Genomic DNA, 144,179 nt, shown 5'->3' on the forward strand with positions numbered 1-144,179 from the left:
AAAACTTGGAGAAGTGGTAGATGCATTAAACTCTCCATTTGTAAAACAACATCTGTAAAAGATTACTCACCATGAAAAGAACTAGATTGCATCTGATATTTTGCAGAAATTTGTAATGTAAGCTTCCAGCAGCACTCTGTTGCAGGCTCTCAAGGATATGAGAAAACATAAGTGACAGGCACAGCAGAACTGGCAGGGGCCCATGTACTAGTGATGCTGAATTCATATTCAAAGTGATATTCTGGCACCTTATCTCAAAAGCATTCTTAAAGATGGACATAGTCTGTTTGAATTTGTCTGGAAACACATGAGAGAATATTTTGATACTAAACAGTGTAACTAAGAGAAGTTGGCCCTGATTTAAGTTAAAGAATCTGAATAAATATGCTTGAGGACTGTGCCGGGGTTTGGTTTTCTTTTTAAAGAAAAAACCAATGTCACTTGACAAGGAAAAACTAACAAATAGTTTTCACTTATATACTGTTGTAGACAAGCCTATTGTGAAAAAATAATTAAGTATCAAGGTCAGGCTGGATGGGATGCTGAGCAACCTGACCTCATTGAAGATGTTCCTGCTCATTACAGGGCAGGTGGACTAGATGAACTTTGAAAGGTCCAAAGTTCAACTTCCAAAGGTCCAAATATTCAATGAATCTAGGACGCAGAAAAATATGTGAGGGGGGAAGAAATGCTGAGAAAGACCCACAATATTATTAATAGCAATGAGGAGAGAAAAAATTTAGAGAAAGCTGATGAGAAAGGCTGTTTGCGATTTCAGCCTTGTTAACCGTCTTGGAAATCAGCCAAAAAGAGAAAATGTGCAATATATTGAAAAAACCTGATCATAGTTCAATTTCAGAAGATGTAATATATCTTTGTCTTATCTACAGTGACTTGGATTGTTTGGGTAGGATATTCTCATTTATAGTCAAACATCTGCTTATCCTAGCATTTGAATCCTAATAATCCAACAGGTTTTTTAATGTTATGAAATAGTTATCCATGTAATGCAATCAAAAATGCCTACTGGTACTCTAGATCTTTATCCCTACTCTTCTCATAATCTCTGCAACTCTCTCCCATGCAACAGTAATTAAACTGCCTTTTATTTTTTTTTAATTAATTGTTAATCTACCAAGAATATGAGTAAACTTTAATCAAAGTGGAATTTAAAAAATGTTTTCCAAAAATCATTCATAAAGTTTTTAACATCATACTGACATGAAGTTTCCTTGAGTTATGTTGATTGTGCTGTTTAGGCTGCTAGTATATATTTTTCCTTCACTAGATGCCTCACCAATCTCTTCTGACTTCTGTTTGACAAACAGTACACTAGGATGTGAAGAAATAGAAAAAGAAATCTTTTCACTCTGGTTGGCAAAAAAAAAAAAAAGTTTTTAAATTACTGCTGGCTAGCTTGTAATAATGAAATAACAAGGTTATTAAAACCTTGTGAGGTATCTGATTGGGTTGTCCTCTGCACTGAAGACTTTCACTATCCATTATTGTCTGACATCTCCCTGTCTCAGTGGGTTCCTGAAAACTTAGAGAATAGCTTAGAAATCTCATACAGGAGAGTAACTTTTTTTCATTACAAAGTACTGGTATATCATGCAGTTGAAATGGATTTAACAAGCACAAATTCAGCATGAAATGGAACAACATTTTTCTGGCAAAGAATTCTAGGGTAGGACAGCAAAATTCACCAGACTCACTACTGCAGCAGGAATCTCTTGTTAGCCTTACACCAGCCCTAAATGCAGCCATGCCTGCTTGATTTTATCAGGGTTTGTAATATGGGTGACAAAAACTGGAAGCTGAGCTTCCCAAAGGCTGTAGCATTAACCTGTTGGATAGCTGTGTACAGAAGTATTTGAGGGTTCACTAAAATGCCTGCCCGAACTGGTACAGCATGCACTACATCTCCCTTACACCCTAGCATTAGAAGTGCCTAAATATTAGAATTGTTCACACAAATTACAATATCTGAGCTCTTAAAGAATTCCTCTTCTACATTAGGATTAAAATATTTCATATTCTTAGACCTTTTAATACAAGTATTTGTCCAGATAACTTTCTCAGATAGCCAGATGTATTGTCCTGTGAATGCCTGCATCCACATTTATCCTGAACTCTGCAGTGAGAGCACCTCACTTCATTCTTCTCAGAAGCCTGAGACCAGTATTTCCACCAGCAGCTCAGCCCCTGAGGTCCTGTAAATTGGAGGCCTCCCTCCTTCAGGTGAGAGAAATAAAAATGAGAGGAGCAAGCTTTGCTAACACCCAGCTCTCTCTCACCAGGACCACCTTGTGAATTCTGTCACACAGGTTCAACAGAGCTAAATAGAATTGAACTCCATCAGCACCATGGCTGGCTGGAGTTCCCCTGTAATGTTATTCACAGTTATTTACTAGTTATTTATCTAATATTTAAGTGCCACGTGTGGTGGTGAAAAGAAAAGCAGGAAAATACAGCTGAAAACTATTACCAGTATGTAGAGCTATTGGTACTAAGAGATGGCTTGGAAAATTTCTTAAGCTCAGAGTGGATATCAAGAGCTTAGGAAATACCCTCTGAATGGTGAAGGAATCCAGTATTTTTGCAGTAAAGTACTGTGCCTGTTTACAGTTAGGACACCCTGATCCAATTTATATTGCAAGATTCAACTCCTTGTGGACTGACGCCTTTCTGGAAGGTGTGCTTTCATGGGCTGTTACTGGGCTTGCTCCCGGGCCATATGTGAAATGGGATGATGCCTTTGGATTGCTGGACAAACTGAGTGATGTAACTGTTTCCTCTGGCCTTTATCTACTGCTTCCATAGCTTAAATTCTTGACTAGGATGAATGGATAAAATAAATAGGATTTCATGGTAGCTGAAAAGTGTATGGTTTTTTTAAGGAAAAATATGTAGTGAAAGTTTCATCAAAATATATGCCTTAAAGAATATTCAGGTAGTTTTCTCTCATGAATGTTGCTTTAGATAGCAGAGGTGAGCTTTTGGAGGATAAAAAAAAATTGTTTAAATTTTTTTTTCTATTTTAAAGAAAAAATCTAACCCTTTCATCAGTGTTCCTATGATCATTTTTTTCACCCTAACACTTTGAAAGCTGCTCACCACCCCTCCCTAAAAAGCTAGTGCTACACACCAGCTGTTAACCGTTTTCTGACCTACCTGCATCTCTGGCATAAAAACAGCACATCAAAACCCAAATATTTTGGATTCCATGAACAATATGACCTTCAGTTTTCAAGAAGAGATAACTGGAATTTGGCACTTAGACCTTTTTTGTGTGGTCCTCCAAATCTGTTGTCATCCTGTAGGGGATCCTGAGTTGGTTTGCTGTTTTTTGCTTGCACATAAGCTCTTCTTCCACTATTTAAGTTTCTGAAGCATCTCCTCCACAGTCAGAACTACTTAATTCCTGGAAGATTGATTGTGATAGCTTCCTGCCCCCAGCCCAGATACACTTTCCCAAGAGATCTATTCTTCCTTAATTATGCTGAAGTTGTCAATGTTAAATTAGGTACCTACAAACAACACAGTGGTCCTTATGTGATAAGGAAAAGAAGAAAAGGGTTAGTAGGGAAGTCAAATGAAGTCTTCCTTCATGTCTGAATCTGACCTCCTACTCTTGTCTTCCCTAGGAATGTGTTGCAAATATTAAATTCTGCCTGTGAAAAGGTATTGGGAAATGGGAAGAACTGTCCTTCCCCTCCCTTGCTGTAAAATCTCTAGAACAGAGACAGAAAGGCCTGGCTGCCGCAGGGACCAGTATTTGCATGAATTTTGTTTTCATGTACTAGTGAATAAATACTTCCCTCTGCAGGAAGCTTCCCATAGCAGTCACAGCCTCTGGCAGCGAAGAAAAAAATTCTTCAGGCTCAAAGCCTGAAGTGGGATCTTATGGAAGGTATTTGTGTCTTTATAATTCTTGAAATTTCACCCACCTTCAAGCAGTATATAAGATTTTATTTCCATTCCCATGAGCAACTATTTGCATTCTAGAATTCTAAGAATTCGACCTTGTTTGACAGTGGTTGCATTGTTAAATGCTGCTCCATGGTAGTTGTGCAGCAGCTGCATTATCAGAAAAGGCCTGTCCCATCTGAGTCCTACATGCCTGCTGCCATTTCTGACAGCAGCTGCCATCCTGGTGGCCTGAGCACTGCTTTCATGGCAGCATGGACCTGGCTCTGAGGAGGTTAAGGGTTACTGATGCAGTCTGTGATTTTACTGCCATTTTACTCTTTCTGTCTCTTCAAAGTTTAGCCACGGACAACTTTGAAACAACTTCTAGCCACAGGGGCTCATTGTTCATATTGTAGAGAAAGGGTGGTAGAGAAAGGAGCTCTCAAAGACTGCTTCAAGCCTTCCCTTTCTTCTGGCTGTTTAGGGCCTGTCCAGGCTCTAACTCCAGGAAAGCTGTATCAATGACTGCTGGATCATTACCCGTTTTCTTTCCTCTGGCTGTCCACTGAACAGTGTGAAGAGATGACAAACTGATCATTCTTTGTTATACACAGCAACTGCTGTCAAGAAATTTGCTGAAAGGACTTAGAACAACTGATTTCTTGGGGATTGCTTTTACCTCAGGAGTGTGCATTAACCCAGTATCTTCCAGGTGACTTGATCTTTAATGCTGTTTCATATTTAATAGAAATTTCCATTAATTTACTAGCTCATGTTCGTTGTTATATAGAATGCTAACTTTGGGTGACAAGTAATCGTGGTTCCCCAATCCAAATTTACTGTTTCTTTCCCATGAAAAAATACGGTAGTAATAATATTAGAGGGAGAAAGAAAAAAAAAAAAAGGGGGCAAATAAATGAAAATGGTAACTGTGAGAATAAGGATCTCTTTTTCTTATTTAGGGCAAGTTCTTTGATGCAGTGGGTGTAGCTCAAACTAGAACTTTGTTTCACCAAAGTCAGTGATCTTCTACTTTCAAAGGGACTTTTAATTTCTACACCAGTTACAGGGTCATAGACCAATTTACTTTTTACATTCTACAAAAGTAATTAAAAAAAAAAAAAAAAGCAACACTGTGTTCTGTCACAACCTTTTTTGAAGAAATACATGGTGGTTTATTTTCCAAAGGTTAATAAGCTCCAGTGAGATTTTTATAAGCATGAAAAATATGTTTGCAATTTTGCACACTGATTAGAGATTTCTAATGATGTATTCTGAATAAACTGCAAAAAAGCCTGAATTACAGCAAGAGCATGCTACTGCTGCTTCAGCTGCTTATTCCTTACACCACTGTTCTTAGCTGTGGAACAAAGACAAATTCTGTCTGGATTCGGCTGGCATCAGCCCAGTACTCAATACACTCAAATCTTTGATAATGGTTTAGTAGCCACACATGTTGAGAATACCGAAAATAATTGCCAAGATACGTGAGCATGTTAATAATGATGGGATTTGCCAGTTTGTAACAAAACTGGGTTTGGGTTTTTTTGTCTCAGTTGGAAATCTGATCAAGAAGGATGTTACACACCTGAAAACTGCAATCTCCTGGCTTTCTACAGTACTGGCAGTACCTTGTTTTGTTCACTGAGGAGGTAACTTTTGTTTGCTGCTCTTCTTCTAGTATTCACTGCAATATTATGCATTCTTTGTGCACCTTGGCCCACAGCTCCCTTAATTAGCTAACAATACCCATTTTACCTAGGTTTGCTTGGTCCAGATTTCCATCAGAAATGCAAAAACCTAAGTCTTCATGAAAACACTTGAAAAATAAAATGAAGCTTATTTCAGCAGTCTGTAGACTAGAATGCTCAGGCTGCCAGGAAAATACTTTTAAATTACCAACCCCCTGTCTTATCAGCATTATACCATATCATCCTATCTCAAACACTGATTTTTGTCTTGGCCTTTAGAAACCACTTGGTTTGAACATGGATTAAACAAGTTCCCTGTTCCCTTTACACCTGAGTTTTCTAGGAAATCCTATACTTTTAACAACTTTCACGTGTGATAAAAGCTAATCAACGAACTTGCTTTTCAAGAATTACTTTTCTTTTTTCCAGTCTTCACTCAGACACTTAATTACCCTTCCTTTTGTTCAGCAAAGCACCGGATCCTCTGGCCAAATCCTGTTATTATAGAAAGTGAAGTGACTCCTCCAGAGTAAGTTTGTGAAGGGTACCATGTCTAAAATAATAATTTATTTTTCTTTTACACACACCAAATATGAACAGCATAAATTTAATATAAATGTTAATTCGTGTACAGAAGTCAAACACATTATTTCAACATTAGAAATTGCAACATGTAAAAGAATTATTCTGTAGCTAATATCAAATAAAATGAAACTGCTATAACTGCACCTAAATTAACAGCAAAAAGGACAATTTAATATGGTGATGAAATACACTGAACCAAAATACGTATTGGACTACAACAGTTGATTGCTTTTAAGAAAAATTATTCAACTTGAAATCTTTCCATTGCATTGTTTTCTGTCTACATAATATTCCTTCCTGACAAACAATTTTCAGATACAACAGCTTACAAACAATACTTGCATAGGTGAGGCCCTTAGATATTTTAACCACCTGGCCCATTCCTTGTCAATGAAATGAAACTATGTATAAAATTCCATAAATAAGAATGTTATTAGTTTCAGATTGTTAAAAAGGTTAAAAAAAGGTTGTTACTCTTTTGTCATTCAATAAATAAAGCACTTGACTAAGAAATGCAAAGTAGTCACAATAAAAATATGGATGGCTCACTCAAAATGAATTACATACATCGAATTTTAAAAATCAAATACTATTTTCAGTTTAATGCTTAACAATGTTTTTTAAGAAGAACATGGCCTGATTAGAAAGTGAGCAAGTTGCTGGTCCACATGGCCACCACAGGCAAGGACAGGTGCTGGTTTCAAGGGAGAGCCTGGATAAAAGTAAGGCCTCTATAAATATGAAAGCACACGTGTCCCAACAGAGAGGTGCTAACAAAAGGAAATACAACCTACTGAGCTGTACATAAAAATACATGTAATCTGTATCTGTCAAGATTTGCTTTCGCCTGTTTTTGTGTCCAAGAATTAACTAAGGTATTGAACCTCAGTGTTACAACTACAGCAATGTAGCCTGATGGTGCACTGATCTAAAGTGCTTCCAAATTCCAGTTTTCCATTGATGTACTGCTATATCAGAAGCAAAGATTTTATTGGACATGTTCTTCCTCTAAAATTTTGCACCAAGTTAATGGAAGCAAACTTGAGGATGGTATTTAAGTTTCATATTATGCATGTTTATTTATGAAAAGGCAAGGGTGCCAGAATGGTGTTTATTGTTTTGTTGGTGGGTTTTCTTAACATTTGTTTAAGATTTATTACATACAATAGAAGCTGTAAAAATTCTGTGTGAATATAAAGGAGTAATTGTGGCAAATTTTCTCAACACTAAATATAAATTACTGCTGTATAGACTATTACAGGTAATAAAAATCTTTTAAACAAATTATCTTTTAAAACCCAAATTTAATCAAACTAACCAAAACAATTTAACATTCAATTTCACTAATCTTTAAATCGAAATGCTTAATACTCATGCTTTGAAGAATTATTCATCAATAAACATGGAATGTGAAGTTCCAGTAATTATGTATCAGCGGGGTGTTCTTTTTCCTTTCATGACAAGATCCAAAGCAATAAATTCCAAACTTCTTCTCTTTGGGGAAATTCAAACCAAGTAGGGTGTACAGTTGACTGTAGAAAGAGAAGGGGAGGGGGATGAAATAGAGTTTGATTTCAGCAAACATTCTGCATTATCCATTTCAAGACGGACTTAACTGTTAAGAACTTAAGATAATGGTGTAACAAAAGCATTTAATGCTGTGTTCCTCCCTTTCCTCTGCAGCACTAACATTAACTCAAAATAATTATGAAACCGTTCAATCAACTGCTCAAAGGGGTTCTTTTCCTAAGACCCTTACAGTTTTAAGAGACCCCATTCTTCAGAAAAATTGAGAAAATTGAGAAAATACATTTTCTCATTCTATATATATAATCACACACTTTTAACTGAATTTCATAATAATAACCCTTTGTTTCACTTTCACTCAATGCAGATTATTAATGCAGACAACTTTCAGGTGCATAGTAGATCACTGTTCCGAGCCACATTAGTTACATATATCATACTTATCCTAGCAGCAGTCATTCATATTGCATATTTAACACTTTCGATCGGAGTCTACCTTCAACTAAGCACCAGTTCTGCCTGATGTACACTGCATAAACAAAATCCAACTTCATTGTGATCATCAGTGGAGTAGGAAAAAACATGTTCATTATATCCTGTTTCAAAGTGACTGACTCTACAGAAGGCAGACAAGTTATTTCACAGATATAGTCCAACATCATTGTATCTGTCTTACTTTTTTTTTTTTTTTCTCCAAGTTTCTTATATAGGCCAAGATTTATAAATTTATGTTCTCTGTCCATCACAGCAGCCAAAAAAAATAACTGAATCTTTGGGAAATATTCTGTGTGCCTGAGATTAGAAGCTTCCAGCAGTAAATTTAAAACAGAGAATGGATTTAATGCCCTTTTCAAACTGCCCTGTAAGCTTTCAAAAACCATTAAAAAAAAAAAGACAGAGGCCTCAGAAGCAACAGATACACACATGTAAATTGATCCACAACTGCATATTTAAAGAAACTCAGAGGAGAGAGCAGTCTTTATACATGACACTGACTAGCCAAAAAATAGTCCAAGTATCCAGAGTAGTAAGAGCTCCCACTTCTGTACCTAAATTTAAACCCAAGCTGGAAAGGCAAATAATTAAGAACTGCCTGAAAATGACTCAGAGTCATTTTAGGTGTGAAAACCATAATGTTCCTTTGTGCTGCACAACCAACAAGAACATCAGACTGTGTAATCCACCAGCAGGTACAGGGCAGTAGAGGTATTGTGTCCTTTGGAAAAAGCAACAGAGAACCTCTACAAGCCTTCTTAGAACTGTGTCTGTGGGGAAAGCATAGCTTCTCTAACAAACAGTACAGCTAAGACAGTGTCTTTGAGAGGGCAAAAAGCTGCAATGAATAATCCTGAGAGGCTTACTCACCTTTACTATCCCACCATGCTGCATTCAGGGACAGCAATGTTATATATGCTTGCTCGGGGGCTGTAAGAAAAAAACATGTGTAACTCACCTAATAAATATTTCAGACTTCTAAATGCATACTGTTAAAGACCTTCCTATACATTCAGAGCCTTTCTAAAGATCACTAGAACACCCCAAACCATGAATTACTACTTATCATCTGTATTTGCCAAACAAATCAGCAACTTCTGTATTTTTTTCAAACATCTTAAAATTTGTGGCTGCTGATTGTTCCAATAGCAATATAATTAATTTTGATAAAGCAAACAAAACAATGTTTAAGTAAAGAAAATTCCTACAGCAAAATATGAAAATCATCTCACTTGACCTTTAGTTTTGATGTCCAAAATCTAGAATGGCAATCTGCAGATACATTTGTTCGGAGACACAGACGCTAAATACAGACTTCTTGAACTAGGTTATAAAAGTTTCATCCATGACTTATAAATTACTACTGCATGCAGTATCCAAGATGTTTAAACAAGTGAATTCAGACTAGTAAGATACAATGCCTGCTCCACCTATTTAAGTACCATTTACTATAACACTTATATGTGGGGAACGGGAAGGAAACTATTATTCATGTGCTATAGTTAGTTTTAAAAGGCTTTTTTCTTGAAGACTTAACAAGAAAAACTTATTTATGCTTTTCTTATAAATACTTTAAAATATTCTCTTCTACCTAGAAAAATAATTTCATAAACTGCATCTCAGAGAGATAGAACATGAAATAGCACATGTGAAATGCAAACATCCTATAGTGGAATAATCATTTAAAACCCAGCAGATCCCTGAAACAGGAAACTTTGCTGAAACTTCTCTCATTTTTCCCCATCACCCATAGTTGAACTCTGCAGGGAGAGAATTTCCCAGGACTCAGCCTTTGCTATAGAGAGCATTATCTTAAGGACTAGAAATAGGTTCTGACATTTTCTGGTATTTCCTTAAAACCCGTGGAATTCCACCAGAAGTGAAAACAAACCAACCAAACAAACAAAAAATAGTTTTCAAAAGAAGGCTCTGCTTTTCCAGGCTTCAGATGTTTACTCTTACTAAAGAAAGGGAGGTGGGAGTTCTCCCACAATTCAGAGCACATCTAAGCAATTTCACACTTTCCTCTGCCTGTACTTTAAAGACATGGTGGATCAGCCAGTTTGATTCCATAAGCTACATACCTATGTTACCAATGGAAAGGACCTGAATCATACCACCACCTCCAATTTCAGGATTGAGTCTGCACTAACACTGCCCCTGGGACCACAAGCGGAATATGAAGAGTGTGCTAATTGTACAACCACAGAGTCTCTGAACTGGAGCTGTTTCACATTTAGCCAGCCTCTAGCACAGGTAAGAGTAGGAAGCCTTTCATGTTTTTCTAACTGGATGACACAATTAACAGCCAAGGGCCATTGCGCAACTGACATTAAGGTGTTGTGTAATTTCTGAAGGCACAGACTTACTTGTGCAGAAATGGGATTCAAATTAATGGCAGATGTATTAATTCTTCTACAGGACATTCAGGTGTTTCCCTATTCTGTTCCCTCTCCTCCCACTTCTCCCCCTGACAACATTCACCTGAAATTTCAACAGTTCTGCTCTCCTTCTCACAAATGGACACCCAGACATGTCATTTTCACACATTTAGCCAAGCCTGAATGTTTTCACCCCCTTGATATGTTGATAATTTATCTGTTAACGTTAAAATATGGCTGATTAATCTTTCCCTGACGGCATACTGCTTCTGTGTTTTCTAAGAACCGTAATTTTCAAAATATTGAGGTGACACCAAGTGGTTAGTTGTTGTACTGCCGTCTGCTCAGGACTGCTGTGTACCAGTACTATATAAACGTGTGTAAAAACCAAGTATTCTGTAATGTGTCAAAGTAAATACAGAAATACATACTACAAAAAAAAAAAAGGAAAAAATAAAAAAGAAAAAGACAGAAAGAAAGAAGCCAGAATGCCTTGAGATTATTAATCAAAGGAGCCCTTTCTCATTTACTTACTTATTTACTAGTTATATGCTTTAAAAAGAAAAAAACCCAGCAGAACTCAACCTGTACACATCATCAAAAATTAAGTGGCCAAAAAACTAAGTTCCTGTAAAAGAAGTTACTTACCAGAAAGAATTAGTCCCTATGTCATCTTTGTACACTCAAGTTTATAGGAATTTACTTCCAAGAAACACAGACTTCTCTCAAATCACTGCTAGTTATAAAAAAAAAACCCAGACAGACAAAATCCCCAAACCCCAAAGAAAAACCACAACCCATCCATCAGCAGCATCAGCATCATTCAACACATTAAACCACACAACACTTCCATGAGAAGGAAGGATTCTGTCACATCTAGCAACTCTTCTTTACCTGCAGATATTTCTTACAACACAGAATATATATTATTAAACTGGAACAGAAACAACTTCTTTAAACTAGACAGGGAAAAGAAATTGTACTTTTAGACTCCTATGGGCTGTTTCAGCATCACAACAGTACCAACATCAAAAAGTGGGTTTTTAATCAATATAAAACACATGCATCTTTCAAAAGTCAGCCTTATATGTGTGCTTCAAATCAGGGCTCTGTATGCTCTTTGAAGGCCCAAATCCTCACAAACCAGAATGCACAGAGGCCATCAAAAGAGAAAAAAAGTGTTATTCAAAGATAGAAAGATAGCATTACTAGCAACTAGGATATTAGGTAGACAGCTGTCAAAAAACAAACCCGGTATTTGGGAATTCTGCTAAATACCAATTCACATTAACTGTGATTATATGGCACAATCAAATGCTAAAAAGCTTTAGAACACTATTAATTTAAATCCACTTTAACACCTTTTCCCTATAGCACTTGTAATTATAACTGAGAAGATAAAAATCTTAATACATACTTTCTATTTTTTTTTTAGTCTGCATTCAGGATTTGCCTACAGCTTAATATCTTAATCACTCTTAATCTAATTTTAATTGTTCCCTTGATTCTTTCCCAGAGAAATACAAGAGAGAAAATAAATTTAGGTAACAGAAGAAGGCAAACTGGGCAGGTATATATGGTCAAGCATAAAACCTGCAACTGTCTTTGTTGTTCTTTTAAGGAGAGCCTCACAGCACTATTTTGAGTTTAGTACTATTTTATCCTTTGTGCTCAGGATTACATGGGTTGTAAAGGTGTGCCCCTAATTTTCCTAGCTAGAAGAATATGGAAATAGACACTCAACTAGTAAAAAGCATTGTGTACAAAACCAGACACAGTTACTTAGCCATTTATTGACTAAAAGATCACTTTGGACATCTGAAAGCATCACCTTCTGAAGATGGCCCACTAATGTAAACCAAGTGCACCATTGCTGAAGTGGAGACAATGTGTAAGGCTTTGTGCTTCAGAGGTTCATCTTCCCATAGGACTTTTTGGCCAGGCCAAATCCAAACCCAAGGAGAAGAAAGAACGTAAGCAAGAATAAAAAGCTTGTTTACATTTTAGTCATGCACTGCAAAAAAGTCATCATAGTCAAGCCTGAAATAAGTCTGCCATGAACTCACCAAGGGAGAAATTTCACCACAGCCTACATACATCTCAAGAGACCAGCAGAACAAGTGCTAAATAGCAGTATTAGGAGGAGAAGAATGGCAACACTATTATAACAGTGTACTGCAAGCACTTTTCCAATTCACCAAAATTAGAACAAGTGAGGGAAAAAAACCAACCAAACAAAAAAAAAAATCCCAACATTCTCCCCCTCCAATTTTACAATATAAAAACTTTCCTCTTCTAGTAGTTGTATTCTGATGTTAAAAATTGGAAAGTGTATAAATGAAATGCTAGAACACGGACTTTCAAACAGATTTCCAGCACCGTAATCATCTCACAGGACCTTAAACCACATTTACTTACATGTCATCTAATTCTTCCTTATACATCATTCCACTAGATAAATGTAAGCAAAAATGCTTACATTGGATTGACTTAGATATTTACAGTGTTTCCTCAGTGCTCTCATCTAATGGTCCAGACTCAACTGACACAAGAACCAAGTCTTCTGTAGACTACTTTATAGAAAATACACACATGCACCAAGATACGTATACCAAGAACAATTTAAAAGTAACTTTTCTAGCTTCAGTTCTTCATATATAACCAAAAACGTTTACGCTTACCTAGATGTAAAAGTGTGAATTGCGCTGCCAATTCCTTTGCATCTTCTACTGTTGTACAGAGTTTTTCTGGCATGAAATAAGTCTGGGAATCATCTGCAATACTAGAAATAAGCACTTTGTACACCAAGAGTACTTTCCCATCCTGACTTGTGGTTGAATACAAGCAGTATTCTGGTGGTGCCCAGCTATTTTTATGGCAAAAATAATCCAGATGCATTACTGCAGAACTGAAGTGACTCAGCTTTAAAGAATACATGCTAATTGGAGTAAGCTTTATTCCTGGAAAAATGGGGTACGTACTTCTTTCCACTTCAGGGGGGCCTGGACTGTGCTGACCATTAAGACGAATTGAAAGACTTGCTGGCTTCCCCAAGGATTTTTGAGTACCATCTTCTTTGTTAGGAAACCCTAAAAGATTTTCAGAACTGGGACTTATCTGACCATTAAAATGTTGCTTCCAAGAACTTTCTTTGTTAACTGGCTTTGCCAGTGTTACCTCAATACTGGCTCCATCAATGCACTTTCCATTCATTACAGACATAGCAGCGACTGCATCTTCACGGTGGAAAAAATGAACAAAAGCATAGTCCCTCAACTTCTTTACACGTTCAACTACTCCTGGTTTGAACTTGTTGAATTCAGCTTTAATTTTGTCCTCTGTAGTAGATATCATTAGATTTCTCACATACAATACTTTAACTCTCTGCATAGTTTCTTCATCAACTACTTTCTCAGGATCTGCCCAGTCTACTTGAATAGTATGACCCCAGGGCTGGAACGTTCCTACAGCAAAGAAGCATTACATAAATAAGAAACATGCAATGGAAAGCAGAATCACTCTTATTACCTATCTCTACAAAAAGCAAACATGATGCATACTACAAGAAACTGGGTTTTGTTGTCTACATCTACTTTAGTCACTTGAAATTGTTAAAGTAAATGAGACTCTGAAAAAATGACAAGTGTTCTGTTACCTTTGGGTTCATAAAGCACCATAAGCTGCCAAAACAAAGACTTTGTGCCGTGCACACGGACACACACAAAAAGGAGACCAAAAGTAATTAGCTACTAAAGACAACCTCTTCAATAATATTACCACTTCAAAAAGGATGGGCAACACCTGGAAATAATAATCTAAATGTGTATCTCTAGCACAACCCTTACTCTATGTTGCAGCAGATTCCAGAACCCAAACTAAAAGAAACAAAACCCAACCTGCTTTGTTACTCATGTCAACCCATCATTTTGCATATCATACAGGTTTATTTTCCTTTGAGTCATCTGGAGATATTTTTACATATATACATAGGTAAAATATACCAATTATATGTTAAATATATTACATATTATTACCAGTATTATATTGAAATTTTATTTTATGTATTTGATATTTTGCATTTTGTATATTGTACATACTTTTGCGTATTTATTTCCTTTATTTTTCTTTCAAAATTCTTTTCTAGTAAAATATTAAAGACCAACCTTTTGGTATTTTTAAGTATGAAACGTTCAGATATTTCATAGTGATGAAAATAAAATCATTCATGACAACCCACAGAAAATTCAGGGCACATTATCCTTTCTAAGTTTACTTTTAAGAGAATTTGAGTGCAGAGCCTTGTGCATGTAAATGAAAACTGAATGTGTGCCCATGCAAATACATATTGGTGTTAGTAGCTAAATTACATAAAATGGTGTTCATGTTTTAATTGTCAGAACTACTTAAATTACAGCTTCTTAAAAAGCAAGTCAAAAAAACCCCACAACAACAGAACATAAAAAAACCAAAATCATCCTTAGCCAAAAGGCAACACTACAGTTTTGTTCTGTAACTCTCAAAACACCTTAAAGAATGAAAAACAGGGATGATCCACCATCTCATCCCTCCACAATATGGAAATAGATACGCCCCATAAAAACTCAGTTTAATTACAAACAGTTTTACCTGGGATTAGTCGTCTTCTAGCCATTGCAGCTGCTCTGTGAGATTCATATTCTACAAAGGCAAAGCCACGATTCTTAGTTTTGTCAGTGGCATTTGGATAGACAATGACATCCACCACTCCTTCTGTAACTTTTTTCATTTCATTCAGGATTTCTTCTTTCTTCTTATCTTTAGGAATTGCTCCAATAAACAGTCTGCAGTTGTCCAAGCTTACGCAGACACCAATAAACTTCCCTGGACGAATTTCATAATTATTAAGGATCTTGATGGCCAGCTGGGCTTCCTCTTTAGTGGTGTACATCACAAACGCATAGCCTCGGTTCTCACCACTGAATTCCATCATCAGTCTGAGCTCATAGATCTTCCCAGCTCTCTCGAAAACAGGAACTAGCTCATCTTCATACATATCACGAGGAATCTTACCCACAAAAACTTCACATCCACGGGGTGGTGGAGGACCTTCCCAACCTTAAAATAAGTTGTCCAACAGCAATCTTAGTACAAATGCACATTTCCCTCACACCCAGTTCAAATGTGGGAGTTATTTATTTTTGGTCTCAACTGAAAACTAGCACATTCTCTCCTACTGCATCTTACTTCTTTTATGTTTAAATAATAATAATAATAATAAAAAGCGCCACAAACACAGTTTGCATTTCTGCACACTGAACCTGTTCATCAAAAACACTGACACGTTTACCAAGAGTCTCTATGCCAATCATGTCATGCCCCTTACAATTTTATTTCAATTATTAATAAAACTGATATACCTAAGAAAGATACCTAGATAAGAACTTCAGTTTAATTTTCTACTACAATGCTTTAGAAACACAAAATGTTCCTCTGCACTTCTTGCCTGTATTTTTATAAATTTTGTTAAGGGTCCCCACTGCAGTACTTTTTTTTACTTCCTTGACATCCTTCAAAAAGTCCAAACATTTTGCTTCCACCTTCATTCATCCAATAAAACAGGACTCCCTGAGGAAAGTAAGATACAGAGCCAAATTTTCTGCAACAGCCAAAAAGATGCAACATTTTTACTCTAAAAACAGACCACAGTTTTCACAGGCAGTAAGTGGATGGTACGGGAAAAAAAGAAGGAAAAAAAATCCACAGAACAAGTCAGTTTTTGGTTGACATGTGAAAGCTGCATCTGGGCTTCTCTCCTTAAGCCAAGGACATTCAAACATGCTTTTATACCTCTGCCATATATATATACTGCAAGATACGTTCAACACATCATATAAAGTTGTGTTTATGCACTTAATATAATGTGCTTATGGTCTTTAAATATGGCACTCCATTTTCCCAAAATAATAAAAAAGTAATTTTAAAAACATTTGTTTGGCTTTGTTTCTTTTTTAAAATTAGACAAACAACTCAGGTAAAATGTTCAAAGGCAGACAAAACTGAAATCATAACTAAAAGCTTTTTCTTAAGCTTTTGACAAGAAAGGTTTTCTACAGGAGAAAAAGCAAGGAGTTCAAAATGGCAGAAAAAACTAACACAAAACTTAGTAAATACTAGTATGAAATGACGAAGCATAACAAGGCAAGATAAAAATAATTACTCTTGACAAGTTAAGACAGCAAGATAATTAAATAATGTACTTTGGTTTGAAGTTCAGAATAAATGATATTTAGATGATTTTGTAATTAGCACTTTTTCCCTCATGTATTGTCAAGAGTCTGTAATTTATTTGTGAAAAAAATGAACAGAATTGAGAGATTTTTGCCTTCTCACAGAATCATTTTTCATCTATAAACTAAACACTAACTGTACAGAAAGAACTACAAGCTACCAAGGGATCAGAATTAACATGAGTTTGGAGTCACACTGCCATGACTTAGCTAAGAAAAAGCTTGGCTCTGTCCTGTACAGCATTCCACCTTTTTAAATATCTCTGACCACTTCAGCTGGACATGGCAGCCAGCACCATTTGCAGGCCAACACTGCCATCACTCACATCATGTCAGTGCCTTGTCACATAAAAACAATAAACCAACTGTACACCATTTAGGAGCTCCAAAGACAAAGGCAACTGTGCACCTCAACCGAGAAACAATTGTGCAGGAGTCATGAAATTAAATAATAAGCTTTATCTATTTATTAACTAGACAAACATTTACCATCTTTCTCAGCCTGACAAACATTTACCATCTTTCTCAGCCTGATTTCTCAGTAACTGATTGAACAGTGATTCTCAGTAAGTAAAAGCCATCTACCACACAAAACCCCCTCTTCTAATTTTAAAGCTGCATAGTAACTCAGCAGTACAACACATTTGGGCCAACTGGAATTAGCCTCTGACTTAAAGAAAACTGGTCCGTGCCACATTTGCCAATGTGTGACATGTACTTAGCAGAGCAAACATGGAAAGTCAAAATCATTCCACAAGCAGCTGACGAGAGAATTTCTTTGACTGGGTACTTGATTCACTGCTGGATGACAGAGAATGAGACTCCTATTTTTGCAGTTCAATCAACATTAGTTATAATCCTCCCACTGTTAGGGTCCATGCCATCTTCAACTTCCATGTCATTCTAACGACTCACATGCCTTAGCAACATCACTGGCTCCATTGCTCAGATGGCAACAGACATAAAACTATCAAAATTCACTTTCATCTTTTTTCTTTAAACACTCTACAGACACATTTTTCACAAGTGGTATACACAGTACCAGATAAAAACCCATCATTCTTAGGGCAATTCTGAGCCACATCTGCTGAGAACAGAGCTGACACTAAGAATACCCTTTGACAGCAACACAAGCTTATAGAAATCACATCTTAAGCAGAATCCACAGTGAAATCTTTCATTTAAGATATTGTAATTTCCTGCAAGCCATCTCAAACATTTAAGTCTCACCTGGCCTAGAGCCATTTATAGTAACTTAGGTTAACTTCCAATCTAAAAAAAAAAAAAGGATTTTCAATGTCCTATGAAAATACATGGGTATTTGAAGGAAAGATACATACCTAATATCAATGAACAGATTGATGGAAAAGACACCTTGTCAACCCCATCCAGTTTCAGAAAATATTAATAAAACTAGCTTTGCTAAACAAACACAATACCATCTAATGTTCTAATTAAAAGACATTATTAGGTAAAAGATGCACAATAACTTAAGAACAAGCTGAAGTTAGTGATGCCCTGCAGTTCTTTTTCCAGTGCTATTTTCAAAATAGTTTCACAGGGTTTATTTTTGTTATTCTACATTAGTAAAAGTACAGACAAAATTTAAGACAGAAGAACTTCCAGAAAAATAATTTTGATGCAGCTCAAACTTAAACTACATATAGGTATAAGTAAATAAAGTTCATGCTTATGAGCATAATTTATAAAGCCATAGGATCACAGGCCACAAGTGAGAATGAACTAAAGCAGCAGCACAAAGAATTTTCCTCCTTTCTGCTTGTCTAAGTGCAAAATCTGATGCAGAAAGAAGAGTTACTGTGTTCCCTGTCAGACAACTAGGCTTAGCAGCTAAATTCTTGTACACTGCCGACATCAACAACACTGGAAAGATTGTTCAAATTAAAGAAATATTTTATTATCAACTCTGAAAACAAAATGAGTTAATCTGCACTGGTGCTCTCACAGAGAACAAAATTTGTAAAAAACTACAATGCTTTGGCCAATATAAGTGGTAAGGGGTAAGAGAAGACACTATAGCTGGGTTATGTCACTACCACCAACTTGGTTTTCCCTTCTGTGTCCCTAAATGTTTTGAAGGGTGTTCTCAGTCATACGGAACACACTTGGCTTTGTGAGCTCCACATTTGTCCTGCTACCTATCAATTTTAGCTGTTTTTAAAACTGTGACTTTTTAAGTCCAGCAAAAGCAAATGTTCAACACAGTCCAGCTCAAGAGATCTTAAGTTGCTAGAAACTGTAAAACACATCAGGATCCTCCCCATATGTGTTCTGTTTCTTACAGTGTTTCCTTAGGCTTCTACTACTGGTCACTGTCAAGATACACAACATGAGGCTACACCAATTTTCAGTCTCAGAAGAAATCTCAAAAGAAATGCTTACCTGGTGGAGGACCACCAAATTTCCTTTGCCCATTTTGCTGAACCATGCTGTATCCAGTCTTCTCCATTAGGGCAAGTAAAGCAGCCCCATTTTGAGCACCCCTTCGGATTTTGCTGCATCCATTAGCTGCAGCTTTATTCTCCTCGTGCATATCTGCAACAGCTTCAACAGAACATTGTAAATATTCTCATTCAGCAAATTCTAAATTGTTACATGCAGACAGAAGCTACCAAAATCCAGAAAAACCACTCAGGCTACACTGGCCTATTTTCCACAACTTTGTTTAGTGTGAAGCTTCAATCCTACACCCAACCACTATCACTGGTGTACTTGCTTTCAGACCATTGCTCTGTAGCTGGGATAATCCAGAACTTTACCCAGCAACTACACAGTGTGTATTCAACCTCTCCTAAATGCTACCACAGTTGTCACAATGTAAGTACCATAACTATTTTTAAGAATGCTGCCCTTCAAGTAGAAGAATGAATTCTTCTATAAACCATAAGGGACCAATAAGCTACTTGAGATGACAAGTTCTATTATCTTATTACTACATTTTATAAAAATACCAATTGTATTTTAGTGCTAAAATACTGGAGGAACACCTTAAGTCTGTGCCCAGTTACTAAAGAACTCAAAGAATGCATGAACATAAATAATTTAATTAATACCAACATAAAATAAAATTAGGCAGAACTGTGGCAAAACTAAGGGTTTGGAATAATCCCACCTTTGGGATCCCTATTTTCATGGCTTTATCCAATTTGAAAAATGAAACCTTATCAATATGGTTGCTGCTGCCCTATCTCCTATTTCTCTGGCATGCCAAGGTTTCTGTCACCTAGGTGATGGAAAACAATCACATCACTTGGCAATTACCAATTTTACTACTATGGCCACTAAAAAAACCTCACATCAGATGCTTCTTCCATTGCATCTTTTTCCTTCCCCAATTCATCTATTCTTTTCCCAAGATTTTCTGCCCTAAGGTCTGCTTAGGCAAGCAATCTTTTTCATCACTTCAATCCTTTGTCCAAATGCCATTTCCAAGTGCTATGCCACTTCTTCTTGAGAAATGCTGCCCAAAAAGTCATCACCAGAAAAATAAAGGTACCACTGTCTGTTCTTCAGTGCCCCTTACATTTACAGCTTTCTTTTTGTCTTCAAGCTTAGGCTCCAAAACACAGTGTCCTGAGATCTCATCAGTTTAGTTTTCATAAGAAAAACATTTTAAAACAGCTTAAAGTTCACACAAGCATTTCTTGACAACCCATTATTATTTACTGAACAAAACTAAAGTTTTAAAATATATTACATTCCAAATTTATGGAGTGATGAAGTGCCTGTTCCCCTACTAGCTTTATGGATGTTATGCAATGATATTACTATCCAGAGGTGGCTGCAGCTTATTCCCCCACTCCTGCCCCAGCTTTGTCATTTCAAATGTACTTTGCATCAATGTAATTACTATTTCTAAGTGCACTTTTTCACAACAGCCTTCACGTGACATTCTAACAGACTCCACAAATCCTTTAATTAGAATAGTGTTAACAGTAATTTTTCCCATTGTAGGGAAAAAGGACTTTTGGTGGGGATATTTTTTTTTTTTTTTTTTTTTTTTTTTTTTTTTTTTGTCTTTTCATCAAGCCAGTATTCATTTTGGGGCAGGAATCCATTCAAGCAACTACTCTCAAGAAGTTCAAATTACATCTGTCACAGGGCACTAAAAAAGCCAAATGTTTAACAAAACTCCTGGTTTCATCAAAAGGAGATTTTAGAAAAGCAGCAGGGTAGAACACACAAAAAAAAATCCCCAACAGGCAGGAGCAGAAATAGCATGGCTCCCACCTGCTAGACATGGTGTCCCATCTCCTTTCAGCAAGTGAATTACACTTACTGTGTTGCACAACCTGCAACTGCACAGAGATCCTGATATTAGGAAATCCTTTGGTAGCTTCAGGCCTAACAAGGTACGGAGAAGACAACGAAGCCAGAGCGAGGGAGAGGCAAACTGCTTCTCCTTGGCCTCGGCGGGTTCAAACACCGGCCCACAACGTCTCTGCAAGGGCAGCCAGCGGGCACCAGACGGGCACCGCGGGAGCTCCAAGGGGCGAGGCGGCCCTGAGGAGCTCCAGGAGGCCCACGCAGGAAACAAGCCGACCTGGGGCATGCCCCGGGCACAAACGCCACAGCCGCGAGGAGGCACGACTACATGTGGGACAGTAAAAGAAGAGAATAAACTCAACATCCCCGGAATCTCCCTGCGCTACTCCCGCCGACTCGCACATCGAGACCCCTTTCTCCACACCGCTTCATCCCTCATAGCGCTGCCTCGGCCTTTCCCCACGGCACGGCAAGGACCCGAACCCACCACTATCCCCAGGGAGACGAGGCCACGGCATAACTCTCCGCTATCCCGTCGGGAGCCGAACGCCACCGAGCGCCGCCCAGCCACCGGCGCTGTCAGCACCTCATGCGCCCGGCCCCGCGGCCACAGCTTTCCCTCGCTCTCAACCCGCCCGGCCAATCAGCGGGCGTGGAGGGCGGGCACGGACACAATTGACAGACAGCGTCAGCCAATCGCAGCGGGGCAAGCGTGCCCGGCGCGCGAGCGCTCTTTAAAGCGGGCGACGGTTGGGGGACGTATTCGGCGCGCGAGCTCCGCGGGCGCCGCCGGAGCCGTTGGGACGGCGCGCGCTGCTCGCTCCCTCAGGGCGGGCGCGCGCGCGGCGCCGCCTCAGCTCCCCGGCATTCCATTCCTAATGGTGCCGGCTCCTTGGCTCGCCCTTACGGCTTTCACAACCTGGCTGGTATACTTTTTCATCCTTAGACTTTTATCTGCTCCGAAATGGCATATTTGGGCTTTTAGGATGTGCGCTGGCACACTCTTGTGCAGGTCTGTGTTGGCCAGTAATACCAAAGCAAAGTATCACTGAATCAGTGTTGGAGAAGACCTCTGAAAAAGTCAAATCCAGCCTACAACCCAACACCATCATGTCCACTAGACAGTGGCACCAAATGCTGCCTCCTGTCTTACACAGGGATGGTGACTTGACCACCTCCTCAGGCAGTCCATTCCAGTATTTAATCACCCTTCTGTGAAGGAATCCTTCCTAATGTCCAACATAAACCTCCCCTTTGTGCAGCTCAAGGCTACATCCTCTTGTCCTGTTGCTGGTTGCCTGGGAGAAGATATTAACTGTTGGCTCAGTTAATATTTCAGTCTCTTAGAAGTGAACCCCAGAACTTCACAACAACTGCAGCCACTTGCCAAGCTAGTTGGGTTGGAGGCCCTGCGGTTCTGGCATCGCTCCTGAACTCCCATCACAACTCCTTAGGGCTCATGTAGCAAGGCACACATCAAATGTACCAGGGCTAATACAGAGTGTGGGATTAGCTTTCAAGTTCTTTAAGTTGTTATCATAGTGTTGAGGCCTGTTTCCCCCATCTAGCAAATTAAAGTCTTTCAAAACCAGTATACTTTCACCAAGAACTTCTCTCCCTCCCTTTTCCTGAGGTTTACGTGCTCAACTGCACTTATTACTAGGGCAGAAAATCCCTGAGATTTTACCTTCAGGACATGCAAATTCATCTTTATTATGAATATGTTCCAGAGCTTTTAGCAATGTCACTGTACTGCCATAGAATTACCACATTCTCATATTAGACATTTGGTCATTTGAGTTTGTTTATTTTTCAAAGAAAATATGTGTTGTGCTTTTATTAATAATGGCATGCTACTCATTGTGCAATTTACAGATAGTATGTTTCTATTTTAAAGTTCTGAATGGCCCAATATACCAAAGCTATTGCCTTCAAGATTAAATTTCACCACCTTTTCATTTCAGGTGCCTGTTTGATTTTTGTTTGATGTTTTCCTATCACGTCTAAATCAGCCACAAAGCCTCTCATAGGAATCAGTTTGCAGTATATTAAGTCAAATAGTTTGTGACATTTTGACTGCAGCTGTGTGTCCCTGTTGTATTAGAGACTGCTCACTCCCTGGCCGAAAACTCCGTGTGCCTCAGTTGTTATTCGTGGTGGGAAATACTGAAAGAGTGCAGGCAATCTCTTTTAGATGAAAAAAAGAACAACAAAAAAACCCCCAAAAAACCCCACCCAAAACCCACCCAAACTCACAACTCCTCAGCATTTCTTTTGGATTTCATGTAAGTGACACCTTACTGGATAGGTTGCCATGTACAGCCATTTCTGGAGTACAGCAGAAGATCTCAAGGAAAACATACAAATTTGCAATCATGTTTTTCACTTTATGGCATGAATAAAAGAGAATATAAAAATGACCAAAAAGTAATCAGTGTTTAATAATCTCTTATTAAACATCAAAGGCAAACATAGCAGCTAAACACCCCTGCCTTTCTAAAAGAAATTAATGATCCTTTTCATCCTTTGTTCCCTATGTGTTAATTTGGTATCAGAGTTCTCAGTGCACCCTTGCCCACAGGTGCAAGCTGCTTTTCTTTGATGATCTGACTGTTCACTATAATTAGGCTTTACTAAGAACAACTGTTTATAACCTGTATTTTTCTTGGATTTTGCTGTGACTCATAATAAAATCTGGGCTGAATATTTGAATTCTTTCTCCTAGTAAGACATGATTTACAGGGGAATGTAATATTTTTTATTAAATTAAGAACCATATTGATAACTTCAGGTCTTCAGAAGAGATCTTACACACCTGAAGGTGTTTACACTCTAAAAGTTTTATTCACTTGTTTTTCGTGAACTTTTATGAAAGAATGGGAAAAAAGAACCTGGCCCAAAACATGTTTTGGTGTTTCTCACAGCAATTAAATTTTTTAATTGCTCTATTGAATCAGTACCTTAGGATATAGCTGCTTAACTTTCAAACCTGATAAACAGAGACTTATTTTAGGATTATTTTACAACAATTACAGCATAATTTAGTAAAAAGCATTTGGCACCAGTTGTGGTTAGAAAATTACTTTAAATTGCAAATAATACACTGTTTGCCCCAAAGCTTTATACAGTTCCTATTAGCACTGTCACTAATGTCTAGTTGAAACTCTCACGAATCTGATGGATGAAGAATGAGGACAGAGTCTTGCCAAGATTATGACACAGATTCCTTTGGCTAGATTTGAAATGTGAAAGAGGTCTTTTTCTCACACATTTTATTTTATAGCACTGCACCAGACAGTGCTTTTCCTTCTAAGTTATTTTAGATAGCTGTAACACAGAAGCCCTTGATATTTAATTTCTGTTTTATTGGAATGGCAAGTCCCACTATATATGTTCTTGGAGTGGGCTATTACTGCAGTTGTAATACACTTTAATAGAAACATTAGCTTTTTTTGTCAGCATAAATTTTACTATGGCCTGCAGCAGGAAAAGAGGGTATGTAGTATTTCTTTGCACTCTGACAGGTTTGATATGTAGGTAGTAGAAATACTTTAAAGGAAGCAGACATCCTTTGAAGTTTAGACAAAGGTCTCTGTAGAAAACCTAGACATAATATGATTGTAAATCTAATTATAGTAAGCTGTCTGGAAAGACTTCATTTCAGTCAATCAGTCCATTTTATTTTGGGTTTCACTTTATCAAGCACTGCAATGTTTGTTTATTAGGATCCTCCTAACAAGGCATCCTAGTGCCTAAAGGGTCTTTTTTCTTAAAAAGCACATTTTATTCTCTTTCAGCTTTCTGCCTTAAAAAGTTGGAATCTTTTTAAATTATGAAATTACAAGATCTAATATTGCTGAAATGAGCATTTGGGGGAACAGAATATTAATTGCAGAAAAAAACATAACACACAGTTCCTTTTTCGTTAAACCACTTTGAGACGCATGCCACATGACTTTAACATGCAATGTTAAAAGATATGCAATAAAGATGAAAATATGGATCCTGGAGCAAGTTCTGTCTTCATTTCAATGAATAAAAATGTCAAAAATTTCACTGATGTAACTTGAATTAAATCAACTTTAAGCCAATATTGCTGAGTGTGGAGTGATGTAAAATGTGCATTAACAAAGTGTATAAAATGTCTTTTCTGGGTTTTCCCCCCATTACATCCAGAACTACTGCTTTCTGCTCTTTCTGAGAACCTGGGCCCTTCATGACAAAGCCATGCCTTTTATCACTGAGCAAAATGGCAGTTTTCTGGCAATATAACTAAGCCTGAGAGGGAAGGAGCAGAACGGAACTTCTGAAAAAGTAACACCACAGAGGGTTGGTGGAAGAAGTGGTGAATGTCAGGAACGAGAAGCGAGGCAAGGACAGGAAGGAGGGAAGGGCCGAGGGAGACAGAGAATCCTGTCCTACACCACTGCGGTCTTTTGATGTTCCACCATCCAGAATGCTTTCCCATCTGCTTTTTAGGCAGATGTTTCAAAAGCGTTCTGAAACAGAGATATATCCTCTTCACCTCAGTGGAGGAGGAATTGAAGAGGATTGGCAAGAAAATAGCTACTGCTGCAACAAGCTTGAAACCAGAGTTTTCTTCACAGAAAGATGTGAAGCACAAAGAATGATAAAGCAGGCTTCCTTCCTCACACCACTGCTGTCTCAGTCCTCACTGAAGGGCTTGGAAAGATCAGACACAGTCCCTGCTCAGTTTTTTATTTCTCTGCACATATTGCCAAAAATACTTGAATTTATGGTAGTTTCTGTGAAAATCTTAGAACCTATCTCAGCATTGAAACCAAATAGGTGTTAAACTGTCTTTGGTCATACCAGATCTGACCTAGACATTAAGTGGAAGTTTACTGGGGAATCTGAAGACTTTTATATCACATTAGCTTTTGAATATTAAATAATTCTGGAAATAAATTACATTGAGTGCAACAGTGGACAACAAGATTTCATTCTACTTTTCCTAAATTTAAATATTTAAAATACTTTTAGAGGAATTTGAAAAGTGAAAAGAATTCAGTCTTTCTTTATGTTGCTTGTACTTGGCTTTGAATTCCTGCTTATATTGTGAATCCTAAAAGGCATTGATTTATCTAGTTCCCATCCTCTTAAGTTTGCAATCCAATTGCAGTAAGCTGCTAGCTAGCTTTTAAGTCTGGAAACTCTGGACTGTCAATACCAGTTGTAGTTGAACAACTTACAGTGCTTCTGTGTAATTTTCTTTATTAGGGATATAGTGTTTTGCTTGGAGACAATTAAGAAAGCTTGAAGGAATCTTACCTGTAATTTTGGGTGTTTCTTTCATTTATATATACACACACATTTTTATATATTTGTCACTTATACATGCATAGAATCTCACAATTTCTCTTTGAGGTTTCTTATGGTATTAAGTACAGCTGACATAATGTTTTTTAAATGCTTTTCTGTATCTAGATGTTGTCTTTCCCACGAAGCCTAGTGACAAAACCAAAACTGTGGTGAAGAACTAAACTAAGAATCAATAATTACATCGTGGACAACTGTACACTATAGTAATAACTATAGTACTAACTATAAAATCAGTGTTATGCGGCTTAACTGTTCCTTTAATTTCTGGTTGGGTGTTATAGCAGTGAAACAGGAATATAAAATCAACATTTCGAGACCTACTGAGCATATATCGACTGACTTACTCGTTCCTTAAATGGGAGTTCCATGGTTAACTTCCCTTCTCTAGCGACGGTGCATTTTCCTGACTCCAAGAGAGCCGCTAGGTGGGAGTATGTTATCTTAAAAGGCGCTTGGACAGCCACGGCAGTTGACATTTTGGAGGAGTTCCACTCCTCTCTTTTCCGGGCAGCCAGGAGATACCGCAACTTTCTTGACACCATGTCGAGTTGGTGGTGATGGGTTTGGGATTTTTCGACGCTCTTCTCCACACTGGACGCTGGGGAGACACTACCCGCCTCACTGACTCAAGACTTCATAGAATTATAGAGTATTCTGAGTTGGAAGGAACCCACAAGAATCATTGATTCCAACTCCTGGCCATGCACAGGACACCCCAAGAGTCACACTCTGTGCCTGAGAGCACTGTCCATATGCTTCTTGAACTCTGTCAGGACTGGTGCTGTGACCACTTCCCTGGGGAGCCTGCTCTAGTACCCAACCACCCTCTGGGTGAAGAACCTTTTCCTGATATACAACCTAAACGTCCCCTGACACAGCTTCAGGCCATTCCCTCAGGTCCTGTCACTGGTCACCATAGAGTAGAGATCAGTGCCTGCCCCTCCTGGTCCACTCACAATGAAGCTGTAGATCACAATGTCTCCCCTCAGGTCTCTTCTCTAGGCCAAACTAAGTGACCTCAGCCGCTCCTCATATGCCTTCCCCTCCAGACCCTTCACCATCTTCTTGACCCTTCTTTAGACACTCTCTAATAAGATACAAGTGCCACCCTTCAAAAAGTCTACCTAATATTCAGACGAGGAACGCAAGCTAATTACGTAGGAAGCCCCCAAGACCCAGGTGAAAAAAGATACAGAGAATCACCTTTATAACATAAAAGCTAATAATAACAATTTTTTTTTAAAAAAAGCCTTGTTGAAATATAATAAAAAGCCAGGCCTTTTCCAGAGAGAGAACTGGAAGGTGATTAAGAAATGGTCTTTTGAAGAATTAGGCTATAGGGGGAAAAAAATTGTAGCAATATTCAACACGAAAGTGATAGAGCAGTTTTCAAAGAAAGCTTTTTTAAAGGAAAAGAGCCTCGCATTAGTCCTAAACTGGGAATACAATAAAAGGCATTTTAGCACAGATGAGTAAATTCCAAGTAACAATTGAAGGATGTGAGTGTTCAACTCTAAAGATCCAGGATGATACTGTTGGACTAAGAAGTGTAATGTGTAGTAAATTTTGGAAGGAAGCCATGATACTAGAAAGATGGTGCCAGATGAGCTGTTTCCCAAAGTACAACTTTGTGGAAACAGCAAAAACCTCTGATTTTCACATCAGGAATATCTGAGTTGTAAGACCATAAGTGGAAAAAAAGTAATGCAAATGATTATTCATTATTCCCTGTAGTACAAGAAGGGGAGGGACAACTAATGTAAGGAAAACAAATTTTTTAAAAGTACTTTTTCATATATCATAATTTATCTTGCCATAGAGCCTGTCAAAGGTCAGGCTGATAAACTAAAAATGGAGTATGATAAGTTCAGACAGAGTATTAAACGTGATGAAATTAATGCAAGCTCTAAAGCTGAAAGTTTGCAAATTGTAAACTTCTGAGAACATATCAAGAATCAATCTGCACCTGTACCGTGTCCTCAAGTGTTTACTGTTGCTCATCAGTGGAGAATGATACTTTGCTAAACTGACTTTCAGATACTGCCAAGGTCATTCCCTCTTTCCTCTAATGGTACAAATTTGGCCATCATCTATAAGCTCAAGGTGCTCGAAGGTAGTGAAGTTGTTAACAGTGTCTGGTTGTCTTGCTGCAGCTCTGGATTGATGTTGGAGTCCAGGGCATCCCTCCAGTTTTCCTAAATAGTAATGAGAGTAGCTTTGTTCACTGCAAAAATCTCAGATGCCAACCAAAGAGTGCATTGCCTAGGCCAACAGAAAATTTGGTAGAAACAATAGTGGTAGTGCAAAACCATTTGTAGACAGCTTCCTGAAAAAATCTGAAAAGCTATAAAGAAAAAACAAAACAGCTGAAGAGTTTTTGACATGTAGGATTCTTTGTATCATAATTCTGTGTAAAGTTCGTTATTACTGAGGGTTCATTTCTGAACATCATTATTAAATTTTCACAGGTACAAGATTTTGGAGAAGTCAGGAAATTGGTGGCAATATTTCATATTTAGTTTTGCTCTCTGTGAAGATGAAGCTATTCTTTGTTTTAGCTGGAAGAGACATAACCCAGTGATGCTGATGTAATAAAGAAGCCTGGAGTACTACTTAATTATAGATGTAATGGTATAACTTTTAACTGTGCAGTCCTAATTATGCACCTTTTTAAAAAGGAATTTTTCTTACTGTTTATTTAATTAGGGTCAAATATTTTTTGTATAAATAGATACCTAGCTCACACCCCATGTTCCCTTCCTGCTCAGTTATACACTGAGCTCACAAATAATGTAACAAATCCACTGTCTTTCCCATAAGAACAGACTGTTGTTGCAAGCACAGATTTTTAATTACAGCATTTAGTACTGTCTGTTTGAGAGCTTTTAATGCAAAGATTCCCCCAAATGAAAAATGCAAACTAGAAAATTGCTGAGGGAAAGTAACTTATATAACTGGTTTGGGTGGATATTTTCAGCTTGCTAGTAAAAATCTCTTTGCAAGTCATAAAAACCTCATTATAATTTTGAAACACATTCATGACTATGCATCAGCTCTACTGCCTGTGCAGTTCCCAATGCTTTAACAGTATTAGTTACTGGAATTGCTCAAAGACATCAGAAATAGAAACACTCTGTTCCTTGATGGAATTTCAGTTCATCAGCCAAGCAGAATTGCTGCTTTCTCCAGGCAAGTTTTTGAAAAGACATTATTCCCAGTCTACACCCTGTCTGTCAATACACGATGAAATTGTCATCTAAAATAGTTACTTGTACAGTGGAGTGGTTCTTTCATGCATACAGTGCGACCAAACCTACTTGCTGATGGAAATTGGGAGGAGTAACTAAAGGAATACAAACATCTGTCTTTACCACACAATCATCCATGATAAATGGCTGATGTACTGGATGAAGCAATGTTATTTTTACCTATTTGTCAAGCCCATGTCCTAGTTTATTACACATTTGGATTTCCAGAGAAGCTGAGGCTTGTCTACGTCACAAGGTTGTTGAAAAGATGAGTAATGGGATGTGGTAACATGACTGGGAATATCACAGGCTACATCTTCATTTATACTTCAGGGCATTGCAACCTTACACACTTGACATTCTGAGGTGATTTGCAGCCCTAATTGAGACCTTCAGGCTCCTCTTCTAAAATCTGAAATACTTTGGAATGGACGCCTGAAATTCTGTCAGAGCTGCAACCTGTATAACTCACTCATGAATACAGTGAGGCTTGGGATAGAATTGAAAGTGTCTCGAGTGTATCTGCATGATTCAGATCTCTTGCTTCAGGTGAGCAGGTATGACTGCAATACAGGACAGGGTCATAAAATGTTGTCTGTTCCTGTTCCAAAAGAGACAGGGCTGGTACAGATGGTGCTGAACAGCTGCCTCCCCTAGGGCTAAATGCGCTGCTCCATTTTTCACAGCCATGCTGTTTGTGGTTCTGGAGGCAACCAAGTCGTCCTTGGCTCCAGGCTACTTACACAGTGCATTATCACGTCATTTAGACACTAAATGAAGTGGCTGAAACCAGGTGCCTCTGTTCTCCTGAATATTCACTTGGAGCTACCTACAATCCAGTCTCCAAATATATATGGCAAAAGTTACTCTGTTTAATATCTATCTAGTATTTCGAGCAGGAGTGTGGGAAACTCTCATTATCTTCACATCCACATCTTTTTATTTTTGATTTGAACTAATTACTAACTTTTCCCTACTGTATAGGAGTAGCAGACCCACCCCTTCATCTCTTTATGTGCAGTACTAAATGGAAAAGTGAACGTACTTTCTGCAAAACTGCAAAGGAACATGGGTGCAAATCTAAGTTAGGTCTCAGCCTATGCACAAGCAGAAGATAAGGTGGCTTGGCAAGTTTAGCAGAGCATAACCTTTCATTTGAATGTATTCTTAACTACATACTATAGTATGTCTTCTTAGCCTGACAGAACTCTGGTTTCTCAGGCAGAGAAAATGCCTTCTGGGGAGGAACCATGCATTTTATTTTTTGGGTATGTCCAATGCAAAAAACCTACAGCTTTATGCAGATATTAACCAAGTACTGGATGTAGCGAAAAATCAGAAAGATTATTACTGTCCTGGTTATAGAAATGGGAAAGAGTTAAAAAGGAGACACTGTAGCAAATAGTTTGGGAGGTACAGCAAGTTATCTGCTTTAACTAAGACGATTTGTTATAACGAAAGCAACAGTGCAGTCAAGAAGCAGACTTCTGATCAAACCTAATAGTCTCTCTTTTATTTCTACCTGAAAATTTTATTAATTACTTCCACAAATGTCCCAGTCCTAGCAGTTTCTGACTGCACCTAGAGATCTGTTTCCCATTCTGAATGTTATTGAGGCCAATAGACCGTGAGAAGTAACACCCTCCTTTGGAGATCCCAAACAGAGCCTGTTCCAACACAGAGTGAACAGAGAGGCATTTTGCCCTTCTAACTCAAAGTCACAGGAGTTGCCTGACTTGATTTAAAAAAAAAAAAAATTAAAAAAAAATAAAATAAAAAAAAATCACTGTCCTAACCATGAGACTAAAACCAGAAAAGTGAAGGGTAGCAACTCCATAGCCCTATCCAAAGTCTCACGAACTCCTGCAGGATGGACTAAGAAGTTCCTAGCAATAGCTCTCCCAAATCCCCAGAAGTGCTGTAACAATCACAATTTTTCCCACTCTTTGTAAATTGATATTGCTGTTTCCATTCAAAGTGCTGCTCAGTCAGGAAGGGGCTCAAGGTTTTGGGTAACAAATGAGGATGTCTACCTTAAAATTCGGGCCTGGGCTATCAGCTAAACAAGGTCACAAAATAGGTTTGCAGATTTGTACATGGTCATCCATGTTTGCACGATTCCAGTTGCAGCACGTGGCAAGTGGTGCTCTCTTGGAGCATGCCTTGGGTCAAGGCAGGCCAGGGAGGGCTGCTCATAGCCATTAGAGGTGAACAGTGGAGTAGTTCAGCTAGACATGCAAATCATGGTGCACCACCACACAGTCAGAAGATGAAATGGGTGGACCACGACCTATTTTACTAGGTTAGATTATGGCCTGTGGCATTGATGGCATACTTCAGTTTAAGGGAAGGCAAATTAATCCTTTGAATCTCTGTGCTAACATGCAACCTTATTGCAAGCCTCCTAAACTCCAGCTGGGCACAGGAAGGCAGACACAACACTGTGCCCTGCATACCCAAGTAAGTAGCATCTGAGTCTTCAGGCACAGACTGCTGCATTCACTGACTAGTCCTTTACCACACTTATGCCCTGCCCTTGCAAGCAAAATAAACCTGCATTATCTGCCTGTCACATTCCCACTGCTTTGTTCAGACCAAGCACCAAGTTGTAGGTGTTGTGATGTAGTTGTAGGGGATTGTGCAGCTGATTGGCTCCAAATCACACTATCACAGAGCAGCTACTGAAAGTTTTGCAGTTTATAGATACACAATGCAGTAAAGGCAACCTCCGAAAAAAAGCCACATGGCTAAACAAAGTTTTCTTTTAAACAGGGGAAACATAAAAAAGCTACAGAAAATCTTACAGAAAATTTTCTGCCCTGTGAGAGACAGAAATAGTAACTCCAAATCCCAGTTGTGTGACAGATAGAAGTGTGGTACTGCAATCAATGTAATTCTGACTTAAGCCTCCTAAAGGTCTCTCCACTTGCCCCCATCTCCCAGTCTCTGAGCACTCAGGACCATATCCTAAATGTTCTCTTGACTGAAGCTACATCACAGAACACACCAGAATAATTTTTTAAAATAAATTATGCCAAAGAAAGTCTTTGAATGCTTTTAGTGTTCCATTCCTACAGCAGTGGAGATTGTTTATTCTACCAGCACAATGCTCTGAAAGATTTTTGTAAGGCTGACAAGAGACTGGAATGCATTACAGCAAAGAGCCTCAAAACTACTAAGCTCTTCTATCTTCACTTCCCATTGGAAAGCTCATTCATGGCAGTTAAGTACTCAGATGAATCAAGTCCAGAGCTATTACAAAGCATAATGAGGAAATGCTCCGAGTCACCCGAGAACTTTAATTTCAGTGAATAAAGGAGATGCTAACTAATGACTGTCTAACACAGTTCTGTATCATCCAGTGGCATGTGATGCTTTATTTAATGTGAGAACATGCAACAAATAATACAGAACCATATAATTTCTAGAGATCACAGTTCTAATTTCTTCTTGCTGCCGTATGCATTCTAAAACTTGTCTGGACGATGTCAAGTCACACACAAGTTTAATTCCCTCTTCCCTACCCCCTCAGACTTTAACAAGTATTACTATGATACTGTTTTCATTAAAAGCCTCAATGGTATTTATACGCAGCATTCTCCTTTAGCACAGGAGAATGCGGAGTGAAATCAAGCAGCAGATGACTGTCCATGGCAGAATGAGTAATCATTTATGTTCCAAGCTAAAATAAATACAAACAGAAAACCAGAAAGCACACTGTTCTAATGTCTTCATTTAGTAACTTACCTTTTTTGTTCATTTCTTTTAAACAAGCGTTTTCTAAAAGCATTTTGAACCTTACTCATTTTATTTTTGTTTTCCTTGGAAAGCCTGAAGTGAAACATCTATCCTTTAAACTTGATGTCTTCACTACTTGCCTTTTCCAGTGGCATGGGGTGATGGTTATACTCCTTCATGATGTATTCTGGTTTAACCACACAGCTTTTCAAAACAGCCCCCACTAAAATGAGCTGTGGCTCTGGATTTACACTCCCCATCACCATCACTTACAGTTATCGATGAACAATTTCACTTCTAAGCACACACATTTCCGCAACAGCTGAATTGCTCCACAGTTTTCTGTTTTTCTTATTACAACTAGCTCCTTCATTTCAGTGGCATCACAGCTGAGCTCAAGTCTGAAATGCAATGCTCCAGCTAGTGCTTATTTTTACTCAAGTAATTACAGAAAAAAAAGTTGACACTGACATTTACCAAAATATTGCAGAGTCCAAACACCACCCGCTGAGCCGAACATGAAAATTCATGCCTGCTACTCTTGTTTTTCTCCTCAGAGTATGACTGATTTGACTCATGTCTGACTTTAACAAAATCTCCAGATCTTTGCTAGACCTATAGCTGGTAAGAAAAATGCCTAAATATGCAGCTGAATTTCTGCTCCTATGCTCACATAATTACAATAATGTCTTTGATGAAAGGATACAGCAAGACATTCTAGACCATTTCATAGCATTTTGTAAGTTTAAAACTTCAAAAGAAAATTCTCTACTAATATATCTGAAAGCCTGCAAGGAACTGCTTTCATTTCTTTTGTAGACACCTATGAAAATCCCAGTGTCGTCAATCTGGGTGCTTTTTGTTCAGCAGTGTTAGCAGTACATGTGCACTGGTCCTTTGATACTGAAGCTGGAGCATGAACATTTCTCTGCCTTCCAAGAGTCCCATGTGTGATTCAGTTACTGGTCATGGCCCCGTTGTTTATTGTATATGTGGATTGTAAGAATTACTGGAATTCTTATAAATCCCAATTAAATAAAGGGTAAAAGAAAAGCCCACCTGTAAGACACCATGTAACTGCATGTTAATGGCCTGTTCAGTGCCCTACTGGGATATCTTAGAGTAATGCTACAGCATTATACTCAATTTCAAGAGGTCAGTAGACATTTTTAAATGAATAAAATCTATTTATATAACTACAGTTATGACTACAGCTCATGTCTCATTCACAGCAAGTAAAAAAACCACATTGGAGTTTATGTAAATATTATTAATGCATACACTACAAAAAAGTAACTCATGTTAATTAAAAAACACCTTAATTTCGACAGTTTACCAGAAACAGTTACACGAAGCATTGCAATCTTTCAAAGCAGAATAGAATTTGTTTACAAGGATCCAGCAGTAATTAATATCCAGCTGCTCAGAGCTGGGCTGCTGATTGAACATGTAGTGAAAGCTGGGCTGAAATCCCCTCTTATTTGATGGCAGTAGGAGTCATGCTGCTCTTTCTTATGAGCTGGAATTTCCCCTCAGTCTTTCCATTCTTTGTCGGCTATGATGGAGCAGCCGGAAGATGACAATTACAGAGTAGCCAAGTAGACTCTCAGTTCTAAAAATCCAACTTTTAAGGTCTAGGGGAAGGAGGAGAAGGTTTATAGCACAGTTAAAAGGAGTCTTTCTAAAAATGGGCAAGTGGCCATTTCAGCAACAGAACTGATGGCAAGACACTGCACACCATTAACAGAAGTAAATCTGAGATTGAGTTCTTGGTGAAGGCACCATCATATTGGCCTTTAACTAGAAAGGAAGGCAAGCACAGCATGTGAACAAGTAAGCACATGCATGCACACAAGCATTCCAGGAGCTGAACAATTTCTCTGCATACATAAAAGACCTTGCTAAGAAAAAAAATAGCAAAGGTTTTTAGCATTTAAATAATTGCCTACATGAACTTGATTTTAAATCCAACTTTATACATTCTTGATAAACTGAAAGGCCTCAGCATTGAGGATAAAACATTTCTAGCACCAGCTACTGGCTGAAAGTGAATACTTACAAGAGATGAGTATAGGAAGACATGTTGTCTTTCACTGAGAAAGTGTTTTAAGGCAATATCCAAAATCACAATATAGCCATCACAGAACCTGCTCCAATGATCCCTGATACTTTACAGCACCTACACAGGTTCCGCTGCTGAGGAATGGTAGGAAGTAAATTTGTGTCTGTCCTCCTCCTCCCTGCCATGTGCCCTGGAATGCTAGAAATGTTCCAACATTTGTACATCACTAGCTGACAGAATGCAAGCAAATTTCTTCCTATTGCTCCTAAGTCCCTCTGTAGCCATTTATATTAGCCATATTAGCCACTATCACTGGCAAGGAAATTGGTGAGGAACTGCCATCTTTCCTTACCACTAACCCAATTAAAAAGTTGTCCAATAAGGTAGCAAGTGTTTACACAATTAATACAGAAGACAGATTTCTGAACATTTCCCAAAAAGGAAACGACTTTAACTGGTCTGGCAAGATGTGCTCCTGCAGCACCCAGCTCAGGGTTGGCTTTCCTTTTTTTTCCTCTCAAAAAAGAGTAAATTTACTTGCATTTCCACCAAGGAGTATTTTAGGAATCAAGACAGTAATTTCTGAATATACATCATATCTGTAAAAGGGAGAGGTAAGCAGTTTGTTCTCCATTTCCATCACTTTGTGGAACTCCATCCATTTTTATTAATAGTTATGGCACCCAGGTATGCAGCTAAGAAACTGAAGAACATGAAAGATATTATTAGAATAAATTTTGGCTAAAGACAAGGAGCAGAACTGCATTGCAACCCTACTTTTTCCATGACTTAAAAGTGTGTTAAAATATACCAAGATTTTCAGGAAATCTGTTATTTGGCTTACACAGTAAGCTATGCCTTGTGCACTGTTTTCTAGACAAAGTTGCATTTTAAAATGGTGCACAAAGTTAAGAAACTTTACATGAGACCAGTGAGTAATGTGTGCTTTCATAAATACAGTAGTATACATCCTATGTACAGATGCTGGATGGAAACCTCCAGGAAAGCTCTTAGCCAGCCATCCAGAGAAAGAAAGAAATGAAGATGGTGGGGAGCGTGGTGGAGGGTGCCACACCTAGGCAGACTATTGACGCTAGTCCCACCAGCACCGATGCGAGCACGCTCCTCTGGTCCCGAATAATCATCTTCACAGTTTCACAGAACTGGAAAAAAACAAAAAAAAGAGAACAAGTGCAAAAGATGAGATTTAAAGAGGAAAGTTTTGGCTGCAGACCTGGCGATTCCCACTCTCTCGGAACAGAGCAGCGGTTGCTGCCCCAGCTCTTACACGGGCTCCCCGGAGGGAGGGGAAGAGGGAAGAGCTGAGCTGGCACCGCATCACCCCCAGCATCAGCCCCGCTACTGCCTGTGGCTCCGGCTAGAACCTGTAGCTTCACAGCATTTTAGAAGCGTATGAATTGTTCTACTAATTCAGCTTCGCTTTCCTCGTCGCTTGAAGCCAGCTGAGGCCAGGCTCGTCGCCGTCCCGAGCAGCTCCGCGCCGGCGGCACTGCCCGCTGCGGGCAGAGCGGCGTCAGCGGCGGGCGGTCCCGGCACCCCCGCCCGGGGCCCGCGGCGGCGGCCGGCCCAGCTCCGGGGAGCGGGGTCGCCGGGGGAAGGGCAGCGCCGTCGCTGGCCGGGCCGTACCTTGTCGGTCTGGAAGCTGACGGCGGCTCCGTATCGGCAGTAGGTGACGAAGTGCTCGCAGTTGTTCCAGAGCAGGCTGTAGGCCGTGGTGCCCACCAGCTTCTCCGCCCGGCGGGCCACCTCCTCGCTACCCAGCACCTGGTCCTCGAAGAGCCGGTCCATGTGGTTGACCAGGATGCTGCCGCCGTAGGCGAAGTCCTCCACCGTGTCCACCCGGATGCTGGCAGTCCTGGCGATGACGCCCAGGATGAGCCGCTTGTTGGTCACCACCTGCTGGATCTGCTGACGGTCGGCGGTGATGGAGGGCAGGATGTCGGGCATCAAATGGGCGACGCGGTTCTCGCCCAGGTAAATGCCGAAATGGATGAACAGGGTGCGGGGCACCTCCAGCAGGTCTCCTCGCTTGAAGCAGCTGGTGTCGTAGTAGCCGGGTGCAGGCGGTGGCGTCTCCCCGCCGGAGCCCGCGGCCAATGGCCGGATGTGGACGAGGAGCATCAGCTTCTCCAGCAGCAGCGACACTGCCTGTGGCACCGGGTTCTTCATGGTCGGCGGGGGAAACCCTCCGTGCCTCGGAGGAGCTCCTGGCCCCCGGCACCGCTTTTCTAGGCTCCCGGCGGGGCGGGGCGGGCACCCGGGCCGGCCCACCGGGTGAGGGGCGTGCGGGGAGCGCCCGCCCCGAGGACCGGCCGGGCTTTACTGGGGGCGCGGCGGGTACCCTCGGCTGGCCCGGCGTCCCTCGGTCCGGCCGCGGCGGCGGCGGCTCGGCCTCGGGATGGCGCGGTGCCCGCAGCCTGGAGCCACTCGCAGCTCCGCCCCGTCTACCGCCCGCGCTGCCCAGGTAGAAGTGCCCGGAAAAGTGTGGGTAAAGCCCTTCACCCGCCCCAGGGAGAGCAGCGAGGGGCTCCCGGGGCCACAGCCGCTTCGTGCACCTTCCCCCGCCGGTGGGACCCGAGGGGCTCCGGGTTCCCGCCCCAGCAGTCGCGGCGGAGAAGCGGGGATCGGATCGGATCGTGGGGGGGCCGGGCGGGCTGCCAGGGTGCTCGTACGACGGCGGGATAGGCGAGGGAGCGTCCGTCCTCCCTCAAAGAAAACAGGTCTCCGAGGGAAAGCGGGAAGTTACATTTATAAATTAATTCGCCCCAAAGGTCCGCCAGCTAAGAAAGAGTGGGAAACGGCCGACCAGCATTCCCGTGCGTTCAGTTTCATGCTAATCCATTATGCAAATGGTTAAATCCTGGCAACGGAGCCCACAAAAGAGCAGCCCTGTCAGGTCAACAATGCCGCCGCGATGGCGGGCTCGGAAGTTTCAGTAACCAAGCAGGCTCCCACCCCCTCGGGGATGGCGGGATGATGGATGGGACAGACATTCATCTTACCTGGAAGATGACAGAGCGCGGAGAGTGGCAGGGGAGGTGGCCGTGGCTGCAGCCTTTCACCGAGTCCCCGCCGCCGCTCCCCAGCCCGCTGCCACGGATCTTTGTTCGTGCCGCAGCCGCTCCGCCTGGAGCGGAGAGCTTTCGCCTCTGACAAACGCGGAACGGGCGGAGGAAGGGGGAAGGAGGAAGGGATATGCGGGTAAGAATGCTGGAAAGGTTTGGTGGAGAATCTTTTTTTAAACTCGGGCGAACACTGCAACCTCATAATGCCAAATACGAAACGGGGAAGCGGGAAGAGGAGGCTGGTGTGTGTAACAGCTTGGCAGCTCTCCACATACAAACCACGTTGAAACAGTAGGTTATTTTTCTCTCCTCAGTCACTTAAAACTCTGTGGAAGCCGAATGAGATCTCTAGACCACCCCAGAGCTGCAGAATCCCTTTGGTCACGCTAGCAAAAAAGAGAAAATGTTCACTATCCCTTTTCTTTCCGTTAGCAAAGAACTCTGGTATGATTTGGAAGCCGAAGGGGATGCAAAGGACCAAGCAGGTAAGAGCCTTCTACCATCACAGATCTTGAACCCAGGTTCAGGATCTTGTAAACCTGAAAGCTTATTGATGAACCAAAAGCAAGTTTTCCCACTTCCTCAATAAAGAAAATATTTCAAGGGAGGGGGTTTCCTCACTACTTGTCAACCAAAAACAATGACTGGTACCCTTCCATTTCCTCCTTGTTGGAGCGGAGAGGAGCTTCCTGGGAAGCTGAGACTATCCTCACCTTGCTTCATCTGCAAAGAAAGAGGCCCCCATAACCTCTTGTTCACTTGCTGGTTATGGGCCAGAGCCCCAGCACTACTAAGAGTGATCAGGCCTTTGGGATTTTCTCTAGAGTCTCAGCCAAATTTTTATGCAACAGAGGCTTACCCCTCTCAAGCCTCCTATTTCACATCACTTGCAATAGAGAAAATACCTTTTAGATGTAGCTTATGATGCTGATACAGGAACCCTGTGGATTAGCCACCAGTCACAAATAATTATATAATTAAACCAGTGTATTTTCAAATCCAGACGTTAAAAACACGTTTGCAAGGTTTGAAGCTTTTTCTCTTAGTAAATAAAAAAAAAAAGGGGGGGGGGGGTCGGGGAGAGAAAGGAGGAGGAACTTCTGATTTTTAGCTTGTGCATTTTTTTAATGGTTGAGGGAAAAAAATTAAAACACCTCATCCTCAAAAAGGGTCTCATCCATTTGGTGACGGTCACAGCAGCTGGTCCAGAGCTGGAGCCACACAAGGTTGTCCAAGACTCCATAGAAGTTCTGGCACAGAAAGGTTCCTGTCTCCCTCCTGTGTGGATAAATTCCTGCCATCTCAAGATTCCCCCTCTCCCCTTCCCTAAAGCTGTCTAGGGAGTGTCTGAATGGTCTTTGCAGAAATAGGTGGTAGAGATGCTTCAGTCCTACAGTTCAGGTTTTTCTTCCTTGTCCAAAGGAAGGCAGAGGAATTCAGCTGAACTCCCTGGCAGACACAGATACTTCCCAATGGGATCTTTCACGTGGACACACCCTTTGTTTGCTTTCTTCATGCCAGTTAGCTTTAATCCCAAAATCAGCAGGGTCCATTTCAAGTAAATCCAGAAAGAAAACCAGGATGAAACTGAAGAAGAGGAATTGCCATGAGAAGGAGACTCAAAGTCTTCCTGCATGGGAGGGTTTCAAAGTAGTAAGGTGAAAGGTGTGACATTTCTGCAGTGTCATTTCCTCATACCTGGGGCACTGAAGAGCTTCCTCCCTCCCTCTCCCCCAACCACTCACTCAGTCACAACCCCAGAAACCCTAGTGAACAAGCCCAAAAAGCATTACAGAGCAGACGGGTCTGTGGAATCCACCCAGGTAATGCTTCACCACTACCTTGCAACAGTTGTGAGCATTACTGTGTCCAAAGCACTTAATACAACATATCCTGAATGAAAACCCATTCAAATTCTTGAAAAGCAACATGCAACCCAACATTTTCTGCTTTCAAATCCAAGGGACTGCAGTTCTATTACTGTCAAACCTCCCCAGTGCAATGTAAGGTATACTTACCATAATTTTTCATCTGAAAGGAGGAAGAAAACATGTACTTTAGTGGAAAAAAATCACCACTGGAGAAGGCAAAACTGAAAGCATACACTGTGCATCAAACACTGGCACATCCTCTTGGGCGATTTTTGTATAATAGCTTTTGTACTTTTAGTACACAAATTTAAGTGGGAAAATCAGTTTGGAATATTAAATTGGACTGTTAACTGTTGTGGAATAATTTAATGATAAAAATCCATGCTTTGAGAGTTAGGCTGAGATGCAGTAAGAAAGCTGTGAGAGGTAAGAATGCAGCCTTTGTTTAGTAGTACAGATGAGCCAAAGTACAAAACCTTAAGTAAGAGGTGTAAGCCAGTTTCCATTACACTGAAACGCCTGTATTAGAAGGAACCTTATTTTATGCACTAGACATTACTATTTCCATCCTGCTCTCACAGCTAACACAGTAGGGAAAAGGCAGGAAAGGCAGGGAATTGGAAGGGTATGTTCTTGCCTATATGAGGAACAGACCTGGTTTAATAAGCAGGCAAAATGAATTTTTTAACTGACTGAAGTTAAACCAATGCTGATTGAATACATGCTCACTTTTGTGTATAATTTATATTTTACCAAACCACTCTCAATTACTCAAGCTTTACTTTCAGATCATTTGGGACTGCTGAAGCAGTTTCATGAATTCAAAACACATTAAGGCATTCAAGGAGGGTAACATCTTTGGACAGAGATTTTTGGAAGGTGTAATTTGCAAGGAAATGGTCTGAAAAGCAATTCCATTTGGTTTAAGCTGGTGTGCTGAAGGAAATAATGGACAGAAAACACATTTGTGAAGGATGGTTTCATAGCATCCAGAAGGGCTACTCCAGAGATAAAAAATAACTTCCTTGTATTCTCATGTCCAATTCATTTGAACACTGTACCATTCCTTTCAGCAAATTACAGCTTCCATTACAGAGCTGTAAGTGACCAGCTCTCCAGCAAACAGTATCATTTACTTGTCTGGTTTTTGTACTGAACAAAGACTAGGGACAGAACAGAAAAATCTGAACAAAGAACCTCTGAACTAAGTATCACTCTCTTCCAGTAGAAGAAACCACATAAATGACTAAAACAAATTTATATTTTATAAATGTTCACTTTTATTCAGAAATTGCATACACATTTCCAGAGTAACTTAAGCAGCATATTGAGTGAACTGCAAATATTTACTGTAGCCTTTTTATCCTTGTAGGATTGCTACTGATGTCTATCCCTTCTTCTTTACTTCCTCTCGACAAGCTTCCAAATTATTAAGGAGAGTTTTCTAACAAACAATGACTGTAAACATAATAAAACCTTCATGCCATTTTTCCTTTGAAGTTATTAACTTGGCTATTTTTCTGCAATGAAGTAATGACTCATTTTTTACAACCCGATGATCATGCTGTACATATGGATAGTACATATGACTTGCTCAGGCAATAATTGTTTAGATGGATAAAGCATTCGTTTATGATACCTTCAATTCAAATAAACGAAACCACAGAAAAGGTGGGAACAATCCATAGCATGGTCCTTATGGTCCTTATTAGCAGGCAAGAGGCTAGGAAGTCAGTAACCGTGATAGACAGCACTGGAAATTTAGGAACTAACAGATAGGTTTGGTGACAATTAAAAAACTACTTATTTCCATAATTTTGTCTGGTATTAGTAATGCCTCATGTTGTCAGTACTAAACAATTAATACAATCACCCCAAAATAAACAAAAAAGATTAATTTCTGAATATAAAGTGCCTGAACATGTGGACTAATATTTTTATGGTTTCTGCAGAGAAAACAGTTATCAGAATTTCCACCTTGCTATTGTCCCAGGAAGTGTGATACAGATTTTTAAGTCTTTTCTTAATGAGCTAAAGATGTTCAGAAGTATCCCAATTTCAACATGCTAATTATATTGTGCAGGAAGGGAGATGGAGAGGTGGTAACTGGGAGTCAGAAGAAAGACAGAGTACACTGCATTCAACATGGTTTTCCTTCACAGCAGAAGACACCCTTTTGTGGGAAGGGCAGTGCAAATGACACTCAAATAAACAACCCAGGCATGACTCTGCTGCACAAATCAAGGATTTAATAGCCCTGGGTACAAAACCACCCAGCCCTGCTTCATCCCTGCAAGGACTGCACCACCACAAGAAGGAGTGAGCAGACAGATTCCCCTTTCCCCATCTTCAAATTTATTACCACACTAAGATCTGCAATCTACTACTACTCAGTGCTTTCAACTGAAGCATTAATTAGTAAAAGATATTGGAAAATGTAATAACAAAGTCTGTTATTAACCAGACAAAGTGCTGGAAGTTTGGTGGATCACCACCAAAGGTCAGCATTTATGACCAGTCACTGTATAACAGTACCAATTATGACTTTTCTTTATTGCCCAGCAGAGAAAACTGTTCCCTGGGACCAGACAGTGCTGACTTCCCAGCAGTGCAGAGCAGGTTACCCAGCCTCACTCACTGCACAGGACAGACACAGCTGACAGGACAGCAGTCCAGTCTATTTTCAAATAAAGGATGAGAGAAGGAAAAGAGAGATGGACCAAATAGGAGGTAATTTCCATCTTCAAACAAAGATTATCTTGTCTCATAGTTAAATGTTACATTGCAATTTGATTATTTCTATTTTGTGGGAAATAAATTGATTCTTCACTGTATTATCTAGACAGGAAACGTTACCAGGCACAGACAAAGCTATTAGTTTGGAATTACTCAAAAAAACTGTAAATATGTGCCATACAGGTAATCCTCTGGGAAATAACTGTCAATTTTCTAGTCTTTAACCGTAAAAAAAAAATAATCTCATTCAAGAAGCCAGTTCTTGTTTATAACATATTTTTATACCACTTAGTGTTAAAAGCACATATATTAAACACCTGTTATTCTATCAGTGATTTTAAATCAGGAACATTTTTAATCTGGAAATCCAACAGCATCTGTCCAAGTGCTTTACCCTGTAAGAAAAAAAATCCAACATTTTATTTTACTATCTAAATATACAATCTTTTTAAAATAAGTTTTTAAAATGGTTTCATATGTGTGGTTTTTTTTTGTATAATTGGTGTGAGAATTCAGTCTAAGTTTCTTGAGTTTTCAAGCATTCAAATCTGAATAGATTGAATGGTTTCCTCCATTTATGTGGTACCTAGTGCTAAAATCAATTTATTTGGAGTTCAATGCTATCTATTCATACATAGCATTACCTTACTTTGTGAGCAGTATTTTGACTATGCTGAGATTATTTGCACATGAGCATTTCTGAGCCTATGAGAACAGCTATGTGACCCCACAGCATTGCTCAGGACTTCATCAGGTTTAGATGTTTTAAACATTTAATACTCAGATTGTACACTAGCAAAAAAGTTTCTTACTTTCAGATTCACATCACATCATCAACACAAAAGACCTTATATCCATCTGTTTCTCATGTTTATATTATTTATCAGTATTTTAACTATAAAAGGCATAGGCTAAATAAGGAATTGTCCTACAGTGCACGGTTCCTGTACTTGGAAACAATCAGAATTGTCCACTAAGTCTGCATTTTTCAAAATGTGACAGCCTTTCTGATAAACTAATTTTGCAGGTACATAAAAAAAACTGGTAGTCTTCAAATCAGTTACGCTCTTTATGACATGCTATCTTATTAGTACACATCTTTTTCACCAAATATTCTAAATCCAATTTCTACTTTCCCATGTTCGTTTTCAAACCTTACAAAATTAAACAGACAATATCTACTAACAGGAAATTAAAACGAACTAGAGTCAAACCCCGAACCTCATAGTTCCAGCCCAAAAGCTGGTTATAAAGAGACCCATAAAAGATTACTACATTAAAATTATTGCCTTGATACATGCCTGTGGGTCACTTCTTAGGGATGCTATACCACCACCACCAAGGGAATTCTTCAGAACAAAATTCAATCCATAGATTCCTGGCAACTCATATCTGTAAAATAAAATCTGCACATTATTTCTCAAGGGATTTTGGAAGAAACACCTGTAGAGAACATAACATCAAGCAAAAACCAACATGCAAAATTTTCATGCTTTTGATCACATCCCACTGCTGAGTCAAGTCTAAAAGCTAACAAGATTAAGACACGGCCTTACCCACCTTCATGTTCCTTCCTCCAAATAAACAGCCCTTAATAGTTTTAAAGTTGGACCATCAAGTCATCATTCTCCTCTATTCAAAACTCTTTCATTTCTATTAAGATTGTTTCTAGAGTTCTTTCTTTCTATGAGTTTAAGTACATATTTGTAAGCCAGAGGTTCAAGATCCAGTATGAACTCGAACAACACGATGGGCAAAATAAAGCATTTTTATTAGCTCTTAGTTCTGGTACTGAAAAGTACAATCACTTAATTCCTGGAACCCACTTTTGCTAACAAATGCTGCCAGCTAATTGGAAAGACACCCTTCTCCATTACTGAGAAACATCTATGAGTCACTACATCAACTCTTCTGACGAACAGATAACTTTCAAATCAGAGCTTTCCTGGAGCCGTGTACTTTGTTCAGATAAAATTTTATTTTAGTGTGACAGACCTATGTTTCTGTTCCATCACCACTGTAAGCATTTTTCCATTCTTGCTTTTGACTGGTGCAGTTCCAATTTGGAAACTTCTGTAGCAGTTTGGCAAATCGCTCTGTGGTTTCCTATTATTTCAAACTCCTTAAATAGTACATTTCCACTTGCCTCTCCTTGCAGTTTTTCAGTGTTTCTTCTATTGTTGGTTTTCTTTGGTTTTGCTTTCCTCCAATATTTTCTTCATCTAAGTACCTGATACCTTTGCTTTAATTCCATAGGAAAGGATTTAAATCAGAACATCATCAAGCCATGAGGAATTAATGGACAAAGATGACATCCAATTCCCACTCTATCTCCAGATGTTTGACTGCTGCAATTTAAATCCTGCTTCCTCCAACGTCACTTATTTTTCTTTTTTAGTCACCTACTAATCTTCATCTGTTTGGGACAAATTCTTTAAACCTTTCCCCTAATACAGGTGGAATTTCTTGCAGTGCTCTTTCAGCTTCTATTGAGCCCTGTGAAAACCATGGCTGTTGCTGGTGCTCACAGCCCTGTCTGCCCTTTTATCTTTGGCATATGACCCAAACCTCTTGTGGAAGGAGATGACTCTGCTGAGCAGTCTGGGAGTCACTGCAGTTCTTGTTCTAGAAAGCAAGTAGTCATGGAGTGTCCGTGTCTGTCTCCCAGGCAAAAAGTTTTCACTTTAAGTTCCTTCTACTTTTTCATTACCACACTCTACTTCAGCATTTGTATTATTAGTTGTTATTAGGAAAAAACCTGGTGTCAGCGTTCTGTTGCCCTTTCTCAAAAACTAGTTGACAGGCAACATTATCATGCTTGAAGGCAAATCCACTGGGAAGGCAAGAAAGTAGATTAATTCACCAGTGCTCTATTAGACAACATGAATATGAAGAAAAAAGCAATTCTACAATAAATTACCTACCTAATTTACTAAATTTAATACCACAATCAGCTATATAGCACAACATGATGACCCCCCCAAATTTTCTTAAAAACTAAATAAAAATTTCCAATCACCACATACCATGAAAGACAGATCTACCAAAGCAAAGCACTACACTATAAATTATATTCTGAAAAGCTGGCAAAGATTTCCAAGCAGCAAAGACTTTCACAACTGGAGAATGTCTTCTCAAGAACAAGCCTGATAGAATATCAATTCCTAATATCTCATCTCTCAAAATACTTGTCGTGAAAATCAATCAGGAAAAACAAATCAGGAGAGAAACTGAAGAGCATATAAAAGCAGAAACAGATAAGTGGAAGATTTTCATTTCACTTTCTACAGTAATTTTGGCAGAGGAAATATATAATACAAGCAACAGATCTTAATTTGGAGCACTATAACATGGCACATTCATTTTATTTACTTTGAGAAAATATTTACAGTGAGATAATGTAGCTAAAATGATGATTACAAAATAATATATGAAGGCCAGCATCTTTATTATTTTAAGGCTTGTCTGAAGCATCTGAAGATCCAAAATATTTTCACACAGAAAATAAACTTGCATAATAAAAGGAAGAAAACCCCCTATAACCATTATAATAGTCTTAAGCAGCAACAATACATTGACCAAAATGCTGGCAGGCATTTACTCAGCTTAATTAAACAATTTAAGCTTAATTAACTGAGATCTAAGCGAAAAATTTTAACTAATTGTACAATTTGATTAAATGTTTTAACAGCTGCTTTTAAAAACCACAGAAAACAAATAAACCCTTCAAAGAATACTCTATCTGTGACAGAAACCAATAAGACAAGAAATATTCACTGTTCTAGCTGAATTCCTATGCTTATGCACAATGGGGTGCTTGCTTAACTACTTCCTTTGAAGTGTTGTCCATAATATTCAGAAAAGTCAGGTTTCCTGGTGAATTTCCCATTAAAAGGCATGTAAATAATAGTGATATAAAATTATTTAATGCACTTGAATCAAGGAAAATGCAGGATTCTTTTCATCACAGGAAAGCAGGAACCAAGTCCATAGGTTTAAAGAAGTGTTTGCATATGAGATATATTGTAGAGAAATACTTATTTTCCCTCTCTAATAAATGTATGTACAAAAAAACCCCATCTAGAAGCATCAGTATCCACATTTCTTGTTCTTCAGCTCTTGGTGAAAACATTGCATAGGAAGAAATAAGTTTTTAATATTGCTGACCATTGAAATGTTCTCAAAACATTACATATACCATATTTCAGAAGATGAAAATAGCAAAATCTCATTGGATAGTTTTACTATCTTTCTAAAATGACTGGCCTAGTACCACCACACGAAAAGTTTCTTATTCTGTATCTTAAGATACTCAGATCTGTTAGGTACACAGTAGCGTCCTCTAGCACTCTGCTGTGGAAAGTGAACACCTGGGGATTGAAATACCATCTTTTGCTATTATTTAACCTGCAGATCTGGAAGTTTATGTGTTTTCGGTGTTCTCTACCAAAATAATCCCACCTTTTCTCTGTTTAGTACACCTATTTAATGCCTCTAGAGAAAAAGCACAAAAGGTAACAGGTTAACAGACTCTGTTCTGTTAGGTAGAGCCATGGTTGGTAATTTTATAGTAGTAAAACTAATACATAGTTCTTAACTGCTCACCATTTAAATAGGGGAAAATCAGACAGTAAGACAGTTCTTTTTTATGACAGTTAAAATGAAAAAGTAAACAAGCAATTTAAAAAGAAACTACACAATCTGAAGCACATGAGCATAATCCTTATAATCCTAAATATTTCCACAAAAGGTTTTATTCTTTTTCCCCAGTAGCTTTCCAATTCACTCACAGAGCTCCATTATCACATCATTAAAGGAAGCCAAACCCACAAACAGATAACCTAATTAATCAAATTAATTTGGCTTCATCCAGACAGAGCAAATTTTTACTTTTATTTATGAACACGAACAGCATTAAGGAATGACAATTAATCCATTTCTAGAAGTATCATTAGGAGGCATGACATTGTTTATTTCTTCCCCTCTGCTCTGTTTCCAAGGAAATTCAGTCACAATTTTTAGTATTACAATTTATTAGATACATAGATTTGTTAGCACTTATGAAACAGCGGGTGAGATCTGCACTGAGCTGCTTATGAGAACAAAACCAGCACTTACAATTCAAAGATCAGGGGTTAAAATAATTCCAAACTCTCTCTGAGCTTTGAGCTTTACCTTTCTGACTCAAACTCTTTGAAAAACAAAAAAGATACTTAACAGTTTATCCACTACCCATGGAAATACATACAGTATTTTGGCAAAATCTCCTTATGTGCAGCATAACTGACTTTGTATCAAAACATGTTTTAGAAGACTGAATGAATGGTTTGTGGCAGTATTCAGCTTTTATTTGTTTTCAAAGAGATAAAAAGGTCTAAAATCTGTTGACTGTTTTACTGGACATCCTTAAGAGAGCAAACTTCATTACCTCATGCTACAACAAGAACAGTGTATGTTTCATTCAGTCCCCAGGAAGAGTCCTGAGCATCTGCCATACCACAAAACTAAGAATGTTACATATGTTGTCAGCTAGCAGAGGATATTCTTTAGTAGAAGTCACATAGAAGTATCCTGTTCAGGATGTTTTCTCTTTCAGATTTTAAGAGAAATTAGCTATGTTTTGTCTTTAAATTCTGGCTTGGTATATGTGGCAAAAAAGTGGGTGAGAGTGGGGTACTAGAAGGAATACTTTATCTCTAAAGTGAGTGAACATCACAAATATTAAAATGCTTTGCAGAAACAGGGACAGCATGAGGCCCATTTCTGATGAATCATCAGGTAAGTTTGGGCTCCAGACTACACTGGCTGTGTCAATGTCTTTCAGGTAATGCTTTACAGATTTGTAACTCTCACTTCAGCAGGGGCTCAGAGGCTTAGGAAGCTTCAGTTACTTTAGGCTCCTGCAGTTTCCCACTGGTTCAAAACCAGTGGAAAGATAAATTTCTCAAAGGGCATTGGAAGCTATTTCTAGTCGGTAAAGACATTCTGTACTGGAACAAAACAAAGGAACAGCCCCAACACTACTATGCTAATTCTGAGAATTTAAATGCCTTCGCTAAACGGATTCACGGCCTTTGTCCAGCTTTGAGAGAGGCCCAAGTTCATGTTCTTTCTCAGTGACTATGCTTAAGTTGTTATTTAAAAAGACAAAGGAAGATAAATAGAAAACCCCAAACAAGATACACATAAGTTTGCAATATTTATGTCAACATATTTTAAGATAACTTCTGATACCATCATATATTGACCATACAACTGTGGGCTGCGCAGCAAGCTACTCACCTTGTTACTAGTTCTTCTTCTGGTTTCTCATGCTCTAAAAGATGTTGAAAGTAATTCTCCAGGGCTTGAGCAGTTAAAGTTTTCTTTAGGTATGGATAGTAGAGGGGATGCCGTGCTATCACACCTGTTAGGCACGAACTGGCATTAGTTGAAATAGGAACTGTTAAAACCAGTTTGTGTTTATCCTTTCGAAACCTTAAGCGGACATCCTCCGCTTAACTGAAACTGTACATATGGATCCCCTTTAATGAGCTCCTGAATAAAAAACACAACAGTATGACAGCTCTCCCTCTGTCAGCAGAGATGTAGGGTGGAGCATGACACCAAGGAATGCTAAGTGACCACTAAGTGATCACTGGATTTTTTCTGCTGCAAGCAGTCCCTGCCACTGAAAGACACCTAAAGAACAACAACATCACAACAAACAACCCACAGGCAATTCTCTTCCCTTAAATGGTTTGTAAAACTTAGTTATTTAAGTAATCACAATTAACCACAACAAGGCATGATCAGTGACCAAAGGTTTGGTCCTTGCCCCACCTCTTGCACGGGATTCTGACGTAAGTGTGACAAATCACAATTACATTTTTATTGCTGTAAATATGCTTTATAAGTTTCAGCTAATTTTGTGCTGAAGCCGAGGTTCCAGAGCAGGGTCAGGAAAACAGCTTTGTGTCACAGAGACCTTTCTATCTGGACTTAAATTAGAGGTCAAGTTTGTTGTTATTAGTGTTGCTCCTTAGAAAAGCAGTAGTGGCTTTATATCTGAAGCAGTCTGTTATGCATATGTCATTCATGACCTGGCAATGCTACACTGTAACAGCGGTCAATCTTGGAGAAAGAGAAAAAACCTGAGTAACTAAAAAAAAAAAAAAAAAAAAGAAAAAGAAAAAACGAACAAAAAAAAACAAAAAAACACAACATTGCTTCATTCTTCAACCCCAAAAAAAGTTTCACAAACAAGGACAAGAAAACTATATTCCTGAATACAAATGAATAAAATTCATCAGTTTTAGCATGACAGCTAATAGCAAATCAAATCCCAAACGCACCTTTAATTCATACTGAGCTTTGAACAGCACACGCTCTCATCTTCCAACAAGTAAGAGAGCCAATTGTTGCATGCAGAAGTAAGGAATAGAAGGAATTATTAAACAATGCAAGAAGCAGCACAATCAATGCAAAGAGACTGCATACTGAAACACACCATTTGCATTAGCAGTATAATAAAAACATTCTTGGTATGCATGAGAACAACTTTAGTATTTCCTAACACTGTCAGTGTTTTAGCCATAGGTGTGTTACAAAATTATTGTATGAAAATATTATACATGATCAGACAACCAAGAAATTATACTACATAACATACATACATGGAGTAGTAACTGACATGTAAAAGTAACCTTAAAAAGACATTTCTTAACTTCTGGGATCTGCACTTTCCAACTTTAAACAAAACTCTTTCTTTTTAGTAAGACATGCTAGTATTTTTTCTTAATACCTCAGATGACCATAGCTGCTTATCAGAAGACTACAGATATTTCATTAGTAAAATCCATATTCATTAAGTATTCTCTTTTGTTTCAGCACAACTAAAAAAAAAATAATCAAGTGATGTTTAAAAAAATTAAGACTAGCACTTGATATGTAACTTTTACATGAAAATGTTACATCACTTCAGAAGACGAAAGAAAGAAAAATACCTATGTTTGCAGAATTGCCTTTGTCTCCACTTCTAGTGTAGGCAAGATCTTCTAAGCGGTAAGTATGTGGACCACTTGGCAGATCTGTACAACATAAAAAATGAATTCATTTTAATGGTGTTACAAATAATTGTGTATTTTAAAGGAGTAACTGTCAGTTTAAGTGCATGCTTTTTGCACTGTTTGCAGTACTCTGAAAACATTTCCAATCCTTCTTCTGACAGGACCACCTAGAGAAAAAGAGGTGAGACTTGGGGCCAAAATTAGGAAGTTGATCCCTCCTGCTCCATCTTCCAAATCCCTTTTACTTTTTTACAGCCAAATGCTCTACCAGGCATCCCCTCTTCCATCACCCTTCAATATGACTTCTACCTTGGCCTTAGCAACCTTGGCCTTGCCTCTGAACAATGCACAGCAGCTGCTTGTCTTTTCTTGCCTAGCCAGTAACTTTTGTCCCCGTAACACACAGATCCTCTGCTTCCAGTGCAGGTGGAAAATACCTGCAGTTGCTACTGTCTTGATAATTCTGTAAAATCCATTTAATCTGCTAATGCCTGTAGAAAACAGTAACAACTTGAATTACTTTTCAATACAATGCATCTCTTACTTGCATTTGTGCTATACAGCTTCTTATTCAGCGGTACAGAAGAAACCTAAGATTTCTTTTTCAAGTTACTTTTTTTCTAAGTATCTTAGTATAATACAAGAAAATATATGCTTTCTAGGAAGACCTTGATTTTTTAACTTGGCAATGTCTTAGTATTGGATTTTGAAGGAACAGAGAGGTTGTTGATTTCACTGAAGGAATTTCATATGAAATATTTTTATCCATCTATGTATCAAAAAGCAAACCTACTCCTGTCCTAATCCAGAAATTCAATATTGTGGGATTCATACAGTATATACTTGAGGTCTGATGGTTAAGTTACACAATACAGACCTCTTGCAGTTGTTGATTGCTAAGAGTAGCAGGCTGTCACCATCTAGCTCCTGTTCTCTAAAGTGAGAGAGGAAGCACCCACTTTACTACTGAGTCTGAGTTATTCACTGATCACAGCATAACACTGAAACTTGAAGCATGGGCTATATCATATCCACCAGTCTTTTAAGAAGTGAGAATTTGAGTAATTTTCAGTAATTTTGCTTCTGATCCAACTTTCCTATGGCCGTATCTCCTGGCCTCCTTGGTTTTTCTATCTCACCATCAATAACAGACTGACCTCCACCAACGACTCACAGTAAACTTCTCATCCCTCAGTCCTTCTCTCCTCTGTCCCCTTCCTGTCTATTTTTTCCACCTTTTGGATGCCAATAAATTCTCCACCTCTCTCTGCTCCTTGGACACCAGTAGGGGGAATATGCAGAGCAGGGAAGCGACAGCCTTCCTGCTTTACGGCAGCTTCTGGTGCAACTGCTCCTGATGGCAGCCAGAATCAGCAGCAAGTCACAGATGTCCCAAATTTAAAGAAATTGAATATACAGGGTCTTGTAAATCAATTATGCTGGACTAACTTCATGTTGCAAGGCACAATGCAATTTGAAAATACATCAGTTTGCCATTCTTGTACTATTATTGCTTCTGCTGAGGATACCAAATTATTTGGTTTTTTTCCTTTTCAAATTTTGTTTTAACTTTAGGGAGTAGGAGACCCAGTATTAAAGATCATATGGTCCAAATACTGGCTAGGGGCATCACTTAGAGCACAGTGCACCTACTATGAAGGCACGAGTAGATGTGCTCTGTGAACAGCATCAGGTAATCAGGTAAACCCAGCCCTTGCTTAATCATCCTTACTTTCTTTCAACACCTTCGTGCCCACAGAAAATTGCTGACACAGACATAAGCCAGGCTGACCTAGGTAAGACAGAAACTATGTCCAAATCCTACTGCTCACAATCTTTTCCACATTCACTTGCAAGCAGAAATGTGCCATGAAATGTGGCAGAAAATATTTAAAGGTGTATTTATTTAATTGCAGATTATTATTTTTGATTAAACATCTCCATTGGGAATGGGTCTGAAAGCTCAGCTCAATGAGCTCATTGCTCATTCTGGACAACACTACGACACATCATAAACTACAGAAATCACATTAATTTTAATAATTTCACTCAACATACAATTCAAGACAAAATGTAGTGCTTTTTCAAAGGCTGAAATTTGACAATATCTAAACTGCATAAGCTGTAGAAATCTTTTCTCCATTAGACATTTTAGAGTCAGTCTCCCTTTAAACAAAACCAGTTCAAGTCAGTGTTCTGGTGTTCTCATTTATTATCATCCTAATTGATTTATCTTTCATGATCTGTTTATCAGGAAATTGTTTTCATTTAATAAACATCTTACACAAATCTACCAAAGAATTTGCTTCAAAGCTAGGGAAAATGGTAAATTCAAATTCCATCCTCCCAGAAGCACATCTAGCAGCATATTTTAAATCCATTTTCACATATTTCTCTTATCTATTTAATGACAACAGTCCCTCACACTTGAGATAACCATGAAACTAAGAAAAATACTTTCCTCCTTTCTAAATACTGTCAGAAAATGCTTTAGCAGAAGCTATTCCTTTTACAGTCTAACCCATTTGTCTTTTTCATCCATGCTGCCCTACATTAAGCCACAGAAGTAGGTAAATATTTAGTCACATACAAAAAACATTTTTATTTACAACCAAGGGCAAAAGTTTAGAGATCCTTCTCAGGGAAAACAACTGGAAAAGTTCTGCTGTCTCTCAAAAGTGAGGTTTTGCCTGAAAAAAGGCCTGAAGGATTTCAGCAGTTAAATGCTGGTGTCAGGCACCTCAAAGTTTTCTCAGGTTATAAAAAGGCAGAAGGGAGTCCAATAGCTTTTTGCTTCTCCAATATTTAGCACTGTAGTCACCTTTGAAAAAAACCCAAACCCAGGACCTTTGCTAACCCTTTCATTAAGCAGAACAATGATTTCCTATTCCTTAACTTGCCCCGTCTGATGGTGCAAATACCTCACTGCCCTCTTGAGAACTCCCAGGGAGCTGAGAGATGCTGGTGTGACATCAGATTTCCAACGGACACAAGACCTGAAACCATACTTTAAAGTTTAACTTGTTTCTGCACGGCACAATCACTCTACTGAAGAGGTGTTTGAATAGATGGGGAAAATGAACACATGCATGACAATCAGGCATCCACTATTAGTAGCTTTCAAATAGCAATAAGCAGTCATGTATGTATTTCAAAATGTCTCTATGTGATACAAACATTCCCTGCTAACTTGTATTAGTTGTTACTCTGTTCGGTTACTAGTTTTGAGAAACACTGCTCACCTTTACCTGGAATCCAGGGTAAACCTTAACATGTAAATGCCTTAATAGCATTAATTTCTTAAGCATACACAGACTTTATTACCTGAATTACACTTCTGCCATCAGTATTATTTTTAGAAATTTTTCCAACTTGCAATTTTTAGGTAGAGTCACCTGTTTCAGATTTTCAAACACCTATCCAAAACTTTAAATTAATTCTCTCAGTTCTCTGGTAAACAGAAGTAAGATAATGAAGACTTTTTGGACCAAAAGGGAATTATGGAACATGCTATACCTAAGAAATAGTGTATGTAGCTCAACCATCAGAAATAATGAAGATTTTCATGTGTCCTACACTTTTAATAATTGCTTATATGAGCAACGTTGATTTAACACTTGCTTTTCATTGCAGACATCCTGACCTGCTCCATTCAACTTACTGGTTAGCCCTTCTCAAAGTTCTTTTCTTTCTCAGAGAATTTGGTTAGACAAGTCTAGCAGCAACACAGGAACTACCATGCTGGATTATTAACCCAGAATGGTTTCTTTTAAAGTCACCAGTTCCAGGTTGATCCCTTTCTTGTTAATTTTATGAAGGCTGCCATATGGAACAGGAGTAAGTTTTCATTACCTAAGTGCCTGGAAGTCTGCAAGTCATTCTATTCATGTGTCCTTTATTCTGAACACTATTTTGATGTAAGATAAACCAAACTATCCCAGGACTCACCAAAAGTAAGATTACAGTATACTTTGAAACCACGTTTTAATTTCAAGCCAGACTTAAATGGTCTTCAGTTGTGTTTAAGGCTTACGAGTTTTTAATAAAAAGTTTACTTCCACACTTGTTATAGTCTCAAATACATGTTATACTGCAGGACACTAACCACCATCCAAGAGAAAACAGTTTGTGTTTTGCAACAGCCATAAAAATGTATCACACAAGGAGGCAAAATGTATTTCACAGACAAAATCTAACACAATTTACCAGGATGAGGATCGTAAATGATACATTCACAAGTACAAAGATGAACATACCTTTCAATTCACTGCTAATCTTGGCACTGGGTAGATCTAATGAAACCACATCATCTGATGTAAATGTGAGATCCTCCTCAAATATCTCAACATGCTGCCCATTTAAAAATAGGTTGATCTGTAGAAAAAACACACATTTTCTAACAGTCAAATCAGAAATCCATTGCAATGTGAATAAATAAAGCATATTCCTAATTAAGTACTGATCTAGTAGACCTCCAGTAATAGCTTTACAGATAAGGCTCTGCTGCTCCCTTTTAAAAGGTCACAATACAATAACAATTCATTATAAACCTACAAGAAATCTTTGTTTAGGGAAAAAAATGATATTAAAAACCCCAAAGAAATGCTCCGTCCAGTCTGGTATGTTTTAAAGGAAGACAAATCTCTTTCCATCTCACTCTATATACTGCAACAATTTTGTGTCACAGCTGAATCCCAAAACTTGAACATTTCCATCTTTTCCATGATGCAATCCCCTTTTCTTCTTAATGTTGCTGTCTGCAGCAAAGACAAACTTCTCTCTGCATTCTGGGTTCATCTTCAAATATATTTCATGAAAGCTGCTAAAAAAAATAGATCAATACAGGAATTTTGGGCTTGACTGTTGCTCAGTAGCAACACTTAGAGTAGACTCTATGTCAAGGACCTTTCAGTTTCCCATGCTCTGCCAGCAAGCTCGGGGAGATGGGAGGGAGCATGGCCAGGACAGCTGACCTCAACTGGCCAAAGAGCATCCTGACCAGTATATAAATGGGGAGAGTGAGGTCTTGGCTGGGAGCTGCTGATCGCTGCTGGGGGACAGGCTGGGCAGTGGGTGTAGGGACACTCTACAGTGCATCATTTGTCTTTCTTAGGCTTTATCCTCCTCTTACTTTTTTGTCACCTCCCTTTTAATAATACCAACAACTTGTTTCAAACTGAAACTATTACCTTGTTTCAGTTATTAAACTGTTCTTATCTCAACTTGTGTGGTTTATTTTTTACCATTTTTCCAATATTCCAGTGGGGAGGTGAGAGAGTGGCATTTAGTTGCCAGCTGGGAATAAACCCCGACAGGCCTTTGTCATGCCCAACATGGGGCTTAATGGGTTGAGATAACAACAGATCTGACTAGAATATGTTAGAACAAATTCCTTACAAGCATTCATTGTATCAGTTTAATGGCCCCTGGTCACAATGACTTACTTGCTCTGGAAGTTGACATGTTTGTTCCTCAAGTTCAATCATGTACCGCCTTACTTGCAGCATGTGTTCTCTCTTACGATGTTTATCACGCATGGAAACTGGGCTGAGGTTATCAAGCTGTACTTTGTAACACTGGCTAATGATACGATATAATTGCTGGTTGTGAAACTAATCTGGTATTTGCACTCAGCATTGCTGTCACCCCTGTACTTGGGCGTCATCTATCATAAACGATCGCTAATTATACCTTTTACCTTTTCCCTATGGAAACTCTGACCATGGAGGGGACACACTTCCCTTCCTCTTCCCCTTATCCTCAAGGCTAATTACAATAGATCTTGAGAATTTTTAATATCCTGGGATGCTCAGCATAGCATGTTCCTATCATTATGTCTTCACAGAATCAATCAGATTGGGAAAGACCTCTGAGATCATCAAGTCCAGCCTATCATCCAACACCACCATGTCAACTAGACCTAAGAGCCACATCCAGCATCCAGTCTTTCCTTAAACACCTCCTTAAACAGGTACGATGACTCCACCTCCTCTCAGGTAGTTGTAGTGTGTGATAAGGTCTTCTCTCAACCTCCTTTTTCCCAGGCTAAACAACCACAGCTCCCTCAGCTGCTCCTCTTGAGACCTGTGCTCCAGACTGTTTACTAGCTTTGTCACCTTCTCTGGACGTGGTGCAGTACCTCAAAGTCCCTCCTAAACAGAGGGCCCTAGAACTGGATACATGATTCAAGACGGCCTCATCAGTGCTGAATACGGGAGGAGGCGGATGATCACTGCCCTGCTCCTGCTGGCCACACTTGCTTATACTGGCCAGTATGCCACTGGCCCTCCTGGCCACCTGAGCACACTGCTGGCTCATGCCTTGCGAATGTGTTCCAGGTTTTGTTTGAAGTTTAAACAACTATTTAAGACTACTTCTCAGAGATCAGCCCTGCAAAGAAAAGACCTGGGGGTGATGGTTAAGGGGGTGATGGTTGATGGAAAACTCAACATGACCCATCAGTGTACGTTCACAGCCCAGAAAGTCAATTGAATACTGAGCTGCATCAAAGAAGTGTGGCCAGCCAGCTGCAGTTATTCTCCCCCTCTACTCTGTTCTTGTGACACCCCACCTGGAGCACTGTGTACAGTGCTGATGTCCCCAAAACATGAAGGACATGGACCTGCTGAGCAAGTCCAGAGGAGACCATGAAGTTCATGAAAGGACTTGAGCATTTATTCTACAAAGACAGACTCAGAGAGTTGTGGCTGCTCAGCCTGGAGAAGAGAAGTTTGTGTGGAGACCTCACAGCAACCTACCAGTATCTGAAGGGGTCTATATGGAAGCTAGAGAGGGACTCTGTCAGGAACTGTAGTGACAGGACAAGGTAATGGGTACAAATTGAAAAGGTGAAACTTAGGTTAGCTGTTAGGAGGAGATTTCTCACATTGAGTGTAGTGAGACACTGGAACACGTTGCCCAGGGAAGTTAGGGACACCCCATTCCTGGAGGTACTCAAAGCCAGGCTGGTTGAGGCCTTGAACAATCTGGTCTAGTGAGAGGTATCCCTGCCCATGGCAGTGAAGGTTGAGACCAGATGATCTTTAAGGTCTATTCCAACCCCTTAACATCTTATGATTGTCTGATCTGCACTGAGGCTGGATCATTGTGGCAAGGTGCATGGGGTGGTACGGGCAAGTGCATAGGACTGTGAGCAGCTTGCATTTTGAAACTTCACCCTTGAGCAAGTGCAGAATTCAGAAAAACTAGAATAATATTGGAAAAAATATGCTGTCACCTTGGTAATTCCAGAGAGACACAAATCACTGCAATGTGCTGGCCCAGGCCTACCAAGCTCTGACATTCTTCTCAAGGGGAAAAGAAGGCCTCTAGATCTGAGAATAAAACAAAAACCCTGCAGCTACTCCAGCCCCAGTGACAGACACTGCAGAGGAATGGGAGAACCAACCCCTCCCAATTATCAGTCACTCCTATACACAAGAAATGGATACAAAACTAGCTTGTAAAGGAGGATGAAGCAGGGCCATCACAAGAACAGGAGAAAGAGGCAGAACAAGACACCTATCTCTGAACCAGATGTGGGATATGCAAAAATACTTCACCTGTCTTCCAGGTCAGCACATTATCACCTGGCTGCTATGATGCTGGGATAATGGAGCTGGTAGCCTTTAAGAGGGTAGCCAGTAGCCTTTTAGAGGGTAGGGAAGCCAAGTAATTATGATTACTTTCTAGGGAAGGGGGTATTAACAACTGGATTTTAAAAAGGGGCCTGGGTCCTCAGCCTCTGAAGATGACTCCTGTTAAGTCTGAAGGAAAGGTATCCTTTCAAGGAAAATGCTGTATGTCACCCAGGTAAGAGGACCACAATGCAGGGAGGTATCCAGTTCTTGAAGGAATTAGCCGTGCTAGAAATTATTTATAATGACTTGATTAATGTGCAGCTACCCCCAGATCCAGATGAAGCCCAATTCCCATGACCCACAGGACAGCAATTTGTGTGTATCAACACTGTATCCCAACTGATTGGCAGTAATGACCTGGAGAGACAGAGGCATCAGCCATGGATCAAGTGGCTCAACACCTCCAATAATATGGGGGAAAAAAAAGTCTTGCTCCCTGATTTATATATGGACCAGTATCTCAGCATTTAACAGTAAACATCCTTTTGATCAAGAGGAAGGATGTAGAAAGCACACCCACATCAGGCTACCATTCAGTTTTACCTGTGGGACCACTGACAGGACATGAGGAAGTGGGACAAAGAGTGGCATCCCTCTCATCTATACTGGAGGCCTCCCAGTATGAAAGAGTCAGACACAATCAGGTTAAACTTCCAGAACAAAACAATATAAATGAACTTAGCTGCTGCAGTTATCCATGCTCATCTGTCAGCAAATGCAAAATAACTCAGCACTCTTTCTTAAGATTGTCCTTAAAGAGTAACTGATAGTGACTTGCCTTCAGTAGGTTTGCTGCAATTTCTCCCTACACAAAAGTTTTAGGTTACCTTTAAAGCACACATGGAAAGCAACTACTATTTGAACTGTAGAACCACTGGTGACCTATGACAAAAACAGTACAATTGCATAAAAGCAGTGAAAGCAACAAACAAGACACTGACACCCAGAAAGGTGTTACCAAACACAAAAGAAAAGAACCCACTGTGGCAATGTTAACATACCTCATAATCTGCTTATAGAATTTTTTTAGGTCAAATGCTGACCTAGATCAATTAGACTCTTTGTAACTGAACTTCTAATTCCAAAAATCAGTTAATTCATACCTTACTCATTCTGTAATCTCTTACTGGACAATGGTTTTTAAAACATGGCTAAAATTTTGAATCAAGGACTTGAATCACACCACATTTTTACCCTCAATAATACTACAGGTCAACAGTGATAGGACACATAGCATTTTGCTGACAGCATATCAGTGCCCCTATCATATTAGCTAGACAGAGGAAGGACTGTGATTTTCTGTATTGAAAAGAGTAAACAAGACACTGCTTTCTTTCCTTGTTAAATTAGGTTACTGTTTAATCTCAACATCATTTTACCAAGTCTGGAACACAGTGCTAATTAAATTAATACTGAAATTGAACAATACAGCGGTAGGCTAAACTTCCATAAAGATAATTTCACACTAAACTTGGCAAAGACAAGCCATTTGTATAAGGCAAAATATAAGTGACAATAAAAGCAAGTACTTCAACTTTAGACAACAAGAAAGGTGGAGTTGTTTAAATGCTTTTCCACTGTGAAGTTTGCAATTAACTTAGATTTAATAACTAAATGGCATCTTCTCTGTAAAGTTGTGAAATTAAAATATTTTCCTTTAATGAACAATACTACTTAAAGAATAGGGCTTGGTTGTGCGAAGCACTGTATGAATGTTAAAGAACAAAACCAAAACAGCCCCTTTCAGATTCAGTTGTTTTGTTTGTTCCCCCTTGCCCAGTTTTTCACTTGCTGCCTGTGCTTCCAAAGCTTCCCTGAGCCACTCTATGCAGAAGCCTGCCACAATACCTGTGGCCTAACACAGGCCAACATCCCAGCCTTTAGCCACTTTCTTCATGGTGGATGGTGAGAAGGCTCTTACTGAGTATTAGGATGCCTTGGCATGGGAGAGATGCAGTAGTTACAAGTTACTTGAAAAAGAAGGGCATATATGCAGTTTTGTCTGCAGTTTCCAAAGGATAAATTCAATATCTGATGGCACTCAGAAGAGCAGAGACAATTTATAAATCCAAACACTTTATGGTTTCAGCAAAACCAGTTTCTTCCAAGTTATCTTGAAAACAGAAAAGAAGCAGGCTCTAGATGAACATGTCATCTTGCACTGTAATTTCTCATCTAGGGCTCTCTAGACATCTGAACTGTCAATTCTTGAACTGATAAGGGCCACAGAGCCACAGTTTCCTCCATGATAGAACAATAGTTCAACAGGCTTTCATAATTTGACAGTTTTTGTAATACAAACAAGAACAGAAATTACTACTTCTATTTTTATAGATAAGGTATATGGAAGGAAAAAGCCCAACTCTCTATTAAGGTAAAACCTGTTGAAGCAGATGAAATTTAATGATTTTAGCATTTATTCATAGTAGTATACACAAAATACACCACCCCCCAAACACTCAGAAGATGTATCCAAGTTCACAAGATAATTGTTCCCACTCTCTGAACACCCAACTGCCTAGTCTTTAAAGAGACTCTATTAAACTTTAAAAAGTGTCTACAATCTTCTTAAGCAGTCTTTGCAAATGCAGTAAAAATAATTCAAATCTACAATTCCAGGAATCTGAAAAGAGAAGCTCGGTTTTGATGTAAGATATTTCAAAATTATCAGTAATTAAAATGGAAGCCTGGCAAGTTCAACTGTTGCAAAACATTCTGTGTGAATAACATTAGTCTTTCAGGCCTTTGTTTATTTTAAAAAAAAACCTTTATTTTTTAAAGTCACCAGACTACTTTGCAGTTTTGTTACCAGAAGCCACCAAAATGCCAGAATCAGCAGGATTTTTCAAATTACTTCCAAGAAAACGGAACGCAGACTTTAGGCAGTAGGTCTTACCTGAATATCGCTTTTAGGATAATAGAAGAAAAATGGCTTTAAAACTGGAGACCTAGACACACAAAACAACAAGAATAAATGCATTTCCCTAGAAATTAATGAAACAGGCAGATCATAAACCTTTGGACTATTCCTACACCAAATTTAATTTTAATTTCCCAAATTTGGGAAATTAAAACCATTCAACCATGACTAGCAATGGTTTTTCGGCCAAATTTGCAAAGCCCTCATGGGAAGTGTTAAAACTCCTTAAATTACATCATTATGAATATAAGAGTTTTTTAAAAAACTTAAGAAAATTCTACTGAGGGGATGTAGCCAAAATAGGAAAAATATTTTGACCAAGGATATGCTTCTTGACATTGAAATCTACTACACTGTCAGTAGCCCCACACTGATACCTAGGCCAGCCACACAGGGCTACCAGAAATGCAGCCATAGCTTCTTCTCCCATCTTTATGCACTATTTGCTAAATGACAGGAAAGTTTTAGATGAATAAGCATGAAAAAGTGATGATGTAAGTCACCACATGATTTTAGCTATATGTAGAAAAAACCTGAATCTAGTCAGGCTTTTTTTTTTTTTTTAAAACATGCTCCAAGATTTTTTTTTAAAACAAGCTCAGTCATAAAATGGTTTCATACTAAAATTTTGTGGGATATTCTGGTATTTGACCTTATGTTTCTAGGTGAAGTGAGCTCATACAGATGTAAATTTGGTGGGCCCATATTCCAAACTAACAGTTACAAGAGAAAACTGGTCCAGAAATTTGCATCTATTAATGTGGTTCAGCTACTGCCTTGCCATGAAGTCACATTTCAAGTTCTCTACAGCTCATTAGACAAAGATATTGCTATAAGCTGATTAGAAACCTACATAACTTACATTTAATTCAATAAAGAATTTTACTTTTTGCATGCATATTGTATAGCTCTCACTATTATCTTGTTATCAATTACTAAGCACAGAGGGACACAGGAATATTTAGGTGCTTCTTTGGTTGCTGTTCCAAGCTGGGGAAGCTTGTGATGGTGACTGGTGGGAACATTATCATCACACATTACAACAAGTTAATGATCAAGAGTTAACTTACACTTTGGGGCGCCCTCCAACAATTCCAGTGAGGCCAGGGGCTGGAAAAGGAAATTATATACACAAAAGAAGGGTTAAAATCTTCTTCAAAACATCACAGCCTGCAGCTTATCATAACTTGAATTGATTTTTTTTAATAAATGCAGGGAAGTATCTAGAAAATTACATACATTCTCGTAAATTAACAAAACTGAGCATTTTATACAAGTTAAAAGGCAAAACTATGCACATTTAAAAGGCAAAACGTAACTATGCACATTTAAATTTTTTTGGGTTAAAACTGAAAGTGTAAACAAAATCTTTAGAATCCTCTTCCAAATACTTTGTATACAAATGCCAGTGAGGTAATAACAATTGACAGAAAAAGAACTTTGCTTTAGGTTTTTTTTTTTGTCATTTTTGTTTTATTTACTTTTAAAGAGTGCAGAGAAACAATTCTGATGGACCATGTTTTCTCTTAATATTTGTTTAACATGACTTGGCTTGTTTAGATTAACTATTTAATTTGAATCACTCTCTCCAGCCTTTAAACTAACTTTGCTTTTTTAAAGTGCTAGGTACTGGCAGATGTCATTCTCCCTCTGTGATACAGAGGCAATCCAGAGGTTTAAGGCACTAGCATGAGCCCAGATCTGTAGTCAGTCAGCACTGTATTTTCATGCTGCCAGCCTCTACTATCATTAAACCCATCTGCCCATCCCAGTATTTCTGAAAGAAACAGTTCTGCTCTCCTCATCCTGAGCATAACTTCTCACCCTTCTGTCTGGCATGGGCAGCAGGAAGACACGATGCATGACAGCTCCAAACAGTATTGCACGAGAAAGAAACAGTAAAATGCGTACATTACATCAGCCTAGGAATTAATTAAAGATCTGTGTTATGCAGTCCCTTTTAAAAATAGCTGCTGTGGAAAGCTGCCCACATGGTGTACTTGGCCAAATTAATTCTAAAAAGGACTTTATGCGTTCTGCAGGTGTGAATTCCCTCAGTTCATGCTCCAAGGAAACTAAAAGCCAGGTAACTGCTGTTGTGATACTAACGTTAACAGTGATGAGCTATATTCCACAGCAGGCTGTTGTGGCTCAGATACAGTGCCTTGTCAATGTGGACACATACCAGTGGCAGCAGAGATTAAACAGCCTTGCCATATTCCTGCTTATCAGAAGTGACTTCCCAAAAAAAGTCTATGACGTTTTATAGTACACGGGAAAAAAAAAAGCCTTCAAAAGAAACAGCATCACAAGTTAACTACCACCCTACTGGCTATGTACTGCTAAAAAACATGTGGATGGAATACAAAAGTATTACACAATTTTAAATAAGTATTTATGTAAGTATTACACAATTTTAAATAATCCAGTGAGGTTTCAGCCCTATACATCTTACCTGTGCACGCATTCAAGCAGAACTGCCAGCCAGCAACACAACCAGCTGCAGTGATTTTACTGAATTATACGCCTAGTTTGTTTATTGAGGTTGCTGGGGAAGGAGGGTGGATATAGTAAGGTCATGTTGAAAATACAGGTCCATAAAGCTAGTTAAAGTACCTATGGATTGTCATATGGGCCACTTCCTGCTAGGCTGCTGAACTGCTCATTAGGGACATCAGATTTTGCTCCAACATCCATTTCAACTTCGTGAAAGCTTTTAAAAAAAGCTCTTCATTCGCTTGCTTTCACACAAGCGATTCTTGACTACCATAACAAAGTAGCTCTCATCACAGACAAGAAAACAATCCAAGTAAGAGCAACAATTGCTCACACCACGAGGCTAAGATAACCTTCTTCTGCTGGTCTTCCAGAAGTTCCTGAGCACAAGCTACTGTAACAGCAGATCTGTCTTTCGAGGTACTACAGCTATCCCTGCAACAGCTGAGAAAAGCTACACCAAAATCCCAGCTGCAACACTATTAAGTTACAGGCTATGATTATTGTTTATATGAATATAAATATGATGGAAGGAATTTTAAATCCGATTTAATTTTTATCTCTATGGAATTCCTAGACAGGCTTCAATCAGATAAGACAAAGCAAATCTTAAATTACTGATTGTAAACCACAACCAGTTTGTTAATTCTGTGAACAGCACAAGAGCACTACACCTCAAACCAGGGCTCAGATTGCTACTACATTTCTCCAGTAAACCGCAAGAAGGCAATGGAAGGTGCAGTACAACCAAATAATAGTGAACTTGTCACTGTGGACAGACCTACCTTCTGCTAATTAAATTCTGACCTCCTTGGATCAACCACTGTACCAAGAAAACTTTTTGTAAAGATTTATATTTTATATACTTTATGCTTACATTGCATGGCTTGCTTAAATATCTGTACAGATGCTCTCCTTTTCTGGAGGAATTATCTTTATCTACAACGACACAAACAATTTTTCATACTTGCAGAGAATATCAATCAGGCTGCAGTCTCAAATCACAAAGATTCTCAGCTAAATTGAAGCTCCAGATCTACTTTCCCAGAAACTTCACATGACCTTTTTTTTCCCCCAAGCTCCATTCTTTAATGCCTCAAGGCAGATAAACTTATTATCTCATCTGCTACCACTGAACCTCTTGAACAAGTTGCTTCACTTCAAGCTAATGAACTCACCACCACTCTCTGCCAGCTTCTGTGCCTCAGAATGGCATAAAACTGATGCACTGGAAAATGAGGTGATTATCTTTAAATGGGAGACCTTCCTTTCAATGCATCTATATCCTGTTCTTTTGTAGGTACAGTATTTGTTTAGTGTCAAACTGAATTATCATGACACTTATTTTGGTTCAAGCATTTGATCCAAAGGCTTTTCATTTCCTCACACTGGCTGGGGACCAAGCTGGAAACTACAAATTCTCCTGGTGGCTGGGCACTTTAAACCAATGAACACTGGGGATTACACCACTGGGATTCCACTGTTTTTATTAGCTCCCAAACATATGACACGGTTGGAAAAACTTCAGGCACAAAGAATAGTAAATCTACTCCTTTCTAGGTGACTAAGCTCTGGTATGGGACCCATGCCTCAGAAGCTGTGCTTAAAGGTTTAAATCTATACTGAATCAAATAAATTAAAAAATAGTTAGCTACAAAGTGGTTTTCTTTGATAAGTCTTCATACAGTCTTATCCTGGCTTTTCATTTTATGACTCCTTCCTTTAGCCTACTTTAAGTCTTCCTCATTTTCAGCCCAAGCATCCCAAAAAAACAAACCATCTTCTGTGTATACACGTGCATATAATTAATTATTTGTCAGGTCTTCTTCCTTTGCATCTATGATTCTTTCAGCACACCTGCAGACTCCCAAATTTTGGGTCCAATGGCAAATTTGATCCAAATCTAGAAGGATGGAGAGGAATCTCAAGAACACCAAAGCACACTAACACTCCCCTGTGAGCAGAGATGTAGGAACAGATATCTATGTAAATAATAGAAGGTGAAGCCCAATCAGGATACACTCACTCATACAACAGCTTGACCATTTCTGGTTTCCCATGTAGGCTTTATCTCTCCAACTGCCTCTTGATCTTTTTCTAACCCATCTCTGGATGGACTTACAAATACAAATTCTTCTAAAAATCACGTATGATATGCTGGAAAAGACAGCAAGTTTCTGATAAATTTCATGAGCAGAGGTAGCAGGGAAAGAAAAGACTACTTGGGAAAAACAATGCTGCTCTCAGCTGGGGCAATTCAGGGAATGTATCCACTGAAAATCAGCCCTGGTAAAAGATGCATAAAATCAGCCCAAATAAGCACGTATTTCAATATGAAGAACCACCATGTTCTAATACATTATAATCTATGTCATATATACCACACCCTGTAAAATGCCTCACAGCAGAAAAAACCCTGGTTGGAACTTGCTATGAACCTATGAGACACAAATTTCCAGCAAAAACAAGCCTCATTCCTTCCAGCTCTCATTATTCCCCACTGGATTTACAGATGGTAGAAAAGCCTGATGTTTTGCCTCCTTAATATTCTCTCTATCCTGTACCAATCCTATTTGAATGGTCACCCCTAATTTTGGATTATTAGTATTATTCTTTAATCTACTTCTGTCAAAAAAAAATAAACCCTGCTGTACAATTTTGTGTATTTCTCAACAGAATAAACCATTATGCAATACATGAAGGATGATCAACTGCATGAAGCAGTTTGTAAAATGTTTTGGAGTAAAAAAGCATGAAAATGCTCCAATTACTTGAAATCTAAAAAGCTTTAAGCACTTTAAGTTTAATAAAACTTAAGGGTTATTCTTGAAGTTTCACAAAATTTCAAGATACAGCAGTGTCGCTTGCTGAACAGCTTTCAGTTTTTGACTGTTATATTTCTAGTGATTTAATTAACTCAGCCAGTAAGTTATTAATGTATTTACTGCATATTTTAAGGAATGATACATGTTTTTATATATAAAACTAGGCAAAGTAGTCCACTTGTCAAGCATTATTTTTTAAGTGATCATACTAGAGAAAATTGAAATCTCAGGTTTTATACTCAGCAGTTCTTACAATATGGTTGAGCACCAGTACAAAATGCATACAATCTATTTTTACAAGGGTCAATTGCATGTTCTTAGTTATTCTATCTGTGTCCTCTGAAAACAGCAGATAGTTTATCTTATGCAGTATTACTCTCAAAAAAAAAATGGGGACTGCAGTGAACTGCTACAACAAGGACATTTCTAAAAGTATCTTCCAAGACACTTAGGACATCAGTCAAAATATTTACATATACTCAAGCACTTTAAAATCTCAAGTTGTATTAACCAGCTGTCATCTTAGTGTCAAACTCCGGTCATTTTAATGTGAAATAAGGGTCAGCACATGATTTCAGCTATTAGTAAAACATTTCTTAGCTACTGAACCCCCTGTCAAACTATAAATGCCAAATTCCCACAGTGAGGCTTTTCTTGAGCCTCTTCTATTCCACATTTCATTCAGAATAAAGTATCTGAATTAAAGACAACAACATAAAGACATCAAATCAACAGAAATTATTTAAATTCTACCCATTTGGCTTACTGTAGTAATGAAGAAATTTTCACTGAGTGATACAAACCAGGTCTGTGTTTGCTAGCTATTATGAAGTGAGGGTGAACTGTCTATGGACTGAACACTGCAGAACTGCACTGAAGTCCCATAGGATACTACAAATTTAAAAATCTGAGCCTATCTGTCCAGGATTCTCCACTGCCAAGCATAGGAATCCCACTTTACAGAACAGGGAAACATCTGTGAAGACCCCACTATCAGGACTGAACAGTAAAGACTGATTGAAAAGTTACTATTTTTTTCAGGAAACTGACACGCATAAAGCCAAACAAACTCGTTGCTTGCTGTTAAAAAAAAATCCTGGAAATTACCAACTTTTAGACTATTGAGGACTAAACAGAAAGAATATTTTTATCAATTAAAGGGTTAAAGTCAAGTATTAATTGTAAGAAAAATATTAAAAGATGGGATAAGAGGTGTTTGACCTTTTTAAAAATAGTACGTATCCCTTTAAGTTCATCAGAACAGCATAATCCAAATGAAAATTGAGTAAGGGTTTGAACTTGTGAACTAAATACCATACTCAACAGTAGTTTACAGTAAATGTTTTTCATTCCAAACAAAAAATAAACAACAAATCACTCGCCAACACAGCATATCTATATACAGTAACTTCAAATTCTTCTCTGGGCTTAAGAGTCGCATCTGCAGTTTTAGTAGTACTTAAAAACTATTTCTGTGCAAGAATGCTAACGTGTCCTGCTGGGCTTTCAACAAAAACAATGGAAATTTAAAAAGCATTAGGAAAGAAAGTCAGGGAATAACTATGAAAATCTCAGTCATTGTTGACTATGGAAGCTTCTTAAAAATTGCAACATCTCAAAATTCTCTCTTGCAGGTCTAACTCCTTGCATATTGCAGAGCACAAGCGCTTCAGCCCATTTGAACACAGAGACAGCATTCCTTCTTTTTATGCAGAGGACGTGATTTCATAAGAAACTGGGAATTTCAGAAGAACACAATGCCTTTAGATGGTTGTCCTTCTACCGATATGGAGGGAAAGGAGGGGAAATCAGCACTCTCAAATTGATCAGAAGCTACACAATGCTCTCCTTTGATGAGGCCTAAGTCTTATCATCCTTGACATACAAATGCCCAAAAATTTTGTCATATCCAAAAATCATATGCTGCAAAGTCAGAAGTTATTAAATACTTACATTAAGACTCTATATTTGCTAAAAGCACATCTGATACTCAAGACCTAACATCCAAAGTTTTAAGCCTCTGAAGTGAAGCATTATGATCCCTCCTCAACAAAATTACTGTGATGTGATTTTTAATCACAGGAAGGAAAAGAAGTTATTTTCATCTTACTGCTGTCCCCTGTGAATTCTGAAAAATCTGCAACTGAAAACTCCCTCAAAAGGTTATCAGGCAAATAGGTAAAACATTTTGACTCAAGTGATTTAAATTCAGCCTAAGTGAAAAACAGCAAAACTAGGCTTTTAGTACTCATTCATTAAGAAATTAGTATGTAGTTTACATACAATATGTAATTTTCATATTATGATATTGCCAAAATAAAACTACCAACCAACTCCAGCTGACAGCTCCACAAGTAGTGACTAGCAGGCTAAAACCACCTGATGAAACACCAGAAGTGACAGTGCTTCTGGATTTCACTACAAAATACTCAGCAGGAGATCTTTTGACTCTCCGCCCTTACTCTGAACCATGAAATCTCTTTTCTCAATCTCTCTTCTCCTCTACTCCACATTCCTAACCTTCAGCTAGCTTGGTCCCCTTAAATATTAGTGGAGTTGCTCTTCAGTCTTTCTTACAGGGAAAACAGAACCAAGGACTCCTGATTCACATTCTTTTGTGGTTATGCTTTCTTTCACTATCTCAGGAAACCATCTGTAAAGCAGACAGATTATTTTCCAATGGTACTAGACGTTAGAAAGCTTAGCTGATCATCTTTACACAGCTTGCTAAAGGTTCTCAGATGAAAGGTACTATATATGATGATTATTATCTGTACAACTACCTACACATCAATTAAGAGTAACGAGCACCAGACTGCTACTGACGGGAAAGAAGAATATAGTTAAAAGCAATACTCCTCAACTACTAGATAGAGTCCAAGCAGAAGAGACAACATTTCCTTTTTTGTTCTTTTTTTCCTTTTGGTCCAGTACAGATCTAAAAGTGTACTTTTTTTTATAAATGTCACTCTTAAATGTGCAAAAATAATGGAATGAAGTGTTTCAGTTCGAGTGACACCACTCTGCAAGTCAACAACTTCTTCCTCCCTCATGTCCATTATGAAAGATTTGTAATTTGTTCCTGCTTTTCCTCTGTTCTTCATTAACAGAATATGCAGAACAAGAAAGAAGGGCTATTTGCAATGACTCTCGTAGTCACTATCTCACCTCCTGGAAGTGAACTAACATAGGAGAGTTGGGAGGAGCGTGACCAAGCTGGCCATCAGGAAACACAGGACTTCGTTGTTTAAAGGATTATTTCATCAGGAAAAGCCACTCATACTTAAAATCTCAATTGGTGTGTATCCCCAGAACTGCTGCCATCTGGGGAGAACAAAGCCACGTGTTGCTAGATTACACAGATCCATGCGCAAAGCACGGACCCACATTTGACAGGCATGCTCTATCCATGTAAGAGACTGCAGCCACAGCTAGTCTTATTCAAAGTCCAGGGAGAAAACGTGGTGCAGCACTGTACAGAATGGGACGTCAGGTGCTCGCTGCCCAGAGCACTTACACAGGGCATGCAAGGCTCAGGTTCTGGGTTCTCTGTCTGTGGATGCTCTCACCCTCCCACGAGGGTGACCACACTGCCCTGGGGCATGCTCAGCCTCTCACTGAAGCTGTGACACTCTGGAGAATTGTAATCACTTGCAAAAAATGAAATGGAGAGAAATGAAAAAGCTCAGGGAAAAGGAGGAGGTAAATGAACACCAGGTGCTGTTACTAGGGAATTCACTTAGTACAACAACAATCTCAACAGTCTTAGTTCTGGCTTCTGTTCCCAAGATCACTTAACCATCTCTACAAGTCTTGTCTGTGGAGATGCCCGTTTTAAGACAATTAAGCATCAAGAATTCCTTGTTCTGCTCATCACAGCAAGGTTTGGAATTCTACACTACTGTCAGAAACTAAGCATCGTTAAGCTGATGCAGTTATTAGTACACCACTAATTACTCTTTGGCAGTGTTGCAAAATTCTAAATCTCACTGAAGAAAGAAAATTAAAAACATTCTTCTTAATCACTGTTTTAAACATATTCCACATCAACAAGTAGCTTACTAAGCATTTAGATCCCAAACCTGATCCTTCTCTGCTTATGTAAGAGTTCATGGGCACAGGTTCATTTCACACAGAAATTTACCACACAACAGCAAGTGAAAGAAGTGACTGTATGAAGCAGTCGCAGTATATCTTCCAAATTAAAAAAAAAAGAATGGCTGTGGTTGTTCAAGCACTTGGAAGCATGTCAGTAAACAGCCCTGACAGCCTTTGATAGTATCAATTTAAGTCACAGAGGTCAAAAATCTTTTTGCAGTCCTGTACCTGGCAAGGAAAAGCACTATTCATCACTAGATACCTCAAATGATTCCAGAAATAGACTTTCCCTTGCTGCTCATTAGCAGCAGCTCTATGAATTGAGACAGATTTGGGTTTTTTGAGAAAAACCTCTACAGGATGTTCTAAAAAGCTTAAACTCTTCCTTCAGGAAACAAACCCAGCACCCAAACCATCATCCACATACTCTGCGTAACCCTATTCCACAAAGGAATGCCTTTGTTTCGTCACTGAAAGCCCTGATAACAAGAATTGAAAGTTCACCAGCCACCTCAAGACACAGATGTTCACGTGTTACAGTAACTCAGTTTCAATTCTACACATACTCTACCCAACCCATCTGGATTCTTCACTTTTTCTACAAAGATCAGTGGTAAAAGGAAAAAATTGAACCCCTAATAAAACCAACACTTTCAGACCTCAAATGTGGTTTATATACACAGCAATTGTATATAATTGTATTTGTAAGGTCCAATAGTTTTGGACCTTACAAATAAACAATGATTTTAAAATCCACCCAGCTTTCTTTAATTCAAAAGGATGTTTTCTAGGGCATTGTCTATGCATACATAGAATAAATAGTAAGAATAGATTTTTACTTTTGTAGTCTGCTATGGACAAATCACTATGAAAAAGGAGAAACTACTTCAATTATGATTCACTAACTAGTTACAGAAATGATAGTTTGGTCCAACTTAAAATACTATCCTTCATGCACAAGGAAAACTCCAAGTCTTTAGAAGCAATTTATATCTGTGGTAAATGCTGACCACTGATCAGCCTTCAGAACGGCAAAATTTTCAAGTATTATCTCAATGACTATTTACACTTAGTTCTGCATGATCATATCTATACTGTAGGGTCAACAAAAAAATAAAAGAAAAGAATGACCAAGCCCTGACCTTGTCTCTATAAATATAACTCTAAAGAAAAATAAAACCCAACCTGCATTAACTGTTCTCTGCAAACACTGTAAAGACTATAACACAACACAGAATGTAAGAATGTGCACAATTCTACACAATTTTTGACCCATTGCAAAAAAAATTAGTTCCTTAATTTTAAGACAACGCCTAATTATTCCTTCCTTAATCAGGATTTTAGATCTGCTATGAAACTTCAGAGTTTCAGATTAAGCCGATAGAATTTAATTTTAAAGATCAAAGTAAATCCTAGATATAGTCTTCTTTAGGGTATGCAGAAGCCACTGCAAAATATCTAAACTCTAGTCCTCAAATTAGGCTGTCATAATTTAAATTCATTTGGAATGGATAACAGAAGTGGGATGAGTATTCATGATTTATGCACAAAACACATCAACGAGCTTAGAACTCATAGTTATAGTGGTGACACCTAAGAGACATGGGAGTAGAACAGAAAAAAAATTTGCTTAAAGTAATCAAACAGTAGGCCTCCTAGAAAATTTAGAGAAACCAATGACATTTACAAAAACCAAATGTGCCTATTTTTGGAATAAACATTTGGCAAGTAGTAGAAGCATAGGTCATTTCACATCACATGACCTTCAAGCAAATACTTAAAAATACACCCTCAAAACTAAGATGGACTTAACTGAATTCCAGCGTTTAGATTTTACCTCACACATCAGTTAAAACATAAATCTTGCAACAGTTGCAATACACGAGAAAATCAAATGCTGAGGACAGAATAATTTGAGGTTAAGACTTAATACTGCAGGATGAGAATTTAAGTTGGATACTTAATACACACTGAATTAAGATGCATATTGTCAGCACCATGACTGCAGCATTAAATTTTTTAAATTATACCTGAACGTTGTAATTACTCACACACGCAGTTATACTTTAAACAGTTAGAAGTACAGTAGCATCAATTAAAATCCTTTGTAGCAACACCAGATAATGGAATATGAAGAGAACCTTCCAAACTCTCAAACTGCACATTTCTTCATATACTGCAGTGTTATAGATGAACACTGAGGTGTATTTTTGACAGTTGAGTAGCACTTGGTGTTTATTTCCCATGAAGTCTAAGAGCATTACTAAGTTTCAGGAGCATGTTAAAAAAGTAAATCACTGTTGCACATCAGTGACATGTAGGAAAACAGACAGATGAGGAAAAGGAGAAAAAAAAACAGGGAGGAACAGTAGCAGCAAGGGAAGAATAATGACTCTAAATGGCAAACTTCCAGAACTTTCATTTTATCATTCTGATAATAATCCTGTCACATTTCCACACCAAGCTTATATACCTTTAAAAGTTATTATTTCACTAGGAACAACATAAGGAAGCTTAACATGACTAAGGTTTTGGGTGCTAGTCATGCTCAGAGAATAAAAAGTAACTTTAAATTTCTTGGAAGATAGTATGAATAATTACCCATGCCAGTTCCAGCTGGTGCAATCTCTTTGGAGAAGATTTCCACAGCTTCTCTTTGTTTATGGTGTACAGCAAGCCAAAGAACAGCTTCCCGAGGACCCTGCTTCCAAAAGTCCGAAATTAGATTATCTTAGACGCAGAACATCAGGTAATTTTACAAAAACTGAAAAATAACTTCAGCTCAGCATTCAAATCCAATCAATCCATGACTTTTTTTATCCACCGTCACTACAATTTAACTGTTAACTTCTCATGATCTTAATTTTGGAATACCATTGAATCAACTGTTGGATATTTCACGTCACTAGGTCACTGTGCCTTTTCTGCAGCATTTTCCAAGAATCAAGTGCTGGTAACTAACAATACCAAACACTTGGCTTTACTCAGTGGAACTGGCAAACAAACTTTGCTCTTATTCCAAGTGCAGGGACAGTACTCTAGGGCCAGGTTAGAGCCAGGTTCAGATCTCTTTGCATCAAGAAGGAAGCAGATCTGTCTACAGAAAAGAATTCAAACCTAATCCTTGGGAGATAAATGTGAGAACAGAAGTTGTAAAAACCATCATGTTTTCAGAGAAAAGAACAGATACTCCCTCTGAAAGTAAACCAAATCAGTACTGTCCTTGCACATTATAAGCATTGTCTCTCACTTCAAATTTTATTTCCCCAAAAATTCTATTTCCAGCCACTGAAGGATCTACCATTGGAACCAATACACAAAAAAAATGCAGCTGTAAAACAAACCAAACAAATGAACAATTTTAACATTCAATGTTCCCAAAGTTATCATAAGAGTCACTAAATTACTACCAATAGTAATTAACCAGAAACATTCTTGCAAAAAAAACATATTCATTCATTCACATCTGCTTTTTGGTTCTAAAGTGTAGCATATAATCAACACTCCCTTTAAACGTCCATGTTTACCTCCTTGCCTGCAAATGCAAGATACAATGGTCTATGAAAATATGCTGAATCCTGTTTTGAGTGGATGAACCCAGTACTAAAACTGGGTATATAGACTGAAACCACTAATCTTACAGTATCAGAATTAAAACAAAACAAAACAAAACAGAACAAAACAAAAAACAACAACAACAAAATCTTAATGTCTTGGAAATCAACTGACAAAGGGTTACCAGAAAACAAACACAGCACATACAATTTTTATGCAGCAAGCTCAAATGCCTGATGTACTATTAATAAATAGCTTTTACATGAAACACATCCCAGATTTCCAAACCACAAACTCACTGACTGAAGGAGTCACTGTCATAACTCTTTCCTCCCCAACAGACCAGGAGATACTAAAAATCAAAACACCACTAAAATTACTCAGTACTGATTCAGGTCCCCTCCTAGCTCACACCGGGCTGGTGGTGACGAAGCAATCTATCAGTGACAGGCAGCAATCACTTCAACAGGCAGAGAACTCTGAGAAAAAGAAGTGCTTGCCCCTCTTTCCTATTTCTCAAGGATATTTTGTGTTGTCAGGAACAGTCAATACTCCACACAGGAACTCAGACTACAGTATGCAGGCTTACCTAAGGCTGGGAGACACAGTGATTTCACAGCTGCAAAGGGTAACCATTGCATCAATTTGACAAATGTGCATAGGAAGTAGTCCAGCCACACCATGTATCTATACTGAGCTCCAAAGATTGTTTAACTTACCCTGTCTTGGTATCCACTTACATATTTGCTTCAAATTCAGGTGGTAGAACTTCCGAAGCACAAACTATTTTCCTTATGTGTTAATACACTGCCTAGCATAGCATGGCTCTGGTGTTGAGCACTGTGATTTGTAACCCAAGTAATCAGGTCTAATTTTGCATGGAAAGACATGGTAGGAAAGAGTGTTTAAGGGACTACATTATCCTTACCTGAAGACCCAGGAGTATATGTTTTGCTTGGGATTCTATGACTTTGTACTTTAAATGGAAAAGCAAACTCCACTCCCCAACCCTTTTTCTGAAGCTACCACGGCTGCTTTCCAGATGAAAGATCTCCTGGCTAGCTTCTTCTAAAACGCTGGAGGAAGCATGAAGGATAAAGGCAATAGAGCGATTTCCTGTATTCCAGCCTTAGCTCTCACATCCTGTTTCAGACATGTATGAGAAGCACATACAATGGCAATAACACTGTTTACTTTTAATATAAGACCTGGGAACTGAGGCTGGAAATACAGAAAGTACTACAAATACTCTTTCTTTAAAAAATTTCTTTAGTCTTACTATAAGCAAGGCAAACTGAACAATTGGGAGAAAGTGCTTTTGCTCTCTTCATGGGAAGTGCTTCTTCAACTCATTACCCACTTTGTACAATGAGACAGAAAACTTCCTATATAACAATTCAATTAAAGAATATATTACAGTGTGTAATAAGGAGTTGGTACAAACAGAACACACAAGTTGAACATCTGGAACATCTGTTCCTATGTTTCAGAATCTTGATTCTCTACTCTTAGTAAGAGACTTAAAATTGCAGGTTTTATAGTCTTAAAATGAAAAAGACCACATTATAAAGCTCAGGAAACTTCAGGAAGCAACTCTTGTTTCTTTGCTGAAGGAAATTGAAACTCAAGCACTGAAATGAATAGCTGCAGATATAACCTGACCAATTTCTAAGAACACTCAATTTCACTAGTAACAAGTCTACTGTCCTTCTCTATATCACATTCTCATTTCCTTCAGATACAAACTGTTGGCTATTAAATGTCAGCCCTCTTAAAAACAAACTCAGAGTTGAGTTTTGCCACGTGTACCTTAAGAGCTTTGCAAGACTGCCACTGACAAAGAATTAAATGCTACCGTTTTGGAACAAACTATACTGTCTAAATATTTAAACTGCGTCTAAGTGAGGACATGATTTACAGTCTTTTTCCTTTAAAAAGGACTTGCTTTCTCTAGATTAGGAAAGCAGACCATGGATATCACAGCTGCACTGTGATGGCTATGGCCATCATTTATATTCTTACATATGCAGTCATTGTGCAGAATTACATAGCTGAAGATTCTTTCTCAAGTAGTACTCACAGACAATTTTAAAGTCACACAGGCAACTTTAACGTTGAGATTTCCTGATTGCAATATTTATAATGTGGTCTTTTAGCATTACATCTAATGCAATTTAAGTCTATGCCACAGAAGTTATTATATTAAGGTATTTCTTTAGGAGAATATCAGAACAGTACAACAACGTTTTTGAATTATTTCATATCAATGTTTCTGTTCAATATTGCAAAGACCTTGTCAGTGTTAATTTTATACATTAAGTAGTGACAGTGAGTTCTCCGAAACATGAAGTGGTGAAATTCCCAAGATGATAGTGACTTCCTTTAAAGTTATGGAAAAGATAATATGCAAAGATAAAAAGAGGTCAGTAAAAGTTTAAGAACACTCCACTGCATACTTACACCATCTATACTCCTTCTAGCATGGGGTCCATATGTATCTTCAGACCCTAAAACCTGTACATTCACTGCACTGTAATCTCCATATCCAAGCTGACTGAAAATAAGACGAGTCCTGCAACAAATGATTTTTTTATTAGTAAACTGTCTTGAAATGATTATCTGAAGTAGCCCTGTGTGGTCCACAGAGGTTAACTCTATCAAGCAGCTGTATAAAAGCTTTTATCAGTTGAAAATTTAGAATTCTGTTAGGATATATATTCTGCTTGGTGGAACAAGCAACATTTTTTGGTTTGGCAGAACATTTTGAAGACATTGCTAATGTATCATTGTTGTTATAAATGTAATTACAGCACTTTTCCCTGATTCAAGAGAGCACAGTAAACAAGTTGAAATAATTTCCTGATTTCACAGAGACAGCAGCAGCACCACAATCTGTTTCAATCAGACAAAGATTCACATAGTCCAGTCTGAAATAATGTCCAAGAGCAAACATGAAATGGAAAACACCATTCTATTTTTTTTTCCTGAAATAATCACCTAGCTTCCAGAAAGATGGCATTCCCGAGGTTCTGAGTCTCTGAGTCATCTCAGCTTCCTTGATTTTCTCAATAGCTCTTGGACACAAGCTTTTATCATTAGCAATTACAGAGCCCCTATCAGGCTGCTCTCATCTGCCATATCTCTTGAGGGAAGTCAGAAAACTCCTTCACCACAGAACTGCACGCAGGCATGTAGAACAATCATTCCAAGTTCACAGTAAACCTTGGATTTCGACTTTCCAAGTGTAGTTTCTGCCTGGGTCTACAACAGGACAGGGAGGAAGCTTTATATAAAGCATGGCACAAGGAAACAGATCTCCTAACTAGAAAGACTGGAACTACTGGAGTAAGCACTGAGAGATTCCTGATATGGAATTATATTTAAGAGGAACATACTGCCAAAAGATGGTGGAATGACAGTACAACTGAAAGTTTATCACTCTGCCCTGGAACTGTAACTCCGTTCTAGCAAAAGACAAAAAAACAATCACTGGGTCACATTTTAGAAGGTAGTAAAGTAAGTGTGTTTTAAACACAAACTCAGTAAACTTTCTAAATTTCCTATCAGCACGACTTCTCATAAAAAAGTTCTGTGAAAGTTGCTGAAAACTCATTTCACATGGGTTTATCTCTGGCATTTAATGAAATTTAATCTCAATCACAGCTTGTTCCTCACTAACTTGAGTTTCTTTCCAGCCACCTATTTTCAAATGTATTTGGCACTTTTCTCACTCTGTCAAATGTAACTGAAGAGCAGTTACATACTGAAAACAGGTTTCTTGAAAATGCTACTTAAGTTCTGAAATGTCATCCCAATAGGAAAACTATAATCATCTAGGATCCTTAAAAGGTTAGTAATGTTGCCATCATGTCTCACTGTTCTATTTTCATCACCTCTGGAAAGGAAAAAAAAAATAAAGCCAGAACCCCTTCCAAGACTCAATTACCAACCTTTGCAGAATACTTTCTGCAGTGCGTTTTGCTTTTTCTACTGCCTTTGGGCCTCCCACTGGACAGACGGCAGTAGCTCTGAAGCCATCAAGATAAGTGGCATTTACCTAATGATAAAGGGATTATGAAGTTACATGGAATTCCGTACTGACAGGCTATAAATGCCCTCTGGCAATCATTAGCTGTACAAATATACACTTTTTAAACAAAGTAACAGGTTTTTATGTATCAAATAAGGTTTGGCGTTTCAAATTTTCCACCTCTTTCTTTTACTCTTGAGGCAGAGAAGATGAGGATAGTGCTAAGTTTTAGCATTTTTCTCCAAAATGTAAGATTTTGTAAATCAAAATATATCTTTCACGACACAAAACGAGGTAATACCTTATAAAATGTTGAAGGAGGCAATCCTTTTGCGCCACAAACTTTCACTGCTCCACCATCAAAACCTATAGTGGTTGAAAATCAGTATTTCAGCTTCCTCAATATAACTTCAAAGACATAATTTTGTGATACATATTAATCAAATGCACTTAAATAAAAAGCAAATTACTGATAGCTGTACTGCTGCAGGAAAGAGAATCTTTCAGAGAACAGTCCTTCCTGCCTTAGAAAGAACAGCAGCAAAGTGGTGACTGAATTTATGACTTCCAGAAGCCTTTTAAAAGGGTGATGGAAATGTTTATTCACGCACTTAAAACATACTTAGCAAAGTAGCCTTAGGACATTAGACTCAATAGTTATTTTCCTCTTAATATCCGGTTATTGCACACACACACAGAGCATACATACTACTGCAGATGGCAGGAGTGGACTGCTGTCCCTCACTTGGTAAAGAATCAGAACAAGGTGAGAAACCAGTGAGAGCTATTGGCTGAGAGCTTAGAAAGTGAAGGGTAACTTAACTTTAGCTTTCTTGTCAATAACAGAAACAGTCGGAATATATGCTCCAGGGCAACAACCATGTTCACTACTAGGAACATTAATGCCAAAAACAAATGGAGAAAATTGCTGTGATGGCATCAAGTTCAAGCTTGAGCTGGAGAAAATCAGTAGGTGCTGCTGTAGAAAATCAGCAGTGCAAGACTGGCACCTCATGTCTGAGAGACAGAATTATAGTGTAGTTCACCTGTGCCTAACCTGTGTTTGCAAATATTTAAGCAGCAGTTCAAAGCTTTACACAAACACTCTGAAAAGATCAGATCAGAACAGACCAAAAATAAGTAAATGTCATTAGTACAAATGTTACACACCACTCAAATAACACCATGACTCTCACTCAAAACTGACATGAGATTAATTTAACTCTCTCAATACAGAATGACATCCCTCTATTCAGGGTGAAGATCTGAAAGAGGTTTATGTTCCAGGTGAAAGCGTAATACAAAGAAAAAAAATACCACAAAACCAAATGCATAGCATCCATTGATGAAAAGAAAACAAGCACCTCTCAGCTCAAACACTGCAAGTAATCCAGCAGGACAATAAAACTGGCAACATAAACAGCAAAATTAGACAGCTTGCCTGTTTTTACTAGTGTACATGTCAAAGGACTTTAAAATATTTAAGCAATCTGCCCATTTTCCATCTGTTATATTTCTAAGAAGACTAACTGAAAGTTCATGTGAAAGTTCATTTTAAGTTCAAACATGTCATATCAGGTCATTTGCAAGCTAAAAGTTCATAGGAAGGTTAGGGTTTCTTTTTTTAAAAAGAAAAAATCTAGGGGCTAAGAGAAGCAAGCTGGCCTTATCAGACTGCTATTTGGTTATGTTGCATGAGCAGAAGATTCACTGTACCATGCTATGGTATTTTATTACTCAAGAAAAATATTTTTTATGTTACCACATTTTCAGTTTTATCCCACTGATTTTTTTATTTGCGATTTCGATTGTTCTAAGCTTTAGAAAGACACTTGGCATCCTGTCACAAGTAAGTTCCATTAGAAGGAAAGAATATAATATAGATGCAGTAAAAAGCAAATTTTAGATGACAGTAGATAAAATTTTTTTAAGCTGTCTTACTCAAATAACAGCTCTTGGAATTCCTTAAGCCGGGGGGTTTTTTGTTTTTCTTCTGAAGCTGAATTCTCAACTAAAATTATATTCATCTTTAGTCTACTGGCTCTTAAGTGTTTTGAGGATTGCAAATGAGCTTTTTAAAAAAAGATTCTCTTAATCATGCTATGATCCACCTAACCATCTAAAAAACCAACATTACCAAGTAGTTACTTGAAAGACACAGCCTTTCATTGTTACCAACACTTCAAATGCCCTAACTATAAACATGTACAAAACATTTTTTTGATAAAAGGAATTCAGCTGCAGTTTAAAAAATTACTGAAATCATAGTGAAACTGTCTCGATGTTCTTCATACTGAATACATAGTTTAAGGACTTGACAGGTGCAAGGCATGCATTAAAATGTAAAGCAAAAGGAGTAGTGATCAAAAATATAAATTAGTCAGCCAGCAAAATAAGTACGATTATGTTTAAATTTCTAAAGCAATTTCTAGCACAAGTCCTTGAAAGTATCAATTTAATACAGCATGACTCTAAGGAACTGATTTAACAAGAAATATGCAGAGACTACACAGAAATTAAAGTAGCTGCTTTTGTTTGATTAACATACTTCATTGACACAGATATCTTTACATGAAAGAGGACTAACCTGGAATTTCAGTGATGGAAACCTGGGAAAAGTCACATGTAACATCTGGTAAAAGATAGCGCTGAGGATTGCCCAATTCATACACCAACTGTTCAGCTACAGTACCAAAAGAGATTAGACCCCCTGTGTCTGGTGGTTTGGAAAGAATAAAGTCTCCTTCAGAGGAACATTCCACAATGGGAAAGCCTATGTTGTGCCTAGAATGTGAAAAACATTAGGAAAAAAAAACATATAAATACAAAGGAAAAGTGAAAAGAAATATTAACAACACACCAAATTGTATAGTAATGGCCAATTAAGTAATACCTGTCAAGAGTTATGATTTATCTGGTTGTTTCTACAGGAACATACACTAAAAAAAAGCCCTGAACAAACTGCTCAACTGTAATAATACAAGTCTATTGGTACTCTATTGTCTGGTGAAGAAACAGAGATATAACAACAGATACCACCTGCAAACATGGATGTATGAAAGGGAATGGAGAAGAACACTAACAGGAACAGTTCAAGTAAAAAGAAGCAGAAAGAGATGGAGGACTATAATTAAAGATGTAAATTTGGAGTAAAATAAACAATGGTTGACTTTAGCCCTATTTGGCTACAGCAGCACACACAGCATGACAGTGAAGACATCTAAGTTCATCTTGCACTCTGGATTTGTAAAAAGGCAGTTAAAGCAGGAAGAACAAACTGCACTGGGAACTTCAGAGATTAAGGGAAGTAGGAAACAGGAATAATCACACCTACAAAGGATAATTTCACATGTTAATAAATTATACAAAGGGATGTCATAATCTGAAAACAGAAAGACATGAAAGTTAATATCTTCAGCACACAGAAGACAGAGCTAATAGAAAATTATAAGGTACAACAAAAAGAAATGAGTGAAATTATGAGCATGCTCATAAATTAAAATATTCCTCTTCCTCCTCACACTCTCACAAGCAAAGTAAACAAAACGTGCTCAAATAACTCATAATAGGAGGCACATACTGGTCATTAGAGCAGCAGGGCAGAATTTTCAGGATTATGTGGACAAGATCCAGGCATCTGCTTTTCCAGCTAAAAGGCTTTCAGTTATTTACAGAGAACTTGAGAATTTATTCATTTACTTACTGAGAATTTTCAGAAGTATCTGAGAATGAAAACAAGAGTGCAAAAATTCTTCTAAAAAGGCTACCTGCTCCATTCCCTCTCACAGGAAGTCTGAAATTTGTACAAGTGTGCCACACACATAAAATGAGTACAGAAAGAGGAGTTAAAAGAGATACAGCTCCGTGCAAAAGCTAAATTGTTCTGAAAAGGTCCTAATAATGAAAGGTGGTGAACTTTACCACACTCATTAAAGCCAATGACCTTCAGGTCCTTCATACAAACTGAAACCAGCCTATCCCTCAATTTAATTATTTTTGGGTGGTACTGGTAACAATGTGCTGAACATACAACTGAACTGTTTATCAGCAAAGGTTACATGAACACAGTTTGTATAACATAAATCCACAAAGTCTGGAAGAAAGTAAGCAAAAATACCAGTGAACTCTTAAGGGACATTTGTAAAAGTTCATGGGAGTCTGAGCAGATTCCTTATCATCGAGACTATTCAAACATAACTCCATTATTTTAAAAAAGGATTAAGACACAAGATGTTACCAGAGATCAGCAACTTTTAACACTTATAGCAAACAAACTTGAGAATTATGGTAGCTGGTGGACACCTAGAAAAGCCCGCATCAAATCAGTAAAGACAATACTTCATTTGGCCTTTGAAACTATTTACACCATTAAACAGACATAGGAAACAAAAAACCCACCCTGGTGAATGCAAAGAAATTAATGGAATCAAAAAGTTTATATACAGGCTATTCTAGCGGGGGAGGTTTTGAGGGGAAGAGGAGAGAGAAAAGATGGCAGTAGGAAGTATGTACTATCCAAAATTTTGAAGTGTGACGTAAGAAAAAAGCAACACCCAACCCCCCCTCAATTCTTAGTCTTGAATATTAATGTATGGTAACAGACTGATGTGTAATTATCCTGATTTTAGATGCAAGGAGACACACCGAGGAAGCATCATGATTTGGCCAGTGTAACAGAGCAGAATCAGTGACTGAACAAGGCTAGCATTAAGAAGCTTTTGCCATGTTTGTGTGCTTGACCCCACCAACTATCTGTCCTAAGGCAACAGCACCAAGTGCTCTGCTAGCAGGCTCAGTGCAGCTCACTCAGATCACGTACCCAGAAGAGGTACCACTCCCATGAAGACAGATCAGCCAGAGCAGTCCATTTCCCTGCATGGACACCCACTGCCCCTGCTGCAGCCCACTCTGATCTCAGTCATCAGCACATGCAACTCTTACAGTACTCCCCAGACACCTTTGTTTTGAAGGAAGAAGTTAACTGGTAGACACTCAACTTTCTATTCTGAACCACTCAGTCTACTAATATTGATTCAACTTCATTTTGCCCAATTTCCACTCTCAAAACTCCCAAATCACTAAAAAACAAAACCCAAATACAACAGTGATACAAAGTGAGGAATTTCACCCTCTAATATGCTCAAAATATTGCTCCCTGCTCAGAGTACACCACCTTTTCTGTACTGTCAGTTAGCTGCAGAAGATGTGTGTTCCCCCAGGTTATGCCAGCTCTGAAAACTTCCCTCACTTTTTTCATAATTCACCACATAGAGGTCAATGATCTGGATAAGAAGCCCCTGGACTCCACCTGTACTGTAACTGGATGACTGGGAAAATACAAATACCCAGTACTATCTTGTAGCAGATGGTAGTAATAACCCACATTAACATGCACACATTTAAGACAAAAACATATTTTGTAAATTACTAAAAGATATTACTTATAATCAATTTTTACCCTGGAAATATACTGGTCTGTCACTCCCATAATACAGTCAAATGACAGCTACCTAAACCTGGCATAAAAAGCTCTTTAGCAGCAGTAGCTGCCTGGCTCAGGTATACCACAAGTAGTTTAGTCACACCATCACCTTTACCAGCACTTCCACTATTAAAATAGTGACACTTTGCCTGATTCACCTGTAGGTTTTGCTGAATGACTACACACTATATGACATCTGCTCTGTGGGGAATATGCCACTTTTAGGCTGCCCATAATCCATAGCCAAGCTGTATGTCTGTATAGTATAGCAGGGGAGTAGCCACAGAACTATGAACTTCAGCAGCAACCAAGGTCATGGCATCCAAAGGTACTATGGCTAAGTGGCATCCTTCAACAATAAAATAATTCCATCAGTTTAGGACAAAATCCCCATGCAGGATGAGGTAGTAGCAAGCAATGGAAACAATTCCGAAAAGGAATTAATATAATTAATTCTTATTAAATTATATAAATTAATAAAATACAGTACTAGAGATAAATATCAAGTACGATTTTTAAAATATTAAAGCAATTCTTTTAGCACACGGTCAATATACACAAGTAATACACGTCAGTTCGTGAGGGGAGATGACAACTACCATACTTTAATCCAAAAGGTCAATTTCAGGTTGCATGTTTGCTGCTTAACAAGTAAATATATTATACTATACTACATATAACTGTATATATAGTATACACGTTAAGAAACCAGAACAATTAATGAGACCAAGCTAAGATTACACCCCAGAAAAACCCTCCAAGCTGGGCCTAGATGGGAGTTAACAGTTAAAGCAGGTCTTAGTGAAGACCTACAGCACAGTAGCAACCAAGTTACAAAACTTGAAGCCATCATCTGATCAGCTTACTCTTACAGCAGTCAAAAACCTGAGTCTCCAGTCAAGTTCTCCGCCTGCCAACAACTTACTCTTGGATTAATTTTTCCCATGTAAAATGTTGTTTATTCTTCAGCTTTGGCTCTCAGAAATGTTAGAGTTGATTGGCATGTCACAGGTAATAAACTGAGCTCTCTAAGCAGGGATCTCCTCCCTGTCTACTCTGGGACACTATTCAGAAGCCTCTGAGGAGCCATCAAGATAAACTTCCTTCTTTTTTTGCCACACTTCGTACACCATTTGAATTACAAGAAAAGTAAAATCCATGACCAATACTTTGGCTCAGGGAGAGAGTAGTCCCGAGAGTGCATTACTTGAGACAGAACACGTATTTCTCCCCTCCGAAGTGTCAAATCCCTCAAGTGCCTCATTCTAGCTGCTAGCGCTCGATCAAGATTACTGGCAACAGAAGATGGGACAGTGAGTGTAGTACATTTACTTGCAGGGGAAGTTGCTGCAAGAATGAAAACCAAACCCCACAGCAATGCATGTGATGTGGAAGTGATCCAGGATCCAAGTAAGCTGTGGTATGAACTTTTAGCTTTACAGCAAATGCACTTTGCTGGGATGTGACTCAGTGAATGACACACCAAGGAGTGCTCTAAGCCAAGCTTCTCAACTCCTTATGTATTTTAACCAGAACACTACTAGGCGAAAAGCAGAAGCTCCTACCAGTTCTAGCAGTGTTTTGACAACGGATCCAAAACCGGTAATACATCAGGCAAGATCAGCACAAACTTACAAAGTAAAGGTATAAGCATCTCGTTACGTATGGGTACCAAAATATTTTCTAACATGCAATTCTACTTTAGGCAAGACTTGCTGATTGCACCACTTATCTGCTCTGACTAGAGCATTTCAGGCTATGTCTTGTATCCCAGCTTCTAATGGTCAGACAATTTCAGGCTAAACAGACTAGCTGCCTGGTGTTTTCAGCTGCCTGGAACAGATGGCACTACAGAGAAAAAAACATTCCATGCTGCTGAATGGGACCTGCATGCTGGATTTTTTTCTAGTCCCAAATGAAGGAATCTGGATCCAGCCCTTAAGAGACTACAGCTATTGACTTACCCTTTTGGTCATCCCAGGCCAGAGGATTATGCAGTCTCAACCATTGTACACTCTTGGCTTAGGGCAAAATGTCAGTGTTTATCATCTCCTCAAAATGATTACTCTACTGATCAGCCTTAGTTTATTCTCTCCTGCATTTCAAAACAAAACAAAACAATGTACTATCACCTACTAGCACTAAATAATAGCAAGAGACAGCAATGTCTGGGGACAAATGAAATTAAATAGAGCTCTGAATTATCAATGTACTTCCCGCAATACAGTTCATTTTCACACATGGCATGAATTCCTCACTGGAAGCTGTGCAATAGACATTAAATAGGGAGCAGTGATGTATTATCACTTCTGCTGACCATCTGCTGATGTGTATTACTATACAAACAACAGAAAAGGAGTAAGTGCCTTTTTTGATAACACTAACTTAAAATCAGCATTTAGGAATGGACATTACTCTTCTATAGACTATGAACTAATAGTTTCTTGCACTTTCTCTGTTAAACAAGCAGCCACCGTCTCACTAGCAAAATAAACAGCACCTACCCCCTCTACCTGTCTCTCCATCTTCATGAAAACTGGACAAAACCTTACAGCTTCAAGATTCCCACCTTTAAGCCAAAAGCATCAAGGAGATACACGCAGCACAAATCTGAGTGCCTTAGGCAAATACACAGAAAGCAAGTAAGTTTAGCTTCTATCAGCTACAGTAACTTTAAGAGGCACAAGTTGGAACATGCACTTCACTTGTTTTACATTAAAAACTTACTTTAAGGAGACAACAAAGAAAATTAAAGAATATCTCAGGTTTTAATAATTAACCATTAAATGGCCACAATACACACAACAAATATGCCTGAGATTTAAAGCACCCTTTTGCAGTGGAATTGAGTTCTCAGAAGTATCTGCATCGAACATTTCAAGAAAATTAAAAACAAACAACTGTCCCCAAAACACCAAACAAAACACCAACCAAACTATGTTGGATGAGTGGATTCAATCCAGTCCCTCAATACTTATGGAGACATGAAAGTATATGCACAGAATGTAAGCTCCAACTTGCTTGGCTTCATTTAGATTAATTAAAGTACTCTTGTTTGCAGAGTCAATTCTTTTTGCTTATGATTAAACAATAGACAGATAAGATTTATAAACCTGAAATGTAACAAATTCTTTGGGTTTTGTTCACAAGTTACAAAAAAATCATATTCATCAGTCCTCCTCAGACAGAAGAGCCATGTGGACTACTGTTCTTGAGGAAGAAGAAAAACTCCAAAGATTATCAAAAAAATGACCCCAGTCTAAGGCTAACCAAGCTCACCCTCTGCAGTAAGGTGTGAGGAGAGAGGCTGCCCTCCAGTGTTCAGTTACCAGACATCAGTAAGTGCAAGCATTTTCTGCTCTTGGCTGCACAAATGCATTCTCGGAGTGGGAAACTCATACAGGAAAGGCACATTAATGATAAAGACAGATTTAACTTGGCTTCTTCCCCCTCCTAATTACTGATTTAGTTGGTATGATTTGGATTTAAGATTAGGTACCACAGACACAGTGATTTACTGAGATCTAAATTATGCACTTATTTTCAGGAGATTGCTAAAAAATAGTTTCTCCTAAATGAGGGAGAAATCGTTAATAGACACAGTCAAGTAACATCTGCAAACACTGTCAGAGTTCTGTTGACCTATTTGCAATACAGCTACTGTTAGTGGCTGCAGGTATGGCATGTTTTGGTCACTACTGAGACTGAGGTACAATGTTATTATTGTGCATTATTATGAATACATTATCTACATGCATTGAAAACAGATTCAGACTGTCTAAACAATGAAAACCCCATGCTATGAAGTTTATTTAAACTAAAGAGAGAACAGGTTACTACAAAACTATTAAATGGAAAACACATTTTTCTGCATCCCAAGAGCTTTCATAGTATTTGCCCTCCATGCTTTTGGGCCTAAATATAGCAAATGACTATTTATCAGGAAACCAAAACATATCCAATTGATCTTTTCCCTGCCTTCCTTCTCCCTAAATGGATGTGCTGGATCACAACTTCACTTCAGTTAGTGAAGTGCATCTCCACTCTACATCTCAAAACTTAAAATCAAAACTCACACATTATACTGGGTTTTAGCAGCTTATCATACAGGCTGATGTGTCACATTATTTTATTTCAAAGAATTCATCAATTACATGTCTAAGACTCAAAATTTGCAAACAAGCTGACAGGTTTTAAGGCACCATGATCAATTCTTTAGCAGACTTAAACCGAAGGTAAATAAGTAACTGTTAAATCAGCACAAATACAGTCATTAATGGTTTCAGGGTATGTATGCACATCAGTGGGGACAAGGGAACAGAGCGGTATCAGGTGTTAAACTTCTACATCCTTTAAGAGAGATTCAATACAGCACCAGTCAGCTCTAAGACACAAGTCTAATATGGTCTCAAGACAAAGCTCTGTGATTTTACAGACACAAAACTATTACATATGCATATTTGTGTACATAAACTCATCTGTAAAATGAACTATTCCCACTCCAATAGCTCACAACTTAATATATTCAAGCTTTTTTTTTTTTTTTTTTTTTTTTAAGCCAGATTGACACTCCTCAAAGAAAAATCCTTAAAAATAAAGATGCATAAAACATTTTAGTAAGAAAATTAGTATTCTGGTTTTTTGCTTTAATTTTTTTATAAAGCAAGGTTTTCTGGAGTCACAGCTGCAGAAGATTGTAAGAAGTTTCATGACAGAGCATAATTAAATTAGGAGAGACATGAGAAAAGAAATTATAAATTTCCAAACCAGAGTTACTTGTTACTATAAGCTCACTCCTTTGATTTCCCATAGAATACAACAGGGAAGAGTGAGTGCAGTTTGTTCAGTAGCCTTCCAGTAGGTGAGAAGAAATGTCTGATCCTGTTTGTTACCATGCCATACATTCACGTTTCATTAGCAGTGCTCAGGAACCCAGAAAAGCAGCACATGTCTTTTAGCATCACGCTCTGAACCAGAAGCAGCCACTACAAGGAGAAGAAAAAATCCTGGCAGCCCTGTGGCTCTTCAGACGACAGGGCACAGTCCTGCTGGTTCATCCACCTGGACCAGAGTCAGCTTGGGAGCAGGAACACGCTGTATTAAGGCACCCTTCTCTCCTGCATCTCCCTGCTGCTCTTCAGCACTTTCCTCCATCACATAAAAAAACAGCTGCCTTCTCATGACACAGCACAGGACAAGATTCTTCCCTCTCCTCCCAAGAAATACAGAAGTAACTGCAGCCAGAACTACGCAAAAAAAAAAAAAAAAAAAAAAAAAAGTGCTCCCCAGCTACTTTTTAACTACTCTTACAAACAGGCTGGTAAGAAGCAGGCTCCCTCAGCAGGCAGAACAACACACTTATGTGTGACTCTAATTCAATAGCTCTGAACACGAGATACACACAGGACTGACCACCCAACACATTCAAGTTCATCAGGTTATTCAGCAGGACAGAACAACCGCATATATTCACTCCTACCTAAGCAAAACGTGTGAAATTTTTGACTGACCACCTAACACCTCTGATCAAACTGAAGACTACTGTAACAGCATCCAAAGTATCTATATTATCTTTTCCAATACAATCATATATAAAAGTCAATAATAAATCCTTTCAAAAAGCAGAAGATACTGAAGGAAACAGGAAAAAACCTAGCTTAAAAGGGAAAAAATAATCAAAGAGATAATTTTTTTTTCAAAATCTGTTCAAGTTAACAAAATGAAGACTGTGTCTGACCAAAAAGGAAAACTTCAAAAGGGAAAACAGAACTGGCAGAAAAGTAACACTGAGGTGGCAAAATATCAATAGGCACATATTGTGTCCCCAAAAAGAGAAAAGTAGAAGCAGCTTTTACAACACAGATTGAAGCAGAAAACCTCATCTTTTGTCCTCTACAAACATGTATGCTGGTATCAAGTGTACCTACCAGTCTGGTACTGTGTGCCAATCAGTGAATATTCCACCTGTACACTGAGCACCACATTCAATGAGATGACCTGCAAGACTGAGAAAACACAAAACTAAGTAAAAGACTGCAAGACTTAGTAAAATGCAAAATCGATTTTCACAATCCCGCTTTAAACTACAATGGAAACAGAGCTAAATAACAAAAAATTTTCCTCCACAAGTACCAAGCATACAATTATGATTTATACATTAAGTGTAACAAGGGATCCTGAAAAATTAGTAGAGTTTTTAAAGGACTAGCATTTACAAAAAGAATTTTCCTACAAAAAATGAATACCTAGAAGAATTATCTCACACCTAAAACCAAGTTTCCTTAGTAATTTCATATCTTGATCTAAATTCAGTATTTTAGTAGTCTATGCTGTGTGCAACTGAATAGACAAAGACCATTTTTAAATGAAGAGATATAAAATCTCACCTCTAATGTGAAGGACATAATATATTATGATTATGTACTATTATTTTCAAATTTTGATTGTGACAGTCCATAAATATTCAACAGAATTATGGGAAAAATCTTCATCTCTATCATCCCCAACTGAGTGGAGCCTGAATAAATTTCTCTCCACGTTTTTCTTCTCAAGCAGAGGTTCAATAACACTAACAGTAGAGTGTGCTCAGGCTATCTAAGTAATCACTCTTTTATGAGGACTTCAAATACATGATGCACAATGTTAAATTAGGTGGCATAATTTTACTCCTTTCTGAATCAGATTTCCTAACCTTAAGACTACTGTCAAGGATTTATAAATGGGAGCACTGACACTGACCTTCAACAAAACCACACCAGGATGCTGCCTTCTGACCAAACCTGTTGTTGTGCATCTTTCAGAGTAAGCCCTGTGACCACCCCAACTATCGACAGTGCCAACCAAACAGAAGAGCCTGGGAATCAGTGGCCTATACTGTAAGATTGCATCTCTTGACAAAAAGCAAACAACAGGAGAAAGTCAAGCTGTTACATAAAATCTTTAAACCCTTTCTTCCTTTTCTTAAGTTGGTTCCAAAATGAAGTTTCTGTAATTCTGATTCCAAGTGAGAGTAGTAAGTGAGCCTTGAAAAAGAGCTCAAAACCTAACAAAAACTTGAAATTAATGCAATGATAATACAAAAAATTAGCATGTGCTGAAAAAGTTGGTATCTTGACATTATGATATCAAATACAGATTTACCCCATTTCTTCTATCATTTACCTTCCTGCAGCTAGCAAGTCATAGTCATCCCTATTCCAGCCAAACTAGAAGAAAAACACAAATATTTTAAACACATAGAAGTTTCATACAGTACAAAAAACTGCACACAGTATGTTCTTTGCTTTGAATAACAATGCATTGGATATATTTTAAATCTAAATAACAATAATTGGCAGGCACTGTACATGGATTTGAGCTCCTCTATAGCAAATTAGAAAAAAAAAACAACCTGTAATATATTTCAGTTTTCCTCCTATTGATACAAATTTAAACTCTGAAAGTCATACCCTCTTCAAAGAAACTGTCAGTCCAGCATCCATATAACTCAAAACCTGCACAACCTTGAAGTTTAAAAGTATAGTACCTATCTTGTGTCACCTGGACAAACCACCATGTCTCTTCAAATTTTTAAAATTATCATTTCCTAGAGTAGCACCAGTCACCCTCAGAAACTCGAAGTATGCTTTCTGTTTAACCAGAAATTTTAACTAGACTCTTTTCCCTGAGTTCAACCTGCAAGCAATACAGTAATTGTTTCTTATTTTAGCACTTTGCAGAAATCTTACCCTTTCCTAAAAAAATTAGATAAGGTCTCTCTAGAGGTAGGTAATACACATTGCCAGTCGTTATTTTGAGAATTTAAAGAACTAGGAATAAAATAAGAAGTCATAATGGAAATTATAAATGGAAAATTAATTAGGCAACATCTGACATGCACAAAGTCAAAAGAATATGATGTCTCACAGCACGTTTTTTAACTAGACACATACCCTCCTTTTTTTTTAAATATGCAACAAAATAAAGTTTCTATATTTCACCAGTGATCCTTCACAAAATGAAAACCTATTAAAAATACTTCAGAAAACTACATACCATGCTTGTATAATTTTCTGAATTTCAAGGAATTTCAGAAATGCTGCATTGAAACTTGACTACTTTAACAAAACTGCTTACTCACTGAACAAAAAATCCCAGTGTTTTAAACCATCCCCCATGCTATCTACCCCCCAACCAGAGTGAGCTCTACTGTCAACACCTTCTGGTGAAGAAAAATATACTTGCACACCAAATTTTGCAGAAAGGCAAGGGCAAAAAACCCAAAACAATGGTAAGAGTGAAATACTGGTGAAAGAGGCCGACTGCCTAACCTTCACCTGTGCTTTCCAGCTTAATGGTATACAAGTTAACAAATATCCCTGCTATCAATTTAGAAGTGGAAACTGACAAATTTTCATGCATGTGAGATAAAAAATTAGGATTCTCATTCTTTTTAATTTAGAATCTACCATTTCATAAGGAACAAAAACTGTCTGACAATGACTGCTGAATCTTCACTCACATATATTCATTATCATCTGGAAATCAACTCGTACTTACAGAATGAATGAGTGGTCCTAATACAATCCCACTGTCAACACATCGGCCCGTCACAACAATATCAGCTCCAAGGTCTAGAGCTCTGCTTATTGGTCTTGCACTAAAAATGACAAAACACAGCAGTAAGTACTTTTATCTTTTAAAGCATCACTGAAGAAACAGCTCTCTAACACATGCCTGTTAAAAAACCCTTAAAAATAGCCTAGGAAATCAATAAAATCTACTTCAACAACCAAGTCATTGTTAACTATGTACATCAAGAGTATTTTAAAAAGCATCATCAGGGCACTATCAAATTCAGGTACCAAATTAACATAACTGAAACACTTTTCTGAAAGTCTATGGAAATTTTCTTGAGCTAAGTGCAGAGAGGGACACTTCTATCATCAACTACAGCAACGTGTTTTTCAGAAATTCACTAACCATTTAATTTGTAGATAAGTGTATAAAGATGAACATTTTTAATGGATAAAGCCTGGTGACTTAGCCCTCCAATTTTAAACCTTTCAGGTCAACTACTCAAGTGATTTAGAACTCGTAATATTGTCCAACTTCTAGAGCACTGTGTAAGAACAGGATAACCAGGATCATCAACTGGAAGAGATGCATGTGACCATTGCCTCATTTCTCAGTCCTTCCCCTTTACTAGACTTGATTAACATTGATTCATGTGAAGTGGATAGTGACAACAAAAATGTGACTTGACAAAGAGGTAGCTAGAACACCTGCATTCAGAGATTTATGGAAACCCTAAGTATCATAAAGGAGGGAAGGGAGATCTTTCAGAACGAGTGACCACTCTGAAAAAGCAGTTTCCAAAACTTCAAGAGTACAAAGCCTGACACAGTTCAGTGCAACATAATGGAACCTCCTACAGCACTTAAACTACATCCCAGTACTTGAATTCCTTGCCTGCACTTCTCTAGTGACAATACAGTAAACTACTCCATCCTACAACAGAATACTTAGCATATGAAAAAAGTATTTTTGCAATTGTTGTAATTGAACTAACACTGTTTTGGCTAGAACTAAAATCTGATGATTCACAGATAGTGTATTTCTAAGGAATCATAAGTTACAAGGTTATAACTAAAACTTATTAACAAGCTTCAAACAATTTTTTTCTGATTGCCTGAAAAATTCAAAGGTGAACCTCATATTCTAATTGGTTCTAACTGCAAAGCAAAACAAATTCCTCTATTCATTGTGTTAAATTTAGCTGTTCATAATAAATACAACTTGCTAAAATAACTCACCCAAGATATGCATTCATGCTGTGAATATTCTCTGGAAACTGTTTGCCACTCTCTGAGTCAGTGATACCAGCTCCTTTTAAGTTCTCTTTCTGTTAGAAAACAAGCAGAACATCCAAGCTATGAGTATTTTGAAGTTTCTACTGTAAGCCTCTCATTAGTATCAAACAATAGATCCACTTCACAGCAACTCTCAGCCAAGTATAATTATTAAAAGCATTAAAAATACCAATCAGATGAATAGCTAAAAGCCTTAGATATAGTTTTAACCACAATTTTTCCAAAATGTAAAAAAGTAAGACAGTTCTTACAGAATGCAATGTTCATTTATATATGACCAACAACAATGAACTGCTGTATTTCCTAGGCTCTAAGCTGTCTTTAATTGCTGTAAGACTAAATAAATCAAACTCTACAAAAAGAAATCTATCTGCCACATCAGCTGTAGTGTCACGGCCAGAGAACAAGGCAAATCCTATAGCTTCATATGGTACCCAGAATAAGTTGTGTTTCCAGGAAAATAGGTGGGGGGAGGGCATGTTTTTGACCATGAATTAGGCATCTTGGCAATCCAGTGGATTAAGGGGACAGTGATTCCACAGACACAATGTCCAGGTAAACTGTAAATACCAATTAACAGGTGGGATCTGTAGTGTGGAAAATAAACCAACCCAAACTTCCACTCTGAAGTTATGTGGTATTCTAAGTAATGACTGAAATCCTCCAAACCACAAGTAACCTTTAGCATGTTTCATGTATCAACAGTAGAAGTTGTCTGTAGACCATAAAAGTGTCTTTTTGTTCCTGTAAGTCATATACTGACCATAGCATAGAAAACAATGCAGTTCAGATCAGACATGGCCATAACACACTCAAATAGCAACCACTTTGCTGTTGTACCAGTAGTGAAATTCTGGCCCACAGACTGAAGTAATTTCAGCAGGGCAGAAGTTCCTTAAATGGAAGTCAAAGCACCACACATAACTTGTAAATAAAGAATCTTACTTGATGATCTTCCACATTCAAGAGCATGCAAGGAGTAACAGATCCTATGCAGATAAATAATTTTCCAAGTTACAGGCAGAGATTTAACCACAGTGCAAACCTCTCCTCTCTTAACTACTATTGTGTATGAACTCTTTTCCCAGTAGCTTTTCAGGTATGGCCAACATATTTTTGCAGATTTCATAAAGTGTAAATCTTTAAGCAAAACAAAACAAAACAAAACCACCACCACACCACGTATTTAATCTTTCAATTTTTTTTTTAATATTTAAACTCCAATTCTCTCACTTAACATTACCTTGCCAGCTGTAAACTAATTACTTAAAACCAGAAAACCAGCTATCTATAACCAAAGTAGCATCAGGAAATGCCTGTAAACCACTAAAAAACTAGAAGGAATAAACATTTGGATTTGTGGTAGCTACACCATATTCAGAAGAATTAACATGCATGATTATCCAGTTTAGACAGAAGCAGTAATAACATGCTCTGCTTCTCCTGAAGAGCAGGCAGACCTTACAGCATTACCTTACATTTACATTTTGCTTCAAAAAGCTAAACAGAAGATCCACAAGCTTATAAAATTCACCCCTGCTACATGCCAAACACCAGATGTGCCAGGAATTGTATTTATGCATTTAAAAAAAAAACCTAAAAGATAATGAAGAACAACACCTCTGATAGCAGAAGACTACTGCATAAAGACACACAAAGTTCCTATGGGACAGCAAATGCCACCTTCATGCTATACAGACTCATGCTACTAAGGCTTAAAACAAAGTGAAATACCTCACTCATCAGATCATCTCCAGCAACAACAGCTATTTTCAAATCAACATCTGCTTTCTTTGCCACCTCCTGAAGGGCAGCTGCACAAGCAAGCGGATTAATTCCACCAGCATTGCTGATGACACGAACACCTAACAGGAAAAAAAAAAAAAAAGGCAAATAAAGTTAAGCAGCATCAATAATCAATCCCCTGTACTTTAAAAAATGTGCTGACACACAAGCAAGATATCACCTTCACAAGGTAACAGACATTCAATCAAGCAAAATACAAAAACCACATTAAAATATGAACCACATTTAACCTGTAAAAGGATCAGAATAAGCCAATACAAGATTGTTTAGAGAAAAATAACTGCCATAGATACTTCTCATCTATCCTTTATAAATGGAAGGAGAAAGTGACTAGAAAGACACACATATTGAGGCAGATATATAGCATCAAACATCTCCAACAGGAACAGTAGTAGACACTGAAGCTTCACTAATGTAAACAAAAAACGAGTGAGTGGAAAGTCATACTGTAGAACCATGTGGGAATTTTAAACCACTTAATTACCTTTAAATCATCTAAATCTCATGTTTTTAAAAAGATCTGTAAAGCAATCTGCCATTCACAAGCTAAAGCTATAGCAAAACATACATGGAAATATACGTATATATCTAGAATTGTAACAAATATTTTAAACCAAACTGACCTCACCATCAGTCCTGTACCCCACATCAATTACAATGGGATTTTTCATAGAATCCTGGAGTCATTTGGATTAAAAGGACCTTTGAGATCACCTAGTTCCAAGTCCCCTGCTCTGGGCAAGACTATTCAGGGCTCCATCCATCCTGGCCTTGAACACGTCCAGGGATAGGGCATTCACAATTTCTCTCACTACACATCCTTCTAAAAAATCCAGCCCTCTTGCAAGCCCCCTTTAGGTACTGGAAGTGCTGCAAGGCCTTCTAGAGCCATATCTTCTCCAGACTGAACAGCCCCAACTCTGTCAGCCTGCCTTCATAAGCAGGTGTACTCAATTTACAAACAAACTCATGCAAGGAGTAGCGTACCTTTCCTGTGAATATCTTTTATATAGGGAGCCATGGCAGTGGAGACAAAATCCGGAGTGTAACCTAAAACCTGAAATAATTAAGAACTGTAACCATTCTTACAGGTAGGGCGTCCCAACCCCTTTCTTGGTTAATACAGAAAACAACGACAAACAACTCTCTCTCAAAATGTTTGGGTAATACGATGGGAAATAACATGAACACTTTCATGATATGAAACTGAATGGATGCAAATAAACACAGACGAACAGAAAGTATACTTAAGGAACCGTGTCCCCGAAACTAGGTACGACTTAAACACACTTGGGGCGCGATTTGCGCTGAAGGAGAGCTCGGGAGGTCGGAAAGCACGGGAGCGCACCCGCCCCGGCCAAGCCCAGCACGCCGGGGCCGAACACCGGCGTTACTTACGGGAGACCGGGCCTTGGCGGCGGTCAGCAGCGACATGGTGATCTCGGAGAGGTAATCGAAGACGAGGAAATCCAGCTTCCCCCCGTAGAGCAGCTGCGGCACTGGCGGGGCAGGCAAGAAGGCACCATCAGCACGGGGCACCCGCCCGCCCCTACCCCCGGTGCCGGCCCGCCCTGCCCGGGCGTGCGGCGGCGGCCCCGGCCCGGCCGCTTGCGCAACGGGGCTGCTGCCTACGGCGCTGGGCCCGCCGCCCGGCCCCAGCGCCCCGGGCCCCGTCACCCCGGGGCTCCCCGCCGCCCTCCGGGCAGCCGCTGCCGCCCCACCGCCCACCTGCGGCCGCCGTGTCCCCCCAGAAGCCCGAGGCGCAGCCGATGCGCACCGCGGCGCCGGCCGGGGGCTCGCAGCCCGCGCTGCGCCGGCGGCTCCAGCGCGGCGGGCGGGCGGCGGCCCCCAGCAGCCGCGGCCCCCGGAGCGCCAGCAGCGCGGAGCAGCTCATGGTGGCGGCGGGCGGGAGCGCGGGCACCGCCCCGGCTGCGGCCGCCGAACGCGGGGCTGGGGAGGAGCTGGGGCCTGCGAAGGCGATTGGGAAAAGGGGCGGTGAAAGTTTATAAGCGCCGAGTGCTGGGAGTTGTGCGGGCGCGGCTGGGTGTAGCGGGTGTACGCGTAGCGGCGGCAGGGCACGGCTGGGTGCCGCCCGGGGCGTGCCCGAGCGCGGCCTCTGTGGTTCGGGCCGTGCCCGGCCCCAGGCTGGATGGGGCGGCGGTGCTGTCGCGTCCCCGAGGAGCTGCGGGCTTGGCGAGTGTGTGCGGGCAAAAGCTCGGCGGTGGAAACCCCGTCATAAGGCTAGGGATAACGCCAGGAGCGTGTTAGATAGCGCGGTTATGGAATCCTTACGAAACCTTTTCCTCCTCTCCTAAACACAAAATGTGTTTGGTCAAAATAAGGCTTTCTGTGTGGGAGTGCCCGTCTCTGTTCTTAGAGAAAGCGTTTTTCAGGTCCTGGACTGAATTTCTAGTTTGTGGACATGAGCAAAGTATCACCAAGCCGGGAAATACCCGCATGTAGAGGGAGGAAGGATTCCTAGTCCTGATGTCTGAGCTGGGGAGCTGTCTCTGGCCATCTCCACGGCGGGCTCATCATGTACAGGTGCTCCAGAGCGAACCCTCCGTGTCTGACACGAGCGAGGACTGTGCCTGAACCAGAATCTTAGGTGCCACTCTGACACAGTAACAGCTTGGCCTTCCTTAGCAAGTACACTTCTATTCCAAGTGGGTTTGAATTATATCTTGCAAATGATACAATAATAAAATTGGGAGTCTTTGCAGGAGTGATGAAAAATAAAACATGTTACTGTGTTTGGTGTAAGACTGACCATGCTAAGTATGTGGTGATGATGAGAGGGGCTTTACTGATGTAAAAAGTTGACAATAAGTATGTCTGGAAATTGTTGATGAGACTTCCAGTTAGATTATTTTCCAATTGTGATTAGAAATAATGCAGTTGAGAGAAGATAGGAAATAGTCATGCTGTGATTTCAGAATTTGATTCTTTTTTTGGGGAGGTATAATGTCATCCTCTTGCAAAGAAGGGCTATAAAGCACCATTTTATGTTCTAAGTGCCTGAGCGATGAACAATTCCTGTCCTAATCTATTAAACAGGCAGAACCAAGGAGGTCAAAAATCTGTGTAAGGAACCAAATTTTCCTTCTTTATATTATTCCACTATGGAAGCATTTCATTATTATGTAGAAAATTTGCAGGTTTTGAGTCCCTATAAACTAGTAAACATCTCACCAGGTAATGTATGCACAGTTGACTCCAGAGAGCTTTATCCTAAATATATATTTATTTAGCTATTTATTGTAGCTCCCTAAAGTCAACTTTGAAGCAAGAATCAGAAAGAACACTGTCTGGTACAAAAGACATGGCTATCTGTATAGACACAAAGACTTTCTGTAAATTTATTTTAAAGTGTCTTCCACGTGTGTTTTGATACGGAATACATTGCAGTCAGATGCCAACATATTGCAGCGTGGCAGGAAACATGGCTCATCCTCTGCAAGCCTTGCAATCCTCTCACGTCCTGGGGTGAAATTCAAGTGTAGCTCGCCTTGGCTGAGACACGATTACCAACGTGCTGCATGCACTCTTCCCTTCTGTGCTTGAACACATCCAAAATAAATGCCGATCACTGATGAACACAATCATCGATAGCTCATGGACGTAAGTACGAGGTCCACTGGAATGTGTTGGGCCACGTTTTCATGCTGCGAGACCGACCTTCTGGGCGTGAGAAGGGCTGGCTGCTGCGGCCACGGGGCCCAGGGGCCGGTAGGTGGCTGTGTTTCACCGCTGTCCGCACCCTCCTCGCCTGCAAAACAATCCCTGGCCCCCAAAACAGCCGCCTGCTCCCACCCGCATCCTCTGTGCATTTCTTTCCCTCTCCGGATGAACCGGGCCTTTTATTTATATTAAGAAATAAATACTCACATGCACGTGTGAACGTTGGTGAAACAGTTTTGGAATCTGGGAGGTCCTTTATTCTTTTAACTTCTCTCAAGTGTTTTCATACCATGGATTTTGACAGCCGCTGCTCGTGGTTTGGGGGGAAGGACTGGATCTTGCTTTGTCAGAAACCATTTCGAGGTCCTTATGGAACCTTAAATACAATTTTAGCAAATTTGTACATGGATGTTGGTTATTAATTGTGAGACAATTAATAACCAACATATATTTAATACTAAGACACACCCAGTAGTTGATCTCTCAAAAATGCAAGGAAAGGATTTAGAATAGTTTCCATTATTTGCAGTGTTGCAGTGAAGTGATAAGGGATCAAAGCCTGTATCCTGTTGGCTCCCACAGCGAATTTGTTTCTTACTCAATTTATACTTGTCCATAAATAAGTAGATTATTTAATAAGCTTATTGAGATTGCAGCAAAACCACCCATTTTTCTGAGAGTGTAATTTATTCATTATCTCTATCCCCTCCACTTCACAAATTATTTTCTTAAAATAGACTGAATCTTCATTACCATCATCATTCCATCCTGAGCAGTAATAAATAGCTCAGAGCCCATTATTTTATACATGACGTTAAGATTGTTTAAATGAAAACCCAGGCAAGTTATATAATGGTTCTTTTCCAGGTAGGCTTGGAAAGCAGCGCTCTGCAATGGTCAAGTCTTAATTTTGAGATTTTTGATATGATTTAAGAGATTTTTAGGAACAGTTTATTGCGCTATGAGGACATCAGATGGCACTGTGTGGCTGTCAGTGAAGCCTAAAAGAAACTACAGTCAGTAACAAACCTGTGTGAAATTCATAGACAGGAGGTGCTAGTAAAGACTTGACTGTATATATGACCTGTGTAAGGGATATGGGGTCAACAATAAAAGCTGTCGCAACTCACTGACGTCATAGGAACTCATTGCTTAATGTAAAATTTTTAAGCATACGCCAAAATTCCTCTCATAATTTGTGAGAAGAAAATGGGGGAAAGAAAAATCTTCAGGCTTTATTTTTTATGCAAGAGAAAGATAAAGACTACAGATTAAAAAAATAATAAGCCTTTTTTTTTCTGTTCATGGTTTACATGTAGATAAATCTGAGCTTCGCTTTCCTTCGGTGACCCTAAATACTTGTATTTACATTTAATTGGCTAGTGCTAATAATGTTTCAAACTTAAGCCTTTGCTTCTCTTCCTGTAAACAGATTCATACACCAGCATGGAGCACAGATAATGTGTAAAAGAACTGTGGAATTCATTCTTCTACTTCCATTATCCTGAATTAATGGCATTCAGTCATAATCCCGGAAGTCAGGGAGAACAACACAGAGTACATTTTTTCCAAAACAAATATACTTTCCTTTATATTTCTAGGGTTTCTCTGACAGTCAGGCTTCTTCTGATTGCTTAAAAAGGTACAAGCAAAGTATTTCACAGGCCAGGGGTTTATTGAGAAATACATTACATTTTTGCTATATTTCCTTTAATGTTATTGTTGTTAAGTTCCTGTCCAAACCAGTAATATCAGCCTATATGTTTGATTATTGAAGTAGGCTCTGTTTAGTTTATTGAGGCTCTGTCCTCTACACTAATTACAAAATACTCAGCAAATATTTGAATTTACTACTTATCTCATGCCCACAAATTAGTGCATCTCTTTGTTTAACAAGTAAGTTCACTGTTCTTGCCCTCAAGGTAAAGTATACACTGCAATCTCTCTTCTGCAGACAGTCTGAATACCAACCTTTTCTAAGTGAATCAACAGTTGAAAATGGTTTCTATAGATCAGTAAATGCAGAGAATTTACTGTGTTGCATCAAATACCCCTAAATAAGGCACAAGCAACTCAAAGCTCAATAATGATGTTTCACTGAACATGGTTTAGGGGTTTTTAGTATTTTAGTAGTTTTTAGAATTTCAAGGTCTAACGTCTTACGCTCCAGGATTCAAAAAAATCTCAGCTATGACAAACAAACAAAATGAGTTATCCTATGAATCATCTTGACTTCATTCCTTTATATCACATTCCTTTTTTTGAGACATAAGTTTACTCTTAATACCTTAAGATTTAAAAGAAGTTTAAATAAAATCTTTAATGCGTGAAATTAAGTAAGCAGAAAAAACTAAACAGAAACACTATAGGACTTTTCAAAAATAAGATAATAGCTGATTCAAACCATCACATATCTGGCTTATGGATATGAAGTGTCTTCAGAAGTATTATGATGATGAAGTGTCTTGCTTTTTGGCCTTTTAACTGTTACATATCTATTTAAATTTGTTTGCAGTAATTGTTTAAGTCAAAATAAGAACTATGTATTAAAGCAATAAACCTTGGTTATTATTTGCAGGAAACAAAGGGTCTTTTATGGTATTAAAAGTGCTGACATGAAAAGTCATGAATCAATGTAATTTCCATGTTTTGATTCAAGAAAATACATTAGCCTATAATTATTAAAGAATACACTCTAAAGTATGTATTCACAGTGTGGAAGCAGCAAAATATCCCATAACTTCTTTGCAAAATGAAATGTTCTGGCTGACATGAAGTACATACATTTCTTACTGTTCCTCACTCAGTTTTCAAAGAAACAACTATTTCCAGTCAGTACTTGAGCTGAAGCCCAGCAAGTACCTGTACTGGTGTCACAAGTGTAAAGAAATTAAAGGCTTTCCCTTGCACTGCAACTGATTTTTGTTGACTCATTTCACTTCAGGAAGAGTGAGGAAGAGTGCTGCACAGAGTGGACTATTCAATTGGAAAAAAATGGTGTGATTCACCTTTTGCCTACATTTTTAAATTTGAAACTTTTTTTTTCATTTTCACATTAGTACACTTGGCTTTCTTGCCCACCATTGGCATAACTTCACTATTAGACAGCTTTTTAGTTGTCTCCATTTCTCATCCTAATTATCACTCACTCATTGATTAACTGAGCAAATGAGATTTTGCCCTCTAATCTGTTTAGTAATGCAAGCAGGGTGATACATATTGGTGATGGATAGCAAAGCATAGTAGGGATGTTTTTTAAGCATTTACCATTTGGTATTTCTCAATATCTATTTTTAAATAGGAAAATTATCTTATGCAGATATAAAATATGCAAGTTCATGTCAAATCCACCGAACACTTTCAGTTAACAGTAATAAAAGCCCATTGGAAATCTTAAAACATCACTAAAGCATTTCTAAAACATTATAGACTGATTCAGGTTAGATTCTTAAGGCAAGTAAGTATAAGCTTTAAAAAAAGATGTTTTTCCAAGGCAGCCATAAGGATATTCTGATAACCTAATTTACAGAGATAAACATGTTTCTTCTGGTTTGTTTTTCTGAGGAAAGGTTTTATACGAATGATAGGAAGGTGTTGGATAGTGTCCCAGCAGCTGACAAAAACCACTAATCAATATTGAGTTGAAGAAACATCTTTCAAACAAATAATGATTCACCTTTACTCTCTCCTCAAAAATAAATTGCAGGAAAAGACTACACTGAGTTTGAGAGCTCTTCCTTCCACCTGTGCTACACGATTTGTTCTCATTTGTTACCAAACAGGCAAACAGAATTCCTGGAAAGAAAACACTGGCCAGAAAATCAACACAGCTAAATTAGACTGGACATGTCTGAAGGTACAGTTAGGTCTCTAAGCACATTTGTTTGGTAAGTGGGTCAGCTGTTTTGCAACCAAGACCGACCAAGACAAAATGGTATGTAAGGGAGGAAAAATACCACACAGTCATTCCACTAGGAATACTTATTGCTTTCAACTTAATTAAAAGTAGGAATAAGATATTTCTAAATAATGAAAGGGGAAATAACAGAAGAAAAGAAAAAAAAGCAATATATGTAACGATTAATTATTCATGACCACGTAATCAGTAAAGCAAACAAAAATTTCCTGAGGTTTAAATATTTACATCTTCTGCTAAGAAGTACCACAGTTGTGACCACAAATACAGCTAAGCAACACTTATAATTGCAGTGTGCAAATATTTGGTAATCCTTAAGGCAGTGTCAAAAATTGACTCCTTCATGAATGTAAATAAATACGGTGATAATTCTGTGTAACAAGCATCTGACTGAAAATTCAGGCTTCCTATTCCTAGCCCATTTGTAAGGATAATGATCCTTTTGTTTTTCCCGCCAATTAGACATTTACCTTGAACATTGAAACTCTATACATTGTTATTATGCCGTTATAGCTATTCTCATGATTTAATTGTAAAATCTTAGGGGTTTAAACTCAAGATTTACTAGGCTTTTACTGCCAGAGTTCACTGTTGTCATTTTCTCTGGCTCCTGAAATACTTGCCTAGGAACACAAGACAATTTTTTTTCATTTTCTGCTACTGACAGAGTTTCAAGCCTATATGTACTACTTCTAGTGACAAAAGTCTCCTGACAGAGTTTCAAGCCTATATGTACTACTTCTAGTGACAAAAGGGAAAGTTGTGTTCTTTATTGTGTCAGAGGATGAGGAATACCTGAATTCTGCTATGTGGTTCACCTATTGCATCGTCAACAGTACGTGCAATGTACATCTGTGTTAAAGCTGTTACTTTACAAAGTTCATACAGGAACCTACTCATGCTGTCTTGTCACATCTAAGGGAATCCTGCTGGTGCACACCCTCTGGAATAGTATCTCTAAGACTCTGTGGACCCTTGTGTCCCAAACTGCAAGGAAGAAGCAAAGCAAGCTCAGTGACAGAGAGGTTCAGCAGTAGTTTCCATAGTCCATGTTAACAGCACCAGTGAAGCAACAGTAAAAAACACAACAGCAGATAGACTTCTTTGCAGTTCTATTTACTTTATTGTCTTGCTTTAGGAAACAGAAGTAACCCTGTAAAAGGTGGAACTATGTCCTATTGGTATCCCTAAAGTCAACAAGAGCACATGGCTCTTGAAGGTAATTAATACCAGACTTGAAAAGACAAACCTTTAGCATCAGTCATCTTTTGGAAAAGATGTTTGGCAGCCTGGCAACTAACTCACTGGTCATCAGTACACTTACTGGAAAGCTGACTCTCCCAGGAACGATGCTTCAGCCTCACATAAGTGTAACATTAGACTGATTTTTAGCATCTTAAATGCTCATATTTCCTTCTGGCAATATGTGGTGGATTTTCTCCGTGTTTCAGGGTATAATTATATCGAATTTTCTAATAATCTGGTTCCTATAGAATGCTTTTTTTCCCATGTTTTAAGTACCTATTATGGCAAGTTGAGACATTGATCCTGCTGTACAGAGATTAAGTCATTTGCCTGAAATCACAAAGCTGACCCCAGTAAAAACAGATGTATCTGTAAGCCCCATTCTCACCATTCTTCTCATCATTTGGTCAAACATGTAATGGAGTCAAAAGCCTCATTCAACATTGTCTTATTACACATTGTGCTGTACAGGCACTAAATCAGGCTTTCTCTGAAGAAGCTATTGTTCAGAGACCAGGTCTAGGTCATGAGTGGAAAGGTGTTAATGTTACCAATACTGATAGCGTGCAAAAGGACACCGAGAAGTAATTTGCTGGTGCAAAGCCCATGGAAGAAGACGAGGCTGGTCAGCACTCTTGTTGCAGTATTGAATAAGGCAGATACCAACAACATTAGTTCCCCATCAGGAAGCATTGACCAAAGTCATTGGAATGGACTCACTGTGTTGGAGGATAGGGAACATTTATACTTTCATTGCCCGTGAGAAACACCACAGACTTCTTTTGCCAGATGTGCCACTGCCCAATGACTTCATACCTTTCTATGCCTTTTGTCATCCACAGAGTAGGGAAAATGATATTGAGTCTCTTTGCAAAACACATAGAGATCTGCGGCAGATCCTTCTTATGTAGGAAAGCCCAAAATAATCCCAAAACATCATTTATTGTTAGGCAATTGATAATTGGTGCAGATAATTCAGATTGCTACAATGGCTTTTCCATGTGCTATTAGAGTGAAACTTCTGCCAGCCCCCATTATGAAGTGATGTGTGAGTTTGATTACACTTGTGACTAGGTGTAGCATCTCCATGCCTTGCCTCACCTTCCTGCCTCTCCTGAGACCCAGCTGGAGCAGAGATCCAGCAACTAAGTGCAAAGCAGGTTCTGAAAATGGGAGGAGTGTATGTGCAAATTCTGGGAATCCACCTCAAATCCCTGCCCCACCTCTTCCCATCACCTCCCAGTGCCCGCCCCCAGCTTCAGCCTGTTGCCTTAAACTGCTGCCACCCTGTGCCGAGTTGAACATTCTCGGCTGCTGGCTGCACAACTGCACGGGCAGCACCTGGTGGGACAGACATGATGGGGCTGAGGTTGTGCAGCTGGACTCCCCTGGGATCTCTCCTCTTCCTGCTCTTCTCTACCAGCATGGCGGTAAGTGAAGAGACAGCGTTAAGAAATGTGTTAGTGCAGGAAGTGGCATTGGAGAAAATCCACTAAAAATGGCCCTCTTTCTTCTCTTCAGTACATTGCTACCAGAGAAAACTGCTGCATATTGGATGACAGATTTGTAAGTACCTGAACAATTTTCTTTTATCTTAAGAATGTAACTGAAGCTTTCCTATGCTGATTATTAACTAGTGTTATCACTTGTACCTCATCATTGCTTTCCGTACTTATTAAGTGTGCTTTGCTTAAACATGTTTACTGATAGCAGTATATGCTTGGTAAAAGTTTATGGGAGGCTGCACTGTGGATGAGAGCACATATTCAGCAGATGCTACAATAATGGCAAGCCCTGTTTTCTTCCTATGTGTGTACATAGTGTGAAAGTAAGCTGTCCCTGAAAATTCAAATACAGCAGACAAAGTCTGCTGCAGAAGCCTGCCTCTTTTTATCCTTTATCATTTGTGTCAGCACTGTCTGGAAGTTCCTCTGCCCAAGTATTCTGCTCTGCTTTCTTTGCCCCTGAAACATTGCCAACTATTTCTCTTTACTCCTTAGGGTAGCTTCTGCCCAACAACTTGTGGCATTTCAGATTTCCTTAATAAATATCATCCCGCTGTGGATAGTGACCTGCAGGATATGGAGAAAATTTTGCAGCGGATTTCCAATGCCACAGTAACAGCAGACCATCTGATTCGACACATCCAAGGCCTCTATCCTTCAGAGAAGCAGACATTACCAAGTGAGCATACAAAAATAAGTACACAACTGAAAAATATTATTTATGTGGTTTTCTTTTTTTAAATTTGCCTAACTACAATTATTTTGAACATTTTCTGTTTTACAGATTCAATTGATGATTTCACTCAGAAGTCCAGGAAAATAATTGAAGAAATTATCAGATATGAAAACACTATATTGTCTCATGAAACTACTATACAGTAGGTATCTTCCACTTCTTTTATCAGTGACAATACAAATTGTTTTCTTTCTGTTCCTTTGTCAAGTGCCAAAAAGCCTCTCTCAGAAAGGCTTTTTGTGCTCTTGTGGACAGTTCTGCCCACACTGCCATTAGTAGCTGCCTAGCAAGACACAGAAGGATCATGAGAGTCTGATAATAAATTCTCTGCTCACCTGGATAAACTGTTAATTGTGCAAGAAGCGCAAGATAAGAATGTCATGAAGCCTGGCAATATTTTTATTTATGTTTCTTCTGCTGTGCCAGCTATCCCTAAACTTTTTTCATGGCCTTTGGAGGTCATGAGTTTTTGCTGTAAAGGAGAGTATTTGGAATGTTTGTGCAATCATTAACTGGCCAATTTTGCTGCATATATCCATGAAAATTAGCTCAGTTACCTAGTTCTGAATTATCACTATGAACTCAGTGATAGTCCTTTATAGGTTGACATTGGAAATAAAGTTGAAAATATTATGAATGTTTCTAAATGTTAATATATGTTTTTTGACAGATCTCCACTTCTATGACATTATGTCAAAGATTATTTAGGCATTCTAACACTTACAGTAGCTTATTTAGAGCACTTACGTTTTACAAATATATCCATAATTGAAGAGGAATTTATCATTTGCTTCAGAAGAGCAAAGTAAAACTTTCCATAGAGTTATATTCATAGCTTACTTACTGCTTAGAGTTTTGCTGATTAGAGTCAGGTTTTGCGTATGTTTAAGTTTTGCATGAAGTTAAGCATGTGCTTTCCTATTTTGTTTGTCCTTAACTCTAAATACCAGTGCTAATAGAGACACCCCATTTTACAGGGGTGCATGTAGCAGCACGCTAGATACATGAGGCACATGTCCAGAGAAATAAATGTGTATTACACATTCTCAAATGGCAGATGCAACAACCCATTTTTATGTCTCTCTGTCCAGACAGTTGACAGATGCACATATAATGAACGGCAACAGGATAACAGAGCTGAAGGAGAAGATTTCTCAGCTTGAGATACTCTGTCAGGAGCCGTGCAAAGACAGGGCTGAAATTCAGGAGACAACTGGAAGAGGTGTGGAAAATGCTTCTTTTATGGTGGAGCATTAATTCAGCTACAAGTGCTGCCACTTGGCATCACAGCAATGATTTACTTGTAATCTTGTGGGTCACAGACTTCTGCAAAGATATGTAAAATTGCAAATTATAAAACCGGTCAGTACAAGTTAGATGCTCTGCAGGCAGGTGGAACATAGTTCTTGCTTTTGGCCTTTTTGGCCAAAATATGATTATCCCAAAATGTGTGCTAGTTATGAGGGACATGACTAGAGTTTCCATGGACCTGGGACAAAGAGAAGATAACTCATTATCACTTTTCCACTAAGCCACATGGAAAAACAAATTAATTATTTCATTAGGTCCAGAAATGTCTTTCTTTGTTGCTGTAGAAATCAATGCAATGACTATGTTTTACACTGCTTAAACTCTACGTGAGGCTAAATTCATCTTGACCTTACAAAAATCCTGTCACCCTTGGTAGGATTGCTTTTGTTAAAAAAAGTATGTGGGCTAAATAGCTAACTTTGCAAAAATGGTATTTAGATAAATTGCACTTCTTGCACTAAGAAAGTTGCAATATAGAATAAATGTGAGGAAAGAATTGTAGCTAGATTGAAAATAATCTTTGGAATATCTTTACTTCAGATTGTCAAGACATTGCAAATAAAGGTGCAAGGAAAAGTGGTCTGTACTTTATCAAGCCTCAAAAAGCCAAGCAGTCATTCCTAGTCTACTGCGAGATTGACTCATATGGCAATGGCTGGACAGTATTACAAAGGGTATGCCACTTCTATATTATTGCTATAAACAAACTTACTGCATCAGCACTGTTTTTATGTACCTACATATGATGATGCATATGTTTTTGACTGAGGTTTTTATTTTTGGTTTTGGTGTTCTTGGTTTTTTTTTTTTTCCCAGAGACTGGATGGGAGTGAAGACTTCAGTAAAAACTGGGTTCAGTACAAGGAAGGATTTGGACATCTGTCTCCAGATGACACCACTGAGTTCTGGCTGGGCAATGAAAAGATTCATTTAATAACCAGACAGTCCACTCTGCCGTACACCTTACGAATAGAGCTGGAGGACTGGAGTGGCAAAAAAAGGTATTTGCTTATGATGCTTCTGAAAATGACAGCTTAAAGCCTACTGGTCCCATTGCTGCATCAGTTTGTAATGATAAAAGTTCACTCCTAAAAAATTATGAGCTGTTAGACCAGGTTCCATGCATGGAACTGCTTTGGCTCCTGAACTTACAGATGTGACAGCAGTCACTGGGTGTGACTTGTTGCCAGGCACACATGCCTGTCAGAAGGCCACATGCTGTCAGCACTAGTTAGGCAGGAGGAATCTGTTTCTTGTCTTTGAGTTTCTTTGTCTTACATATCTTATGGACTACATGGTCGTTATAGTCCCTTCTATTCTGTTCTGTTCTATTATTTTATTTTTTTTATTTCTATTTCTATTATGAACCTGGGGGATTACATATCTGTATGTGTGTGTGTGTGTGTGTTGATAGTGTAGGTATTTCATATATCACTAAAGACTTGTAGTCAGAAAATATGTCTGATACTGGAGCACAGAAGTTGATTGGATGTGTGTCACTGAATTGAGGCCCACAGTCGCATGAAAACAATTCATTTTAAAATGCTAGGATGCAATAAATGCCTTTTCTGCAGTTTTAGCACTGATGTATTTTCATTTGTGCATGTGCTGGGCATGCAACATGCTCACATTCAGCACTACCCTCTCTCCACAGCACGGCTGACTACGCTGTATTCAGAGTGGGAAGTGAAGAAGACAAGTATCGACTGACCTACGCCTACTTCATCGGGGGTGAAGCCGGGGATGCCTTTGATGGATATGACTTTGGAGATGACCCAAGTGACAAATCCTACACCTACCATAACGGCATGCGGTTCAGTACCCACGATAATGACAATGATAACTATGAGGGCAACTGTGCTGAGCAAGATGGATCTGGGTGGTGGATGAATAGATGCCATGCTGGCCACCTCAATGGCAAATATTATGTAGGTAAGGTGTCTTCCAAGTGCTTATAGTCCACGACACCACGTTTCAGTGAGAAAGGAAAATGAGTCATGTTTATAAAGTGCACTTTGCCTTCTGGATTTTCCAAAGCTGGCATAGCCCATTCTTTGCAATCATTGTTAACACTAGTAGTAGAAATTTATGACTGCTCTCCATTACAAAGTGAGAGAATCAGTCCTGAGAGAAGCAAAATGAGGGAAAAAGGCAGTGAACAGGGTCTGTTAGGACACCCATGGATGCCATGGAGGCGTCAGGACCAGAAAAATGTATGGGCACAGTAACTATTTTAGAAAGCAACCAACTGTTTTGCTCCAACTGGTGTTTCTTAGGTGGTGTGTACACATCAGAAGATGCTGGTCCATCCGGATTTGACAACGGCATTATCTGGGCAACCTGGCGTGACCGGTGGTACTCCATGAAGAAATCAGCAATGAAAATCATCCCGTTCAACAGACTGTCAGTAGATGGACAGCAGCACAACTTAGGCAATATCAAACAGGTGCGACCACAGAGCTGAGGAGATATTAAAAATGAGCGCAGAACATTGTTATAATTTCAAACACCGAGCATAGACAGCTGAAGATAAGCCCACTGCATGTCAGAGAAGTTGGCTTTGTTTACCATTTTGTCACAAAAGTATTTGTACTTTGATTTTAGTCTACCTTCTACATTACTGTTTCTTTTAATGGAGATAGATAAATGGATAGTCTCATGATCAGGAATAATCCCTTGTCTTTGTGTATTTAAAATGCTACATTTTTAATTCCCAACTAATATAACTATGAACGCTATCAATATGTCATCATAGCCTTATTTACTTCTTTCATTAAAAGAACATTAAAATACTCTTTTTTATTCTGTTTTAGGTTGGAGACGCATAAAGGATGAGTTGACAATGACCAGTCTGAACAGGAAAAGGAAATCTTTTCTGTCTTAGACACTGAACTTAGCAAACATTACATGGTTCAGTTTTGACTATAAAACAACATTGACTGTAAGATACCCAAACCTCTTCCCTGAGCAGTGCATACCTTTGTAGACAGTTGTTTTTTCTGTACACGTTCTCAATAAAATTTTGATTATTACAAAAAAAGTCTGAGCTTGTTATCTGTGGTCTACAGCTGGCCGAACACAACAAAGAAAACTTTTGATAGTTGGATCAAACCTGCTTGATTCAGTTATTTCTAAATTTCACACCAGCAGTTCCTGCTCCTTGTTTAGAGGCACGTGTTTGACCTGTTTCTCCATAAATGTGCCTAGTATCCATATGTTTTAAAGTTTTCCAATGAAGTTTGGTGACATAGGTCAAAGTACATAGCAACTTGAAAGTGGCCTATTTTGCTGCTGAAGACTATTTAACTTAGCTTACCATTTTGCTGCTGAAGACTATTTAACTTAGCTTACCACAAAGTAATGAATACATTTCCCATTGGGATATGCTAGGTAGTATCAATGAACAAAACCAGGTATTTTACTGCAGACTATAGATATTAACAAGTTTCTCAAAGTTTACTCAGAATAAGCTTCATTTGCTTTTCTTTTCCACAAATATTTTAAAATTACTTCAACATATTCAGTGCCATGCAACCAAAAAAAAGTTAAAATTTTCAGCAGAAATTGATTACATTTTACTTGCATTTTCTTTCTCTGGATCTGATAATAATTTCCCATGTGATCCACAGAACAGATCAAGGCCAGCAAAGAGTTTGCAATGGTGTCTGAATGTATCTCCTCAAAATCTGATGAGTGCCTTTGAGGGGTATGTTAATAAACCAAATTGGGTTTGTGGATAAATTGCTCAACAAAAGATACACTCAGAGCTAGAAATGATCACTATCTCAAGCTGATGCATTAGAGAATTGAAATAGGAAGTGTATCCTGGTCTTTATTTTTAGCTACTTGTGAAAGATCAGAAGTTTGCCTGGTATCTTTAAATAGCACATTGAAGTGCTTTATTTTAGAGACAGGAGGACATTGCGGTGATGAGACCTTACAGTCAGTTCATGCTGCCTCAATGGTTTTCCAGTTTTGATGCCCAGATGTCTCGTGAGGCTGGTGCTGGGCATCTTCCCTGGATCTGAGTCTCCATATCATGATAAACTGCCAACTCCAACTCATTTCTATTAAGATTTTGGCATAGTTGAATTTTTGCTCTTGGCCCAAAATCTAAGAGGAGGACGGGTTTCTCAGGAGAGAAGAAGGCATCTTTAGCTAGGGTCAGATGAGGTAAACAACAGCTTGAGAGGAGGGATGACCCCTCCACACCACTGAACTGGTATATCTGCACAACTCTATTGCGCCTGTGCCACCAGCCATGATGCACAGCTTGCTGCCAGCATTGACTCTCAATTCCTCACCAAGCAAAGCAGTTTTCCTGAACATTTTGTGCTGTAAGGCCTCTCCTGTGTCTCCATGGAGCTGAAGCATTATGACTAGAGAGGCTGGAGAGAAGGGTGCAAGGGAAGGCTTGGCAAGCCCAGTCTCCTCCTGGTTGTGCAGCCACTTGAGTAGCATTGGTTAAACCCCTTCCACTTTCTGTTTTCAATTTATGCCACCTGTGACATGACTTTAAGTTGATATTATTTATATATTTGCAGCATGGATTTTAAAAAAATATTCCTTTGTTACATCTGTCACTTTGATATCTGTATTTACATTTTGCTAGGTGAGAATTCTTACTGCCTTTCCTGGTTTAGATTTTTGGCTTCAATTTGATGACCATCTGCTGCAATTACACACATTTCATGGATATGAGCTAGCATTTTATTGGTTGCTCACCATAACTAAGATCAGCTTATTATTCCAGATGGTTTCCTGATGAGTGTCTTTAAGTTTTCACAAATCATTTTAATCTCTGGAGAGGGGCATTTGTTCCAGTGGTTAGAAGGGTCAGTGAACAAATTCAAGAAGCCTGATCTTTCAATGAAGTTCTCTGCCAGAGTTAATCAATGAGTCTTCAGGATCTCAGCCCACTCTTGTGTTCTCTGGACCCTGAAAGAAATCTGGCAAGACTTGTGCCTCAGGAAGCTCTTTCCTATGGTATCCAATCCCCTATCTATCAGAAAGAAGCCAGAAAAGCTCTCCTGTTTGTTCTAACTCTTAAAAAGAGAATAATATTCTCAATATTATTTTTTTTGCAAGCAAGTACATTGCAATTGAACTTACTGCCCCTATTTTGTATATGGAGACCTGAGTATATTTCTCTTTTCAAAATCATTTTTATCATACATGACCATAGCTTTTAATAAAAGTTACCTGTATTTAGAAAAGTCTGTACCTCTCACTTTATAAAAGTTTATTAAAGGCCTTTCTTTCACACCTTGAGCTTGCAGTGACTCTTCCAAAGACCACTGTAGCACAAGCAGAGAAATCTCACTCCAAAGGCAAGAAAAAAAAAAACCAAAAAAGTGAACGAGGAAGGGATAGAGGAAGAAAGAATCAAATAAGGTGGGTGGACTGCTGGACTTCTGGGTTCCTCAGTTCTGGGATATTGCATGGGGAAAATGTGGGACAAAGTGCTGGGAATGACTAGTAATGACTTCAAAAAGGTTAGGTAGTTTGAGGAGCATATGAAGAGAAAGTGAAGATGAGAGGAGAATGGAGTCTGAGACAAAGTATCCAGAGAAGAATCCTGAATGAGCAGGCAAGAGGAGCAGAAGACACCACTTGGGAATTGGTGGTAGGACACGAGACTCAGACAGCACTGGGCAAACAAGGTGCAGCTCACATCTAGAGCGCACAAACCACATCTAAATCCCAGACTCCTCGCCTGTTACTCTGGCATTCAACCAAGAGCAGAGCAGATGAAGTAGTGAACTGCACTTCTGTCCTTTGATCCTGAATTAAAGTTAAATCCAAAGTTTATATAACTCTTGGCCTCCAGCCTTTCAAACAAACACTGTCAGAAGTGACTGAATGATTGCAACATGAAAGCAGAGGTACAGGCTGAAGGTCAGCCACAGATTCACCCCCTAACTGTAAAGCCTGAGGAGCTCCTCCTTCACCCCAGCTTCCCCCAGCAGTTCCTTTTGCAGCAAGCGGGAAACCCCTCTTAGCTCACCTGATGTTTATGATCAGATACCAACATTTTTCCAGTCCCTCTAGCCTTGGTGGCCGAGTTTTACTTGGACTAGAGTTAAGTTTACTGTGTTTGTGTGTCACCAGAGAGCTGTGCCATCCCTCAGGGTCAAAAGAGGTCTGGAACATGCTACTTGTCATGTCCCCTGTTACTCTGGTGACCACTGCCTGGAACACCACCTAGGAAATTGTCACATCTTCTGCCAGCATGGTTGAAAAGGGAGAAATTCTTCTGCTTTATGTGCTCTTACTACTATTGATTTTTAAGGCCTATTCAATTAGAAATATAATGTTAAGTTATTGTTGATGATCACAAAATCAAGCATCGACAAACTGGGAAAAGTTAGAACCAAAGTGACATATCCCATCTGCATTATGAAGGATGCCTTAGTTATTGAACAGATTGTAACACATACAGTTAGCAAGACAGGATGGGGCACAGTGGTCCTTTACTTACAGCTGATACCCTGCAGAAGTAGGTGCTATTCCTGCCCTGATCACCCAGTTCCTATGGGACTGGAGGCAGTGTTTCAGAGCTGGCTGTCAGCTGCTCCCCCTGAGCCACAGTGCTGGCACAGAAAGGCAGCTGCCAGCAATGGGATCTGCACATAGGGTGTGCTCTGAAGACTTCAGACTATCAAAACGGATCCCAAAAATTAATAGCTACTTTTTGACTTTACCTTCTCACCTGGTATTTTCTACAACTGTGAAAAGGGGAAAGTCATGGCCAGGGAATAAATGTAATGTACCTTAGGAAAATCCTTGAAGCTTTGAGCAGTCTGCAGAGCATCATCCACTCTTATCCAGAAATATCAGCTCTTTGTTTATGCAGTGAAATGCCTATCACACTGAGTGTGGAAAACACTGAGTGTTTTCCAGCAGGTAGGCACTGCTGGATCCCACTAGGGGCTCACACACATCTTCATTGACTGCCCAGTTACAGGAAACAGTTTTAGACAGGATTTTTTCCTGGAATTCTTGGTATTGCCTGTATGTTGGCGTTGAACAAACTTATCTGGAGCAAATAACACCAGAAACTTGTGCAAGAGACCTTAAGTAATCACCTAAGGGGGAGGGGGGTATTTGGCATGTTTTTTCTACAAACAGAAGGGAGCGTAATGATTAATCTCAGCTTCACATTCAGGTTTAAATTGCACCAAAAGAGTGGCAAAGAGCATCCTTTCAGTCAGAGTTCTTGCTCCTCTCCTGAAGATGATACCTGTGAGGATCCTCTGTGTGTTCCTGTGCCTCAGTATAGCCTGGGTATGAATTTGCTTACTTAATTCTTTTTGTATTCTGCTTTGAATAGTAAGCATTTATTTAATTCAATGTTATTCATTTATTCATTTAATGTTCATTCATGAGATAGATAATTATTTTCTATCACCTAGCTTGTAAAATTCAATGCACACACAACATACATATGCAGCAGCTTAGTGTAACCACTTCACTGATGAAGTTTCATCAGTACTTTTGGAATATCCAGTTCTCTAAAGTTTTGCTTAACTTGGTTTTGCTGAATCTGCCTGGCTTTGGGAGCAACAAAGCAAATCCATTAACATGAATTCAAACATTTATAGGTGATGCTCTAAGTCTTAAACATAACTGGCTGGATGCTAGTGGTTCCAGCCATTCAGGAATTTTCATGTTTGTTGGGATGAATTGTGCTTTCCTTTGGACAGTATTTCAGCAGGATTTTCTACCTACAAATGACACACAATACCTTTATTATGAAACACATATTTTAAAACAAGGATTCTTGTAGCAGCAACATCAGCTTAAACCAGAGCTAAGTAAAAATCAAATTTTTGGTAAGGAAGGAGATAAACTTGCTTTTCAAGTGTGCAAATATAACCTCTTTTTTTTCCCAGTTGAGGACTCAGTTCATAATCTTATGGTAGATTCTTTACATTTTTCTTTGTGACTTTTTTTTTTAAGAAAGTGCCTGTTTTAACAAATCACAGACATTATAGGAAGCAGTTGGGACAAAACAGAAGCAGTCATATTGGAGCTGTCAATGCCTAAAGGGCATTTTTGGATGTATGTGCTACTTCTAGGAGGCACTTGGGCCAGATCAAATCATTAAATAATCAAACTACCAAATTTGAATCTGCTGGTTTTAATAAAGACATTCCAGTTCCTCAGAGTGGTTCTGACCCTGGAGGCCAGAATTAGGATCACTTTCTCAGCTTCAGAATTAGGATCACTTTCTCAGCTTCAGAATTAATCATCAATCATAATAAGAAGTGGTCATTATTATTTTCAAGCCTTAATTATGATGTTTGAAAAGCACAAAAGGTGCACAGGGGATTCCAGTCAGACCTAATTACATTTTAAGCCCTAAAGCACAGCTTTCCTTAGAGAAAAAAAGAATTTTTTACTAAGTGATAACACTGTAGGAATCTTTATCATTTTTTGGCCCAGAATTAGCATGTATATATCACTTTTTCTTCTCAGGTTTGAAGAAAACTTCAGCATATTTATTTCTCCTTTCCATTAGCACAGTGAAATCCATCCATCACTGAAATGGTTTCTTAAATTGTATTAGTAGCTCTCTTGCTCTTTTTGTCAGGCAAAACCGTGCTTCAAGCTTCCAGTTAGCAACTGTGATTAAAATCACAAACACTAATGGAAAAAAATTCATATATCTGTAAGCTACTTTTGTGTATACTGAAGGTGGTGAAGTGAGTATTGCAGCTAATGGGAATAGTATTTTAAAAGTACCTACTTCTACTTTTCCAGTTTCAGTCTAATTTCAACCTAATTTTACATTTACACACAGGACAAAATATTTCTGTGGAATGATATTATCATAATATATCCTGAGCATCACTAGCTCCCTACATAAAAGCATCAATTTTAAGAGATGTGAATAAAGCTTTATTCTGACAGAACAAACAAAACCATATCTTATGAGAAAGATTGGAATAAAATCCCTGCACCATTGGGTGTGATGCTTAGTGGATGGCTGTGATTGCCACCCACCAGCTGAGTGTTTGAGGGCATCAGCATTGTGTTTCTGCTCTCTCGACAGCTGTTCACTTAACCTTGGCTTTACTTTTCCCCTTTTTCCTCCTGGCAGGCACAAGATGGAGCAAGTACCTTTGAGCAGGAGGGTGGAGGAGTGCGTGGTCCCAGGTTTACAGGGCACAAGTCCCCCTCCAGCTGCCAGCCTGAGAAGACCTGGACCATGTGCGCGGATGACGACTGGGTGAGCCATTAACACTGGGGTGAAAGTGGGACTCGTCCCCAGGGCACCCCTGGGCCTCAGCTGGATCAGCAGCTGGATCACCACACCAGTGATGTGCCACAGGCCAGCACGGGGCTCAGTGTTAGGGCAGAGGTAATGCTTCAGGTCAGGGCAGTCTGCCCAGACATCCTGTGAGAAACAGAGGAAGAAAGGAAAAAATGAAGACAAAAGAAACAGGGAGAAGTTTGCAGTGGTGCAGAATGAGAGGAGAAAGTAAGTCTGATAAAAAAGGATTAAATAAATGAAGGCTACCCTAGAGAAATGTAAGGACTATTTATTTTCAGATGTTTGGTATTGCCACTTTTGGAGTTCATAAAAGAAAAGCACCAGAAAGAGAGTTGTGAGGAAAAGAAGTAGCTAGAAATCACATACACTTACTAATTAATTTTTAGGAAGTCAGATTACAAGATGCTCAGTAGAATAATAATTGACTAGATGTCTTTGTGTATCAACTATTAATGTCTCTTTTTCTTATCTCTTACATCTCAGTCCTTTTCTATGCTACATTTATTTGATGACTTCTTCGCAAAGAGCTTAAGTCTGTCAGAACATTAAACTTTTCTGAGGAAAACTGCTTAAAAATGCTGGCCTCTAACATTCTTCCTCAAACTTGATGACAGACTTCTTACAGCAGACCTTTTAGGAAATATATATATATATATATATACAAAAACATCTGACCCATGAGGAACAGAGGAGAGGGCAAACTAAAGAAAGAAAGGTTTACTTGCTCCTCATTCCACGGTAATGGCAGATTTCTGAGGATGTGCTTCATTGATTCCATTATACAAGATGTTTACTCTTGAGGATTTTAGCACAATTATTTCCCTCTTTGAATTCTAGGGTACCAAATGTCCATCAGGATGCAGAATGCAAGGACTGATTGATGAAAATGACAAGGACTATAGTCACAGAATAGAAAAAATCAAGAAGCTGCTCTCAGATAGTCAAAGCAACTATAAGAAGTCCAATCAGATAATTGTGGAAACTGTAAATGCAATAAAACCAAATCTGGACAGTGCTCAGCGTAAGTATCTTGCACCCAGTTTTATTATCCATTACTGAATTACTAATTTTTTGTGAATAAGCCATATGTAGTGAAAGTACAGGCTTTATTGGATATTATTATCAAGAAACAGAACAATCATAATAATAGACTCTTAACTAGTTAGCAAAAATTAATTTAATTTTAATCTGCTCAGTACTATGAGAAATATGTTCTAAATTATGTGTGTAATTACATATTTCTTTCCTAAATATGTATAACATTTTAAAATATATTTTTATGGGCATAGCTGACTGTGAGGCATTTTTGTTTCAGAGCTTGATGAGACTTATGGTCGCCTGTCAGGAGAATTGAGACGGAGAATTTTGACATTAAAGCAGAGAGTTGTCACTCAAGTGAACCGAATTAAAGCTCTGCAGAGCAGCATCCAGGAACAAGTGGTGGAGATGAAGCGCTTAGAGGTAGGTGTCTGCTGTACACTTCCCATTTTTTCCAGGGCATAGCTGCAGAAAGGGCATGTGTCTTTTATGGTGAGCAGTGCTGCAACTAGGAGAAAATATGGTACAACTCTCACAGGATCTGACTTGCTGAGACAAATCCCCAAATGAGTTGGCTTCTACCCATCCTGGTTTTCTACTTCTGCTCTCTAGAAACCAACATAAGTTCCCTGAGTTCCTAGTTCCGTCTGCTGCTTCTCTCTTGGGCCACAAGGATGCTCCATCTGCTGATAACTGCTGCTGTATGAGGCGTTTCTCCTCCTGTAAGGAGTTGCTGAGTAGTTAGAAAGGCGACGTGCTCTGTCCAGCCCCAGTGTTGCCACTGCTGCCCACAGCTAGGGTTGGCTTTAGAACCTGCGTTCCCAGGTTGCATACAGTTCTTCTGATGGTAGTGCAAGGAAAAGTCCTAGCACAAAACAGTGGGTTTGCTCAAAGGCTCATTTTGATTCCTAGAACAGAAAGCTATAATTTGGATCATTTGAGAAAGCAATGGTAACCCCAAGATGTCAGACCTCCCAGCAGGGCCATGACAGAATCTTCCCCTCTCTTTGGAGGGCCCATTTCTGCCCCAGTCCCTGTGGACCATGTCCAACACGGCAACACTCCTTCCAAAACCAGGAATTCACCTCTAAACCCCAAATATAAAGATGGCAGAGATTGGGAACTTTCTACAATGTTCTTTTCCATGGAACTCATGTGCATGGTGCTATTGCGCATGTTGTATTTACAATGGAAATAAATCTATCATGACCTCAAAACCGAACTTTGGAAAAGCTCAGCTGTGGGTGGGAGGTACTAAGGCAGTAGTTCCTCCTCTCATCTTTCCCCTGTTTAGTACAATATATCCTTGCTTGAGAAGGTTGGTAAAGCTCCCTAACCAAATTACTTCTCTTTGGTTATGTAGGTGGACATTGATATTAAGATACGAGCTTGCAAAGGAACATGTGCTAGAAGTTTTGATTACAAGGTGGACAAAGAAAGCTACGACAACATCCAGAAGCAGCTTGCCCAAGCCAACTCCATCAACTTGCACCCAGAGCTTCAAACAACCACCTTGAGCACACTGAAAATGAGGCCACTTAAGGACTCTAATGTTCCTGATCATTTTAAGCATAAGCCTATGCCAGAAATGCATGCTCTGAACATAATTAATGACATCAAGCAGATGGAGGTGGTACTAGAAAGAGCAGAAAAAGATGTGAACCCCCCCCGAGGAGACAGCTCGTATCACACGGCAGAATCAAGAGGGGATGAACCTTTACACACCAGCAAATTAGTTCTTCCTAGTCATAGGAAAGAAACCCTTAGTCTGGGAGACAAAACCTCCTCCACAGTTCGTAGATGCACCAAAACTACCACCAAAAATTTTGTCTCTGGGCCTGATGGCCCTAGAGAAGAAATAGTTGAGAAAACAGTTTCTTCTGATGGCTCAGACTGCTCCTATTTAGCTGGAAATGTTGGAGGGGAAGGGAGCAGCTACCATTTTAGTGGTGCAGATGGCTTGCACAAGCTAGAGACTGTATTCCCTGAGCTAGAGTCATTTTTTACCCCTGACTCTCCATCCACTGCTACTAAGCTTGTTGGTGGATCTAGCAGCTTCACAACCAGCAGATACGCAGCTGGCACAGGCAGTAGCCACCTAGATACAGGAGTATCCAGTCATTCAGAGACTTATGGGGGAAAAGACAAATTTGGAGATTTAGGAGAGGAGGAGGAAGATGACTTTGGAAGACTTCAGCCATCTGGATTCCCATCTGGCAGTGCAAGTTACTCCAAGACTGTAGCGACCAGCTCTTCTAGTTTCAAGAACAGGGGAGGCTCTACTTTTGATACCAAATCAGTAAAGACTCGTGACATAAATGAGCGGCTAGGTGGGTTGGAACATGAGCAGAGTGCAGAGGATACCCCAGACTTTCAGGCACGCAGCTTCAGACCATCAGGAGGGAAGCGAAGGACACCCAGCACTGGAAGAGGTAGTTATTGAGGTAATGGAGCTGAACTCCATCCATGACCAACCTGACACATTGATTTAGATACTGTGGTACAACAGTGTGATGATTAAATGCAAGCACTGTGTCTGTTTGTTACCACCTCAGAAACAAAAGGGAAAATATGTCATTAATACTCGGGTATTACATAGACAATTCACGATTTAAGAAATATGTAAAAAAATTTTCTTTCTGAATTCTTTTTAATGTTGCCTGTCACTATACCTAGCATAGTCCAAGACATGACTAACAATTTTCTCTGAGCTATTGGTATTTGGATTCCTCTGAACCTTTTATTAAATTTTGCTGATAACTTCTGTCAAACCAGATCAACTTTTTTTTTTAGACTGTGATGATATCCGCCAGAAACACACTTCTGGTGCCAAAAGTGGCATTTTCAAAATCAAGCCAGCGGGATCCAATAAGGTTTTGTCAGTTTATTGCGACCAAGAGACCACTTTGGGAGGATGGCTATTGATCCAACAGAGAATGGATGGATCAGTGAATTTTAACCGGACCTGGCAAGACTACAAGAAAGGTTTCGGCAGCGTGGATGGCAGGGGGCAAGGAGAGTTTTGGCTGGGCAATGAAAACCTACACTTACTGACTCAGAATGATACTCTCCTTCGGGTAGAGTTAGAGGACTGGGATGGAAATGCTGTGTTTGCAGAGTATCTCATACAGGTAGGGTCTGAGGCTGAAGGGTACACCCTTGTTGTGTCTTCCTATGAGGGCACTGCTGGGGATGCCCTGATCACTGGCTGGCTGGAGGAGGGCACCGAGTACACATCCCATGCCCAGATGAAGTTCAGCACCTTTGACCAGGACCAGGACCACTGGGAAGAAAACTGTGCCGAGATGTATGGCGGGGGCTGGTGGTACAACAGCTGCCAGGCTGCCAACCTCAATGGCATTTACTACCCGGGGGGCCACTACGACCCCAGGTACAATGTCCCCTATGAGATTGAAAATGGCGTAGTCTGGCTGCCATTTAAAGCCTCTGACTATTCCCTAAAAACTGTTAGAATGAAAATCAGGCCTATAGAAACCCTGTAGAAGGGCCTTTAATGTGTGTTATGACTACAAGTTGAAAAGATTTTTTTATATGTGTCTATGATGTACCTTTACCCTGTGAATGTGAAGGCAACTGAGCATATTTGGAGATTAAAAAATAAACAATGATTGATTATCAACAGGACTTTTTGGATCTTTTTTTTAACTGTCAAGGAAATATTGATTTAAAAACCCTTTTGATATAAACTTTGTCTATGTCTTTGGCAGCTTACACCTTAACTTGAGATAAAAAAAATTAATTTGAGTTATTTACATTGTCTTAGGAGTGTTAAAGAAGTAGAAGTGTTTAGAAGTATGTTCACAATGAAATCCTGCCTCCACTGACAGGGACTGTGAAAGTCTAACCAAGTTCAACATTCACACTCATTTCCATTTCAAGAGGAGCACAACAGCAGTGGGAGTCAGCTGTCAGAACCAAGGATGGTATGGGCTCTCACTTTTGCCACACACCTATCAGGGAGCATACTTTGATAAAGAATGCATGCATTTTAGGACACACTTTTAGGAATCTCCTAAGCTTTGGTTTTATAAATATGGACATAGACCTTCCATCCCACTGATGACTCACAGATAGCTTACCATGCATACTTGTAGCTTCAAAATAAGACAACTCCATGATAACTCATCAAAACGCAACTCCCCAAACAGCCTATTATTTTTTAGTAACCACTAAAAGGTTATGACTCTAACCAGAACAAGCAAGATGAGGAACCACCTGAATGTTTCTCAGCACATGTGCCAAGCAAAGAATTTTACTAAGGATAAGAAGTTTAAATGAGCTTGCTGACAGTGCGTGGTGAGGATTTTTAGACAAAAGCTGGCTGCATGGAATATCAATTATATTGGTCACACAATTACAGAAGACCAGAGAAGACCTTTATACCTTATGGCATAAAATTACACAAGTATTTACACTATGTAATATTTCTGTGCTTCTAGAAAGAAGCATGAGCAAACTTTCTTATCTCTAATCTCACTGAGGTGTTGCATTCCATTTAACAAGATCGTCAAATACTGGCAAAGCAGGTAATTTTAGCCTTTTTTCAGTGTTTCTCAAACACAGCCACTGCCTAACCGTTTTTGGAAATATTGCTGAATTGCAAAGACATCTTTACACTCATGTGAGGAGGTGTCTGTGATTTTGGAAAACAGGTTTCCACTTGTACATTATGTTTTTGTTCCTTAGCCTGAGTGGAAGCCTGCCTGTACGGATGCTGAACATTTGTGCTCCTTTAGTGAGAAGCTGCCATTATGTCTCCTTCTTTCCCTCCTGGGCTTCACAGATTAAATAAACACTGAATGTTTCAGGTGGGACCCATCCACCCCTAGTCATCTGGGCCCCTTCCTTTGTGAAAGAAGGCAGACCTCTTTGGGAGGTGTTGATCCTGTTCACCAGGGTTGAGAAGTCTTGTCTTTGTCTACTCAAGGGAGTATAGACTACTGCATTTGATGAAAAAACTCGACTTCCACTACTCTATGACTGGAGACATTAATTACTCTAGTGCCATGATAGGGATTGTGTGAAAAACACGTATGTGGGAAAGCAATTATGTGAACCAGGTCCCAGAAAAGGACATATTTTATCCAGCAACAGGATTTGAGCTAAGGGACCGGTGACCTACTCCTTTGTTCAATATTGTTCTCAATTTTATTCCTTCTCAACTTGTTACACAGGTAGTTACTGTTGATTTTATAATATAAAAGAAAATAACTGTCTCTTATTTAGTGGAATGCATTTCCTTCTCCCCAGATTATGCACAGATACTTAGGAATAATATGAAGAATACTTTAGTTTTAAGACTTTATTGGTTTTTAGAAAATGTTTAGAAATAATCCTCTCCTTCTTTAAAAGAGATACAAAAGGCCTTTGTAAAAGAGTGAAACAAGTAGTTTTTATTTTATCAGTGTTATTCTATAATAGTTAATTGTGTCTTGTGCACAAATGAAAAATGGAAAAAATACACTTGTGAGTTATTTTCATCAGACAGATTTAGATTTAAATTTCACACAGCTTTTCACTTTAGGTCACAATATGGTTGTACACGCAGATTTGGTTCTCATATGTAAAGATAAGACTGAGTACCATGCTAAAAAGATAACCATGTACAAATACTAAAAGAAAATCCCTGAATCTGTACATTCTGATAATGGTTACTGTGGAAAGTATGGCCGGATTTTCATGCTCATCTTCTTCATTGAATACCACGACCCTTTCCAGTTCATCCATACAACACCATCGTCTGTCCCATGTTTTGCCATGTCCCAGCTGTAGGTCCCTCCCCAGTAGTATCTGCCATTGGGGTTGGCTGAGTGGCAGCGGTTGTACCACCATCCACCACCATCTTGTTTGGAGCACTGTTTTCTTGGATCTAAAGTTAACCTGATGAGGGGAAAAAAAAGGCGTTGAAAGTGACATCTCTAATATAGGCTAACAGATCAACAGAGTACATAGACCTGCCCATGTACTGAAGTTTTCAAACTGTAATAAACAATTTAAGTCCTCTCTGAACTTTCTATAAAGGACTGACCATCACAAGTGTATGCTACACAGTACACTCAGAAGGTAAAGCAGCTAAGAAAAACAAATCAAATTTTAGTTGCATCTCTTCGGGAATGTCATTTGGTTTACTGATTGATAACTATAGTTACTTGCATTCATAATGATAATTACAATATCAATGAAATTTAATGTTAGCAATGAGAAATTTATGTCTTCGCCAGCCTAAACAATTCCTTCATTCATGAATATGTAATCAGATTAAGCACAGATTGGAATACAGTGCTCTTTTATGTACTTTACAACTAAGCTCCTGTCTTCTGAGTAGGCAGAACATTGCTGTTTAAATTGACATGCTACCTGCCTCTTTCTTCAGGACCCATGATGTTTTACTAGAGTGAGTACCAATATTCTTATTTAGTGTCCTCAGCACTGCTACTGTCAGTCTCTGACTATGAATATATTGCATCCATATTTGCTGCTTTGTCTGTAGTAAGTCATTCATTGAATCAATAAAACTCAGCATGCTTGCTTTTTACTTGGTTGTGGACTGCAACTAACATAATATATAGTTTTATCTGTCCTTGTCTCTGCCAAGGGAACTGCATAGACATTTAGCTGGTAACTTGCAGGAATATAACATGCTTTGACATACTACAAAAATGCTCTGAAAACTAATGGCAAATTCCAGAAGTCATCTGTATTCAGCTCTTTTTTTATTTTAAATGTCTAGTGCAAGTACATACCATCCATCATTGTCTCTGTCATAAGTACTGAAGTACATGCCATTGTGAATTGTCATTGTCCTGTTTTCTCCATACAACTGGGAAGCTCCTTCCATCAGCGCGTTGCCTGCAGTGCCTTTGTAGTTACTAACTGAAAGCTGATATTTGTTTCCTTCATTCTGTATGGTGAAACCTCCATAATGAGCTGATACTTTATTACCATCCCAGTCCTCCATTTCAATTAAAACTTCAGTGGGCCCTATTTTGGTAAGCTGGCTGATCTTGTCATTTCCAAGCCAATATTCACCTAAGAAACAAGTGAGAGGTCTGTGAGACAGACATTGCAATATATTTCAAGGCAACTTTATTATTTGCCTATAGGTCTGCTGGAGTTGATTAGTTAATTAAAAAAAAATAAAATCTAAGAGCTTCAAAAAATAGGAGAGAATGGTTTCAGTGAGAACAGCACTTTGCATTTTATGCTTGGTGTTTTACCTGGTGTATCACAGTAGTTCTTCCCTCCACTCTTTGCGATATTTCCAAATCCTTTTTTATATTGATCCCATACCCTTCCAAAATTAACGCTGCCGTCCTGGCGGTTCTGAATCAAAGTCCAGCCTGCAGGAGTAGGAGTATTTAGATTAAATTACCAGCACCAAAGGAGCATCAAACATTACAATATAGCCCTTTTAACTTCACCCCAGGACCAGAGGAGCATATGGCTTCCTTGCAGCAGGTCCTTCACTGCTTTTGAGTTCAGCTTTGCCCTTTTGCTCACACTTAAGTAGAACCTTGCTTCATAAGGAAATGTGGAAAAAGCAGAACCTGAAGGATGGCCCTGGTCTTCTGTCAAGTGCATTGGAGCAGGGTAAGAAATGAGCCAGGCTGTCCTTGCCTGCCCACCTATGCACCATCCCTGATGGTCATAGTAAAATACATATACAATTTATTTCCAGTTTCACTACAGAAATATCCTATTCTGCATCAGCAGATGACCTCAACAAGGCTTCCCCAAATGAGTCAAAAATATTTAATTACCAAGTATAATTTCGTATTTCTCTGTATAAAATACAAATTACTAGTATGATTTTTTGGTAGCATTGATAAATTAATATTATAACAGCATAGTTTCACACTAACCTCCATTATCTGTTTCCATGTCACAGTATACTCTGTATGGCTTGGTGAACGGATCTGGCCGGATGAGGTACATTTCGGATGTCTCGCCTCCCTTTCTGATGATATCCTCACATTCTGCAAGAATGTAAACAGAGACTATTATTGAAAGATCTGTGAACTTTAATAGTTTTCTTATCCTTTGGTTTGCTGTTATATAGGAACAGTTTTAAATCTCTATAGATAGCATTTTACTTTTGTTGTGATTTCTGTAATACATCAAGTGAAAGAATGATGGGAGAAAGAATACTGAACATTGCAGCTTTTCCAAAGAGGAATTTCTGAAACTTAAAACTAAGTGATGCAACATTGTATACCATACAATGACTTCTTGAACTAAAGCTTGTGAAAAAAGAACCTTTCTTGACTGAAAAAAATCAAGAGTACAACTATGATAGTCACAAATGTATCACCTCCACCTAACAAAGACCCTGAAGCACATATTTCTTTAAAATGCCACTGGTCACTTACAAAGACTGATATTGGATTAAAGGATCTTTGGTCTGACCAGTATAGTGATCCAGAAGTGATTTTTTTTTTTTTTTTTTTTTTAATCTAGGATCACTTTCCATCTTTCCTCATACTCTGATCAATTGTACAGGCTTCAGATGCATCCATCAGTTTGCATAGTGACATAAATGGGAGAAAAGATGTCATTATAGTTGAATGAGTACCTTTGCCTGAAACCACAGGAATATTACAGGAGACAGAACATGGGCCACGGCAGTAGTCCACCTGGGTAGCAATGGCATTTTCCAATTTTTGTATCTTTTTATGCAAAGAATCCACAACTGCACGAAGGACCCTGAGGCTGGATGGGATGTTATTGTCCAGATTATCCTTTATATAATTATACTGCAGTTCCACTTCCGTGTTGTATTGAGAAAGTAAATCATCATTGTCTAGAAAAGCAAAGAGATGAAAAGCAGATTAGTTTTCAACACATTTCCCCATTAGGAAATGATGAAGAGCAATTTGTCAGTACAATCTGAGATGCCACTAGAAAGGAAGGCAGGAAGGGCATTTCTTATTGCTTACTTTTCTACACTGTGCAAAAACTATGCATATATTCTCAGGGAAGTGGCACATGTTTACTGCTGTTACTTTGCTAGTTAATAGAGTTATCAGTGGTGGTTTACTCTACCAAAGAGCAGTAATTCCCTTCTTTCTGGGGAGCCATGGTGCCAATCCAGAGGCTGGTCATAGATGGATTGGATGGGCACAGGAAGGCAGGTAAGGGGAACACGTGAATGATGTACACTTAGAGGCCTCATATGAATCTTGCCTAAGTATGAGATCCATTCCTTTGCCTCCCTCAAAGGATGTTTTTTAAGACTTAAGAGATCACTGTCACAGAACCCTGCTTTCCTAGATATTCCATGGTATTTTTAATTTCTTTAAGAAGTCCCATAAAAGAGTAACTGTAGGAATGTCAATGAAACTTCAATACCACTTACACTAGTAGTTCATAGAAATAGCATACCTTTTCTTTGTTTTTGTCTCTTTACCAGTTTATCTTCTAGAATGGTCACATATTCATTGAAAGTTGAAGTGCTCTCAGAAAGTGTGTTCACTTTAACTTTTAGATCACTAATAACTCCTTTCATATTTTTTTCCTGTTTTAACAGTGCAGTTCTCAGCTCACATCCAGTTGGACACAGCACTCCCTTAAAAGAGGGAAAAAGGGCTGTGAATAAAAGTAAAAATGTTCTTGTCCCATCAGTGAACAACCATACCTTTGGACACAGTGAAGAGTTTGTAATGTGAGAACAGAAATTTAAGAATCTAGATAAGCTTTAACAAGCTTCATTTGCTGGCAGCTTCGACACTTAAAATTGTTCTTAGTCACTAAGATGCCTCTCAGCATTGTTACAGCTTACATTTGCCAGGAAAGATCATGGCAGACACAGTGTGATAGACTGCTGCAAGGCAGCAAAAGGTGTGCTGGCTGTCAGCATGCTGGTGTGCTGTCCTGTAAGAGCTGCAGCAGTGACTGAGGGTAGACTAGAACTACATTTTGAAACCAATTTTAAAAAACACATGGGAGGTTGGGGTTTCTTTGGTCCCAAGGGTTTCTTAAGATTGTCTGAAATTGAATCCAGAACTTCTGCAGAGGTTTTTTCCTGCCCTTAATAGTTACCTGTGCAAAGCCAGGCATAAGGCACAGGCTAACCCATAGATACTTCCTTCCCTGGTTTACAGTTCAACTCTCATCTCCCCAGCTTTGCTGCAGGTTGACTCTGCCACTAATCCCATGGACTCTGACACATTACCCTTCTGAATGCAGTCCTAGCAAAGCCAAGCAAAGTGAGGAAAAGCTGAACTGCTTTAAATGAATGACAGTCCTTTATTTGGCAAGGAAAACTCTAGTGTTGGGTGTACCAGAAGGAAAGGACAGTATGTCACCAGCTGTCTCAACAGCCGACACCTACCAGCTCGTCCAGCTCATGCTTGCAGCCTCCAGCATCAAGATGGATGATCTGTTCCTTCTTGTCCCCTGTCTTGCCCTGCTTTGAGGGCCGGGCCTGGTATCCTGCCCCACTGATGGGAGGTGCCACAGATGGGACCGTGGGCGCCATTTCACGCCTTTTGTCCAGGGGTCGGTGGCCCCGAATGTCAATCACAGGGTTCTCATCCTGCGTGGAGATGAAACTCTCTGAGTCTGGGATTTTGCTGTTGCAAAATGGGGTGCATGGGGTGGAGGCATCCATTCAGCACTCTTTAGTATTTTAAACAGCAAGGAAACCCAGGGAATGGAATGAAAAAGCCGTAACGGAAATATTATACTGACATTATGTAAAAGTCATTCCTATCCCCTCCCTATTAAGCCTAGCCACACTCTCTATACCTAGGTATAGATAAACTAAAAAGTCTTCAAACCAAAGTAAAGCAATATTTCAATAGCTGATTTTGACCAAGGAATAAATCTTACATAGTCCAGAGCTACTAAGCACCATGAAACTTGAAGTAGTAGGCTACAAAAAGAGGTAATTAGACATCCTTGGGGCTTAGAAGCTTATTCAGCAGCACATTTTCAGTGTCCCAGTTTTTTTATTGGGCTAAGGAATATTTTTAAGGTCTCAGAAAATCAGGGCACAGTCAAATACGTCATCAGGTCTCAGGCCACATACCAGCTGTTAACTGGTGAAATTAGGAAAACCATTTAATAACATCTCTCAGAGTAGGTTTGTAGAGCTCCCTCTGATGCATACATTCCCAATATCTGCCAGAAACAGCAAAGTCTAAGAGGCTGAGCAAGGAAAACAGGCCTGGTCCCTAAGCACTTTTTCCAACAAAAAAATCCAATTAATAGTTTGAGCTACTGAATCAAAACCTACAGCCATTTCCAATCCAACTCAGACTTAGCTCCAAATAACAAACATTTGAAAGGATCCAGCATCAGAGGCTTCAAGTAGTTTCAGAAATAAGGAGCATACAAAACACATAATTGCTGAAAATTAATTAACACATTAGCGTTAGTGTTTTCAGTAGTCAGTGTGCAGACACGTGTCCTTAGATTTTCAGAAAGCCGGACTATCCAGACAAATTTAATTTTCACAGGGATTTTCAAACTATGAAAAAGTGTACCAAAATTCTAAATTGTGTTTCCCACTAAAATATTTTATGTAAACAAAAATAAAGATATATGAAACAATTTATATCGATTCTCATTGCTTTTCCTTCTGTTTAGTAATTGTTTAAATCTGTCTTAATTTGTTTAATTTCCAATATTAATTTGTCTTAATTTCCAATATTAAGCTGTACAAACTGGTAGTTTGTTTGGGTTTGGGTTTTTTTAATGTCTTCTGACTCCATGGAAAAGTTTTTATTGTCTTTGAGATAGGACATGATTAATTACCTATTTCTACTCCTTTATATCTAATACTAATTGCCTGTAACATCATATGTCAACATTGCTAAATTAGTATCCTTATTAAATTCAGCTAAATAACTAATCTTACCATCATTCTTCATTCCCTACAGAAAAGGAAATAGGAAGAAAATATTTCCATACTCAGAAAATAACTATTGTGGAGTAACATATAAAAGGTTAATTTAACAATTCAAGCAGACGAAAAACATGCACTGGATTATCTTTTCCCACAACTTCTAATTTAGCTAACACACATAAGCTGAGTAGGTTATGCATGCAATTAAATTAAATTAAATCAATTATTAATGACAAATTATTACTCAATATCAGTACTACAACCTCCTCATCGTAGTCAACGGAGCCCTGGGATTGAACGGAGGAAACACAAAGCAGGAACAGCAGGAGCAGTTTCATGGTGCTGGCTTGCTTGGGCTACTCAGTGATCTTCTCTTTTCATCAGTTCTGACAGGGAGAGGTCACCTCTGTTCTTTTATATATATGTAGCAGCACTAACTTCCAGCTTCACAGTGATAGGATCAACCCTTCTGAGCAATCAGAGTTTCTCTGTTAATATTCAACTCTTCACTCTGTGCCTGAATACATTGGTGGTTGAGCAATTCCTCTGGACAACTCTTATCTTTATGTGCCAGAGATCTCTGTTGATGCTGGCACCAAATACATGTTCAGATCCTTAAAAGTACCTCCTGCTTAGATTACACAAGGTTACCATTTTCTCAAAAATCACAAGTGTTTTAAAACAGCTGAAAAGGTGAATGGCCAAAGGGAAAAAAATGATTAGATGCCATGTTATGAAGGCTACTTTTCTTTTCTCTGCTGAAAATGTGAACATTTTGGAAATAGTGTATTAAAGACAACTCACATCATACAGATTTCTGTGTATTTCTAAATAGTTTGATGGTGCCTGACTGGTATGCAAATCTTTGGATCTTTTAACATAAAAGTTAAAAAAAAATGTATATTGTATTCATTACATTATAATTTTGCATAAAAGTAATATTTTTGATTTATTAAAGATTAGATGAATACTGTAAGCATAAGCCAATACTATTCCATTAATATAGACTTGTGAGATTGTAAATGAACTAAAGTAATTCAATATTACATATTAATTTGCTGGTCTCCTTTTTTAATACAAAAATTACATCTTTCAAGGATTATTTAAATTTTTAAAATATTTAAATAATATTAAAATTAAAATATTAATTTTTAAGAGAATACAGCATGAAGTTACTTGAAATCATAGTGAAATGCTCAAACATACTTTCTAGTCTGTTATAGGAAGTTGCATATCACTGCTCTCATTTCAGTAGTTTTAACATTTCAGTGTGTTTATATCCTGTGATTTTGTTGGGCATCATAAATGACCAGAATGTACTGAATTAAATTAAATGTGCCAAGTGAAAGCCAGCAAACTTTTCTGAAGTCATTCATATCGATGTCTGAACCAATGAAGGAATGCAAACTGTGGTCTGAGCTTCCTTTCAAAGACTAATTTGATGGAAGGGAGGATTTTACGGGAAGCAAAGATAAGAACAGGTGAAATTGCTTGGTTTAGACCTTTTTCCTGTATTCATGCTGTTGCCAGAATTCTAGTAAACTTTGGAGATTCACAAAATATGAAAACTGTTTAACTTGACTGGTTTAATTATTAACCAGTTTGGCCCCAAATCAGCCATGGCTCAAGGAGCTAAAACTCCACTGAAATGGGTCTCCTGCATGAGGACATCACCAACTCTATTAGATTTGGAAGAACACAAACTTCTCCCTACAGACATTAAAGAAATCTAAGGCCAAAACTGACATCATTAACACATTATTTCTGCTTATGGGTGCTAGCCAAGATGTTATCATTGATTTTGGGAATATCCTAACTTTTAATACACTTTTCCCTCCATGTACCTCTGAGGGAGGTTCAGCCACCCTCATCTTACATATGGAAGGGACATAGTCATCTTGAACCTTTGCCCAGGGCTTACGAGTAGTTTGTGGTACAGTGGATCTAAAACTAGGTCTCACTATTCCTGAGCTAGAAACTCCAATTATCCATTTCAGTTCACACAAATCCTAACTGAATATTAATAACATCAAATGATATTTGTGCTAAATCTGTTTTGAAACCATCAGCATGTTCTGCAGTTATTTATGGTCTCCTCCTTCAGACATTAAGCTCTATTTAGCTCCTGATGAAGAGCTCTAGTTGTGTCTCTGCGGAGGCTGTCAGAGACCGGATGACAAGGGTTGGTGCAGGAGCCGCCAAGCCAAGTCCCAGCATGGGAACCCCGCATGCTTATTCTGCCTTCAGATGGGATTTCCCCTTTGAAACTCAGCCTTTGACCCTCCCAGCTCCAGTGCTTTTGGCTTCCCACGGGAGAGTTGGGTAGTTGTGTCTCCCTGAGGATTCTCCATGAGCAACACGTGTATGTTACACAGCAGCAGGCTGGCAGCTATGTGCCAAATGACCAGAGGCCTCAGGGCAGGGATCGTGTGACTGTCCATCTGGTCTTGTTCAAGGGCCTTGTCTGCACTGCAGAGGTTGTGCCTGGAGATTTTTATCAACAAAAATGGTCAAAATTGGGAATGGCATACAGAGGAGTTTATCCTGGAGAAAGTACACACATACAGAAAAGGATTTCGGCAGCAGAAGTTGATGTCCATTAGCATCTTGGTCATGAGATGTGATTTTACTCTCATGCTTGCAACTATTACTGTCAGACTGAGGCTTTATAAGGATTGAAAAAAGCCTTATGAAGAATCTAAACTATAGCTTAAATTTCTCCTAAAAATGGTACCAAAGAAGCTCTCTCTTCAAAACAGAACAACCTATTTCTCTTCCTTCATACTCCGTCCTCCAACTCATGTGGTTAATGAGAAGGTGTTCCCAGAGCTAATGTGGTGGCGATACCACAGCATGCCTGCTAGAAACTGCAAAAATATTCCATGGACCTGTTGGTGTTCCAGGACACCCCTCTGTACAGTATTTTTTGTACTAAAAAAGCACTTACTGGCAGAGGCATACGTGTATTTTGAAGAAACACTGTTTGACCACTACCCCGGTGTTTGTTGTGCTGACCAGTGATGCAACCCTCTTTACACATACCCCCTGTTCCCAGATGAATTGCTATCACCAGATCATGGCTCTTCATTGCTGGATGTATCTCCAAAAGAGGTCTTGGGGAACAAAACCTTTTTAGGTTAGTATTTCAATTTAAAAATAGCTGTTGATTTAGAAACGTCCTTCTAAACCAGTAGCGTTGTAATAGTGTCATCCTATGAAAGGAATATTGTAAACCTAAATGTTCATCTGCTGAGATGAACATCCTTTTTTTTCTTATTTGCTTTTACTGGTAGCAAATATTACTTCAAAGGTTTCTTGTAAATGATGATTAATGCTATCTCATTGTTCTGGGAGCAACATTAATGTTCACTTTAGCCTTAATATAACACTGTAAGTTCATCCTATTTGCTAGTCCCCTTCTGTGAAATAGTGCTTATAAAAAAATACAGTTAGCTAGTTCCAGAATTGCAGCTGTAGCTGATATGTAAGAACACATCAAGAAGCCATATGCAACAAAAAAAATTAATGAAATGCATATTCTTATTAATATTACTGACATGATTTATTGATGTTACAGGACTAAATTTCACCTTAGATTAAATTTTTCCTCTAACTAGATTCTGGAATCTCTGAAGAGATTAATCTGTCCTCTGAATTTCTGAAGCCTTACAAGGATAACAGGAAACAAGTTCAGGTTATAAATTTCTAAGGGGACTGTTTATGTGTAAAAAAATTTAGAAAACTACAGCAACTCCAAGGCCATGTGAATAATACTAATAATAGTAATAACAAGCACAGACAAGTTTTATTGCTAAATATATATATTTATTTTGATACCAGAGTATATATTTCATATTTGGTTTCCTTTTAAAAGGCAGTGGAAATAAGTGTGATTTCTTTTAACAGAAAATAGGAAAGAAACAACTCTATAGACAGCCAGAGACTAGCCTTTAAACCATTTCTACATGTGGAATCCACCAGTCAACTGAGTGATCAAACAGGCACATGCTACTCTGTGTGCAACCTTAAAAAAGAAAGATAAACCTGTTTGAAATCCCTAGACCTCCCCAAGTTTCCTTTCAAATGTTGTGTATCTTCAGTCTAACCTCATCAGCCCAAGAGGATGTGAGAGACTTGCCCCATTTTGACACACCGCCCTATGGAGTTTGCACTCTGGGTTGCACTTTAAGTAAGAACAGACAACACTCCCCCTCATCGAGGTGCTGTGCTGGTTTTTATGGAATGCTCTGAAATCCAGCAGGATTTGCCAGCCTCACCAGAGAGACTACCAAAATATGATGACATGTTTAACAAGTTTAACATGAACCTGGCTGCCTTGGCTTGAAACCGAGCTGGCAATATTTTCTCCACCGTTACTGGCAGAATGTAATTGGCGTCTCTTCCCCACTAGTACCTAGAAGGGCAGCTGGGGCTCAAAGCCACTTCAAGCACATTTCCATCACTGTATCTTAAATTACTAAATACAAACCCACCGGTGTAGCCACCAGAAGTTACCCACCAGATGCAGAAAAGACATGATATTTATGTCAACCAGGCAAGTTGTGTGCCAGAAATAATCCCATGCTAATGCTGTCCTGTATCTAATAAAGACAGCAGGTTTGAACCAACCGTGTTGTACTGAATTACTTCTAGCTCAGATGGTTTTGTAAACTGTTCACAGCTCAGGTATGCAGGCAAGCCGACAGAGTGAGTGGCTGGTTATTAGTAAAGAAGAGCATAATGATGGAGTGGCTGCAAAAAATGAGCTTGCCAAATCCCTACTGCTCAGGAGGACACGATTTCCTGGAATTAAGAGCAGGCGAGCAGATGTGGAAAAAGTAGGTGCCTGTTTGAAATTTGCACAAATGCATTTGGTTATTCTACTCATGAATGGAAGTGAAATATCAGGTGGAGTACCAGGGTACATTTGGAAGAGAATTACAAACTCTGCCCTTTCCCAACCACCATTTTGCCAACATATGAAGTGCAGGGGTTGCCAGCTCGTTCCCACGAGCTGCACTCTCCATCGAAATGAGGTCCTGCGGAGCCAAACTAAAGACACTCTTCCCAAAGGATCGGCTTTAATGGATAACATCCAATATCACTGCGGTTCCAAACTGTGTGGCTTTACCCTTGAGAACTGAGGAGGAAAGCGGTAATTTCCTACAGGTAGCCGCAGTGCCCCAGACAGTTGCAGAGGCCGACAGCTCCACCCAACAGGGCAGGGCCCCGCTCCGCCCAACCCCGCCGCCTGAGGCGGCTCTCCCGCAGCGGCACACCGCCCCCTGCCGGCCGCCGCCGACAGCCACCCACGGGGCCGCGCACGGCTCAGGCCGGAGGGACCGCACCGGGGCCATCGGCTCCCGCCTGCCGGACCAAGCGGCGCCGTGCCAGAGCCCGCGGCACAGGGTTGTGTCCAGAGGGTTTTTGAATATCTCCGGTGAGGGAGACTCCACAACCTCTCTGGGCAACCTGTGCCGGTGCGCGATCACCTGCACAATAACAAAGTCTTTCGTCACGCTCAAGTGGAACTTCCCGCGCATCACTTTTTGCCCACTGCCTCTTGTCGTATTGCCCGGCACCACCGGGCAGAGCCTGGCTCCGTTCTCTTGTCACCACCCCTTTACATATTTGTACATATTGATGAAGTGACTCGCACCGCCCGCTCCGGCAGCGGCAGCAGGGCTCGAACCTACAACTCCCGGCACACGGAGCGGAGGGGTTGCCACAAACCCCGCCCCTCCACTTTCGCCTCTCCGCACGTTTCCCCTCTTCATGCATCACTTCCGGTGCGGCGCGGAAAGGCGCCGGAAGTGGCTCCATAGCGGCGGCAGCGGCGGCAGGAATTCGGTGGCGCCATGGCGGAGGTGAGGGACGGGGCAGTGGCCCCGCAAATCCACTCTGTCGCGCCCTTGTGGCGCCCTGGGCGAGACTAGGGAGCGGAGCCGGGTCAGTGGGGCGAGCTAGGTCGGGGCCTGGCGGGAGAAGCGCCGCCCCGCACCCGCCACCCTCGCTGTGCCCTGCGTGGGAAAGGCCGCTGTGGGGATGGACCGTGGCGGCCCCTCCGTCTGCGCATCTGGTTCGGCCCGGGGACAGCGAGGTGCCCCCAGCCGGTGCAGGTCATCGGAGTGTGCGTGTCTGAGGCGGGAGTGAGCAGCGGGTTTGCTTTGCCAGACTTGTGGTAAATGCGGAATTGGTGGTGAGGGGCAATCGGCAAAGCATCGCCAACCCGTCAAGAGAGGGGATTGTCCCGCTCTTCTCTGCTCTGCTGTGGTGCAGTCTCAGCTCGAGTGCTGGGTATTGTTTTGGGTACCACAACGTCAGAAAAAAGATACAAAGGATATGGAGAGGATTGGTCTAGAGGGAGAACCTTATGAGGAGTGGATGAAGTCGCTTGAAGTCGTGTTCAGCCTAGAGGAGTAAAGGGAAATCTCATTTCAGTTTTCAGCTTCCTCACGAGGGGGAAGCAGAGGAGCAGGCTTTGATCTGGTCTCTGGTGACCAATGACAGGATCCGAGTGAAAGGCTTTAAGGATCCGAGTGAAAGGCTTTAAGTTTTGTCAGGGGACATTTAGGTTGGATATCAAGAAAAGGTTCTTCACCCCGAGGGTGATTGGGTGCTAGAACAGGCTCCCCAGGGAAATGGTCACAGCAGCAAGGGTGACAGAGTTCAGTGAACGTTTGGACAATGCTCTTGGGCACAGGGTGTGACTCTTGGGGTGTCTCGTGCAGAGCCAGGAGCTGGGTTTGATGATCCTTGTGAGCCACTTCGAACTCAGCACGTTCTGTGACTGTGGGGAAGTGATGCTGTGGTGTTTGACCACCGGAGAGCTACTCAGTTAGCTCATAACGGAAACCTCAGCTTTTTTGTGAGGGCTTGGGAGTACAGCTGTAGAGAAGACCACTGGTTTTATAGGTTGTAGAATCTTTACTGCGGGGTGAGTATCATGAACTTCTGAAAGCATGTGGGACTGTCAGGGTTATAGAAGAAGGTGCAACGACTTCTGCCCGTTACAACACTATGAGCTGTTTTTTTACAGAAAAGCATCTGTCAAAAATGACTTGCAGAAGTTTCTTCTCTGTTGGAGAGATGTGGTGTTACCTACACCTGCGTTTGTGGTGTCAACAGCTGCTGTTGAGCAGTAATTAGCCATGTGAACACAAAGTGGTACTGCACACAGAAGTTTATGTTCTTTTTTACGGTGATAGCGAAGGAACATTTACAAATTTTTTGTTTTCTTCAGAATTGACTTCTTTATTGCCTGCATATAAAAACAGAACTGGGAAGGATGTGGGATAAAAGCTTTTATGCTCATGGATTTGTTATGCACGTAACAGTGCAGAAAATTTGATCAAAGTATTTGGCTTGCTTTTCAAAGTCTTATAAGTCTTCAAGGAATAGAATATATTTTTGAACAAACACTGAAGTAAAACAACTAATATAATAATTTAGTTTTTTAGTTTCCAAGAGGATTAGTGTCTTTGGTGAACGGAATGGTTGCATGTCCTGTAACAGAACTGAGATTTGAAATTGTTACACAGTTCAATTTATGTTTCAGTGTTCAGTTTTTCATTTCAATCTGTTCAAATATATTTAAATGCTCCTTTTTTTAGGAAGTCCAAAAGCATTCTGTGCACACACTTGTGTTCAGGTCTTTGAAGAGAACCCATGACATGTTTGTAGCTGATAATGCCAAGCCTATCCCATTGGATGAAGAAAGGTAAGTGCTGCTGCACTCAGTAAAGTTTTAAACTCTGTCAATGATTGCTCTACCCAAGTCAGAAATTCAGATGTTTCTGTACTGTTAACAGTGTAATCTTGAAGGGAGAGAAATATTAGAGTTGTGAAGTAAATTTAATGACTTTCTCTCTAAAATATTTCGAAGCTTGCTAGCAGTTCAGAGGCTGGGGTTTAATGAGGGCTTTGCTTTACTCTTCCCACAGTCACAAGGTGAAAATGGCAGTGAAGCTGCGCACGGAGTACGGCTCAGTGCTGCACATGCCCACCCTCAAAGAGAACCTGAGGGAGAAGGGAGGCCCCAACACCGGGGATCCCTATGGACACAAACAGTATCCTGGAAATCAAGGTGGGTTTGCCCTTAGTGGTATATTTGTCCTTTCTTTTGGAACAGTCTCACTGATGTAAAATCTGCAGAATGCAGTCAAGTGTTAATCCACCAGAGATAAATACAGAGATCAAAGAAACCTTTTTTGATTGGTATTTTTCTTGCTAGGGTCCACATGAGGTAAGTGATTCAGAAAAAAGGGAAAGCTTGTTTTAACAAAGGAGTTATTGGGTGCTGTGAATTTTTTTATAGTGATTAATTGGTAAAAAGAGTAATTTTTGGTAATGTTAGTGTGTGATGTACATATGTGTTGGAATTGAGTAACGTATTTCTTATGTTTGCAAGTTCATGATGATTAAGGAGACATGCTCTTTTGTTGACTTCTGTTTGTTTTGGCATTTTTCTGTTGTTTTCTGTTTGGGGTGGTTTTTTGTTGTTTTAGTTCTGTTTCATAGTATGTTTACAGTCTGTTAGCCATGCAGTTTTTAAACCAGGGAAGATATTATTTCAAATCTGTAGAGTTTGTCAGTATATGTTTCATGATGTATAAAATGTGTATGTGTTAGGTAGATCCCGTATGAAAATTCTCTTCTGAAATTGCTGCCTCATTTTAGTTGATGTAGTTGATACTCAGTTGGTGTTGAGATTCTGCCCAGGATGCTTTATTTGGAAGCATTGTGAAAGTGAAACATGAAACATTCTCTCAACATGAGAGAGAATGAAAAATCTTTTAGGAAGAAAACAACCTTTTTCAATTCTGGCAGCAGTGACAACCAACTGACTAGCTTACATTTTAGACACCCATGCTCTTTGTATACTTGAATCCTTTTCCATGATATCTACTCCAAAGGCAGTGTCAAGTTTTTTCTCTTGAGCCCTCTTGATAACAGGTAGCTTCACCATTCAACTTATTTATTACAGTTATTTTTTACAGTTGAGCTCTCTAAAATGGAGATAACCAGAACAAATTAAATTAATGAGAATAAAAAATGTTTACATAGGAGGTGGTTACTGATTTCTTTTGCTGTGTATGGTCTGCTCTCTTTTCCACTATTTTGCTGTTTGAGTGCATTGTTTGCAGTGCAGTAGAGGGTATAAATATTAATAAAACATTCTCTTGTTCTTTAGGACAAGAGGTTGAGTATATGGTAACTGGCACACACCCATACCCATCTGGGCCTGGTAAGTAAAATTTTCCAGGTGTTCACGTGGATTTTTTGGGTTTCTGTATGAACAAGATATCCTTTATCCTAGTAGGAGCAGGCTTCCTCTTGATATGAATCCATACTTAATAGTTGTGGAATGTTGTCTGCTTTTCATCACCTTGCCCTGGAGAAGAGACTTGAGGGTGCAGTAATTTTAGTGTCATTTGCTTTTGCCTGTGCTTGTATAGGAGTTGTGTTTCTGTGTTGTTACACTGGCCATTGCTAATGGCCACTGTTACTGATCAGTCCTGCTCTGTTCTTGTAAGAGCTTAGTTTTAGCTGTTGATCTTGCATTGTGTTTCAGGTTATTATGAGTATAGTAGAAAATCTGTTGTCTTGATTTACAACTTGAAAGATGTAAGTGTTCAGTGGCCCCTCAACCATTAAAAAAACAGGCAGAGTAACTTGCTTGTAACCGTGGGGGCGAGAATTGCTCACAGTAGTTTCCTAAAGTTCATTGTTCTTTTAATAGAATCATTTATATCAGGGTTGAAAATCAGGTTTCTTTCTCTGCTGTTTCTTGCTTTAACCTGAGTATTTTGCCCAAATACTGAGTTTGTTGTCAACTGACGGAAGTTTGGTTAGGAAAAGAAGTAAAACAATGAGTTAAATATACCAGTCTGCACCAAAACTTTACTTTACAAAGAGGTTTTTAATTTTTTTTTAAACAATATCTGCTGTTCTTGAGATAAGGTTTTTCTTGGTTTGAAAGAATGGATTGGAATTGAAAAGAATTTGAAAGAATTCCCTTGGAATGGAGAATTCAAATCCCCTCCCTCCAAATTATTATAATTTAGAAAATTGGAGGGGCTTTCAGGCAGAGGTATGGGGATAGGAATAACTGATGCCCCTGCGGGACTCCGAGAGCACCAGGCTGCAGTGGTGGAAAATCCGGGGCTAGCAGATGAAGCTCCGCGGTGGTAGCTGGAACAGCAGGGATGTCCCAGCAGAGCAGGGGCAGTGCGGGGCCACAGAGTAGCAAAAAGCCTCAAAGCGGAGCTGGAGAAAGGGCGGCGGCGGGACAAGGGCGGCCCAGCAGGGCAGGAGGAGGAGCTCAGAGTTCCCGGGCACACGAACAGATGATGGCAGATTTCCCAGGATGTGGTGGTGACAGTGAACTCCTCCCGCAGCAAGCAGTAGCCTGGCCGTCCTCTCTCCGATGAGATGCCGAGAGCAGGAGAGCAAAGCTGCCCCCAGCCCCGTCCTTTACCTGCCCCCAGGCCTCTCGGTATCTTTTCCCCTGGAGAAAAAACTCCCAGAGACAAAAAAAACCCCAAAAAAAACAAAAAAAAAAAAAAACCAAAAAAAAAAAAAAAAAAAAGAACAAAAAAAAACCAAAACCAACAACAACAACAAAAAACCCAAAAAGGTGTAGCCTGTTGCTACACTCTCCTTTGTCCACTCCTTTGTTTTCCTCAAGCATCCATAAGTACTCAGTAATTAGTTTCCAAGCAACTTATGGGGAAAAATTCTATAAGTAAAAAAGGAAAAAATTAACCCCCCAACAAGGTTAAAAGAACTGAAGATGTAGCCTGAAATTCTCACTTTAGTAAGACTAAACCTTTTACAGCTCTGGCTCCACTGTGTGAGGCCAAACACCACATAGCACTGGATGATTATTGTACTAAAGAGCCTAAATTACCAAGTGCTTCGCAAGATCGTGTTTATTTTGGTGATGTTTGGATTTCCATAGCAGTTGAAGCTGGATATAAAGATGGATGCTGCTCCTAGTTAGACTTTTTTAAATTTGTTTGTTTCCACTGATATACTATTTTATACTCTAGATTTGTACTCACATATGTAGTACATCAGGATGGAAAGGATTTTTGGCAAAACAAGAATTTCAGTAGATTTGAATTGGATGTGAAAATGTTACTGAAGGAAGATATTGCAGGTGTGTCAGGCCCTTGTTTGCTGGCATATGCATATACCTTTATGTGTTTGTATAATACACTTTTGAGTTCCTGTTTAAAGGAGTTGTCTTCATTTCTGATGTGTGATTTTTGGTTTTGTTTCTTTCTTCAAGGTGTGGCTTTGACAGCAGATACTAAGGTCCAGAGGATGCCAAGTGAATCTGCAGCACAGTCCTTAGCCGTAGCACTTCCTGCTTCCCAGTCCAGGTACTGCTGTGTTACCTCATTGACACTTATCTGTGGGAATTTCAAGGCAAATAACAGAAGCTGGGATAAGAACTACTTGGAGTATTTCCTAACTCCTTTTAGCGTGGATAGGCATTGTTTTTCTGTACGCTTTTTGTTTTGGTTTTTGTTTGTTTGTTTGTTTTGTTTTGTTTTTGTTATGTTATGAGAAGCAGTGGCTGGAAGCTGGACCAAGGGAAGTTTTGTTTAGTTAGAAGAGAAACATGTGACGCTTTGTATCTGTAACTTGGGGTGGTCAAGCCATGGACAGGGTGCCAAGAGAGGTTGTGAACTCTCCATCCTGAGAGGTGTACAGCACTCAGCTGGGTGCAGCCTTGTGGTGCCTTATCACTCAGCAGGAGAAAGTCCACTGCAATTCACTCACCATTTTCCCTCACCCTAGGCTGGATGCAAACCGGACAGCTGCTGGTGTGGGTGACATTTACAGGCATGCTGGAATGTCTGAGCGTTCACAACCCCCTGGGATGTCTGTGGTGAGTCCATTGCACATCTAATGTGAGCAGTACATGGTGTTGACCAGATTGCTTCTGGATCTGTGTGTGTGTTGTGTGGAGATCTCCTAACTGACTAAATTTAATCAGAATTGAGAAGGCAGAAGGAGAAAGTTTTAGGCTTTGGGCAAAGAGATAAGCTACAAACCAGAAGAGTAATCCTTCTTTTAACTTACAGGCTATGGTGGAAGCTGGTGGAAACAAAAATTCTGCGTTAATGCCAAAGAAGGCTCCAACCATGCCCAAACCTCAGTGGCATCCACCTTGGAAACTATACAGAGTAAGTTAGAAATTACATGACACAAATGTCCATATAAAAGTAAACATACTCTATGTAAGACCTCAAATCATAATTTTTGCTCTCATTCACAAAAAATATAATCAAATATTATTTAAAAAGATGATTAAAAAGTGATCACAACTAAGTTGTATACACACACTCTCTTTGATGCTCTTTTTTACTCTCGTAGCTGTATTATGATGAAGTGGATGAAAGGTTTGCTGTATTAGTCAGAAATCTGAAGGCTAACCTTTAAAGCATTTTTTTGAAAAACACTTGGGCTCCAGTGAGTATATAGGTTTTCTAAATAAAGCACCATTTGAACATTGTTTGCTATAAAAATGATGATAAATTTTGGTCCCATTTGAAAGAAATGACACCAAAATAAACCCATGAGAGATTTATGATAAACAGATGAAAAATTGAAAATGGCCTCCTTATTAGGAGCACTTTCTTTTCAGAGAAATACTATCAGTATAATTCAAGTCGCTGGACTAATTCTACATAGAAACAGTTCTAGTGAAGGTCAAAATCCTTGTTCAACAAGGCAAAAGTTTGTTCAGGCAGCTTGGAAATAGAAGCATATCTGGAACACCAAATGTGGATTTCACCTATCTGTTGCTTTAGATCTATATTTCAAATGGTTTTCGTGAGCTTGATTTGAAGTTGTTTGTGATGATGTGAACTCAGAATAGATCAAATTAATTATTTCTTCAATTTCTCCCCAGAAAAGCTCATTTCTATTCCTATATTAGGAAGAAATCTAGACATTTATCTGAAAATCTTGTGTCTGTGATCTGATGTTATCAGAAAACGCCACTTCAGCTTTCCAAAGTATTACTGCCTAAAAAGCTTTGTTGTGTTTTAAATCTTTTGAAATGAGCTGTATGATGGTACATGAAACATGACATCCAGTGAAGCTAGTCATAGGGTTTGATTTTAGGTGTCTGACTTTGGAGAATTTGGAGAAACAGGCTGCTGAAAGCAAAGCATGTATTGGCAGAGTATTTCTTGAGAGATCAGTGTCCATTATTTTATTGTTGGAAAGTGTCCAACTCTCATATTACTCGTGTTTTGGAGTAAAGAAGGTGTGCTTTAAAAAGCTATTATATAGAAATGTGATTTAATCGCCAACATTTTTATAATTGTTCTTTGTGTAAGCGCTATACAGCAGCATAAGGAATCTGTACTCAAATGCAGTCTTTCTCTGCATAGCTTCAAGTGTTGAGCCACAGTGTTAGGAACTCTCAAAGGATGTGAAAAATTCGCTTATAGGAACAGGATATTTACGTATTGCAGCTTTCCCAAGTCTGGTGTATGTGAATTTTTAGTTTTCTCTTTGTTTAAGTGAAGTAGAAGTCAAGCTGTCTTCAGACCTGATTTCACATTTGACTTTTGGTAAATGTTAGCAAATTACAG

General features: G+C 39.1%; 7 protein-coding genes across 7 annotated transcripts in view; 3 read left to right on the forward strand and 4 right to left on the reverse strand.

Moving 5' to 3' along the window:
• Positions 1-6,813: 6,813 nt before the first annotated feature.
• RBM46 (RNA binding motif protein 46) lies at positions 6,814-19,418 on the reverse strand. The gene is made up of 5 exons (XM_066317705.1): positions 19,261-19,418; positions 15,218-15,685; positions 13,273-14,055; positions 9,081-9,140; positions 6,814-7,720 (listed from the first exon to the last, which is right to left on the reverse strand). The coding sequence occupies exons 1-5, from the start codon at positions 19,409-19,411 to the stop codon at positions 7,695-7,697; spliced, it is 1,488 nt and encodes a 495-aa protein (XP_066173802.1). The 5' UTR covers positions 19,412-19,418; the 3' UTR covers positions 6,814-7,694.
• Positions 19,419-34,348: 14,930 nt separating this feature from the next.
• On the reverse strand, positions 34,349-37,779 carry LRAT (lecithin retinol acyltransferase). Its single transcript, XM_066317676.1, has 2 exons — positions 37,183-37,779; positions 34,349-36,698 (listed from the first exon to the last, which is right to left on the reverse strand). The coding sequence occupies exons 1-2, from the start codon at positions 37,723-37,725 to the stop codon at positions 36,546-36,548; spliced, it is 696 nt and encodes a 231-aa protein (XP_066173773.1). The 5' UTR covers positions 37,726-37,779; the 3' UTR covers positions 34,349-36,545.
• A 3,969-nt stretch (positions 37,780-41,748) lies between these two features.
• LOC136360017 (uncharacterized) lies at positions 41,749-100,470 on the reverse strand. The gene is made up of 24 exons (XM_066316901.1): positions 100,414-100,470; positions 99,658-99,836; positions 98,433-98,570; positions 98,039-98,220; positions 97,708-97,947; positions 97,378-97,478; positions 96,967-97,036; positions 95,908-96,038; positions 94,117-94,205; positions 92,861-92,960; positions 91,484-91,527; positions 90,250-90,327; positions 81,428-81,624; positions 79,142-79,206; positions 78,761-78,867; positions 77,271-77,382; positions 73,857-73,956; positions 62,907-62,946; positions 61,813-61,864; positions 55,533-55,650; positions 51,214-51,297; positions 49,511-49,634; positions 44,530-44,620; positions 41,749-43,623 (listed from the first exon to the last, which is right to left on the reverse strand). The coding sequence occupies exons 1-24, from the start codon at positions 100,468-100,470 to the stop codon at positions 43,549-43,551; spliced, it is 2,574 nt and encodes an 857-aa protein (XP_066172998.1). The 3' UTR covers positions 41,749-43,548.
• A 5,660-nt stretch (positions 100,471-106,130) lies between these two features.
• On the forward strand, positions 106,131-111,413 carry FGG (fibrinogen gamma chain). The gene is made up of 10 exons (XM_066317707.1): positions 106,131-106,251; positions 106,343-106,387; positions 106,822-107,005; positions 107,111-107,204; positions 108,154-108,284; positions 108,914-109,047; positions 109,190-109,374; positions 110,028-110,305; positions 110,650-110,819; positions 111,187-111,413. The coding sequence occupies exons 1-10, from the start codon at positions 106,177-106,179 to the stop codon at positions 111,199-111,201; spliced, it is 1,311 nt and encodes a 436-aa protein (XP_066173804.1). The 5' UTR covers positions 106,131-106,176; the 3' UTR covers positions 111,202-111,413.
• A 4,145-nt stretch (positions 111,414-115,558) lies between these two features.
• On the forward strand, positions 115,559-122,331 carry FGA (fibrinogen alpha chain). The gene is made up of 6 exons (XM_066317715.1): positions 115,559-115,660; positions 117,480-117,608; positions 118,491-118,674; positions 118,969-119,114; positions 120,055-121,123; positions 121,485-122,331. The coding sequence occupies exons 1-6, from the start codon at positions 115,610-115,612 to the stop codon at positions 122,192-122,194; spliced, it is 2,289 nt and encodes a 762-aa protein (XP_066173812.1). The 5' UTR covers positions 115,559-115,609; the 3' UTR covers positions 122,195-122,331.
• Positions 122,332-123,996: 1,665 nt separating this feature from the next.
• FGB (fibrinogen beta chain) lies at positions 123,997-130,964 on the reverse strand. The gene is made up of 8 exons (XM_066317706.1): positions 130,824-130,964; positions 129,043-129,246; positions 128,094-128,277; positions 127,285-127,512; positions 126,575-126,688; positions 125,930-126,052; positions 125,456-125,741; positions 123,997-124,592 (listed from the first exon to the last, which is right to left on the reverse strand). The coding sequence occupies exons 1-8, from the start codon at positions 130,896-130,898 to the stop codon at positions 124,364-124,366; spliced, it is 1,443 nt and encodes a 480-aa protein (XP_066173803.1). The 5' UTR covers positions 130,899-130,964; the 3' UTR covers positions 123,997-124,363.
• A 5,393-nt stretch (positions 130,965-136,357) lies between these two features.
• PLRG1 (pleiotropic regulator 1) overlaps positions 136,358-144,179 on the forward strand; it is a 13,383-nt gene continuing 5,561 nt past the window's right edge. The window contains exons 1-7 of the mRNA XM_066317704.1: positions 136,358-136,427; positions 138,174-138,280; positions 138,504-138,646; positions 139,754-139,807; positions 141,857-141,950; positions 142,372-142,462; positions 142,659-142,760. Coding sequence (XP_066173801.1) covers positions 136,419-136,427; positions 138,174-138,280; positions 138,504-138,646; positions 139,754-139,807; positions 141,857-141,950; positions 142,372-142,462; positions 142,659-142,760 — 600 coding nt within the window. The 5' untranslated portion in view covers positions 136,358-136,418. The remainder of the gene's footprint in view (positions 136,428-138,173; positions 138,281-138,503; positions 138,647-139,753; positions 139,808-141,856; positions 141,951-142,371; positions 142,463-142,658; positions 142,761-144,179) is intronic.

This window comes from Sylvia atricapilla, chromosome 4 (assembly GCF_009819655.1).
Source record: "Sylvia atricapilla isolate bSylAtr1 chromosome 4, bSylAtr1.pri, whole genome shotgun sequence".
NCBI lineage: Eukaryota > Metazoa > Chordata > Aves > Passeriformes > Sylviidae > Sylvia > Sylvia atricapilla.

What these genes read in the sequence shown, in the direction of transcription:
- RBM46 (XM_066317705.1), bottom strand. Translation starts at nt 19,411, where the DNA reads ATGCACGAGGAGAATAAAGCTGCAGCTAATGGATGCAGCAAAATCCGA. An exon ending in TAGAAGACGACTAATCCCAG is followed by an intron (nt 14,056 to 15,217) that starts GTAAAACTGTTT and finishes TCTTTGCTGTAG; the next exon opens with GAACGTTCCAGCCCTGGGGT. An exon ending in ATTCACACTTTTACATCTAG is followed by an intron (nt 9,141 to 13,272) that starts GTAAGCGTAAAC and finishes TTTTTCTTACAG; the next exon opens with CCCCCGAGCAAGCATATATA.
- LRAT (XM_066317676.1), bottom strand. Translation starts at nt 37,725, where the DNA reads ATGAAGAACCCGGTGCCACAGGCAGTGTCGCTGCTGCTGGAGAAGCTG. An exon ending in TCAGCTTCCAGACCGACAAG is followed by an intron (nt 36,699 to 37,182) that starts GTACGGCCCGGC and finishes GTTTTTTTCCAG; the next exon opens with TTCTGTGAAACTGTGAAGAT.
- LOC136360017 (XM_066316901.1), bottom strand. Translation starts at nt 100,470, where the DNA reads ATGTATAAAATAATGGGCTCTGAGCTATTTATTACTGCTCAGGATGGA. An exon ending in GAGATGATCTGATGAGTGAG is followed by an intron (nt 94,206 to 95,907) that starts GTATTTCACTTT and finishes GTTTTCTAACAG; the next exon opens with AAAGAGAACTTAAAAGGAGC. An exon ending in AGCATGAATGCATATCTTGG is followed by an intron (nt 92,961 to 94,116) that starts GTGAGTTATTTT and finishes TGTCATTTTTAG; the next exon opens with TGCAAGACCAATAAGCAGAG.
- FGG (XM_066317707.1), top strand. Translation starts at nt 106,177, where the DNA reads ATGATGGGGCTGAGGTTGTGCAGCTGGACTCCCCTGGGATCTCTCCTC. An exon ending in TCAGGAGACAACTGGAAGAG is followed by an intron (nt 108,285 to 108,913) that starts GTGTGGAAAATG and finishes TCTTTACTTCAG; the next exon opens with ATTGTCAAGACATTGCAAAT. An exon ending in GACTGGAGTGGCAAAAAAAG is followed by an intron (nt 109,375 to 110,027) that starts GTATTTGCTTAT and finishes CTCTCTCCACAG; the next exon opens with CACGGCTGACTACGCTGTAT.
- FGA (XM_066317715.1), top strand. Translation starts at nt 115,610, where the DNA reads ATGATACCTGTGAGGATCCTCTGTGTGTTCCTGTGCCTCAGTATAGCC. An exon ending in TGTGCCTCAGTATAGCCTGG is followed by an intron (nt 115,661 to 117,479) that starts GTATGAATTTGC and finishes TCCTCCTGGCAG; the next exon opens with GCACAAGATGGAGCAAGTAC. An exon ending in TGTGCGCGGATGACGACTGG is followed by an intron (nt 117,609 to 118,490) that starts GTGAGCCATTAA and finishes TTTGAATTCTAG; the next exon opens with GGTACCAAATGTCCATCAGG.
- FGB (XM_066317706.1), bottom strand. Translation starts at nt 130,898, where the DNA reads ATGAAACTGCTCCTGCTGTTCCTGCTTTGTGTTTCCTCCGTTCAATCC. An exon ending in CCGTTGACTACGATGAGGAG is followed by an intron (nt 129,247 to 130,823) that starts GTTGTAGTACTG and finishes ATCTCCACGCAG; the next exon opens with GATGAGAACCCTGTGATTGA. An exon ending in GAACTACTGTGATACACCAG is followed by an intron (nt 125,742 to 125,929) that starts GTAAAACACCAA and finishes CTTGTTTCTTAG; the next exon opens with GTGAATATTGGCTTGGAAAT.